The sequence below is a fragment of the Myotis nattereri genome, assembly GCF_964212035.1.
Source record: "Myotis nattereri genome assembly, chromosome: X".
Taxonomy (NCBI): domain Eukaryota; kingdom Metazoa; phylum Chordata; class Mammalia; order Chiroptera; family Vespertilionidae; genus Myotis; species Myotis nattereri.
The window spans coordinates 102,567,462-102,711,640 of record NC_138078.1 but is presented as its reverse complement, the minus strand read 5'-3'; the positions used below and the strand labels follow the sequence as shown (position 1 = coordinate 102,711,640).

Below are 144,179 nucleotides of genomic sequence, written 5' to 3'. Positions count from 1 at the left end.
CCCTAATTCTATTTTTTCTGGTGGTCACCTTTGGGGTTATTGGTATTGTGAATACATTTATGTTTGGTAACTATGCATTGTGTCTTGTCATGTTGTATTTTGTGCCTTTAAGTCAACACAGGGGAGGAAGAACTACATAACCAGACACCCTGAGAGGAGCAAAGATGGGGAGACAAAGAAACAGCCCCCATACGAAAGAAAAGGAGGAATCACCAGAAAAGAAAGAAAACAAAATGGAGGCAAGCAATCTGTCAGAGAAAGAATTCAGAGCAATGGTCATAAGGACGCTGAAAAGCATGGAAGACAAATTCAATAATATATGTAAGAACCAAGAAGAAATGAAGAAGAACCAAGAAGAAATGAAAAATGACATTGCTGCAATAAAGAACACAATAGAAAGCATCAACAGTAGACTAGAAGAAGTGGAGAACCACATCAGTGAGCTATAAGACAAGGTATGAAAAAATACCCAAGCAGAGCAGCAACTAGAAAAGAAACTTAAAAAACAGGAGGAGAGCCTAAGGGAACTTTGGGACAACATGAAACAAAACAACATCTGCATAATAGGGATCCCAGAAGAAGAGGAAACTGAGAAAGGAATAGAAAACCTGTTTGAAGAATTAATAACAGAAAACTTCCCTGATATTGGGAAGAAGAAAAAACTCACACAAGTCCAAGAAGCACCCAAAGTCCCAAACAAGATGAACCCCAAAACTGACACCAAGCCTTTTCCTGTGGGAGCCACTGGGTAGAGAGAAGTGTGGCCTTCTCCTCTCCCCGTCATGGCGTGTGCTCGTCCACTGATATCTGTGTACTCTGAAAAGGGGGAACCATCTGGCAAAAATGTCACTTCGCCTGCTATGTTCAAGGCTCCCATTCAACCAGATATTGTGAACTTTGTGCCCACCAACTTGCACACAAAAAAAAAATAGACAGCCCTATGCTGTCAGTGAATTGGCAGGTCATCAAACCAGTGCCGAGTCCTGGGGTACTGGCAGAGCTGTGGCTCGAATTCCCAGAGTCCCAAGGTAGTGGAACTCATCATTCTGGCCAGGGTGCTTTTGGAAATATGTGTCCTGGGGACCGCATGTTTGCACCAACCAAAACCTGGCACCATTGGCACCGCAGAGTAAACACAACACAGAAACGATATGCCATCTTCTCTGTCCTCGTTGCCTCAGCCTTATCAGCACTGGTCATATCTAAAGGTCACCATATCGAGGAAGTTCCTGAACTTTCTTTGGTGGTTGAAGATAAAGTTGAAGGCTACAAGAAAACCAAGGAGTCTGTTTTGCTTCTTAAGAAACTTAAGGCCTGGAATGATATTAAAAAAGGTCTATGCCTCTCAGCGAATGAGGGCTGGCAAGGGCAAAATGAGAAACCATCATCATATCCAGCACAGAGGACCTTGTATCATCTATAATGAGGACAACGGTATCATCAAAGCCATCAGAAACATCCCTGGAATCACTCTGCTTAATGTAAGCAAACTGAACATTTTGAAACTTGCACCTGGAGGGCATGTGGGCCATTTCTGCATTTGGACTGAAAGTGCTTTCCGCAAGTTAGATGAGCTGCATGGCACTTGGCATAGAGCTGCCTCCCTCAAGAGTAACTACAACCTTCCCATGTACAAGATGCTCAATACAGACCTTAGCAGAATCTTGAAAAGCCCAGAGATCCAAAGAGCCTTCCGAGCACCACGCAAGAAGATTCACCACAGAGTCCTGAAGAAGAATCCACTGAAAAACCTGAGAATCTTGTTGAAGCTAAACCCATATGCAAAGACCATGCGCTGGAACACCATTCTTCGTCAGGCCAAGAACCACAAGCTTCAGGTGGATAAAGCAGCAGCAGCACTAGAAGCCAAATCAGATGAGAAGGGGGTTCCAGGCAAGAAGCCTATAGTAGGGAAGAAAAGAAAGAAGGCTGTTGGCCTTAAGAAGCAGAAGAAGCCTTTGGTGGGGAAAAAGGCTGCAGCTACCAAGAAACAAGCAGCTGAGAAGAAGCCCACAGAAAAGAAACCCACCACAGAAGAAGAAAAAGCTGTGGCATAAACTTATACTCCCTCTGTCCCATAATAATAGTAGAAAGTGAATATTTAAAAGGGAATTATTGGCGAATGCAGTTGTAAGTTATGTTGTAGCCCAAAATTGCGAAGTCTTCAATAAAAATCAATGTTTCATGACATCTGTCATTTGTTTTGACACATCTTTCAATTTTTAGGTTAATCTAATTATGAATTATAACTATTTTTATAATTTCATCCGCTGATCGAAATCAATTGTTTTATTTCAGTTGAATATCAACCCATTGTAAAAGTAAGATGAAAAAAAGAGAGTATTCAAGCAAAGATCGAGTTGTGATTGTCCAGTTCTTGATGCATCAAAAGAAAAAGGAAAAGTTGCAGATAAGTGCAATTACATTAGCTGCAAAACAATTTAAGTGCAACAGAATGACCATATCAAGAATTTGGAAACGTGCTTCCAAAAATAATTGTCAAGGAGAATCTTATGCTAATGTTGATTCTTTGAAGAAACAAAACTGTGGACATAAATGCAAAGATTATGGAGAAAAACTTAGACATATTCCTCTTAGCAGAAGAGGCACCATATTAGCCTTTGATAATATTTCTCCTGAAATACTGGATAATACGTTTCTGCCACTTCAACAAGTTATGCTGGAAGCAATGAAGAACGATGGCTCCAATAATTTTAAGCTCATGCATACAGGGAAAGCAAAGCTTCGCAGCCAAGGGATCCTACCTACAAGTTTAAAATGCAGTAACGAAATTATTGAAAAATCCAGAAACTATCTGAACACTCAAAATAAAAATCAGGAGTACTATTTTTAATTTATTGTTTAATTTAATCTAGTTTTTTTATATAATAAATGTTACGTTCTATATTTATTTTCTTTTGCTACTATTATTATGGGACAAACTACATTCATCAACTGATACTATTATGGGACAGAGGGAGTATTTGTTTATTCCATAACGGTCAAATCACTTTGGACAGCTAATTTTGAATAAAAATATGATCAAAGGCAAAAAAAAAAAAACTGACACCAAGACACATTATAATTAAATTGGCAAACACCAATGATGAAGTAAGAATCTTAAAGGCTACCAGAGAGGGAGACAGAAAGTTACCTACAAGGGATCTCTCATAACACTATAAACTGATTTCTCAACAGAAACGCATCAGGCCAGAAGGCAATGGAATGAGATATACAAAGTCATGTAAAGCAAGGGTCTGAATACAAGAATACTGTACCCAGTAAGGCTATCAATCAAAGTTGAGGGTGAAATCAGGAGCTTCACAGACATTAATGGACTAAGGGAGTTTATAACCACCAGACCAGCAATGCAAGAAATGCTGAAGGGACTGCTGTAAAAAGAAGAAATCGTAAGGGGAAAAGGAACACAGGCTGAAGAATAAAAATCGCAACAAACAATTACCTATCAATAATAACTTTAAATGTAAATGGATTAAATGTCTCAATCAAAAGACATAGGGTAACTGAGTGGATAAGAAAACATGACCCATATATCTGCTGTCTACAGGAGACCAACCTCAGAACAAAGGACTTATGGTGAATGGATGGGAAAAGATTTTTCAGGCAAATGGAAATGAAAAAAAAAGCTGGGTGGCAATACTTATATCTGACAAATTAGACCTCGAAATGAAGGCCATAACAAGAGATAGGGAAAGCCACTTCATAATACTAAAGGGAGCAATTCAACAAGAAGATATAACTCTGGTGAACATATATGCACCCAATACAGGAGCACCCAAATACATAAGAAAACTTCTGGAGGATATCAAGGGAGGTATTGAGAGCAGTACAGTCATAGTAGGGGACTTTAATACCCCACTAACACCACTGGATAAATCCTCTAAACAAAAAATCAGCAAAGAAACATCAATCCTGAATGACTCACTAGATCAGATGGAATTAATTAACATCTTCAGAACATTTCACCCCAAAGCCACAGAATAGACATTATTCTCAAGTGCACATGGGTCATTTTCAAAGATAGACCACATATTGGAACACAGGCAAAGTCTCTTCAAATTCAAGAAGATAGAAATCATATCAAGCATCTTCTCAGATCACAATGGCATAAAAGTAGAAATCAATTACAATAAAGACAATGAAAAAATCAAACATCTGGAGGTTAAATAGCATGCTATTAAACAATGATTGGGCTACCAAAGAGATCTAAGAAGAAATAAAAAGCATCATGGAAACAATTGACAATATAAACACAACAATCCAAAATCTATGGGACACAGTGAAAGCAGTCTTGAGAGGGAAGTCCATAGCTCTACAGGCCTAACTCAATAAACAAAAACCAAAAAAAATGGTAATAAATTATCCAACCCTACAACTTAAATAATTAGAAAGAAAGCAACAAGGAAAGCCCAGCATAAGCAGAAGGAAGGAAATAAACGACATAGAGATAAAAATAATAATAAAAAGACCAATAAAATCAAGAGCTGGTTCTTTAAAAGGATAAACAAAATTGATTAAACTCTAGCCAGGCTCACCAAGAAACAAAGAGAGGACCCAAATAAACAAAACAGAAATGAAAGAGATGAAGTAACAAACAAGCCCACAGAAATACAAAGTACTATGAAAAAAATACTATGAACAACTCTATTCCAATAAACTGGACAACCTAGATGAAATGGACATATTCTTAGAAAAATACAAGCTCCCAAAACTCAATCAGGAAGAATAAAAAAACCTGAGTAGGCCTATAACTACCAAAGAAATTGAAGCAGTGATCAAAAATCTTCCAGCAAACAAAAGCCTTGCTCTGGATGGCTTTACAGGGGAGTTCTACAAAGCATTCAAAGAAGAACTAAAACCTATCCTCCTCAGACTATTCCAAAAAATTCAAGAGCAAGCAACACTTCCAAGCTCTTTCTATGAAGCCAACATTACCCTAATTCCAAAACCAGATAAAAACACCACAAAGACTTAGAACTACAGGCCAATATTCTTGATGAGCACGGATGCTAAAATCCTCAACAAAATTTTAGCAAATCACAACCAGCAATGTATTAAAAAGATCATAGACCATTACCAAGTGGGATTTATTCTGGGGATGCAAGGATGGTGCAATATCAGCAAATCAATAAATGTGATAAATCACATAAATAGAGAGACAAAAGTCACATAATCATATCAATCAATGCAGAAAAAGCATTTGACAAAATCGAACATCCTTTCTTGATAAAAACTATCAGCAAAGTAGGAATAGAGGGATCATACCTCAACATAATAAGAGTCTTATATGACAAACCTACAGCCAACATAATACTCAATGGGAAAAAATTAAACTCATTTCCCCTGACAATGCGAACAAGACAGGGATTCCCACTTTCACCACTCCTGTTTGATAGAGTACTGGAAGTGTTAGCCATAGTGATTAGACAAGAAGAAATAAAAGGCATCCAAATTGGAAAAGAAGTAAAACTGTCCTTATTTGCAAATGACATGATACTATACATAGAAGACCCCAAAGACTCCATCAAAAAACGACTAGACCTAATGAATTCGGCAATGTAGCAGGATAAAAAATTAATACCCAGAAATCTATGGCTTTTTTATACACCAATAATGAACTCACAGAAAGAGAAACGAAAAAAAAATCCCATTTACCATTGCACCAAAAAATATTAAGATACCTAGGAATAAACTTTACTAAGGAGGTAAAAGACCTGTACTCAGAAAACTACAGGACATTGAAAAAATACATAGAAGAAGACATAAACAAATGGAAGAACATACCATGTTCATGGATTGGTAGAATCAACATCATTAAAATATCCATACTACCCAAAGCAATCTACAGATTCAATGCAATCTCTATTAAAATACCAATGGCATACTTCAAAGATCTAGAACAAACACTCCAATAATTCATCTGGAATAAGAAAGACCCTGAATAGCCACAGCAATCCTGAGGTAGAAGAACAAAGTTGGAGGGATCACAATACCAGATATCAAGATATATTACAAAGCCATGGTTCTCAAAACTGCCTGGTACTGGCACAATAACAGACATATAGACCAATGGAACAAAACTCAGAAATCAACCGAAACCATTGTGCTCAATTAATGTTTGACAAAGGAGGCAAGAGCATACAATGGACTCAAGACAGTCTCTTCAATAAATGGTGTTGGGAAAATTGGACAGATACATGCAAAAAAATGAAACTAGATCACGAACTTACACCATACAGAAAAATAAACTCAATATGGATAAAAGACTTAAGCATAAGGTGGGAAACCATAAAAATCTTACAAGAATCCATAGGCAGCAAAATAGCAGACATATGTTGTAGCAATATCTTTACTGATACTTCTTCTAGGACAATGGAAAGAAAGGAGAAAAATAAACAAATGGGACTACATGAAAATAATATCTTCTGCACAGCAATAGAAACCATTAACAAAACACCAAGATAGCCCACTGCATGGAAGAATATATTTGCCAATGTTACATCTAATAAGGGTTTAATCTCCAAAATGTATAGGGAACTCATACAACTTAACAAAAGGAAAATAAACAATCCAATCAAAAAATGGGCAAAGGACCTAAATAGACACTTTTTGAAAGTGAACAAACAGAAGGCCAAGAGACATGTGAAGACATGCTCAAAGTCACTAATCATCCAAGAGATGCAAATCAAAATGACAGTAAGGTACCATCTCACACCTGTCAGAATTGCTATCATCAACAAGTCAACAAACAAGTGCTGGTGAGGATGTGGAAAAAAAGGAACCCTCGTGCATTGCTGGTGGGAATGCAGACTGGTACAGCTACTGTGGCAAACACTATGGAGTTTCCTCAAAATATTAAAAATGGAACCCCTATTTGACCCAGTAATCCCACTTCTAGGAATATATTCCAAGAAATCAGAAACACCAATTAGAAAGGATATATGCACCCCTATGTTCATAGCAGCACAATTTACAATAGCTAAGATTTGGAAACAGCCCAAGTACCCATTAGCAAATGAGTGGATTAAAAAACTGTGGTACATCTACACAATGGAATACTATGTGGCTGTAAAAAGAAAGAACTCTTACCATTTTTAACAGCCTGGATGGACCTGGAGAGCATTATGCTAACTGAATTAGGCCAGTTGAAAAAAGGTAAATATCACATGATCTCACTCATTTGTGATATATTATGAGCAACATAAACTGAGGAACAAAAATAGATTCAGAAACATAGAAGCATCAAACAGACCGTCAAACCTCAGAGGGCAGGCAGGGGAGGGTGTAGTTGGGTAAGAGATCAACCAAAGGACTTGTATCCATGCATATGAGCATAACCAATTGACAGAGACAATAGCAGAGTAGGGGCATGTGCTGGGAGGTGGGAGCAGGTGGGTAGAGGTCAAGGGAGGAAAAAGGAGACATGTAAAACTTTCAAAAATAAAGAACTTTTAACAATACAGGGAATACAGTGAGAAAACTCATTTGATTGTAAACTTACCTCCTACAGCAAGTACATGTATATTTTGAATCTGCTTTTTTTTTGAGTGACTGCTTTTACGATTCTCTAATCAGCTTAATAATTTCAAATGAAAAATATAAAAAACCAAAGTCATCAGGCATTCAGTTATATTGTAAGCTCAAAAAGTAGTGCTTTGAAAAATAATAGGACTATTGCCTAAAAATGCTAATATATTACCTCTTTTCCCCCTAAACTCAATTTTGAAACTACCTTCAGGCCAAAATAACAATAAAATAAAAATAAAAATTTGAAATACACTTTATAAAAAAAGAAGGGAGGGCCCAGAAATAAACCCACACCTTTACAGTCAATTAATATTTGACAAAGGAGGCAAAAACCTATAATGGAATAAAGATAGTCTATTCCAGTGGTTGGCAAACCGTGGCTCGCGAGCCACATGCAGCTCTTTGGCCCCTTGAGTGTGGCTCTTCCACAACATACCACATGCGGGCTTGCACGTACAGTGCGATTAAAACTTGGTGGCCCATGTGCGGAAGTCGGTTTTCAGAAAGGAGATAGACGAAACAAGTATACAAGACAAGTGTGGATGGGAGAGTTGGAAGGAGTCGACCTCAGCAAAGGTACCTCAATAAGATTGAGGACGTTTTTAGCAAAGGCCAGCTTAGGAGTACCCTATTGAGTTAATAACAATGTATATAGTTTAAGTTTAAAAAATTTGGCTCTCAAAAGAAATTTCAATCATTGTACTGTTGATATTTGGCTCTGTTAACTAATGAGTTTGCCGACCACTGGTCTGTTCAATAAATGGTGTTGGGAATATTTCACAGATACATCAAAAAAAGAAAACTAGCCTACCTTCTTACATGATACACAAGAATAAACTAAAAATGGATTAAAAATTTAAATGTTGGACTTGAAACCATAAAAATCCTACAAGAAAACACTGGCAGTGAAATCTCAGACATTTGTCCTAGCAATAATTTTTTTTCTGATATATCTCCTCAGGAAGAGAAACAAAAGAAAATTAAACAAATACAACTACATCAAACTAAAAATAAGTTTTTGCACAGCCAAGGAAAACCATCAACAAAATGAAAAAATAACCACTGAATGGAATAACATATTTGCCAATGATATATCTGATAAGGGGTAAATATCCAAAATTTATAAGAAACATAAAACTCAACACCAAAAAAAAAAACCGCAATCCAATTAAAAAATGGGCAAAGGACCTGAATAGATATTTTTCCAGAGAGGACATACTGATGGCCAATAGACATATGAAAGTATGCTCAACATCACTAATCATCAGAGAAACAAAAATTAAAACCACAATGAGATATCACCTCACACTTGTCAGAATGGGGATCATCACCAGCAAATGAAATATCCACCCTCCATTTTCAGGAGAGGACTGAGGAGCATTCTCTCTGCAAATGCTGCAGGGGGCACCAAAGGCTGACCATTTAGACCTCCGCATCCTGCCTGGGCCTGGCCTGGGCCTCCCTCTCCTTGTCTAACACAGAAATGGATTCTTTTGTCATTCTGCATCAATGCTCACTCATGATTTTGTCAACAAGCTATCTGAGAACCCACATCTGCTAGGATGAAAGCTCTTTGCCTCAAAATGTTGAGGATATACTTTGGCGGGTTTTGGCTGAGCAACAACTTCTGCTTCCAACCAACAGCAGTAGGAGCCTTTTGATGATTTTGGTGACTAAGATGCAAGTGGGAATGGGAAGAGGACAAATGAAAGGAAGTAGGTTTTCTTTCCCTGTACCAATGGGCAATCAAACAGAGCAGATAGATGCCTTAGCTGCTCCTATGTATTCAAGATTCACCTATTCTGAATATGCATTAGGAACATCAGTAGTTGTCCTGGAAACTCTACCTTAGGTAACTCAAACAGAAACAGGACCAACTATGCAAGTGATAGGAAGGGCCTAGTGCCCAAAAATACCTCTGCCTATCTGCTGACTGATGTTCTTTACTCTTCCATTCATTCACTAACAATAAATATCTCTTGGATGTATAAATAAACTAATTTAACAAATACAGAGGTGGACAAAAGTAGGTTTACAGTTGTGAGTACGTGAAACACAGAGTTTATTTTTGTATGACTGTTTATTAATTATTGTAGCATTTTCCATACAAAGAGCTATAAACCTATTTTTTGCCCAGCTTGTATTTATTGAGAGAAGACTCTGTAGTACACATTCTGTTATTGGCACTGGAGATGCAATAGGTGATAGGTAGACAAGACAGAGATGTGGTCCTTGTTCTCATAGGGTCTACAATCATTGAACTATAGTTTCAAATGCCATTATATGTATTTTGTTTCTTTACCTTAAGACTGCCCTTAATCTTTTATGATTTATTTATTGCTTTGATAATCTGATGAATATGGACAAAAAATGCACATATGAGCAAACGTGTATAAAATTTAGCATAAAATCTCAGGTTTTTTATTTACTTATAAACATCCTCCCACTGTCATCCTGAAATCCCTCACCTTAAGACCTTGTTCCCAGTTATAATTCAAATGTGTTTTGAGCAGTTAATAGGTTACTTATGACTAGGTATAAATGAGTCCAATCCTTTACTGATCAGGTTTTCCTATGAGGTCAAGCAAGTAAAGAGATACCATGAAGTAAATGGAGCTGGAGAAGACTGGGGAGGGAACACCAACAAGAAAAAGAGATTGGAGGCCCTCTTTACTGAATTTTTGGTGTTTGTATTTGTTTGGTTTATCTATTGGCTCTGTGGTGTTTTTTCCATAAATATATATTCTCCTTTTTCTTTTCTCTCCTATCTTTTTTTCTCTCTCTTAGATATCATTTGTGCTCTCTTTTCTCTCCCCTAATAATCTTTTCTCAGGTGATTGCTTATATTGGGGTTATTGGTGCCGTGAGTACATTCATGCTTTGTTCCCTTGGGTCATGTCTTGTTAAGGTGAATATTTTGGGATTAGTGTTCTACATTCTATTTTCATCTTTCCTTTAGCATCCTTTTACTCTACCTCAACTTTACCTTTATGCCAAAACTCTCTTCCTCACTTTTCCCCTTTTGTTGTCCTGTTTCTCTTACCCTATCCCTGCCTTAGATTTATCATATTCCTTATTTTTACCCCCAGTTAAAATTTCACACTACTTATATATCTAATTACCAATCTCCTGCTCTAAATCCGTATACACCTCTCTCTTCTCTTTCTTCACTATCCAAAATTTTTTTCTCTCTGTCATTTTGTTGTTGTTTGCCTGATTGTTGAGGATATTGGGGGTTTTTTATGCTTGTTTGTGAAATTGTTGGTTTTTTTTTTCTTTTTCTTTTTCTGTTGGGTTTTTTCCCGGTTATTTATTTGCTTCTGTTTTCCCTCGCCTCGCTTGATATTAGTTGTTGTTTGTAGTTTGCATTCATTTCCAGGGATCTGTTGCTGGAATTTGTTGGGATTAGTGACTGTTCTATTGGAGTTTTCTCCCCATATAATCAGTTTCTTCCCCTCTTCTATTTCATTCTCTTTCTTTTCTCTCTTACTTTTTTTATCCTTTTCCCAATTTCATTTTTGCACTTCTTTTTTTTCTTTTTCTCTGTTTTCTTTTTCTCGTCTTTCTTCTTTATCCCCTAATTCTCTTTGATCTGGTGGTCACATTTATTTGGGGTGATTAGTATAGTGAATACATTTGTGTTCAGTGCCTTGTGCATTGTGCCTTCTTGTGTTGTATTTTGTGCCTTTAAATCAATGCAGCAGAGAGAGAACTACATAACCAAACACCTGGAGAAGAGAGATCATGGGGAGACAAAGAAACAGCCTGTATATGAAAGAAAAACAGCCATCACCAGAAAAGGAAGTAAATGAAATGGAGGCAATGGAGGCAAGCAACCTGTCAGGAAAGAATTCAGAGAAATGGTCATAAGGTGGATGAAAGACAAATTCAACAATATGTGTAAGAACCAAGAGGAAATGAAGAAGAACCAAGAAGAAATGAAAAATGACATCACTGCTATAAAGAACTCAATAGAAATCATCAACAGTAGACTAGAAGAAGCAGAGGACCACATCATTGAGCTAGAAGACAAGGTAGGAAAAAATACCCAAGCAGAGCAGCTTCTAGAAAAAAAAATTAAAAAGCAGGAAGAGAGCCTAAGAGAACTTTGGGACAACATGAAACGAAACAACATCAGCATAATAGGGGTGCCAGAAGGAGAAGAAACTGAGCAAGGAATAGAAAACCTGTTTGAAAAAATAATGACAGAAAACTTCCCTGATATAGGGAAGAAAAAACTCACACAAATCCAAGAAGCTCATAGAGTCCCAAACAAAATGAACCCCAAAAGACCAATGCCAAGGCATATTATAATTAAATTGGCAAACACCAACGACAAAGCAAGAATCTTAAAAGCGGCCAAAGAGAGACAGAAAGTTACTTACAAAGGATCCCCCATCAGACTAGTGACAGATTTCTCAACAGAAACACATCAGGCAAGAAGGGAATGGAATGAAATATACAAAGTAATGCAAAGGAAGGGTCTGAATCCAAGAATACTGTATCCAGCAAGGCTATCAATCAAAATTGAGGGTGAAATCAAGAGCTTTACAGACAAAAAAGGACTACGGGAGTTTATTACCACCAAACCAGCAATGCAAGAAATCCTAAAGGGCCTGCTGTAAAAAAAAAAAAAAGAAAGAAAAAGAAAAGAAGCAAAGAAGGAGCACAGGGGTAAAGAATAAAAATGGCAACAAACAAGTATCTATCAATAACAACTTAATAACTTTAAATGAAAATGGATTAGATGCCCCAATCAAAAGATGTAGGGTAACTGAGTGGATAAGAATACATGACCCATATATTTGCTGTCTACAGGAAACCCACCTCAGAAAAATAGATGCACACAGACTGATGGTGAAGGGATGGGAAAAGGTTTTCCAAGCAAATGAAAATGAAATAAAAGCTGGGGTAGCAATACTTATATCTGACAAATTAGATCTCAAAGTGAAGGACATAAAAAGAGATAATGAAGGCCACTTCATAATACTAGAGGGAGCAATCCAACAAGAATAAATAACTCTGATAAACATATACGCACCCAACATAGGAGCACCCAAATACATAAGAAAACTTCTGGAGGAGATCGAGGGAGAGATTGACAGCAATACAATCATAGTAGGGGACTTTAACACCCCACTATCACCATTGGACAAATCCTCTAAACCAAAAATCAACAAAGAAACATCAATCCTAAATGACTCACTAGATCATATGGAATTGACATCTTCAGAATATTTCACCCCAAAGCCACAGAATATACATTCTTCTCAAGTGCACAAGGATCATTTTCAAAGATAGACCATATATTGGGTCACAGACAAAGTCTCTTCAAATTCAAGAAGATAGAAATCATATCAAGCATCTTCACAGATCACAATGGCATAAAACTGGAAATCAAATACAATAAAACCAATCCAAAAAATTCAAACACATGGAGACTAAATAGCATGCTATTAAACAATTACTGGGTTACCAAAGAGATCAAAGAAGAAATAAACATCATGGCAACAAACGACAATGAAAACACAACAATCCAAAACCTATGGGACACAGCAAACGCAGTCTTGAGAGGGAAGTTCATAGCTCTACAAGCCTACTGCAAAAAAAAAAAAAACACAAGAAACAATGATAATAAATTACCTCTACAACTCAAAGAGTTAGAAAGAGAGCAACAAGAAGAGCCCAGTGTAAGCAGAAGGAAGGAAATAATAAAGATCAGAGGGGAGATAAATGACATAGAAACCAAAAAAAAACAATACAAAAGATCAACAAAACCAAGAGCTGGTTCTTTGAAAGGATAAGCAAGATTGATTAACCTCTAGCCAGGCTCACTAAGAAACAAAGAGAAAGGACCCAAATAAACAAAATCATAAATGAAATCGGAGAAATAACAACAGACCCCACAGAAATACAAAGGATTGTTAAAAAATACTATGAACAACTCTACTCCCACAAACCAGACAACCTGGAGGAAATGGACATATTCCTAGAAAAATACAACCTTCCAAAACTTAATCAGGAAGAATCTAAAAATCTCAATAGGCCAATAACTATGGAAGAAATTGAAGCAGTAATAAAAAGCTTCCAGCAAACAAAAGCCCAGGGCCAGGTGGCTTCACAGGGGAGTTTTACCAAACATTCAAGGAAGAACTAAAACCTATCCTCCTCAGACTATTCCAAAAAATTCAAGAGGAATGAACACTCCCAAGCTCATTCTATGAAGCCAGCATCACCCTAATACCAAAACAAGATAAAGATAACACAATGAAAGAGAATTATAGGCCAATAACCCACATGAACATAGATGCCAAAATCCTCAACGAAATCCTAGCAAATCAGATCCAGCAGTACATCAGAAAGATCATACACCATGACCAAATAGGTTTTATCCCAGGGATGCAGGATGGTACAATATCCACAAATCAATAAACATAATACATCACATAAGCAAATTGAGAGATGAAAACCACATAGTCATATAAATTGATGCAGAAATAGCATTTGACAAAATCCAACACCCTTTCTTGATAAAAACTCTCAGCAAGGTGGGAATAGAAGGATCATACCTCAATATTATAAAAGCCATATATGACAAACCCACAGCCAACAATATAATCAATGGCAAAAACTAAAACCATTTCCCCTAAGAACAGGAACAAGACAAGGATGCCCCCTCTCACCACTCCTCTTCAACATAGTACTGGAAGTACTAGCCGTTGCAATCAGACAAGAAGAAGAAATAAAAGGCATCCAAATTGGAAAAGATGAAGTAAAACTGTCCTTATTTGCAGATGACATGATACTGTACATAGAGAACCCTAAAGACTCCATCAAAAAATTATTAGACTTAATAAATGAATTCAGCAATGTAGCAGGATACAAAATTAATGCCAAGAAATCTATGGCATTTCTTTACACCAATAGTGAACTTACAGAAAGTGAGACTATAAAAGCAATCCCATTTACCATCACACCAAAAAAATTAAAATACCTAGGAATAAACAACTAAGGAGGTAAAAAACTTATATGCAAAAAACTACAGAACACTGAAAAAAGTGATAGAGGAAGACATAAATAGATGGAAGAACATACCGTGTTCATGGATTGGTAGAATCAACATCATCAAAATGTCCATACTACCCAAAGAAATCTATAAATTCGATGCAATCTCCATTAAATTACCAACGGCATATTTCACAGATCTAGAATGAATGTTCCAAAAATTCATCTAGAATAAAAAAAGACCTCGAATAGCTGCAGTAATCCTGAGAAAGAAGAACAAAGTAGGTGGGATCTCAATACCAGACATCAAGCTGTATTACAAAGCCACTGTTCTTAAAACAGCTTGGTATTGGCACAGGAACAGACATATAGATCAATGGAATAGAATAGAGATCCCAGAAATCGACCCAAACTACTATGCCCAATTAATATTAGACAAAGGAGGCAGGAGCATACAATGGAGTCAAGACAGTCTCTTCAATAAATGGTGTTGGGAAAATTAGACAGATACATGCAAAAAGATGAAACTAGACCACCAACTCACACCATACACAAAAATAAACTCAAAATGGATAAAAGACTTAAACGTAAGATGGGAAACCATAAAAATACTAGAGGAATCCACAGGCAGCGAAATCGCAAACGTATGCTGAAGGAATTTCTTCTCTGATACTGCTCCTAGGGCAATGGAAACTAAAGAGAAAATGAACAAATGGGACTACATCAAAATAAAAAGCTTTTGCACAGCAAAGGAAACTATCAACAAAACAACAAGAAGGCCCACTGCATGGGAGAACATATTTGCCAATGATATCACTGATAAGGGTTTAATCTCCAACATTTACAGGGAACTCATGCAACTTAACAACAGGAAGATAAACAATCCAATCAAAAAATGGGCAATGGACCTAGATAGACACTGTATGAAAGAGCACATACAGAAGGCCGAAAGACATATGAAAACATGCTCAAAGTCACTAATTATACAAGAGATGCAAATCAAAATGACAATGAGGTATCATCTCACACCCGCCAGAATGGCTATCATCAACAAATCAACAAACAACAAGTGTTGGAGAGGATGTGGAGAAAAAGGAACACTTGTGCACTGCTGGTGGGAATGCAGACTGGTGCAGCCACTGTGGAGAACAGTGTGGAGTTTCCTCAAAAACTAAAAATGGAACTCCCATTCGACCCAGTGATCCCACTTCTAGGAATATATCCCAAGAAGCAAGAAACACCAATCAGAAAGGATATATGCACTGCTATGTTCATAGCAGCTCAATTCACCATAGCTAAGATTTGGAATCAGCCTAAGTGCCCATCAGCAGACGAGTGGATTAAAAAACTGTGGCACATCTACACAATGGAATACTACACTGTGGTAAAAAAGAAGGAACTCTTGCCATTTGCAACAGCATGGATGGAACTGGAGAGCATTATGCTAAGTGAAATAAGCCAGTCAGAGAAAGATAAATACCACATGATCTCACTCATTTGTGGAATATAGAGAACAACATAGACTGATCAACAGGGACAGATCCAAAGACAGAGAAACAGTGATCATACTATAAATCACCAGAGGGAAAATAGGGGAGGGTGGGGGTAAGGGGCAGAGATCAACTAAAGGACTTGTATGCATGCATATAAGCCAAACCAATGGACACGGACAACAGGGGGATGAGAGCATGAGTGGGGGGTGGGGAAGTTGGGGGTTAATGGGGGGATGAGGACACATTTGTAATACCTTAACCAATAAAGGAATTAAAGATAAAGAAAAAGAGATTGGAGGCACTGGAGGAAAATGTCACCATCAGCACAGTTTTATAAAGGATCAGGTCTGTGCAACAGTCCTCAAGCCAAAATTGCTTTCAACCCCTACATAAAATAGCAACTATCAATGGACAATTGGAAGATAAAAATGACTGTGTTTATATTTTAAAAGATTTCAGATCTGAATCTCAGGAAGAATTGTTTCTTGTGGAAGAAAATGTTCTCTTCATAGGCAACAAATAATATTTGTAGATAAGTCAAATGACCATGGCCCAAAGTTCATAGTTGGAAAACATGGTTCTTGACTACTTCTGTCCTGTTCCCATTATCCTTGTTCTGGGCATCAGCGATCAGTTGACAGGAAAGATAAGTGATACAAATGTTCTTTAATTTCCTAGCAGTTTGAGGATTAGAAACTAAATGTGAGTGCTGAGTTATTAATATTAATAAGGTATCTCTCCTGCCATGTGGTCACTGGAGCCCTGTGTTGCCGCCAGGCTCAATGTGAGAGACAGCACAGGCCAGAAGGTGTCCTCTAGTTACAACATACATGGTGTCCTGTAGCTACAACACATATGTCACAATACCCAGAAGGATCATCAGAGGTTACAACCCACTCCATTACTCTGCCTTTTACTTGAGATATGACAGTAAAGTTATACAATCTCAGCTGTCAAGGTCAATCTGTTTTTGTCTAAAAGAAGGAAAAAAGAAAAGATCTAACAGTAGAAATGAGGGGAAAAGTGAACTGTATTTACCTCTTCCTTATTCTCCTTTCTTCTCTCACAGGATTTTGCTTTTTCCTATTTTCTCTTTCCCAACTTCCCCTAGGTATTTGAACTTATAGAAGTACCCAAGTCTATAAAATTGTGAGCAAATCACAAAGGTTTGATGAGAAATATATTTATCATTAAGCTTAATAAATGTTGCTTATCAGGAATCCCCGACAGTGAAAAAAATAAAGTATTGCAGGTCTCCTCATTCATGGGATAATCAACACCAATTACTAAAGATCTGAGCTGCCAATATTAGAATCCTCTTAACTGACTGCATCAAAGTTTCCATTAGTCCAACCCTAAAGATTCCCGGAGGTACAAAGAAGTTTTCATCACTCCAAGGACTCTCTAAGACAGTGGTTCTCAACCTTCCTAATGCTGCGACCCTTTAATACAGTTTCTCATGTTGTGGTGACCCCCAATTTCATTGTTACAAATTGAACATAATTAAAGCATAGTGATTAATCACAAAAACAATATTTAATTATCTATGCGTTTTCCGATGGTCTTAGGCGACCCCTGTGAAAGGGTTTTGCTATTAATACCTTATTTCATACATTTCATATAGGAAAACTAACCAACACAAACATACCTTATGCTAAAGTTCCTCCCTCTTTAAGTGTCTGACACATAATAGGCTCTCACTTGATATCTATTGAATAAATGAACAAATTAATGATTTTTATGCACGTGACTTCCCAGAATATTTGCAAGTGTGAAGACTGAGCAATGGTCAAAGCTGACCAAGCCTAAGCTTAGTTTCCTCTAGTTCAAGAGGTGGCAAAGTTTTTCTGTAAAGGGTCAGATAGTGAACATTTTAGGCTTTGTGGACTATAAGATCTCTGTTACACTATTTAATTCTGCTCTTTTAACATGAAAGAAGCCTTTGAATATACATAAACAAATAGGTGTGACTGTGTGACAATAAAACTTCATTTAAGGGCACTGAAATTTGAAATTCATGTAATTTTCAAGTGTCCAAAATACTTATACTTTTGATGTTTTTCAACTATTTAAAAATGTAACAACCATTCTGAGCTTGCAGACTATACAAAACCAAGTAGCAGGCCATATTTGGCCTTCAGGCCATAGTTTGCCTACCCCTACCTAAGTATTTTAAAATATGTCTCTTTTCTACCTTATTAGCTCCAGAAGATAGGGACTCTGCTTTAGGTTTTCTTTATATTTCCTTGATGCCTAGTAAAATGTGGGAAACACAGTAGGAACTAAATTAATACTTTTTTACTGACTGATAGGGATTTGCTTGGGGAAATCTGTGACCTATAGTTTGTCAACCATTTTAAAAAATACATAATGTAGATGTATATCCATTGCAAGTGTTTAGAGATGAATACATTTCTATGGCAATGGGCAGGGGCATTATCTAACTAAAAGGAAGTCTGCCTAGATGATGGATTTCATAATTATAGTTAATATAGTGCTTTATACTTTCCAAAGCACATTTGCATATATCGTCATATTTGATACTCACAAGAAATCTGAGTGTAGGCACTATTATCAGCATGTTACAGATGAGGAAACAGGTTTCCAAAAGTTGAAATCTGCCACTCTAGTTGGTTTAGCTCAGTGGATAGACTCGTGTCAGCCTGCACACTGAAGGGTCCTGGGTTCAGTTCCAGTTAAGGGCACATGTCTGGGTTGTGGACCTGATCCGCAGTAAGGGGCATGCAGGAGGCAGCCGATCAATGATCCTCTCTCATCTTTGATGTTTGTATCTCTCTCTTCCTTTCCCTTCCTCTCTGAAATCAATAAAAAATATATTTAAAAAAGTAATGTCATAATACAAAAAATGTATTTAAAAAACAGAAGTTGAGATCTGCCCAGCATTACATAGCAAGTTTGTTCAATCATTCATTCTTTCTTTCTACAAGGACTTGAAAGGTTGCTAGTGCAAGGAATTAGGTCAAGATAAGCTCAGGTCCAGTGACTCCATAGGATATTTAGAAGCAATCTAGAAAATAAAAGTATAGCCTGGAGACAGGAGGTAAAGTAAGCTCCTGATAAGTGAGACAGGATGTTGGAAGACACATGCTATGATAATCTGACTACATGAGACCAGATCTGTAGATTTTCCCATTTCCAGGTGATAAAACATACCTTTCTTTTCTGTCCAGGCTCAGAGAAAACAGCCCTGACTGGGTTAATCCCATTTATTTCTGAAAACTGCAAAGCAAGCTCAGCAAACCACCATTCACTATCTTCTGATTGCTTCTGTCCTCCAAAAGGAAAAGGTTCCCCCACCCCAAACTGTAAGATACAGCAGGCAGAACAGTCTGTGCCTCCCTGACTGAAAGGTTCAATTTACATCCATGGAGACACCTAGAAACGGTGATAAGGAGTTCAGCGGGCTTTTGGACTATCACATTTGCTGTGAACGGTGCTCCCAGAATTATGCAAGGTACAACCTGCACAGCTGAATGCAGGAGCCCTGCAAAGTTCACTTTGTAGCAAAAAATAAACGAATAATAAGCTGAAGGAAACAAGAAGAGAAGCCTGGGGAGGTGGAGGCCTGGTCCAGTGTATAGAGGGATCTGTTTATAAAAATCTCAGAGCCTTGATCAAGCTCTGTTTCTGCATCATTTGTAGGTACTTTTCTGACATACAGGAGTGTGCATGCTGCTTATTGTGAAACCCAACTCAGTGCACTTCCCAAAGAAACAGTCTATCTTAGTGGTAAGACCTTGAGTTCTAGAGTTCACTTGATCCAGATTTGAATTGTGGTCCCCAGTTTCTAGCTGTGTGTCCTTAGACACATTTCTTCACTCAGGTGAGTTTTACTCATTTACTCATCAAATGGAAATAGTAATAGAATCTACCTCATCAGGCTGTTGTGAAGACTAAAAGGTGGTATACTTAAAAAATGATACATAATATTATTGGTACTCCATTTACTTATATATCTGCCTCTGGATCTTCAGTTAATTCTTTCTGCAAAAATCTATTGTACACCCACTCTGTGCCAGTCTCTAGGACTGCAATAGTGAACAAGATAAAATCCCTAATTTCAATGGGCTTTCCTCCTAGTCCTAAGAATAAGTAGAGAAAAATCTGTTAAAGTGATTTGTGATGATTGGTTTGAGAGAACAGAACAGGGTGTTGTGAGATAGAGTAACAGAGAAACCCACTCTAATTTAGTTGCTCAGAGAAGGTCTCTTTGAGGAGATGATATTTAAGCTGTGAAATCACAGATGAGAATAAGTTCTATTTTCCTGCCTAGGGAAAAAAAAATTAAAACTTAAAAGGAAGCCCTGGCCAGTGTGGCTCATTTAGTTGGGTGTCAAAAGGTTGTCAGTTGGATTCCTGGTCAGGGCACATGCCCAGGTTGCAGACTTGATCCTCAGTAGGGGATGGGCAAGAGGCAGCCAATTGATGTTTCTCTCTCACATCAATGTTCCTCTCTCCCTCCCTCTCCCTTCCTCTTTATCTAAAAATCAATTTAAAAATATTTAAAAAATAAATAAAATATAAAACCGAAACTCATAGAAAAAGAGATCAGATTAGTGGTTACCAAAGGCAAGGGGTAGAGGATGAGGAAATTGGATGAAGGTGGTAAAAAAGTACAAGATTCCAGAAAAATAAGTACTGGGATATAATGTACAGCATAATGACTATAAGTTAACACTGTTGAATAGTATATATGAAAGTTGCTAAGAAAGTAGATCCTAAAAAGTTCTCATCACAAGGAAAAACACGTTGTTTCTCTTTTTGTATCTATATGAGGTAATGGATGTTAACTAACTTTATTGTAGTAGCCATTTCACAATATATGTAGATCATATCGTTATGCTATATTCCTTAACCTTTTACAGTGCTGAATGCCAATTATATCTCAATAAAACTGAAAGAAGTACATTCTGCAGAGAATGTTAAATAAACATAATAAACCCCTCCCCCAATAAAAAAGAAAGACCAGAGTGTACCAAGCAGTAACTCCAACTACCTAGCAGTTTAATTGGGAAGAGGGACTAATAGCCATTTGATGCCTGGGGCGAGGGGACAGACAGAATGGTTGCCCACTAGGCAACTGCACATGTTCAGTAGGGAGAAGAACCTGTTTGTAACATCCACTGAGGGGCCTCTTGCCATTTGGGAAGGCTTAAATAAGCTATTAGGGGGCATCAGTAGTAGGTTACAAGGGAGTGGGGAGTGTTGGGGGCAGTGGATGGGCAGTGAAATGAAGCTGGAGGGAAGGCTCTCTTTTTTATCCTGCTATTTTGCAATTGATTTGGTGCACTTGAATTAAGGTTGCTACTAGGGTTCTAAACTAGATAAACCAATATCAAAGTAATTCCCAGCAGGCCTCAGAATGATTAGACCAAGAAATTCTTACCACCTAACAGTCTTGGGGAACAAAGGAGGATTGCTGAACATTTATTTAGTGACAGGGAATTGGCTCTCCTCTAAACCAATGTATATGTGGAATAAGTTGGAGGTGAGGGCATGTATGGGTATGATAATACTCACTGAGGGGACTCTCTCTACTTCAGGGCCTCCAAGAGGTTGCAGAAGGCCTGGACTACTTCCTTATTTTGAAGATTCCTATGTAGTATCTTTTAATTGAATCAAAACAAAAAGTTACCAAAACTATAATATGCAGTGGGCTCTCCATATCCGTGGGTTCTACATGGGCTGAATCAACCAACCACAGATTGAAAATGTTATTTTCAATTAAGGGATGCAGAAGACTAACTGTATGCATTGTTCTATGCCATTTTATATGCGGGTCTTGTGCACCCTTGGATTTTGGTATCCAAGGGGTGTCCTGGAACCAATCTCCCAAGGATACTGAGGATACTGAGGGACTCTAAATGCTTACATTTTTTAAAATTGCATTTCTAGCTTGGAGGCAAAACTACAATACAATGTATAACATCTGGTGAGGTCCAGAAATCTGCATTTTAAACAAATGCTCCATGTGATTCTGATACACATCAACATTTGAGAGGCATGCCTTGAATTCTACCAGCAGAAGAAAACAGTCTAAGTGAGATAGACTTCCCTTGAAATGACAGGGAATTATCTCTCCTTGATTTGGGATGTGTATGTCACAGCGTGTTGTGTTGCTACTAATTAATGGTGAAGGACGCCAAAATGTCCCCCTCCCCAGAATATCCCTCTAACCAGTCTGCCATCAGTCCCAAGATTCCTGGGAGTAGCTTTTCTTTTTAAAGGTTATTATTAGCTCTGCTCTGCTATGTCTGTGCCTGCCTTGCTCCCTTTTCATTATGTTATAAAGCTTTCCAATTTGCTAGAGTAAGATGGTTGCTGGCAAGAAATCTGAAAGAATTCATAAGAATTTGTCAAAAGCTGGTAAAAAAAAAATTGGCCTTGTATTTGATTGTAAGGAAAATAACCTTGTGCTTGAATTTGTTGAGAAATGTGAAATTGAACAGACATGTTCATTTGACCTAGCTATAGCCATGTGTTCAGAATCTGTGCTGTGACCTTCATGGAGTTCAGGTTAACTTTCAGGAGGACTGATGACACAATGAATACACTACACAAGAAATATGAATTTTGAAGGCATTGAGGGGCCAGGTGGAAACCTCTTTCGTGAAGAGGCACACTGAGTCCAGGTCCCTCTGCTTTTTATTCACTTTGAATACACATTTTCCCTTTAGCAATGCATACAGGCAGATCAAAGGTAAAGTTTGGTAAACAATGTAAGGATTATCAGGTCAGGAAATTTGCCTCAAGCCATTGAAATCACAGCAGGAGCAAAACTTGTGCTGATATTCAGCTCTGCTGAATATCAAAGTCCATTGCCAATGTCTCTTTTGCACTTTCATGCAAATGTTTGTTATGCTTTGGCCTCAGCAAATCTGAGCAAGTCAACAACATTTGAGGTTATGCTCTATAACCTCAAATACAATACACTAGCACTGTGAAAGTAATTAAAATAAATAGAAGCTCTCGCCTGCTCTACAGGGCCTGACAATCTCAAAGGTATTTCAGTGAACACACATGAATTAGAACACATATGTAAGGCTAGGTGCCATTAAAAGCACACTATGGTAGCACAGAAGTCCTAAATTTTTTAGAGAGCTGGGACTAAGAATAACCAAAGCCTATTGTTGTATAGGTTGTGGCTTATACAAAAGACATTAGCCAGGGTCTAGTCTTAGGGAATGTTCAAAATCATAGTTGGGTGGAGAGGGTAGAGCAGAGAGTACGAAAGGATATAACAAGTAAACACTGAAAATAAGAAAAACATAAACAAACAAAACACCCAATGTCTGCTTTGTCTATCATATAAGGTGAAAGGCTAGCCCATGCAAACAAATAAAAACCCCTTGGACATCATATATTTTTTGAAGTTTTAGGCAAATACAACTACAAAAGCCATATTTATAATCTTGTAATTCAAATTAGATCCAGGGTTGAAAATAAAACAGATTTCTACATGCCAAATCATCTTCTTGACCATATTGTTCACTGCCACAATTTAACACCTAGTCTCTAGCAGGCACTCAATATATATATTTGCTGAGTGAATGAATTAATAAATACTTACCTTACTCATCACTTTACAGCTCAAACTGTCCAACCTATCCTGCCTCCTGGTATATTATTTCTCAATCTCCAGGATTCGGGTGTTACTTCTGTACTCTAATTGTGTTCTGTGTGGTATTCCCACCACCACTACTAAAATGTCACCTCTCTGTACTCAGCACATAGCAGAATACCTGGAATACAGTACTTGCTCAACACAGGAATAAAAAAAAAAACACAAAAAAAAAAACGAGTGGATGTTGAACTGATACATGATAAATGAATAAAAAGGGACTGTTGAGATGATAATTTGCAGTAACTTCTCTGGTAAACTATTACATATTAATTCCAAGCCTGAGCTCACTTGAGCACTAGAGGAATGGAATGGTAGCATCTGGGTTCTTTGAGCTGTTTTCAAAATGTTTATTGAAAGTCATAGCCTCGCCTAAGTGGAAGAGGTGCAATGAGAGGCACCAGAGAGTCTCCTAAGCTCAAGAAAGATGTCTATGGTTTATAACTTGGCCCACTGCATAATTGTATTCTTTATCAAAATCAAATGCTTCTTTTTGACTACTATGAATAATGTTACTATGAACATTTGTTTACAAGTTGTTGTGTGGAATATGTTTTTATTTCTTTTGGGTATATAATTTATATTGGAATTGCTGGATCATATGCTAACTGCAGGTTGTTCCCAAAAATATATACACACTTTAAGAGCTAGTAGTTGTTAAATGAAAATGAAATGTATTTTAATAAACACTGCCTTTATAATTATTCAAAGTGTTTATATACATTTTTTGGGACACCCTATATACGTTTAACTATTGGAGGAATTACCACATTGTTTTTAAAAGCAGCTGTGCCATTTTACATTCCCACCATCAGTGTGTGAAGAGTCCAATTTCTCCATATCTTCATCAATACTGATTATTATCTGTCTTTTTAAATGATATCCATCCTAGTCGATATGAAGTTGTATCTCACTGTGGTTTCAATTTGAATCACTCTAATGACAAATGATGTTGAGCATCCTTTCATTTGCTTATTTATCATTTATATGTCTTCTTTGGGTAAATGTCTTTTCAAATGTTTTGGCCATTTTTAAATTGGTTTATCTTTTTTAAAAAGGTTTTTTAAATTGATTTTTTAGAGAGAGAGGAAGGGAAAGGGATAGAGAGATAGAAACATTAATGAGAGAGAAACTATTGATCAGCTGCTTCCTGCATGCCCCCACCCTGCAACCCCAGCATGTTCCCTGACCAGGAATCAAACCTGTGACCTCTTAGTTCCTGAGTCAATGCTCAATTGCTGAGCCACACCAGCTCAGCAAATTAGTTTATCTTTTTATTGTTGAGTTGTAATTGTTCTTTGTGGGTTGTCTTTTTATTTTCTTTGTGGTGTTCTTTGAAGTACAATAAATTTTAAGTTTTATGAAGACCAATTTAACTTTTATTTTTCTATCTCTTGGCTTTTTGTGTCACATCTAAGAAACGATTGTCTTACCTGAGGTCATAAAAAGTTAGACCTAAGCTCTCTTCTTATAGTTTTTACTAGAGGCCCAGTGCATGAAATTTGTGCACCAGTAGGGTCCCTAGACCTGGCTAGCGATCAGGGCAGATCAGGGCCTTCCACCTGCTGGTCCAGGCCTCCCTTCATTCCATGCCAACCCCTGGTGGTCAGCACACATCATAGCGAGCAATAGAACTCCCAGTCTCCTGGTCAAACTCCTGTGGGGACACTTTGCATATTAGTCATATATATATATATATATATATATATATATATATATATATATATGACTTTTATCTCTCTGATCCATTTTCAGTTGAATTTTATATGTGTTGTGAGGTAGGAATCCAATTTCATTCTTTTGATTGTGGATATCCAGTAGTCCCAGAATGTCCAACTGATGATTCCATTTGTATGACATTTTGAAAAGGGGATATTATAGCGATGGAAAATGGAACAGTGGTTGACAGGGGTTGGGGAAAGTTTGATCACAAAGGGGCAACATAGGGAATTTTGGTGGGTAATGGAATGGTTTTGTGTCCTGATTGTAGTAGTGGTTACATCAGTCCACGCCAGGTTAAAAATTCCTAGAGTGTGTGTGTATCTGTTTTGGTAATGATGATGATCTCACAGACTATCTATATATTCTAATAAAAGAGAAACATGTAAATTGACCATACCTCGGCTACACCCACATGTCACACCCACGCGTCATGCCCACCAGCCTATCAGGAGCGAATATGCAAATTAGCCCAACTAAGATGGCAGTGGCCACAGATCTGGAGTGAGCAGGAGGCTTGGGTTGCCCCCGGCAATGGAGGAAGCCAAACTTCCCGCCTGCCCTGCCGGCCCTGACCTCTGCTCAAGGCTACAAAGTTTCAATTATAGAAGATAAATAAATCCCAGATACCTGCTTCCAGCTGCCATGGCCTCCACTCAAGGAGGAGCTGGGAGCCTGGGTTGCCAGGGGCAACCCAGGCTTCCAGGGCCTGGGCTCCGCTCAAGGCTACAAAGTTGCAATTATAGAAAATAAATAAATCCCAGATACCTGCTTCCAGCCCGCAGCCGTGGCCAGCCTGAAAACGGCCCTCAGGCCCTCACTCAGGCTGGCTGGGCACCCCAGCAGGACCCCCACCCTGATCCAGGACACCCTTCAGGGCAAAACAGCTAGCCCCCACCAGGCCTCTATCCTATATAATAAAAGGGTAATATGCAAATTGACCCTAACAGCAGAACCACTGGGAATGACTGGTCACTATGACACACACTGACCACCAGGGACCAGATACTCAATGCAGGAGTTGCCCCTGGTGGTCAGTGTGCTACCACAGGGGGAGCTCTGCTTAGCCACAAGCCAGGCTGCCAGTACAGCGGTGGTTGTGGGAGCCTCTCCCACCTCCTTAGCAGCGCTAAGGATGTCTGACTGCAGCTTAGGCCTGCTCCCTGCTGGCAAGTGGACATCCCCCGAGGGCTCCCGGGCTGACAGAGGTATGTCTGACTGCCAACTTAGGCCCGATCCCCTGGGGAGCGGGCCTAAGCCAGTAGGTGGACATTCCCCGAGGGGTCCCAGACTGCAAGAGGGCACAGGGCGGGCTGAGGGACCCCCCCCAGTGCACAAATTTTTGTGCACTGGGCCTCTAGCATATATATATATATATATATATATATATATATATATATATATATATATATAATCTTCTATCTAATAATAGACAAACATGGTAATTAACCATACCTCTTACATGCTTCCCATTGGCTAATCAGGGTGATAGGCAAATTAACTGCCAACCAAGATGGCGGCCGGCAGCCAGGCAGCTGAAGCAAACAGGCTTGCTTGCTCCAGTGATGGAGGAAGCCAAGGTTCCCCGCCTGCCGCTGCTGGGCTCTGAGCTTGCACTCTAAGCAACTATGTTGCAATTATAGAAGTTAAACAACCCCCGTGCTTTCAGCCAGCTGGCCTGAGCTGGAGCTGCAACAGTGTTTCAATTATAGAACCCAAACAAACCCAGATTCCTGCTTTCAGCAGCTGAGGTCTCAGAGCTGGAGCCGAGCCTCAGAGCTAAAGCCGGCTCTCAGATCCAGTGACAGCCATAGAAGGTAAATAAATCCCAGAATAAAAAAAAAGAAAAGAAAAAAAGGAGAGGTTGGGAGCTTCAGTCACCCACCAGCCTGAAAACGGCCCTCAGCCCCTCACCCAGACTGGCCAGGCACCCCAGTGGGGACCCCCACGCTGAAGGGGGTGTGACCAGCTGCAAACAGCCATCATCCCCTCATCCAGGCTGGCCAGGCACCCCAGTGGGGACCCCCACCCTGATCCAGGACACCCTTCAGGGCAAACCAGCCGGCCCCCACCCATGCACCAGGCCTCTGTCCTATATAGTAAAAGGGTAATATGCCTCCCGACACCGGGATCAGAGGAGCCGTGAGACCTCCCGCCCCAGGATCAGCGGAGCAGCAAGGCCTCACTGCGCCGGTGTCAAGCAGAGCCACGAGGCCTCCCAGCACTGGGATCAGCGGAGCTGCGAGGCCTCCTGGCCCCTGGAGCAGCATGACAGGGGGCAGCGCCCAAAACCCCTGATCACCCTGAGGCTCTGTGTGTGACAGGGGGCAGGGCCACAACCTCCCTATCCGCCCTGCTCTGTTTGTGACAGGGGAAGGCACCCCAAAACCCTGATTGGCCCTGCTCTGTGCATGACAGGGGTGAGCTCCCCAACTCCCTGATCGGCCCTGCTCTGTGTGTGACAGGGTCCAGAGCCCCAACCCCCCTGATCGGCCCTGCTCTGTGCATGACAGGGGGTGGCGCCGCAACCTCCCCATGGACCTTGCCTTGAGTGTGACGGGGGCAGCGCCCCAACGCCCCAATCGGCCCTTCCCTGAGCATGACTGTGGGTGGCATTGCAACCTCCCAATCCGTCCTGCTCTGTGCATGACAGGGGGTGGCGCCCCAACTCCCCAATCAGCCCTGCTCTGAGCCCGACCAGGGGCTGCACCTAGGGATTGGGCCTGCCCTCTGCCACCTGGGAGCAGGCCTAAGCCACCAGGTCGTTATCTCCCTAGGGGTCCCAGACTTTGAGAGGGCACAAGTGGGGCTGAGGGACACCCCCACCACTACCAGTGCACAAATTTTTGTGCACCGGGCCTTGTCAAAATTCATCAAGTACTTAAAAAGGGTGAATATTACTCTGTGTAAATCATACTTCAATAACTTCAAGTTATTTTTTTTAAAGAAATCCTCTCCACACCACTCCACCTCCTTAAAATAACTACTGTGGACAGTTTAATATGTACCTGTCTGGGACATGTAAGTATGCAATATAAAAGGGTTTTCAGTTGCATGAATGAGATCATTGTACACAATATATATCATGCTCTATATTGCTTTCCTGACTTAAAGATCATGGAGGTCTTATAAAATATACAGATAAATTCATATACACATATACAGGTTCTATATATAAAATGTTCATAGATATTTTTAAGTAGTTATATTGTAAACCATTTTATTAATGTAACATCATTTATTTAACCAGTCTCCCACTGTTGGATATTTAGGTTGTTGCCGGATGTTTTGCTATTAAGTTACAATCCTATAGTGAACAGCCCTGTACATACATCTTTTTATGAGTATATTTATAAAATAAATTTCTACAAGAAGGATTACTGAATCACAGAGTATGTATAATTTGAATTTTTATACCTACTGACAGATTGCTTTCTATAGAAGCAAAGTAGAACTTTTAGAATGCAACATGGATGCATTTTGGTGTTTCCCATCCTGAATCCTTGAATTTCTCTCTTTCATAGGATCATGCAGATATTGAGTGGAAATTTGCAAGGACAAAGCTCTGGATGAGTTACTTTGATGAAGGCGGTACCTTGCCACCTCCTTTTAACATCATCCCTAGTCCTAAGTCATTTCTATACCTTGGCAACTGGTTTAATAACACCTTCTGCCCAAAAAGAGACCCTGATGGTAGACGGAGAAGGCACAACCTGAGAAGTTTCACAGTAAGACTTTTAAAAATTATGTTTCTTTATTAACAAAACTGTGTCCTGCCTTTTCTCATTTGTGACATTCCCTATCTTAAACATCATAAAATCACTCCAACCTAAAATGTTTGGGGATTTGTCAAGCAGGAAATCCTTTCATTCTCTAGTCTTAATATTTAGAAGTAATATTTGGGTAGATGGGTTGCTGAGAGACTGCTGATGTAACTTCTTTGTCCATTTTTAATTATAGGAACGCCATGCTGACAGCCTGATACAGAATCAACATTATCAGGTAAAACTTCCTCACAGAGACTAAGCACAATAGTTCTCAGTCAGTTGTGTGACCTTGGACAAGTCGCTTAACCTCACTGAGGCCCAGTTTTCTCATCTGTAAAATAGGATGATTAAGCTTTAACTCAGAGTTATTGTGAGAATTGAGTGGTGTGTATGTATGAGTGTGTGAGTATGTGTGTGTGTGTGTGTGTGTGTGTGTGTGTGTGTGTGTGTGTGTGACACTGCATTAAGCGGTAGCTATCCACATTACCATTAGTGATACAAAGAATAGTAACCATGTGTGTGCCATTCTCAGAGATCTAAGTAAAAAGAGGCCATCCCTGTAAAGGAGAAGTGAGGTTTTACTCTTAAGAAAAATGTCTTGAGCCCTGGCAGGTGTGACTCAGCTGGTTGAGCATTGTTCTGTTCACTAAAGTTTGCTGGTTCAATTCATGGTCGGGGCTCATGCCCAGGTTGTGGGTTGGATCCCCAGTAGGGAGCATGCAGGAGGCAGCCAGTCGATGTCTTGCTCCCACATCAATGTTTCTCTCTCTCTCTCTCTCTCTCTCTCTCTCTCTCTCTCTCTCTCTCTTTAAAAATCAATCCAAAGAATTAAAATATCTTGATTGTGTAGTGAACATTAAAATCAGCAGACTCATGCCCTCACCCCCCTGTTGGCATGGGTGGGGGGTAATGGGGGATAAGGACACATATGTAATACCTTAATCAATAAAGAAATTTTAAAAAAATCAGCAGACTCTGTGACACTGCCGAATGACTTTCTTTATTTTATAAAAGGAAGAAAACCTCATTTCACTAACTAGGCAGGTTAAAGTTTAATCCAGCCTGACTGGAAAGGATATTGACTATGACCAGTCAAGGATTGTTCTACTCTCATTTTATAAACGTGAATCCGTGTTTACCTTATGCATGGAAAATTTTCCTTTCAGGTGAATTTGATCTTGCTGGCCCACTCTGCCACCATATTTGGACACATAATAATTCTTCATTTAGCTAATGGAATTAACTGGGTTTTTGCACAAAATTGCTGGATCCTGGGAGGACTTTCCACTGCAAAGATGATCTAAGCATATTTTATTTCCTATGTATGTTTTTTATTTTACTGAGAGCCCAAGAAGGAAATGCCTCTTCATGTGTTTTTATTTTCCCTTAATTCCAGGAAGTTATCAGGAATTTAGTCAAAAGATATGTGGCTGCTATGATAAGAAATTCCAAAACAAATGAGGGACTAACGGAAGAAAATTTTAAGGTAATTTAACGATGAAGTGGTTTAATTTCTTATTTCATATTTCTTAAGCATCATTTAATCTTCACAGTGAAGTTTCTGGTGATGGAATTTCAACTGCCTGTAATACAGCACACCACTAGTTTTATCAACAAAATAATCTGTCCTATGCATTCTTTTCATATTCTGGGTATTTCTCAGTGTGGGAACTGAGTGCTTTAAATGATGTGACAAGAATGTGTGGTGAGGGGCAAGTTAGCAAAGGGAAGATGCCTGAAGATTTAAATGCTCTGATTACTTTAAAAATATAAGGTAAAAATTAACAGAATCTATTATTAAATCTAAGATTCAAGAAATCCTACCATTAAACATTAAAATTCTCTCAATACTAGCATTAGCCTCAAATAGAGATTTTCAACCAGGGGCAATTATGTTTCCCAGGACACATTTGGCAATGTCTGGAGACATTTTTGATTGTCACACTGGGATGTGTGTGCTATTGGCATCTTGTGGGTAGAGACTAGGGTTGCTACAAAACATCCTACAATGCATGGGATAGTACCCACAACAAAGAATTATCTAGGTCAATATATCAAGTGGTTGAGAAACCCTATCCTAGAATACATGCATATTTTCTAAGGGACATAGGAAGGCCATTATCCTAATCCACAGATATAACCCATCTATTGAGGGCATGTTATATGCCAAGCTCTCCACTAGTTGCTCAGGTAGTGGTGAGCAAGATATAAACAGCCCCTACTTTCAAGGGGTGACATACAAATAATAATAGAGGCTGAAAAATGAGTATTCTAACAGGATATACACAGGGTGCTGTAGAGACACAGAGGAGGGACTTGGGGAGTCAGGGCAGGTTTGTAAGCTAAGGCTTGAAGAAGGAGCCAGATAAGGGAAAGTTGGAGGGAAAAAAAGGTATTTTAGACAGAGAACAGCCACAGGCCAAGGACCAGAGGCAAGAGAGAATATGTCCATACAGGTAGACAGTAAAGAGCCTGGGGAAAGTAGGAAGAGATGAAACCAGAGAGATCAACAGATACCAGGCCTTGAAAAACTTTGTAGTCTGTGATACGGAGTTTCTATTTTTTTCTAAGGTCAGTGACAAGATACTAAAGAGTTTTAAGCGGGGAGTAGTATGACCAGATTTAAGCATTTAAAAGATGGTTTTTAAAGGAGCAGTCTAGTAGTTGAGCAGCCAGTTACAGAGAGAACAAATTTGATATGGACTTGAATGAATAGGGTCCCATCTTCTAAAATAGTAGCCTCATTACCTGGCACATTTGACTTCCCTAGTTTTAAACCTTAGAGTCCTAAAAGCTTTTTCTGTTCAGGACCCGTTTTATATATAGATGTGCATACCTATGAGAGCCAGTTCCCTATTTAATTCCCTAATTGTTAATTAATGCTTTAGCCGGGATTAGTTTGTTGGTGTGCCCTGATGCTGAGGTTCTGAAATCAACTTTACCAATTGCACAATTTTTCCAATGGCCAGCCCTGCCCACAGATTTATTAATGTGCTAGAATAATGTGAGATTCTCTGGTAGTTCATGTACTTTGTGATTTGCTATTAGGCAAAACGTGGAACATTGCAAAGAATACCCAATGTTCCTATTTTGCACTAAAGACCACACATCTTAACATAATGTGTTTTCTCTCTTGCTCTAGGAGTTAAAGCAGGACATCTCCAGCTTTCGATATGAAGTGCTTGACCTATTAGGAAATAGAAAACACCCAAGGAGAAGTTTTTCCACCAGCAGCACTGAATTCTCTCAGAGGGATGATACCAATGATGGCAGTGGTGGGGCTCGGGCCAAATCCAAGAGCGTCTCTTTCAGTTTAGGCTGCAAGAAAAAGGCCTGCCATGGGCCACCTCTCATCAGAACCACACCGAGAGCCAGTGGTGGTGGTGCCCAAGGAAAGTCAAAAGCTGAGTCATCAAGCAAACGCTCCTTTATGGGTCCTTCTCTCAAGAAACTGGGTCTCCTCTTCTCCAAGTTTAATGGTCATATGTCTGAACCCAGTTCAGAGCCAATGTACACAATTTCTGATGGAATTGTTCAGCAGCACTATATGTGGCAAGACATCAGATATTCTCAGATGGAGAAAGGGAAAGCAGAGGCCTGTTCTCAAAGTGAAATTAACCTCAGTGAGGTAGAATCAGGTGAAGCCCAGGGAGCTGCTCAGAGCAGTGAATGTCCTCTAGTCTGTTCCAGCTCCCTTCAATGCGCATCCAGCATCTGCTCCTCAAATTCGAAACTTTTAGACTCCTCAGAGGATGTGTTTGAAACTTGGGGAGAGGCTTGTGACCTGCTCATGCACAAATGGGGTGATGGACAGGAAGAACAAGTTACAACTCGGCTCTAAGTCAAGCTCCTATCACCTGTTCTGGAACTCGGCCGAAAATTTGTAACTTCCTTGTTCTCAGAAGTGACAGGATATAATCCCCTCACTGCCCCCATCCCCAGAAAGGAGAGTAAAACACCTATTATTTTCACCATCTTTTATAGCCACATTTTCCATTTTGTTGTTCTTGTTGTTGTTGATTATTATATTACTATGATTTGCCTTTGTATTCCTATAAGTCCATTTCACAACCAATAGAAGGGGTGTGTGCCCCTAATCAGCAGAGGTGCAGTGGGGTGCTTAACCCTTTGGCTTTGCTTTTCTTATCCTTGCTTCCTTGAAGCTCCAGGTGCCACTTTGCTACTGTTGCTGCCGCACAGATTCCTGACCTTCTTCTGAATCTCACACCATTTCCCCACAGGGCTGAAAGTTGTGCTCAGCCATCCCCACCAGCTATCAGATAAGGCAAACAAACCTGCCTATAATTCTTACCCTTCAGTGCTCCATGCAGCCCATTTTGGTTCAATAAACAGCATCAAAGGGAGCCTGAACAACCTGCAAAGAATTGTCAGCTTGTGGTTTCTAGGTATAACTGGCCTTTTTGTTGTTTTCACTTTTAAACACTACAACTTCTCCTTATTGTGGGGGCTGTTGAGGTTTTTTTTCCCTTTAAATATGTGCTAGTTTCCTAATGTGTGCCAATGAATATCTACCCCACAGTATATGTCATATCTAATAAGTTAGTGAATTCCTTTCTTGTGTTTGTGTATTTCACTTAACTTACTACATTTTAAAATTTGATAGAACTGAGATTAATATTTAGGATGTGTACTGTTTTTAAAAATGTCTACTACACTATAACCAATAGCCACTACATCTCATACATTGGCAAGAAAAAAATAATCAGCTGGTATATTCATAGCATCCTATCTACTGCTGATAGTTTTAATCATCATTGTTATTGAAAAGCATTTATAAGATAAAGGACTGGATTTGAAAATATTTTTATCAGAAAAAAATGGCATCTTGTTGAGGTGTCAAAATCCGAAGAGCCTCTTCATTTTAATTAATTGCTGATAAAAACTCAACAATTTTAGGTCTAGATAACCTGATTCTGGTTGCAGTTTGAATATTCACTGGGGGCAACGGAATTGCATGTGTAAACTTATGTTAGGTATATAACATAACAACCCTAGTGATTTCATGGGACTATAAACATGGTCAAAATTCTGTCTTCAAAGAAAGTTGCATTTATACATCCCAACAAATTATTTTCCCTGGCTTAAGAGGGCCTCATCAGAATATAAAGGTGCATATTTAAAAAATGAAGTACACAATGCATAAGGTCATCATGTTAGAGCCAATAACTGCTGAGGCATAACATGCTGAACAAGGATGGTTTTTACCAACATTAGCACAACAGTATCCCCAAGTTTAACCTGAACAGCCCTAGGTCTGGGTCCTGGAGATTAAATTAACAGTATATAGCTCAGAAAAGAAGAGAGGTGTAACAATGTTCTTGTAAATGTCAATAGCAATAGGACTCCAACTGAATTCCTGTATATGCTTTCTGGTATAAATAAGTGAAATGAAGAATTTTCTTTTTAAATTTATTTAATTTTATTTTTTGAGTTTTTTGGCTGACCACATAGAGTCCTACATACCTCTCCAGCACCACTCACCTGGTGAAGCTGCTATGGATGCCAGCTACTGTTTTTTCTCCCTTCCTAAACAAATACAGCTTGGTCTATAGAATCGCTGCCCCATAATAAGGAGACAAAATGAAGCATTTTAAAACAATACAAATATGCCTCCAAAATAGCTTTTGACAGTGTAATTTCTGTTATTCGAATTAATTCCCATTTGGCAAGAGATGGTCCCAAAATAATTCCTTAATAATATCTGAAGTGAACATTTACTCAAATCCCACTTTTCTCCTGCTTCTCTAAGTGGGACTATCATAAATGGCCTTGACATCAATAACACGGAGGTTTCTGTTTTAAAATGTTTTTAATTATTTTGGAGAGAGGGGAAGGGAGAGATAGAACATCAACAAGAGAGAAACATTATCAGCTGCCTCTTGCATGCCCTCCACTGAGGATTGAGCACACACCCCGGACATGTGCCCTGACCAGGAATTGAACAGGTGATCTCCTGGTTCATGGGTCGATGCTCAACTGTTGAGCCATACTGGCCGAGCAAGAAGGTTTCTAAAGTTATAGAATCAACTTTCCCAATTACAAAATTTAGTTTGAATAATAAATAGAACCTGGGCTACATTCCTAACTCAATATATGGCCATATTCCATCAAAAGAAAAAGATATGTCTTTCTCACAAATGCCTGTACTTGTGATAACACTTTTCTGGCAATTACTTTATCAGTTTGTCAGAAAACAAGGGTAGCCAGAGATAGAACCATGCTTCAAATTCCAGTCTTCTATTATGCTCTATGAGAGAATATGTATAGATCATAGTAGCCAATCTCTACTACTGAAAGAAACCAGTATAAATATTTCATGGACAGTACATTGCTTTGCAGATCTTCTCAGGGTTATTATCTTTGGCACTTTGGCTTAAAACTTCACTGGCTATGTTTAGGCTTACCTATGTTGGGGGCTGAGGACAGTTTGCTGTTAAAGCTAAACAGCTATTGCCCTAACTTCCATGTTGGTGGCACCAATGTTTTTACTAGCTGTAACTCAGTAGACAGTAGGAAGAAAAAAAGATTTGTGTTCACCTCTCCAACCTCTGGATCAGCTACTGTCAAGAAAGATATTTCAAATTAAATGCTTAATTTAAATATGACTTCTGACCCTAGGGAATGTATGAATCAACATGATAATAAGTTTAAAACCAAAATTTTAGAGCTAAAAGAGAACTTTAGGATAAGATCTATTGCTTCTCTATTGCTTCTATTACAAACTCTTATTTTACAATAGAAAAAGAGGCCCAGAGAAGGATGACTTGCTCAAGGTCAAAGAGCAAGTAAATAAACTCAAATCTTATAGATCATGGAAACAAGACGTTTATTATTAATACATAAATGTGAAAATGGAATGGCTACTATAGATATCTTTTTGTTCGTTTGTCCAAAATACTGTGAACGCCACAAATCTCAGACTGACATATTTAAACGTAAAGTTAAAAATGTAGTCAGAAATCAAATATAATTATAAATGGTATAAAAACCATTTACTATTTGTCTATATCACAGTTCACCTCCATTACTATTGGCTTTCTTATCACTTCTAGACACATGTATTCATTTAATTACAGACAGTCCTTGGGTTATGTTGGACTCGATGTACATCATTTCGTGGTTACATCGCCATCTACCATTTATTTTTTTTTAAAAAGTTCCGTCATTTTGATGTATGTACATATGTGCTTTATGTTTTTTTTATTATTTATTTACAAGTAAAGGTCAGGAATTGTTATCTTTCTTTTAATTTTTTTTTTACTGTTTCACTTCATTACTGCTGTGTAGTGCTCCATGTGAGTGACCTAGGTACTTATGTAGGTGGGTTCTGACTTATGGCGAAAATTGCATTACATCACACCATAGGAATGGATCTCCAGTGTAACCCAAGGACATTAAAGTCTCCATGAAAATTAGTAAGGGTAATGCTAATACAAAGAAAATGTCTGAATTATATTAGAAAACTAGAGGCCCAGTGCACAAAATTTGTGCACTGGAGGGCGTCCCTCAGCCTGGCCTGCACCCTCTTTCAGTCTGGGAGCCCTCGGGGGATGTCTGACTGCCAGCTTAGGCCGCTCCCGGGCAGTCAGACATCCTTAGTGCTTCCATGGAGGCAGGAGAGGCCCCCGCCACTGCCACTACACTTGCCAACTGTGAGCCCGGCTTCTGGCTGAGTGGTGCTCCCCATGTGGGAGTGCATTGACCACCAGGAGGCAGCTCCTGTGTTGAGCGGGATCGGGCTGAAACCAGCTCTCTGACATTCCTCAAGGGGTCCCAGATTGCTAGAGGGCGCAGGCCAGGCCAAGGGACCCCTCTGGTGCACGATTGGGGCCTGGGAGGGACATGGGAGGTTGGCCAGCTGGGGAGAGAGCACAGGAGGGCTCCAGGGCATGTCCAGCCCATTTCGCTCAGTCCCAATCGGCCAGACCCCAGCAGCAAGCTAACCTACCAATAGGAGCGTCTTCCCCCTAGTGGTCAGTGCACATCATAGCGAGCGGTTGAGCGGCCTTAGCATATCATTAGCATATTATGCTTTGATTGGTTGAACGGATGACCAGACGACTGGACACTTAGCATATTGGGCTTTTATTATATAGGATGACCATTGTTGAAGTATCCCCTCCAGTTCTAGCTTTAAGTCCAGTGTAGTACAAAGGCAGAGGAAAGATTCCAAATTCAAAATCATTATTTTGGATGCCACATTTTACAGGAATATAAATGCTTCAAGTTATACTTCTGTCCCCTTACATGGGGATATTTGAAATTTTCCAGTTCTTTCTGCCTCCCATAGTCATTTTTTTATTCTACTCTGACATAATGTAGGCTATTTCAGCTAAGTCTAAAATATCTAAACATCTGTATTCAATTTGATTAAAGAATGTAAAAAAGTCCTCTACCCTTTGAATGCATTAAATAATAAATACCTTTTCAATAAGAACATTACAGTTCTATGGCAGTGAAACCCTTCCCTAAAAATTTCATTGGGAATTTCATTGAAAAATATGAGTTGATACTTTGGCCAGAAAATATGAATAACCATCTGATGTTCATGTTACCTGTGGATGAGACTCAAGTGGTGTTTTGACTAAAAGTTTAAGTTGCTCAGACCTTGGTTTGTTGAACCATCAGATAAAAGGTCCTTGAAATTAGGCAGACGTTATTTTCTGTTTAAAAGTACATAAGAAAAATTGATATTATATTGGTAATCAAGTTTTCAAAACAGTACTAATAAACAGATTGCTTGTATAGACATAGACAATATAAGGTGATCATTTAAATAACCTCTTCATACCTACTTGTCAGCTCCTTCCAACCCTAATCCCTGCAGCTTTGCATCAAATCTATGGGTATTTTAGATGGTTTGTTTGGCTTGCTTTATCTAGATAATTGTTCCAAATATCCACTTTGTTGATGTAGAACTAGCCACTGAGAACTGAGTACCCAATTCAAAGTGAACATTACTTTAGTACAATAGAGAAATGTTATTTTTACTATATTTCCAATGACCCTTTTTACCACTTTTTCCAACAGATGTGGGTTTTGGCTTGCATTGCTTTTGGGGGGATGTTTGTAAAAGTGAGAACACTGTCTGTGTATACAGACACAGATGCATGTGCGCTCACACATATACACACATGCAATGAAACAATACGATTTGATTGCTCTGGCCTTGGCTCTTCATTCCTTTCGGTAATTATGTGATCTTTTTGAAAGTAGGGCAAGCAGGAATAACTTCAATTAAAAAAACTTTCTAAAAGGAAACTTCCTGAGATGTGGTGAGGAATTGCTAAAATGAACTGCAACCAAGGCATCTGCTGCAGCACAATTCTTAATATTAAAGCTCTCAGGATTTGAGGTTTCTAGTTTGAAGAAAAAATAAAGCTTTTACGTCAGAAAAATGAAACCTAACTTGTAAATATATACATTTTTGGTGAATTAAATCAGTCTGCATACTTCAGATGTACTGTACACTAAGATATTGCTATTCATATGCTGATATGTGGCCTAGGATTTCCATCTCTATGCTGCAAGTTGGTCTGGAGAAGGTGCTGGTAGGTGTTTTGAGAGCTTTACTTTTACAGGTTGGAATGTTTATTAAGAAACAAAGGAGCTAATTGCTGGAATGATACAGGCAGCAGGCAAAGTGCTCTAGCATATTAAAGCACATTATTTGTTTTATTCCCATTCTACAGTGTATTTGTATCTCATATGTACTTGTTTATTGCATCTGAGTCATGGTCTTTCTTTTCCAAAGAGGTACATCAGTGTTTGTGGTACTTGAGAGACATGTACATAATAAGAATTATAATGTTTAAATATAAAATTAAGTAGAATGCCTTTATAAAAGCTAGTTTTCTTATCTGACGTGAAAAGTTGTGAAAGCTCTGTAGAAACTTGTTACTACACAAATAAAAAGCAAATGATTTCTGTAGTTAACAGAAAGAGCCTGCAACGTAAAAAAAAATTGTTTTAATCCTCAGCCGAAGATATTTTTCCATTGCCTTTAGCTAGAGTGGGAGGGGCGGGGAAAGAAAGAGAGGGAGAAACATCAATGCGATAGATAACATAGATTGGATGCCTCCATACCTTGCTGGGGTCAAGCCTGCAACCTGCAAGCTGCAACCAAGGTGTGCCCTTGACCGGGAATCCAACCCACAACCCTTCAGTGTGTGGGCCAATGCTCTAACCACTGAACAACCGGCCAGGATAAGAGCCTGCAACTTTTGATCACTGCAATCCACCTTCATAAGTCCAAGATTGCAGGCACATGTGCCCTGCCCTAATCTCTCATCCTCAAAAAGAAAAGCCTTTACAACTTCCAATAACTTGATAGAACCAAAAAGACTACATGAAGATGTACAAAAGAAAGACCTCCATTGTGAAGGCTATTGTCACCAATTTACAGCCCATTTGGTCCTTTGACTTTATCTATAAGCAGGTTTTACGGCAACCTCACATCCCAAGAGTTGCACCTCAACATATGCACACATACTCTGTGGCACTGGAATGAGTAGGTGGAAGTGTGCCTTTTATTTTAGCCTAAGGTGGCCATTTTCAAGTGCAGTTATGCTGGGTCTGGCCATTTTATGTTTTTCCGAACAAATTTCAATATATCCCCCAAATGCTCATTGTCACCAATTGCCTTCCAACTTAGGAACCTTTTTACAGTTTTCTGGTCTTATACAACCCTTAAAAATGACCCTTGGAAGGCAGGACAAAGAGGCTTTAGATCAGTGATTCTCAACCTGTAGGTCGCGACCCCTTTGGGGTTGCCTAAGACCATCGGAAAACACATATATAATTACATATCGTTTTTGTGATTAATCACTATGCTTTAATTATGTTCAATCTGTAACAATGAAAATACATCCTGCATATCAGATATTTACATTACGATTCATAACAGTAGCAAAATTAGTTATGAAGTAGCAACGAAAATAATTTTATGGTTGGGGGTCACCACAACATGAGGAACTGTATTAAAGGGTTGCGGCATTAGGAAGGTTGAGAACCACTGCTTTAGATTTTTATGGAAGTGCTTGAGGTACTTGGATGGTGGTAGTACAGAAAAAGATGAAAAAGCATTCAAAGTAAGGATAAAAATGGATAAAGCACTTTAAGACATAAGGTTAAACCACCAGGTTGTCCAACTTTTTAGATATCCACACTGAGATGAAGTTCCTTGATTTAAATAAAGTGAAATATTAATGTCAACAGTTTCCAGAAGTGCAACAGTATATGAAAATTAGCTCTGAACAATCTATAAATAATTTTTCACAGGTTAGGTCATATTCAGGTTGAATTTCAGATAGTAGCAAGTTCTCACCTGTGATCACTGTATTTAAATTCAATACATTAGACCAGTGATGGCGAACCTTTTGAGCTTGGCATGTCAGCATTTTGAAAAACCCTAACTTAACTCTTGGTGCCATGTCACATATAGAAATTTTTTGATATTTGCAACCATAGTAAAACAAAGATTTATATTTTTGATATTTATTTTATATATTTAAATGCCATTTAACAAAGAAAAATCAACCAAAAAAATGAGTTCACGTGTCACCTCTGACACGCGTGTCATAGGTTCGCCATCACTGCATTAGACCCACAGTAAGGTTACATTTTCAATATGATTTCATTGCCTTTTATAAATATGCACATTTGACCAATTATTGGAAGAATAGATTTCTCTAAATTTTATCTAAGAAATAAAATGAATTTGTCAAAACTCCACATGAAAAAAAAAAGGTAACATTTGGGGAGGGTAGTAGGAAAGAAAGCTAGATTCTGTATCTGGTGTCATATTTTAAGCTCATGAATTTGGAATAAATATGTAAAGTGAAATTATGAAATTGTGAGACTTGATATTTTCATAAACATACCAGAATTTAAGCTCCAAAATGAATGTTGTTCTTCAAAGTAGTAAGCTGCATCCATATTCGAATGCTGCCATTACTTCAACTATCGTGGACTTCGGCTTTTGGGAGGATTTTCAAAATCCACAATATTACACTTTAATATCCCCAATGGTAGAAAAGCATGATCCTATAAGATTAAATCTTTAAAACCAGTCAAAAGTAATTTTGGATCCATATTTGATGAGTGATCAACCTGAGTTCTACTTTTTCTAATAAAAAATAAACATTTTCAAGTGCTGTTACACAATAGGCACTTTAATTGGCACAGTTATAAAATAATGAGACAGTATTTATGTAGCTTGTAAAGTGACCGGAAACTGCTCTTTGGAATCTAGTTTGTTTTTTTCCATATCAACTTTATTGAAGAATAATTTGTGTACAATTAAATCCATCCATTTAAAGTGTACAATACAGTGAGTTTTTACAGTTGTATGTACCCCTGGAACTACCACTAAAATCAAGATACAAAATATTTCCACCATCCCCAAGATTCCTTGTTCTCTTTGCCATCTAGAATCTAGTTTCAAACATGTTTGGAACAGTGGCAGCCTAACTGCCATAAGTATATAGCTTCCCAAAGAGGACACTTTAAAGAACACCATACTTAGGTATAGAACCTCCACTGATTTAGGAATAACCATAATGACTTAAACCTTGGAAAATTTGTGTTTAAAAAGGTAAAACTTATTCCAAGTTCCAATGGCTTATGTTGAACATAAACTCAGAATTGGCTTCTCGAACCTTATTTGATTCATAAAAAATGACATTTTATAATGCAGAGGTTTTTTGACAACTAGGTTATCAGTAGGAAGAAGGGGCACTGGAACCACAGAGGGAAAGCAGGGGTTCAATTATGTTGTTCATTAATGTAATATCAATTACATTAATGTAATTGAGTGTGGGTGGGTGGGAAGAGATTAACCAAAGAACTTGGATGCATATATGTATAACCCATGGATGTAGACAATATGGTGGTGAAGGCCTGGGGCAAGGGGTGGGCTAGAAGAGGTCAATGGGGGAGGAGGGGGACATATGTAATACTTTCAACAATAAAGATTAAGTTACAAAAAATAAAGCTCCAGCCCTTGTAGAAAAATGGAGGGGAGGGTTTTTTTATTTCAAGAAAAACTATCTTAAATATAATAATGTTACATGCAATAAACATTAATATCTCAAGAAAAACAATTTTAAATATGATGTTTCATGCAATAAACACCAATTATTCAAGAAAAATGATCTTACATATATTGCATGCAATAAAAATATTTCAAGAATAAAAGGATTTTAAGTATAATATTACTAAAACTGTACTAACATAGTATGATATCACAAAAGTTGGAGGAAATATTAAAATTCTGCAAATAACAGGATTACTTCTATTATATTCTAGAATATTTTTCCCCCTCTGGCTTTTTGTTCATCAGTTTATGTTGTTCATTATATTTCACAAATGAGATCATATGATATTTATCTTTCTCCAACTGGCTTATTTCACTTAGCATGAATTTTTTAAGGTCTATTTTGTTGAATATAAGTATTGCTACTCCAGTTGTTTTTTTTTTCTTTCCCATTTGCATGGAAAATTTTTTTTCCATCCCTTCACTTTCATCCTGTGTGTCTCTTTTGTTTTGAGGTGAGTCTCTTGTAGAGAGCATATAGTTGGGTCATGTTTTTGTATCCATTCAGCTACCCTACACCTTTTGATTAGAGCCTTTAATCCATTTACACTTAGGATTATTATTGAGAGGTCCTTGTTTATAGCCATTTTAATTCTGTATGGCTAGGTTTCTCTCTCTGTTTCTTCTTCTCAGCAATCCCTTACAACTCTACCTTTAGCATTTCTTATAATGCTGGCTTGGTGGTGATGAACTCCTTTAGCCTTTTTTTTGTCTGGTAAGCTCTTTATTTGACCATCTATTTTGAATAATAGCCTTGCTAGATATAGTAATCTTGGTCTCAGATCCTTGCTTTTCATTACCTTGAGCACTTCAAGCCATTCCCTTCTGGCCTATAGAGTTTCTGATGAGAAATCAGGTGTCAGCCTATGGGAACTCCTTTTGGTAAGTTTTCTTTTCTCTTGCTGCCTTTAAGATTCTTTATTTTTTGGCATTTTAATTATGATGTGTCTAGTCATGAGTCTGTTTGGGTTCTTCTTGTTTGGGGTTCTCTGTGCCTCCTGAACTTGTGTGACTTTTTCCTTTACCAGGTTAGGGAAGTTTTCTACCATTATTTCTTCAAGCACCTTCTCTGTTCCTTTCTCCCTTTTCTGGCACACCTACAATTCTAATATTGCTACGTTTCACATTGTCCCACAACTCCCTTAAGCTGTCCTCTTGTTTTTTCTTTTTGGTTCTCTGAGTGATATTTTCAACTGTCTTCTAATTCACTGAGTTGATTCTCAGCTTCCCCTAATCTGTTGTGTATTCCAATGTGTTCTTTGTATTATGCTATTCTTTATCTCAGACTGTTCTTTTTTCATAGTTACTTTATCTTTTTTCATACTGTTCAGCATTTTTAACATTACTCTGAACTCTGTTTCAGATAAATTTCTTATCTCTGCTTAATTTATCTCTTCTAGAGAATTTTTTAGTTCATTCATTTGAGGGTTGTCTGTCTCCTCATTTTGGTTGTCTGGGTTTGTGACTGTGTATTAGGTAGATCCTCTACACCTCTCAATTTCTAGTGCAGGACAGTGTTAAAGGCTGTTTCTGACTAACTGGATCAGGTAAAGACTCAAAGCCTCCAGAGACCACCTCTGTCTACAGACTAATAGGATTCCAACTTGACTTGCCTCCAGGCAATCATCCTCAGGTGTGGAGAGTTTTTTTCAACAGGGTGGGGCAGTTGCTTCTGCCTGGAGGCTAATTGTTACTTTTAATCTCATAAGTGGCCTCAAGGCAAGGTGTTTTTCAATAGGGTATGTTGACTGTCTTCCCCCCATGCAATGCAGATGTCTATGTGGGAAAGATGTCCTCTGCTGTGTGAGGGAGTGACTCGGCCCAGGAAACTTGGGGTGTCTGCCTTCTGAGCTCTACCCCCCAAGTCCCCAGTCCTGGATTCTGCTCTCACAGCTCGTCTACTTCACCCTCCCTCTGCCAGAGCACAAGGTGGGTGGCTCCACGGGGAATTTTTGTTTGTTGGCCCTTTAAGAGGGTACCCAAACTTTCAGCTGCCACTCCCTGGCAGACAGCATCCCCACTGCTTTTCACAGCTAGATGTTATGTGGGTACCCTCCTCAGTTTGGTGCTCTCTGCTGGGGAGCCCAGCTTTGATAGTAGATCCCAGAGTTCTCAGTGGCAACCCCTTCCCACAGCTGAGATATCTCTTCGGGACTTCAGTTGCTGTCTGTGAGTGTCCAGCCAACCCTTTTGCGCCTCCACCCCTCCTACCAGTCTCTATGAGGTCTCCACCTTCAGTTCTTGGGTATCAGGATTCTCTCCTGTGAGTTTTCCGTTGATTATTCAGGAAGGCTTTCCATATTTCAGTTGTAATTTCAGCTTGTTCCTGGGAGCATGTCCATGCAGCATCCTTCTATTCTGCCGCCATTTTTAATCTCAGAGGGGAGGGTTTGGGACTCAAAAGGAGCTCTGGTAGCAGAAGTAGGAGGCAGCTCTAGTGAGATGGTGTTGGCAACTAGCTGAATTTTCAGGTTATTTGTAAATCACCTGTTTAGACTAGGTATTTCATGTACAAGATTTAGTCATATTATTGAAGTGGGATTTTTTTTACTGGAACACATGGTGTTCCCATGGGCAAACTGATTCCTGGGCTCTTTGTCCACCAGAGTCGAAGAATGAATCCACAGATGGAAGGTGATAGAGCAAAGGTGGAAATTTATTGAAAAACAAATATAGACTCCCACGTGGGGAAAGGGAAATCTCACAGCACAGACTCCCACGTGGGGAGCGGAAAAGAGTCCCACAGAACAGACTCCCACGTGGGGAGGGGGAAGAGTTCTTGTTTCTATGGTTTATAAAGGCTGTAGGCCTTGGTGCCTTGATGTCCCCTCTTATTGGTCACTATTTCCTTGACTGGTTACCATAGTAACTTGAGCCCAAAGGTTGAACCTCACATGGGACATGTGAGGTTTTCCTCCCCTCCTTCCTTATTGTTTTCCTATTCCCTTTGGGGTTTCTTCTTCTCCTTCTGGATGAAGGGCTTCCTTCCCTTTATTTTGTAAATATAGACCTTGTGCTGTTTCTAGCTCCCTCATTCTATGGAAATGTACCTGTTGCAGCTTTTCAGCTCCCCTATTCTATGGAAATATATCTTCTGCTGCTCTGTAGCCCTGTGCTTCTTCCATGGTCCCTTTAATTTCTAAAATTTCCCTAAAAATTCCTGTTTCATTATTTAAAGTATAGCTTTATTATCTGTGGTCAAACCTTATAGGACTTCAGTTTACAATACATATTAAGCGATCAGTTTAAATAACCAAAGCCATGTAGCTTGTAGTCTAAGTAGAGTGGTAATTCTACTTAGTGTACTTGGGCAGGAGAAGCACTTCGAATTCTCAAGTGTCCAACAGTATCACTGGAACCAATGGCACAAAAATGAATGCATGAGCTCAAGAGGAAAACTCTAAACCCAAAGGTTTAATACGGTTGATGGTTTTCTTAAAGTTAAAGGCAATCCAATTTGATAACTTACTTTCATAAATTTAACTGTTTGAATTACTCCTTTAACATAGTCAAAGTAAACCCATATGCTTCATTATTTCAATTATAAAGACAGAAGATAAAGGCCTTCTCAAGGACTTTTCAGTTGAAATAAGAATAAAAACATCCTTCTTAAGAAGAAGCATTTTAATTTGCCTTTGTTTCTAAGAGTGCACACCAGTGGTAGTATTCAAGAAAATATAAATATTTAAACTTTTCACAAGATTCTATTTCAAGATTTCTCAAAAACAGGGTTGAAATTGAGAATGAAGAGTAACTTCCTATTCAAAACTATGAATTTAGTTTGGAGCTACCATTTGATAGCAGATAAAAAGAATACTAGAAAACACAAGTGGTGTTTAATTCACTTTCTTAGCCTCAATCTCACATCACATATACATAAAATGTTTCCAACAACTTGAAGTTAAAATTTTATCTCCTGAGCTTAATCATGGGAAGGGAAAATTCCAAGTGTTTTTATGTAAATAGTTGTGGCAGAGCCCCCCTTTTACTTTTCAAATGGCATTTTGGCTTTGCATACTACTAGCTTAAAAGCTAAAGCCTCCTTGAGTAACTAGCACTTTAAATACTTTCTGTAAGAAGTGCAAAGTTAGTATTATTCTTAAATGTGTTAAAAAAGAATTTTGTACAATAAAATGATTTTGTGTATTTTTAGCTTCAGTATGAAGAAAAGCATTTGCTTTTTTCCCCTTGAAATGTATGGCTGCTCAGATTTAAGTTATCTTGCTCCTCCCTTTCCCAATGTAATCATTTATAGCCACCTATTATTAACACATTAAGCGCCATGTCAGTCACCAGTGACTGACACTATACTTTCCGTTTGGAAGGCAAAACAGGCTGGGCGCTTAATGTGTTAATAAGCATTTATGAACAATAGAGTTCACATCATAACCAGCAGAAATACTTAAGGGAGACCTCCACTGCCCAATATATTTTGAAAAGTAGGTTAATGAGAATAAAAATTATTAATATTGTTCTAACTTTTATAATTCCTACTAAACAAAGCTGTGACTATTAAATATTTAAAAATGGTATTACATTCATAAAGGACTTTGAGATGACATGAAGTGAGCAATACAGCTCTGAAGCTATAGCTTAAACTATGGAGAAACCTTACAGATCTTATCCTGGAAATTTCTTATTCTTTCTTGAGTACCCAAAATGTGATAGGTATTGTACAGAACAGTGTGACTCTGTGCATCAATGAGAGGACACATAAATTGAGATTAAGCAGGTTCTTAATAAACTAGCATAATCAAGGAGTACATTTTGTCAATATTTTAAGCATCAGCTGAAAATATAAATTTATCTGTATAATACACTTTTCAGCAATTAGCTTTCCCTCACTTAATTCAGACTCCTAAAGTGTTACTATATTTTATTTTACTAATTAACATGAACACTTAGGGCATCAGAACACTTATTAGCATACTAAAACAGTTTAACTTTCAGCCAGATAACTCACTTACAAGTCCTGGACCAATTATTTTAAGTGTGCCTGGGTGTATAACATCTACATTTTTGTTAGATAAATAAGGACAATAAAAGGCAGTAATATATGCCCTAACCGGTTTGGCTCAGTGGATGGAGCGTCGGCCTGCAGACTGAAGGTTCCCGGGTTCGATTCTGGCCAAGGGCATGTACCTTGGTTGCGGGCACATCTTCAGTGGGAGGTGTGCAGGAGGCAACTGATCAATGTTTCTCTCTCATCGATGTTTCTAACTCTCTATCTCTCTCCCTCTCTGTAAAAAAATCAATAAAATGTATTTTTAAAAAAGGCAATATCTGAAAAATATACACAACCAGCACATGCAAAAAATTCCAACAACTCCATAATAAAAACACAAATGATTTATAAACACTTCAAAAAGGAATACATGTAACTAGCAAACAAGCAGTAGAAAAGTGCTCACCATAATCACGGAAATGAAAATTAAAGCCACAATGAGATTTCACTTACTACACACACACACCAGAATGACTAAAATAAAAAGACCGACACTACCAAATGTTGACCAGGATGAAAAACAACTGGAACTCTCATTCATTGCCAGTGGAAGTATAAAATGTTACAATCACTTTGGAAAATGTCCAGTAGCTCCTTACAAAACTAAGTATACACTTAACCTATGACCCAGCAATTCCATTCCAAGAGGAATAAAAACAAATACTCACAAAAAGACTTCTACAAATATGTTCATAGAAGCTTTATTTGTATCTAGAAACTGGAAATGGCCCAGCTGTCCTGAGAAGGCTAACCCCTGTTTTGTAAAACTAGTTTGGAATTCTCTATTTTTTTTTTAGATGGCCTCTTATTCTAAAAAAATAACTTTGCTTTCTAGCCTGCTTTAGCCTGCTTGAATAATAAGGAAGATAAACTTAGCTGTCTGACCTTGTAGGCCAGAGACTAGATATGCCCATACTCTCAATGCCATGCCAGGTGTATTTTTTAATTGGATAGAACTGTGTAGTTTTCAAGGCCACCAGCGAGATAACCAGTAAGCACACATAGGGCTGGAACTTTAATAAAAAGGGAAGTTCTGCTTGTAGCTCTGATTAGAATTTTAATTCATTTTCTCTAAGCCCACAGTGGTGAATAAAGTGTGACTCCAAAATCTCTGAGTATTGCTTGATTTACTCTGGTTCTCTGTAACAGTCCATCAACAGGAGAATGGATAAACAATGGCGTATCTATACAATGAAATTCTGCTCAGCCATAAGAAACCATTGACACACAACATGGATGAATCCCAAATATACAAAGATGAAAGAAGCCTTACACAAACAAGCATACAGTTTGAAAAAGAGAAACTAATATATGATGGGGGAAAATCGTAAGAAACAATAGCTGCCCAGGGGACAGGAATGGGGAAGCAGGAATTAATTGGGAAGGAGCATAAGGGAATCTTCTGGAGTGAAAATGTTATCTTGATAATGGCTTGGGTTTCACAGATATAATTTGTCAAAATGCACTGTATCAAGCAAGATTTGTGCATTTCATTGCAGGTACACTTTATCTCAGGAGGAAAAAAAAATAACCTTTATCAAATACTGAACTCTAATTAACAATATGCATGCTGAAATCTTTAGGATTAAGAGGTATATTTAAGTCCTCCTTTCTTTGCAATGTATTAAAAATTAAGGACTGATCAATGGATATGTGAAAATGCAAGTATAGTAAAATGTTAATTGTAGGGTGGTGGGTATACGAACGTTCATTGCACAATTATTTCAACTTTTCTATGTTTAAAATTTTTTCATAATAACACATTGGAAAAATGAGCATTGAGTAAAGCAAAAGAATTAGGTTAAAAAAAAGCCAAATCTATACCCTGCTACAAAACAACTAGGAGGGAAACTTCTTAGACAGTTGAAGCTGTTTCAGCAGATCTAAAGGAATGGAAGAAAATTAAAGTTCAACTACTGAAGCAAGCAAAAACAAACCTGTATATTATAGTGCTTTTTTGTTGTTGCTAACTACCACCCGAGGATATTTTTCCATTTATTTTTTTAGAGAGAGTAAAAATGGAGGGGGGGGGGGCCAGAAACATCGATGTGAGAGAGATACATTGATTGGTTGCCTCCCACTCATTCCCTGACCGGGGCGGGGAATGGAACCCAAAGCTCAGGTACATGCCCTTGACTGGGAATCAAACCCACAACCCTTTGGTCCAGGGGCCAACACTAACCACTGAGCTAAAAATGGCCAGGGCAAGTATTTGTTTTTTTGTAGGGCTATACACGTGGTATAACTTTTTTTATTTTATTGTGGTAAGAACACTTACCATGAGATCGTCCTTTTAAGATTTTCAAGTGTACAATACAGTTCTGTTGGCTACAGGCACAAAGTTTTACAGCAGAGATCTACAATTTACTCATCTTGCATAACTGAAATTTACCAAGATAAAAATAGTCACTTTGATCTGGCTAATATAGCAGCAAAGAAATAAAACAATCCTTTTTTTAAAAGTCTCTAAGTTTAGTACTCCAGCACTAGGATATTTTTTTCTACAATTCTGCAAAAGGTTTGAAAAAAACTGTATTATATAGTTTGAAAGAAGCTATAAAGTTTGCTAGAAAAGATTTACTAGTTGATTAGGTGAAGGTACGAACCACCCATATAACACCAGTAAATCACTACTATTAATCAATGCTTGGCCAAACTAAATCTTAACATTTTAATTCACTGACTGGCCTGAATAAGAATTGATTCGATTTAACCTCATTATTGTTGAATCACCCTCACCCCCAAATGTTTAGCCAGGGGCAAGGTCCACCTACCAAGGAAAAAGCAACAAAAACCAAATAGCTGTTTAACAGTAATTTCCTGGTTTCCAAGCTTCCCTCTAGCAGCCATAAAAAGTGAACTTAAAAGTGGTAGTGATTATTAGGGAAACAGAGAAGCAGTTAAAACCTGAAATGGTTCACTTATCTCAATTAGTTTTTACAAATAAATGTCTAGCTTAACTAAATTTAGTTCTACATGTAGTGAATATTCTTGAGAATTACAGAATTTTAAGAATCAGTTGCCTTTATTATAGGCTTCCTAACCTCACAGATATCTTAACAATGTACCTATTGGCCTTATGAGACAGCCTCTCTAAAATCTTATGTTTAATTCTTTTCAGGATAGAAAGCATTTTTAAAAACCTGAACTCTAACTTCATAAACAAATATTTACTCTCCTGATGGCCAGTTACAAAGGGAGCTCTTCTTTAACTATTATGAGAAATTTCAAACACAAAAATTGCATAATTAACCCAAGTTTCAAGAGTTATAATTCAAGTTATTAGCATGCAGCTAGTCTTACATTTATAAATTCCACCCCCCTCCCAGATTATTCTGAGGCAATACTCAGACTTGTCACTCTAATGCAGGTTTATTCCAACAGCAGTTAGGTATCTAAACTCAGGTCCACCTGAAGTTTCCTAAATCTATATCTTCCCACACATCACTTGAAACTGCCTTTGATAATTGAGGCAGGAGAGAAGAGAAGTTTCTGAATAAAGTTGTTCCAGCCTGACTGGTATGGCTCAGTGATTGAGTGTAGACCTATGAAACCAGGAGGTCACAATTAGATTCTTAGGGCACATGCCCGGGTTGCAAGCTCAATCCCCTGTGTGGGGTGTGCAGGAGGCAGCTGATCAATTATTCTCTCTCATCATTGATATTTCTATCTCTCTCTTCCTCTCTGAAATCAATAAAAACATTACAAAAATTTGTTCCAACTGAAGCTTAACATTCTGAGTAAAATGGGGAGAAATAAGGCGTTGTCTGTTGCTATACTAGTTCTCCTGAATTCTTAGTTATTATAAATGGAAGTATAAATGGCTGCAAAGAGGTTTCATGTAAAATAAACCAAATCTGTCCCAGATTTAGAAGTCTAGATTAACTACACACCATTCTTCCCCAATGGACTATTTCTTTATACACAGAGATTTATGTCTGAATTAAGTTCTGAACCTTTGGTGTTCATATAAAAAAATCCTGGTTTGTTTGTATTTTTATTTCCAGAGCTAATTAAAAGGTTATGCCTTGATTATAGGTCCCAAAGAAATGAAAGATGTTTTAAATTCACAGGTCTTGAATTTCAACAGTAAAACAGATTCAATATTTTCATCTGTTCTTACTCAAGGCAGAAAACCACAATTAGCTTTGAATAAATATACACTGTATAAAAATGAATTCTAATAGTTTTTCCTCACTATGGAAATGATTAAGCTTTCTACCTTTGGTGTGAACAGATTTATCTCAGGAAGGAGGTAAAAATAAAGGGTCCAGAACAAACCACAGTGCCTTTATATTTGTATCTCCTTCCCCAACAATTATAAAAGGATAAAATTTGGTTATAATATCAGAGGAAGAGCAGGATGTCTTGTAACATTAAGGGCAACTAAAGTGGTAATATGTAAGAAGTCTACCACTATATGTTTACACAATAGGTTGATTAAACATGTTAAGTCTTAAGGTTTTTTTTTATTACCAGAAAAACTACTTCCTTATTATCTGGAAGATGCCTTCAAAAGACAGTGCAGCCCAGCCACCATAGCTCAGTGGTTGAGCATCGACCTAGGAACCAAGAGATCCTGGTTTGATTCCTGGTCAGGGCACATGCCCGGATTGCAGGATTGATCCCCAGTGGGGAGTGTGCATAAGGCAGCTGATCAATGATTCTCTCTCTCTCATCATTAATGTTTTTATCTCTCTCACTCTCTCTCTTCTCTGAAATCAATAAAATAATTTTTAAAAAAGACAATGCAAACTTCTGCAGAACAGGTTACCTTCACCAGCCCAACCCCCAAAACAATAGCAGGGTCAGAGTATACTCTTTGATTATTTCTTACAGAAGACTGACAGGAATACATAGTAAGTGAATTATACTTGTATGATTTAAACAGACCATAAATACTGTTGACTTCAACATCAGTGACAGTGACAATTAGGTTTATCAATAATCTTTGGTTTAAGCTAATAACAAGCATCTCATTAAATTGTGTTAATTAGTAATGGAACGCAAGGGAAGGTAGTAACTTACAAGTTTAAAATAAAAACAAATCAATTAGAAGCCTAAGGCAAACATGCTTGTTTTAAAACCAAACAATTTCCAGACCCACATTCTCTAGACTACAATCTTCTAAAACACCCTTAGAAGCTAATTAGTGAACCATTGACAACAGTTGAAGATACAAAACAATCATTTGCTGTGAGTTATGTATATTTCAGAAATGTTAGCATGTTTGAAAAATGTTGAAGAGGGGTTTAGCTCCATATTTTTAAGTAAAATAAACCTTTACTTAAAACAACTTGTAGGCTGCACAAATTGAGAATTCAGGAAGTTAGCAGAGAAGATAAACATTAGAGGAAGGTTGTCATAAAGATCAGCACACTACTGTTCATCTTTTTCTTTTTTTACTACCGTTGTCAGATGCCAACTTGTAGAGCAAGCACTTACAAAACCAGCTCCATGTCTATTATGAAGCAGAAGCCTTAAATAGTGCACTGATTTGGAACTCATTAATATCAATCATCTTGAGAACAGTACACTGAAGATAGAATATATTATTTGCTATGTATGCCATACCAATTCTTTCAACTGTTCAAGTACCTTGAGTTCTGAGGTATTTTGACCTGGGGTATAACTGAAGGTGGGCAAGGACAAACTGATTCACATGCATAAATAACCATTTAAAAAGGCAATATAAACACGTTTTGTGGCAATAAAAGGACACTTTAAAAATAGCTTTGTCAGCTGAGCTACAGCAGAGCATTCCATGATGAATTATCCCTCAGAGAACTCATGAATACAGAAAAACTTGTGTCCTTTAGGTAGATGAAAGGGAGAAGATAGGCTGATAAAATATGTCTCACAGAAAGTTAGAGATAAGGCAGGCCTGGAGAGATATAAGGTAAGTCTAAAAACAAAAATGGAAAGATGTGACAACTATTGGAAGTATAGGACAATGAGAAAGTAAGTCTAGATTGAAGTTCCATAAGGGAGTGGACAGATTTAAAAAAAAACCACACAGAAATACAACCTAAAAAGGATCATTCTCAAGGGAAAAAAAGAGATATGGTAGTATGGATTGCAATGTCTTGAGATTAAATAACATTTCAACTGGCTTTGCCAGTTCATGCTATAAATTCACATGCTTTTGCAACCCAAATACTAGTGAAAAAACATATTAAAAGAATCAAATGTCTGGTACTCTTTGTTACCACGAAAAAGCAGAAATGAAGAAAATCCCACTCATTTTAGCAATTTTAAATGCTATTTTTTATTTACTGCTAACTGTGCAAAGGATACCAATTCAATACTGTGCAGTAAAAGTTACATAAATCCAACATTAAACAATAGCATATGGGATAATTCTAAAGCCGAGCACCATGTGCCTTCGAAACTGATAAATATCACAGAACAACTCAGTTCAGGCTATTCTTAAGAAACCCAAAGAGCTCTCATTTAATATTGTTAGTTACCCAAAAACAAATGCTCTTTATTTTGCTTTATTTTCTAGAGAAAAGTGGAAGTTAATAGAATTTTTAGTTTAATCAGATGTCTGATATCTAAACCAAGGAAATAGTTCATATGACTTATTCCTTTTATCAATTGACAAGCTGACTGACAGGAAGACAGCTGAATACAACTAAGTATGCTCAACATGAGGCTAGTTATACATTCATCTCAATTTCCTTATTCACAACCCAAAGTAATATTCCTTTCTTTTAAAGTACTATTTTAAATCAAAAGATAAAATAATCTTAAAGATGGATACAATAGTAACTACTCTAACCACTTAAATCACTTACTTAAACACTAACATAGAACAGTTTTTAAAAAAATCAAAAGGGCAAGAAAAATGGCAGTGCAAGAATACAACATACTGCTGAATCTTACATATTCCGAGGTACAAAATGAGAAGGTGAGGGAGGTGAAGAAATATAGCCAACTGGACCTGGATTCATAGCACCATGAATGTGAGGAGAACCACCATATGCTGCACCAATGGGATGCCAGGGGGCAATATAGGAAAACTCTGGCATAACGGGAAGGCAGGAATCAAAACCCGGCAAAGTTGGCGGCCCACAGTGATCTGTCATCACTGGATAATAGACTGTTCCATGAGGGACAGATGCAGGGTCAGCATTTGGAAAAGTACCTGAAACAAATACTGCATTTAGTACACCTTATATACAAAGATTCATTAAGAAAATATAAATGAATGTTTTCACATGTAAAAATGAAATTAGCACTAACTATAGGAGAGATCACAGAAATTGCAGCAGGAGCACTTTAGATATGAAATCTGACTAAAACAGACTACAAAAATATTATATGAACATTTCCTAATTGGAAAAAATTATACACATACATGTGCATGTATATAATATGTCAAATGTATCCTACCTAGTGTTAGCTATCTTTCTGGGATGATTTTGGCACCAACAGAATAAATACATAAATATTTGCTAGAGTCCTTCTAGTCAACTAAATTCTAATAAGAGTTGCTCACAATCAAGTTAGCCAATAGTTTTCCAGTATAACACATACCATCAAGATGACTATTTTGTATTACTTTTGCAATTAAAAACTCAGTGTCTATATAGCCTTGTCTACACTTCAAAGTAGAGTTCTGAAGGGCATTTAAACATTTAAGTGACACCTCTTGAATGTCATTAAGATCCTAGCATAAATTCAGTTTAACAGCAGTTTTACTACCATGAGTCAGTTTCAGTGGAAATAGATGTTGTTGTGACCTTGCTATATAGTGACTATATAAATATTAAACAAAAAGGAGTCCTTCATTACTTGGGATAACTTAGATTAGCTCATTCCTACCACTGTCTCATGGTTTCCTATATATAAAAAATAGCTCTATAAAAGTTATTGGGCACAAAAATGAAATAAAGGTTGATTTTTAAATTTTTATTACCATGGGCCAAATCATACCACCATACTAGGAATAAGATTCTACAGTGCTGAGATTGGAGAAAATGGCGACCAGCAGGAAGGTAGGGAGGGAGAGAGTGTGAGAGCGCAAGGAAGTGATAGAAGAGTGTGTGGATGCGTGTGGTGCGTGTGTATGAGCCAGGGACAGTTAGATTCTGCAGGTCTTCTAAGGGGCTGCTAAACCGGGCAGTCTTAGCTGGCGGAGTCCCGCTCCCTGCACCGACACTCCTGGGCGGCCAGCACAGGCACAGCAACCACGCCACCTTGGGAAACAGAGCTGCTTGAGACTAGGATCCTGGCCTCAGCACCACCCGGTCTGATCTCAGATGCATACCAGGACCCTGCAGCCACTGGGGACAGAGACCTGTGACCACAGCTACAGACCTGCGGACACCAAAAGTTCAGAAATCCCCGCGGCAGATCCATGAGTAACAGAGCCCATCCCCCCTTCTCGCAGGCTTGGGGGCAGCACCAGAGTAACTAACTGATAAACCCACCCCTTGCCGGGGCCTCAGCGCTCCAGGAACTTTAGCCTGGAAGTGCACGAGCACCTTGGAACTGATCCTGCATAGGGCCAGGTTCAGGAGTCCTGGGCTGGGAGCAGTTGTGTGAACACTGGGAATTTGTCTCGCGTATCACAGGCCCAGGGACCCCGATTCTCTGGGCAGGAGGCAGCACCAAACACCAGTGACTTGACTGTGTTTCTTATCACCTGCGCCTGAGATCCTGATTCCCTGCACATTCATACTAAGAGCCAGTGACTCCAATTCCTGGTGCAAGGGCACACAGGGACCCTGATTCTCAAGGCAAGGTCGCGCGAAGCAACAGAGACTCTGATACTGGATTCTTGGGGAACTCTGACTCCTGGCGCACACTAGGGGGCTCTGGTGTTCAACATGCTTCAGGGGGGGTCTCTGTTTCAGCACGGTGCAGGCAGGGTCCCAGATCCTAAGGGCATATACGAGGCCACATTGAGCGCTGACAACACTGACTCTGAGTGAGCCTGGTTCCCACCAACCCACAACAACCACACATCTTAGGGTCAGGGCTCTTCAGTGACACTAGGGTGGCGGGAGGCTCCCACTGCACACGGCCCAGGCCCAAGCAACTCGATGTTTGAACCATTGGGAGATAATCAGAATGAAGAGATGACACAACACCCAGAGGAAAGACAATGAGGAGCCGCCAAGAAAAGAAATTAAGGAAGGTGAAGCATGCAACATGACAGAAAAAGAATTCAGAATAATGGTTGTACAATTCATTCAACGGATGGATAAGAAAATAAACAACCTATGCAAGAATCAGGAAGAAATGAAAAGTGATATAGCTACAATCAAAAACACCGTGGAAAGTTCAACAGCAGACTAGAAGAAGCAGAGGACTGAATTAGTGAATTAGAAGATAAGGCAGAGAAACAAGCTCAATCTGAACAGCAACTGGAGAAAAGAATTAAAAAGCAGGAGGACAGCCTAAGGGAGCTTCGGAACAACATGAAATGAAGTAACATACGCATGATAGGGCTGCAAGAAGGACAAGAAGAGCAGCAAGGATTAGAAAATCTATTTGAAGAAATAATGTCAGAAAACTTCCCAGATATGGGGAAGAAAAAAGTTACACAAGTACAGAGAGTCCCAGTCAAGATGAACCCCAAAAGACCCACACCAAGACACGTCATAATAACGATGGCAAATGTACAAGACAAAGACAGAATCTTAAAGGCTGCAAGAGAGAAACAGAGACTTACCTACAAAGGATCCCCCATCAGATTGTCAAATGATTTCTCAACAGAAACACATCAGGCCAGAAAAGAATGGACAGAAATTTACAAAGTGATGCAAAGCAAAGGACTGAATCCAAGAATACTCTATCCAGCAAGGTTATCATTCAAAATTGAAGGGGAAATAAGAAGCTTCACAGACAAAAGAAGGCTAAGGGAGTTTATCACAACCAAGCCAGCAATGCAAGAAATGTTAAAGGGACTGGTGTAAAAAGAAGAAATAAAAAGCCCAGAAAGAAAACAGCCACAAAAAAATAGAAATGGCTACAAACATGTACCTTTCAATAATAACTTTAAACGAAAATGGACTAAATGGCCCAATCAAAAGACATCGAGTGGCTGAATGGATAAAAAAACATGTCCCATATATTTGCTGTCTACAAGAGACCCACCTCATTAGAAGGGACTCACACAGACTGAAAGTGAAGGGATGGAAAAATATCTTTCAGGCAAATGGAAATGAAAAAAAAGCTGGGGTAGCAATACTTATATCGGACAAAATAGACCTCAAAGTGAAGTCCATAACAAGAGATAAGGAAGGCCACTTCAAAATACTAAAGGGATCAATACAGCAAGAAGATATAACCCTGGTAAACATATATGCACCCAATGCAGGAGCACCCAAATTCATAAAAAAACTCCTGGAAGATATCAGGGGAGAGATCGATAACAATACAATCGTAGTAGGGGACTTTAATACACCACTGACATCACTGGATAAATCCGCTAGACAAAAACTCAGCAAAGAAACAGCAATCCTAAATGACTCACTAGATCAGATGGACTTAATTGACATCTTCAGAACACTTCACCCCAAAGCCACAAAATATACGTTCTACTCAAGTGCTCATGGGACATCTTCAAAAATAGACCACATAATGGGTCACAAACAAAGTCTCCCCAAATTCAAGAAGATTGAAATCATACCAAGCATCTTCTCAGACCACAAGGCCATAATATTAGAAATAAACTACAATAAAAACAACTCAAAATACTCAAACACTTGGAAGCTGAATAGCATTTTATTAAATACTAGAGGCCCGGTGCACCAAAATTTGTGCACTCGGGGGGGAGGGGGTTCCCTCAGCCCAGTCTGTGCTCTCTCGCAGTGTGGGACCCCTTGGGAGATAACAACCTGCTGGCTTAGGCCTGCTCCCGGGTGGCAGAGAGCAGGCCCAATCCCTAGGTGCAGCCCCTGGTCAGGCTCAGCGCAGGGCCGATTGGGGAGTTGGGGCGCTGCCCCGTCATGCACAGAGCAGGGTGGATTGGGAGGTTGTGATGCCACCCTCAGTCACGATCAGGGTAGGACCGATTGGGGGGTTGGGGCACCGTCCCCTGTCACACTCAAGGCAGGGTCGATGGGGAGGTTGCAGCGCCACCCCCTGTCCTGCACAGAGCAGGGCCAATCAGGGGGTTGGGGCGCTGCCCCCTGTCACGCACAGAGTAGGGGCGATAGGGGAGTTGGTGCACTGCCCCCTGTCACACACAGAGCAGGTCCCATCAGGGGGTTGGGGCACTGCCCTCTATCACCCACAGAGCAGGGCCGATCAGGGGGTTGGGGCGCCGCCACTCTCACACTCAGGGCAGGGCCGATGGGGAGGTTATGGCTCTACCCGTCACACACAGAGCAGGGTCCGTGGGGGGGGGTTGGGGAGCTCCCCCCTATCAGGCACAGAGCAGGGCTGCTCAGGGGGTTGGGGCGCCTTCCCCTGTCACAAACAGAGCAGGATGCATAGGGAGGTTGTGGCCCCGCCCCCTGTCACACACAGAGCCGCAGGGCGATCAGGGGGTTTGGGCGCTGCCCCCTGTCACGCTGATCCCGGTGCAGGGAGGCATATTACCCTTTTACTATATAGTGTAGAGGCCTGGAGCATGGGTGGGGCCGGCTGGTTTGCCTGAAGGGTGTCCTGGATCAGGGTGGGGGTCCCCACTGGGGTGCCTGGCCAGCCTGGGTGAGGGGATGATGGCTGTTTGCAGCTGGTCACACTCCATTCAGGGTAGGGGTCCCCACTGGGGTGCCTGGCCAGTCTGGGTGAGGGGCTGAGGGCTGTTTTCAGGCTGGGAGTGACTGAAGTTCCCAACCTCTCCTTTTTTTCTTTTTTTTTTTTTTATTCTGGGCCAGCTTTAGCTTGAGGCTTGGCTCCAGCTCTTAGGCCTCGGCTGAAAGTAGGTTTCTGGCCTTTGCTTACAATGTTGCGAATCTGCAGGCTGAAGTCCCCCGGTATCTGTTACAATGTTTGAAACTGCAGGCTCAGAGGCCTGCAGCCCCAGGCGGGAAACGTTGGTTTCCTCCGTCACTGAAGCAAGCAAGCCTCATGTTAGTTTCAAGCTGCCTGGCTGACGGCCGCCATCTTGGCTGTCAGTTAATTTGCATATCTCGCTGATTAGCCAATGAAAAGGGTAGCGGTCGAATGCCAATTACCATGTTTCTCTTTTATTAGTGTAGATTGATTGGGTTACCAATGAGATCAAAGAAGAATTTAAAAACATCCTGGAACCTAATGACAATGAAAACACAACAATCCAAAACCTTTGGGCCACAAGGAAAGCAGTCCTGAGAGGGAAGTTTATAGCTCCACAGGCCTATCTCAACAAACAAGAAAAAATGGTAGTAAATCATCTAAATCTACAGCTCAAAGAATTAGAAAGAGAGCAACAAGAAAACCCCAGAGTGAGCAGAAGGAAGGAGATAATAAAGATTAGAGCAGAAATAAATGACATAGAGACCAAAAAAACAATTCAGAAAATCAATGAAACCAAGAGCTGGTTCTCTGAAAGGATAAACAAGATTGACAAACCTCTAGCCAGGCTCACCAAGAAGCAAAGAGAAAGGACCCAAATCAACAAAATCAGAAATGATAGAGGCGAAATAACAACAGATCCCACAGAAATACAAAGGATTGTTAAAAAATAGTATGGACAGCTCTACTCCAGCAAACTAGACAACCTGGAGGAAATGGACATATTCCTAGAAAAATACAATCTTCCAAAACTTAATCAGGAAGAATCTAAAAATCTCAATAGGCCAATAACTATGGAAGAAATTGAAGCAGTCATCAAAAAGCTTCCAGCAAACAAAAGCCCAGGACCAGATGGCTTCACAGGGGAGTTTTACAAAACATTCAAGGAAGAACTAAAACCTATCCTCCTCAGACTACTACAAAAAATCCAAGAGGAAGGAACACTTCCAAGCTCATTCTATGAAGCCAGCATCTCCCTACTACCAAAACCAGGTAAAGACAACACAATGAAAGAGAATTACAGGCCAATATCCCTCATGAACATAGATGCCAAAATCCTCAAGAAAATCTTAGCAAATCGGATCCAGCAGTACATCAGAAAGATCATACATCATGACCAAGTAGGATTTATCCCAGGGATGCAAGGATGGTACAATATCCGCAAATCAATAAACGTGATACATCACATAAATAAACTGAAAGAAAAAAATCACATAGTCATATCAATTGATGCAGAAAAAGCGTTTGACAAAATTCAACACCCATTTTTGATAAAAACTCTCAGCAAGGTGGGAATACAAGGATCATACCTCAACATAATAAAAGCCATATATGACAAACCCACAGCCAACATCATACTCAATGGACAAAAACTAACACCATTTGCCCTAAGAACAGGAACAAGACAGGGATGCCCACTCTCACCACTCCTGTTCAACATAGTACTGGAAGTATTAGCCATTGCAATTAGACAAGAAGAAGAAATAAAAGGCATCCAAATTGGAAAAGAAGAAGTAAAACTGTCCTTATTTGCAGATGACATGATATTTTACTTAAAAAACCCTAAAGACTCCATCAATAAACTATTAGACTTAATAAAAGAATTCGGAAATGTAGCAGGATACAAAATAAACGCCAAGATATCTATGACATTTCTATACACCAATAGTGAATGTGCAGAAAGAGAGACTAAAAAAGCAATCCCATTTACCATCGCACCAAAAAAATTAAGCTACCTAGGAATAAACTTAACTAAAGAGGTAAAAGACCTCTACTCAGAAAACTACAGGACGTTGAAAAAAGAGATAGAGGAAGACATAAAGAGAAGGAAGAACATACCGTGTTCTTGGATCGGTAGAATCAACATCATTAAAATGTCCATACTGCCCAAAGCAATCTATAAATTCAACGCACTTCCCATTAAAATACCAATGGCATATTTCACAGACCTAGAACGAACTCTCCAAAAATTCATCTGGAATAAAAAAAGACCCCGAACAGCTGCAGCGATCCTGAGAAAGAACAAAGTAGGTGGGATCTCAATACCAGATATCAAGCTGTATTGCAAAGCCACTGTTCTCAAAACTGCCTGGTACTGGCACAAGAACAGACATATAGATCAATGGAATAGAATAGAGAGCCCAGAAATCAGCCCCAACCAATACGCTCAATTAATATTTGACAAAGGAGGCAAGAACATACAATGGAGTGAAGATAGTCTCTTCAATAAATGGTGTTGGGAAAATTGGACAGATACATGCAAAAAGATGAAACTAGACCACCAACTTACACCATACACAAAAATAAACTCAAAATGGATAAAGGACTTAAATATACGGCGGGAAACCATAAAAATACTAGAAGAATCCAAAGGCAACAAAATCTCAGACATATGCCGAAGCAATTTCTTCACCGATACAGATACTAGGGCATTGGAAACTAAAGAGAAAATGAACAAATGGGACTACATCAAAATAAAAAGTTTCTGCACAGCAAAAGAAACCATCAACAAAACAACAAGAAAGCCCACTACATGGGAGAGCATATTTGCCAATGCTATCACTGATAAGGGTTTAACCTCCAACATTTATAGGGAACTCATACAACTCAACAAAAGGAAGATAAACAATCCAATCAAAAAATGAGCAAAGGACCTAAATAGACACCTTTTAAAAGAGGACATTCAGAAAGCCAAGAGACATACGAAAACATGCTCAAAGTCGCTAATCATCCGAGAGATGCAAATCAAAACAACAATGAGGTACCATCTCAAACCTTTCAGAATGGCTATCATCAACAATTCAACAAACGACAAGTGCTGGAGAGGATGTGGAGAAAAAGGAACACTTGTGCACTGCTGGTGGGAATGCAGACTGATGCAGCCACTATGGAAGACAGTATGGAGTTTCCTCAAAAAACTACAAATGGAACTCCCATTTGACCCTGTGATCCCACTTCTAGGAATATATCCCAAGAAACCAGAAACACCAGTCAGAAAGGCTATATGCACCCCTATGTTCATAGCAGCACAATTCGCCATAGCTAAGATCTGGAAACAGCCTAAGTGCCCATCTGTAGATGAACGGATTAGAAAACTGTGGTACATCTACACGATGGAATACTATGCTGCTATAAAAAAGAAGGAACTCTTACCATTTGCAACAGCATGGATGGAACTGGAGAGCATTATGCTAAGTGAAATAAGCCAGTCAATGAAGGAAAAATACCACATGATCTCACTCATTCATGGATAATAAGACCATTATAAACTTATGAACAAAAATAGATACAGAGGCAGAGCTGCCTCGAACAGACTGTCAAACTACAGCAGGAAGGCCGGGGAGGGTGGGAGGGCAGGAGGGGGGTGGGTAAGAGATCAACCGAAGGACTTGTATGCATGCATATAAGCATAACCAATGGACATAAGACACTGGGGGGTAGGGGAGGCCAGGGGATTGTCAAGGGTGGGGGAAAGAAAAGGAGACATATGTAATACTCTTTGTAATATTTTAAACAATAAAAAAATAAAAATAAAATAAAATTAAATTAAATTAAAAGATTCTATAGTGCTAATATTCCAAAACCATTAATATGCTTTAAAAGAGGGAGAAGAGAAAGGAAATTCACATTCCTCACATGCACCAGGCACAGTATACTTATACATAAGGTCTCTATTCATTCTTATAACAACCCTGGCAAGTTAGGTATTTCCCATTTTACAGAAAATCAGACTTAGGGAGGTTAAGTAACTTAGCCAAGATCACAACCATCGAGTAGCAGTGCTGGAATGAGAAACACATTTGGTTAGGTTAGTCCACAACATTTCTTCTTACCTCCTGCTGATTCTTTCCAAGAAGGGCCATCCAATGATCCTATTCTAAATCCTTCAAAATGCCTCCCCATCTATATTATACTGTGAACTCATAGACAAAGCAACCATCCTTATAGTCTCAAACTTTTTAGTCTTGAGATTTCTTTACACTTAAAGATTGAGGATCCCAAGGTGCTTTTGTTTATGTGGCTTATATTTATAAATATTTACCATATTAAGCATTAAACTGAGAAACTGAAAAATTATTAATTCATGTAAAAATAAGCCCTTAATGTTAACACAAATTCTTTATGCAAAATGAATTTATTATCCTAAACAAAAGAAAACTGTGTCATAAGTGGCACTGTTTTATACTTGTACAAGACTCTAATGCAGTGGTTCTCAACCTTGGCTGCACATTAGAATCACCTGGGAATCTTTTTAAAATCCTGATTTCTGGGCCTCATCCTCTGGAAATTCTGTTTCTTTGTTATGGGGTGGGGCCACAACATTAGTAACAAAGAAACAGAATTTCTGGAGGATGAGGCCCAGATATCAGGATTTTAAAAAGATTCCCAGGTGATTCTAATGGGCAGCCAAGGTTGAGAACCACTGCTCTAATGTATGGTTTAATAGAAAACAGCAGGATTCTCATATTTGCTTCTCTATTTAATCTATTATGATATGTTGTTTTGGTTTAAGTATAAGAAGAAAATCTGGCTTCATACAGATATGTACTTGGAAAAGTGAAGTCTTTTAGTAAGTAGATCATTGTAGATCTCCAATGCTACAACAAAACTAGGTAAGTAGTAGTTTCTTATATATCAAGTAGATGCCCGGTGCATGAAATTCATGCACTGGGGGGGGGGGGGGGTGTACTCAGCTCAGCCTGCACCCTCTCGCAGTCCGGGAGCCCTCAGGGGATGTCCAAATGATGGTTTAGGCCTGCTCTCTGTGGGGAGCAGGACTAAGCTAGCAGTCAGACATCCTTAGCGCTGCTGGAGAGGCACCCGCCACCACCGCTGCACTCGCCAGCCGTGAGCCTGACTTCTGGCTGAGCAGTGCGCTCCCACGGGAGCGTTAAGCATCTGCCCTCTGGTGGTCAGTGCGCATCATAGCGACTGGTCGTTCTGCCCTTCAGTCAATTTGCATATTAGCCTTTATTATATAGGATATCAATGCGAATTTTTCATACTTTGTTAATATGAAAATCCAGTTTTATCTTGCATTTTTGATAGGTCTTTTATAAAATTATACACAGGTAACATCACGTATGGTAACTAGGAAAATATTATTTCACTAAGTTATGCAGTCTGAGACCATAAGAATAGTTGCCTTGTCTATGAGTTCCCAAATGCTGACATCATTTCATTACACATTGTGAAAAACACATTCATTAATATCCCCATCTAAGTATCGGGAAGCTGTTAACAGGGTGGTAGATACAAGTTTTCCAAAATTTTAACTTTCATTTGAAAGTTGAAATTTTTATCTTAGACAACAAATGTTGTCAGTTGTTTTTCTTGAAGTAGCAGGCTCATGCTGCTCATTTGAGAAAATGTGTACCAGATCCCCCAGTCTGAATAACCATTGTTTGTCTATCACTCTTTCAAGCAAAAACAGTGTTCCATGAAAAAAGTCAGCTAGTTTGTCTCAGAGCTCAACCTCATAAATCTTTTAAGTTAATCATACTTCAGTATGCTGAGTGCCTGAGGAATACGTCCCAGTTTTGTCAAACAGAATAAGTACAATTATTCAAAGACAAACATTTAATAAAAATAAAAACATCTTTGATGAAGGAAAAAAAAGAAATCACACTGGAATTTTTATCATGAGTGTGTGGCAATGAGGAAGTCACTGTTTCCTTATATAGTTTACCCTCTGATTTTTACATCCTCAATGCAAATGTAACAGAGTGAAAGGGACAAAGAAAATCTGTGTATTATGATGAATACTTCTGGCCTCATGGATCCCTTCAGAGGGTTTGAGGGACCCCATGGACCATCCTTTGAGAAACAATGATGTAATATTTGGACCTAATACAATATCTGAAGGCCATTATTAAATATACACAAAATCCAATTGTCTTTCTTCCAGGCACTCTCATTACATGCTCACCATTTGTTGGTGCTTCTACCTGCACGCCATCTTGTCTTCCCACATCACTGTACAACTGAGGAATGGTCTGATCTACCAGAGTAGGTGTCTCAGTACAGATGGGATAATTCTCTACATGAAAATTCTGCTGCTGCATCTGTGGCACATAGACCATGGAGTGCCAGTAGTTGTGATGATAGCACTTGGGCAAGAAAGGGAAAAAACAAACACTTTAAGAAAATGTCCATTTTCTTAAAGTAGCACAATTCCTGTCTAAAAAAAGAAAAAAAAAGTTGGGCCATAATTTTCAAGTGGGGTAACAATGATTTTTTTGACCTAAAAGATATAGAAAACATATTCTCTATTACAACTTTCAGATCCTTTGCAGCATCTGTATTTCATATTTGGACTTAGAAATTCTTTTAGGAAAGGACCTGAAGGAAATTAGAGCTATACACAATGACATGCATATAGAGATGCCTTTTATATCATTATTTTTAAAAGCAAAACACATTAAACAACCTAAATATTAAACAACAGAGAACTAGATGAATGAATTATGATATATCTATGATGGAACACAAGAAATTTAAAAAATTATACTGTCAAATATTTTTTAAACGCTCATATTATTGCCCTAGCCAGTTTTGCTCAGTGGATAGAGCATCAGCCTACGGACTACAGGGTCCCAGGTTCGATTCCAGTCAAGTGCAAATGCCCGGGTTGTGGGCTTGATTCCAGGTAGGCGTTGTACAGGAGGCAGCTGATCAATGATTCTCTCTCATCACTGATGTTTCTATCTCTCTCTCCCTCCCCTCCTCTCTGAAATCAATAAAAATATATTTAAAAACAACAAAAACGCTCATATTATTGAAAGTTAACAAAATTACAAATCATAGTCCAAATTTTGTAAAATAAACTGAAAAATGTATCCAAGTATACTGTGATTATACAGATGATTTTGGTTTTCTTTATACCATAGCATTTTTCAGATGTACTATAATGAATGCTATTCCACTTAATACAAAAATTATTGTATTTTTCTGTATTTCCTTATATTCCCATGATGTTAAATGCAGGAAGAATATTTTAAAATGCCTCAGCCTTGTGGAATGAATTAGAACATTTCCACATGTGACTATAGTAATCTAACATAATTGAAGTGGCAAGAAGTTTATTTTTTCAATTCTCAAAATTTCTTTTATGAAACATAGTCTCAAAGAACAAAAAAAAAACCCACTCCATACTCTTAATTTATAAATGTGTGGCAGTTGGATAAGATAATTTTCTGGAAATTGTATATCCAAAGTTTTAAGGAAATCAGTGTCTGAGAATATTAACTACTTTGAGCATTATCCAGGAGACTATCTAGATTACTATCTGCCAAATATTAAGATGCATTACTTTTCCGGAAATATACCATCTTGTAATGTCAGAAGACAAGTCTATCTCAGGGGTGGGGGAATGATCCCTGAAAGAATAAAATAAAAGAGCCCTTACCTGAAATCAGACACCTTCCAGTGATACTAAGGTATTTGTCAGTACCCACATTTTACAACTCAGAGGAGTGGTGAAAATCAAGTGTTTTGCAAATATCTATGAATAGGCAAATGCTTAAAAATAATACAGTTCTTTAAATATCTGAATTTGTCAGGTTACTTTTCACATGAAGTACAAAAATAGCCATAAAAATATGTTAAGCAGGATAAATAACCCAATTATTATTTTGAGACAGAAAAACATAGTGAAGTGTTGGCACATGATGTTAAATATAGAGGCCAATATGTGCTAAAGTTGTGCTGCTTAGAGTCTCTGCTCACCACTATTTACCAACTATACTATAAGAGAAACAGAAGCACTAGGAGGCTAAAGTAGAAAAGTGACCTATATCATCTTCAGAGATATTTTATAATGACAGAAATAAAACTTTTAGGGCCTTCACAATATTCTTGACTCTGAAAGTTCAAAAGTCTGATTATCAAAACAGCATCTACTGTATTTTTAATAATTTATAAAAGCAATTTTAACAGGACTCTTACCTGCAATCCCAGATTGAAATAGTACTGCAAAACTTTTGTATCTAAAATAAAAAATTTTAATTTTAGTGGCTAGATGATATAAACAATTAGAACTACCATTTAAAAGCTTTTCTGTTTAAATATTAAGGTAGATAACTAATGTAGTCTCCTGACATCAACACAACACTCAAATCTACCTTACAGTAAATGACCATTTACCTACAACTACAGGTAAGGTCATTTTCTGATCCAAGGTTTAAATAACCAAATATATATTCTATTTCTATTCTTAATATTATCTATTACTACAGAAATGCCATTCTACTAATATTTAAGAAGAATCCGGTAAAGGCATTTTCTTGCTCATCTCAAGGCTACAATTTTACTTCAATACAAATGTACTATCTAAGCAATCATATTGTTTCTCAGTTGATGAAGCTACTACATAGTACAAATTAAATGCTCTACTAATACGGAGAGATAAGTGATGTCTATGGAGATAACTACTACTTACAAAGTAATTTACTTTGGTTTTAGTTAACACGAATAACCACCAGGAGAACTCCAAAAAGAGGAGGTAATGAGCAAAGTAACTCAAAATAAGTTAAATTCTAAGGTGATAAAATTTCTCCAGATATCATATATCCATAGCAATTATTATTCACAATAGCAAAAAGGTGAAAACAACCCAGATGTCTATCAACCAATAGAAAATAAAATGTGGTGTATCCATACAATGGAACATTAGTCAGCCATAAAAAGAAACAAAGTACTAATACATGATACACTGTTAACAAAATAGGAAATCAAGAAGAGTTAATATTTTATATGGCCTGGGGAGAAGAAAGAAGGGAGATAAAGATGAGTACTTCATCATAGTCAGGTTTTAAGCCAAGGGAAAATGACTACCAAGTAGCTAGAGACAAGTACCTGAAACTTCAAAGGCCAGGATTTGATAGATTTCGGAATAATCTACATAAAGGTGATACTGAAATTTTAAGGCACAGAAAAAGAACAAAATAGAGTTGAAGATGATCTTGGTGACTACCTTAGGGGCTGGAAAAAAATAACAAAATAGAATAGAGAAGCAGCTAGAAAATTCAAGAGAATGTTATAGAAAAGAAAGTATAAATAAGCTACAAACAATTTTCAACTACAATTCTCTTTTGAGAAACACTGCCAAACTGAGGAGTAACAAAGAACATCCAATGGAAAGCTACTCCTTAGTTTAATTATAGAAACAAGTATAGTTTAATTATAGAAACATGGCTGAAATCCAAGGCATATTAGACCCCTAATTCCTAAAAAACAAAAACAAAACAACCTTATTCCAAGTCTTGAAAATTCAGTTGGAATCCCAAATATTAAATGTCAAAAGATCATAAAAATTTCATATATTTACGGTAAAAACTTAAGAAAATGGAGAAAATTTTAAATTGACTCCTGCTTTTCAAGAAAAACAGTTGAGAGAGCAAAGACATCAAGTTGAGAATCTTCTCCAAGGCAGACATAGCTACCAAAAAGGAGCAGCAGGAGTGAACTCAATCATCTACTTCTTGATTATGCAGAAGATATTCTCAGCTTTCAGTTGCTCCTTTCCTTAGTCACTTACTTAGCATTATGCTCTCAAGTCAATTTCCTTTTGGTCCCCCACCCTACTCCTTTTGGTTAACCACAGTTATACTCTAAAAAAAAAATCCCAGATGTACACAACCCTCATCCAAATCTCAAAATCCACTCACCTTGAGGCAGATCACTGCCACTTGGATCACAGGAATAAGGTGGAGGTGATGGTGGTAAATTGGAAGCCTCTCCCACCTCAAGAGGAAAAGGAGAAGGTAGAGGGGGAGGAAAGGGGGGTGTTGGCAGAGCTGCAGCAACAGCAGGCACATGAGCAGAGAGGTATGGATAGGATGGTGAAACAATCACTAAAAAAGAAACAAAACATAAAGTAACAATGCATAACTAAGTTCATCTTCTATTTCTTCTGTGTCCCAGCATGGTCAAATGGCTTAAATTCTTACGGTTTGACTTTAAACCCAAAACTTGGAAGATGAATTGCTCCACATTCTCTTAGACATGCCAGCTGAAAACTAGTTCATTACAGGTCATTTTCAGTTAAGGAAATACTTGAAATTAGAAGGAAAAACTGGAAATTTCAGAACTTTGACTATCAAGACTTGGAACATCAGCTAACAGGCACATAAATAAAATATCATTAAGGCAAAAGTTTTACTTTAGCTTAATACAAAGTTAAAGATGTTATCAGCCATCTGAAATTTTTCGTCAAATCACAAGATGCAAAAGCTAGTAAGAGAGACTAATTTGCACAAACTACAGATTTAGGTAATATTTGAAGGTTTCTATTTCGTAGCATCAGGAGTATCAGAACAGAGTAGGTAAAATATGTTATCCCTGTAACTTTTTAAAAAATTTGTCTTTATAGTTGAAAGTATTACAGATGTCCCCTTTGTTTTTTTATTTTTCTCACTGACCCCTTCCACCCCTCACCCATCCCTCCCTCGCCTTTGTCACACTATTGTCTGTGTCCATGGGCTATGCATATATGCATATAATTCCCCCAGGTAATATCTCTCCCCTACCTCCACCCTTTAACTTTGTATACTTGTTACTATAATTTAAAACAAATACTCACTTATGAGTTTTACAGTTTTTGACATAAATTAAAATATAATTGTTTAAATATTAGTACATTCCTCTATGATAAAAAAGGAAACAATATGGTTCCAGCCTAGTAAAAGTGTTTATATATATAGTATGCTAGATAAGCCTGTTAAATTTTTTGACAAAACATGAATGATATAACCCCTTTCAAGTTTAATTGAACATTTTAGCTGCCTTAGAAATCCAAGTCCTTCCTTCTATGCATATCTTTTTAAAAAACATATATAGAAACTTAGGCACTTTGCTGACTTTTTTCTTTTCTAAATTATAAAAATGGAAGCCATTTGAAAGGCTAAGTTTGATCTGTATGTCAATATTTTGCAATTCATTCCCTATGTAGAATTTTGAAACTTGAAAACTTCCAGATTTAACCAATTTATGAATAACATATTTCTCCAACTAGCTTCCTTAAACACTAACCTCTCTGAGGTATTTACTGTGTAATAACCAATTCATTTTTGAGAACTTTAAGTAACCAATGATCTTTACTTCTGTTACTCAATGTCACTTCCAAGAAGAAAAACTATTCTGTTGTGAAATCAGTTAATTCTTTTTTTAAATTTAATTAAAATTTTTCCATCACCATTTATCCCCTCTATGCCCTCTTCCACCACTGACCCCACCCCCCGTTGTTAAGGTCCATGAGTTCCTTCACTTTTTTGCTCAATCCCTCCTCCTCAATACACCTGGTACACACCCCTACACACACACACACACACACACACACACACACACACACACACACACACCCTGAGCAAGCAGTCTATGAGTCTGTCTCTATTTTGCTTGGTAGTTCAGTTTGTTCATTAGATCCTACATGAATGAAAACATGGTCCTTTTCTTTCTCTGGCTTATTTCACTTATAAACAGCTCTTAATTCTTAAGGTTACTAATAGCAGGATAGAATTATATGAAACCAGAGGCCCAGTGCATGGATTCATGCACTGGTGGGGTCCTTCAGCCTGGCCTGTACCCTCTCGCAATCCAGGACCCCTAAGGGGATGTCAGAGAGCCAGTTTCGGCCCAATTCCCACAGGCTAGGCCGAGGTACCCCACCAGTGCACGATGCCTCTAATGCGCACATAACATCTTTGGTTAATCTCTTCCCATGCTCTCCCCTCCCCCCTTCCCTCTTAGATTCCTTAGTCTGTTCCATGTTTCCATGCCTGTGGTTTCTGCTCCTGTGCCCCCTGGTGGTCAGTGCATGTCATAGCTACCGGCCAGTTGGCTGGTCGCTTAGGCTTTTGTATATATAGACTACCTACAACTACTTACGGTTCTTACACAGTAAGCATTGTTCCTTTACCTAAGACAAATACAATTTTATTATAGCTTAGTAGTATTTTTTTTCTGGAAATGTACCTGATGTTAAACACTATGTACGTTCTGCATTGCACAGACATCTTTATTACAAGGAGATAGTTCTTTTATTTTTATTTATTTATTTATTTATTTATTTATTTAACTTTTCTTTATTAAGGTATTACATATGTGTCTTTATCCTCCCATTGCCCCCCACCCCACCCGCGCTCCTGCCCTCACCCCCCTGGTGTCTGTGTCCATTGGTTATGTTTATATGCATGCATACAAGTCCTTTGGTAGTTCTTCTGTCTTTTAGACTAAATAGTATAGTATTGTCAAGATAATGGGGCCAATGACTTAAATGGGTAGAAATAAATAATCTGGTTTTGTGAGTTTGTTTTTCAAAATGAAAGTAATTTAGATTTGTTCTCATAATAGATGGTTTTAAGTAAGTTTTATCCATTCAGAACTGTTTGCTTTTATGGAAAACAAAGGAAGATGCTTTCCTACTTGGTTGTATATTTCTTAAATAAACATGTAAAGTAACAACCAAACATTAGATTTATTCCTTTAGCATTTATCATTTTTAACTATTTTATTTCTTTGTGTGAAATTTTAGTCAAAAGTGGTTGAGATGTTAACAATATTCTTTGAAAGACTATTTAAAGGGTTTATAAATGTTTGAGTTATCATGCAAAGGCTGATTTCTAATAAAATAAAACAATAAAATATTTATTTTGTCTAAAAAATAAAACAAAGAAATTCAAGTACTAAATTTTATTATTGTGTTAACTACACTATAATTTTAACTCTGAGAACTACACAAAGTTTAGTCTCATTGTTCAATAAAGTTGTTTAAATTCAGAGTTTTAGAAAACTTAAGTTTAGTACAGCAACTGTCCAGAGAAGCTGAATTTGTTCTGGTAATTTAGCTGGAGAAATTTCAGGCCCAGTATTAGCAAAAACCCACATTTTTTCATTTACTGATATAAATATTAATGATACAATTACCTATACCCTTTATACAGTTGCATGCTAATAGTAAAAGGAGGTCTGTTTCTTAGGGTCATTTAAAACTTGATAAACAGCTCTTTGGAGGTGATGAGGTGATTCTTTCTTGACTATAGAGGTTATACCTCTATTCATTGTCAAAACACAGAATGGGGCACTAAAACATAAATTTTACTATACATAAATTAAACAGTAAATTTTAAAAACTTGCCCAGCTGTTTTGAAGTTTTGTCATGCATGCATAAGTCTCCATAAGTCAAGGTTTTGGAAGAGAAGTTTAATTTTTAGAGTATCTCCAAATGCTCTAAAAGCTTTATGAATTTGCTTTCTATAAAATAACTAGAGGCCCAGTACACAAAATTCACACACTTTAGTGGGGGGTGTCTGTCAGCCTGGCCTGTGCCTTCTCACAGTCCGGGAGCCCTTGTGGAGAACAGGCCTAAGCTGTCAGTTGGACATCCTTAGAGCTGCCATAGAGGTGGGAGAGGCTCCTGCCACGGTTGCCGTGCTCGCCAGCTGTGAGCCCAGCTTCTGTCTGAGTGGCGCTCCCCCTGTGGGAGCGCACTGACCACCAGGGGCAGCTCCTGTGTTGAGCATCTTCCCCCTGGTGGTTGGTGCGCATCATATTGACCAGTTGTTCTGCTATTCAGTTGATTTACATATTAGTCTTTTATTATTTAGGATGACTTATTTAATAAAGCTCCACTCTTCTTCCTTTTAAACTAGCACTCAAATCATATCATTTTAAAAAAGCAAATGACACAAAGCAACAAATGAACAAATAAAACAAACTCAATGACACAGACAACAGTATGGTGGCTACAAGAGGGGAAGGGAAGAGTGGGGAGGATGAAGAGGGTAAAGGCAGTCAAATATATGGTGATGGAAGACAACTAGACTTTGGTTGAACACACAATGCAACAATATACAATTGACTTATTATGAAACTGGACACTTCAAACTTGTACAATGTTAGTAACCAATGTTACCCCAATAAATTTAATTTTTCAAAAAGCCAACGAAGCAAGTTCAATTAGCTACAGATAGTAGAATACAATTATGATCATTAGGTAAAAACCAACTACTAGACATATAAGCAGTTAAATACATTCTTATGGGCCTGAGAGGATACAGGGCAGAAAACATTTGGAGATTACTTTTTCTGAATTCACCTTCCTTTAAATTCATATTACAATAAGCCCCATAATAAAAAAGCTTTTATAATTTCCAGTTGTTCTAGATTTGTATAAGCATCTGATTTGCAGTCTTAATAGGGCTCCATAGCTTAATAGATATAATTCAGGGATGGCTCCAGAACAATGGAAACAAACTTTTCTAAAATATTAATGGAAATCAACATAATGCACTCTAAATGCTTATTTTCCCTGTTCTGTGTTTCTGCAGTCTACTTCAGGACATTTTACTTTTACTTTATTTTAATGTTTTTATTGACTTTTAGAGAGAGAGGAAGGACAAGGGATAGAGAGATAGAAACATTGATGAGAACTTCGATCCACTGCCTTTGGGAATATGCCCTGACCAGGAAATTGAACCGTGACCTCTCAGTTCCTGAGCCACACTGGCAAGGCTGCTTCAGGACATTTTAGAAGAAAACATGAATATATATATATATATATAGCAAGAACTGGCTTCTTAGAGATCAAAGAGCATGGCCAAGACCAAGATGCAGTGAGGTGCAAAATTCAAGGGGCCACCAAATTAATGTAAAAAAATCCATGATGAATAAAGCATCAAAATTCTAAAAGACAGGCTCTGGCCAGGTAACTCAGTTGATTGGAGTGTCCTTCTGTACACTAAAAGGCTGCAGATTTGATCCACAGTCAGGGCTTGTACAAGGAGGCAATGAGGTGAGGATTAAAAAAGAAAACTCTAAAAGACAGGATATCAGCCTGCACTGGCATGACGTAACCTCAAGAGTAAATCCTTTTCTCAGTTCACCCTAGGCCTGGCCCACAGATCCTGTCTTTAGGGCGAGTCACTAGTCTGTCCCTGGCAAAAGCCTAAGAAACAGTAACCAAAAGTTAGTTATAACAGTATTTGATGCTTATGAAGAGTCTCAAAGTAAAGACAATCATGGCATCTAGTTACCTGGCAGATAGGAGTAACTTGCAGGATGGAATGGGCTGCTAGACAGTCACATGAATAACAATAGAAAACATAAGTTGTTTCATCTAGAGTAGTGGTGGGGAATCTTTTTCCTACCAAGGGCCATTTGGATACTTATAACACCATTTGAGAGCCATATAAAATTATTAACTTAAAAATTAGTTTGCTATATTTGGTCAAACATTTAATTAGCTCAGCCCTAATGCCTTGGCAGGGCCAGACCAAATGATTTTGCAGGTCTTATATGGCCCAAGGGCCAGATATTCCCCACCCCTGATCTAGAGGATTGATAAAGAGCAACTAAAAAGCAGCATCCCCTGGTAGAATTATAATTGAAGTTCTTAAGTGACTCAAAGAACAAAAAGTAACATAAATGAGGGCAGTATACATTTTTAGAAATACCTATACAGAACACAAATTTGGCATTTAAAGAGTAAGCATTCAATGACTCTATATAAATGAGGTATGACAATGCTTGATTCACCTGTCACTTGATTTTTTAAAGCTCAGAAGTAGGAAGCAGACAGCCAACACTTTCCCCTACAATTAATCCCAAAGTTGTACAACCAGGGTCTACATTAACATTTACAATGAAAAATCTGTATGGTCATTAATTAACATATATTGCATGTTTTTGTTCCAGACACTGGTCTACTGAGAACTTGATTTTTAAATAAGTGAAAAAGATACAGAAAATAAAACAAATGAATTATTTTAAGATAGACACTATCCAGGTCAATAAATAAAACTTAACCAGCCACTCCAGAAAACTTCCATGCTCCTTATACCAATTACAAAACCTCTCCCTTGACCATAATTAACCATTACCCTGACTTTCATAGTAATCACTTCCTATATTTTCTTTTTTTATTATTACAGACTAGTGGCCCAGTGCACGAAATTTATCCCTCAGCCCAGTCTGCACCCTCTCCAATCTGGGACCCCTCGGGGGATGTCCCACAGGGATCGGGCCTAAACCAGCAGTTAGACATCCCTCTTGCAATCCCAGATCGCTGGCTCCTAACCGCTCACCTGCCTGCCTGCCTACCTGATTGCCCATAACCACTCTGCCTGCGGCCTATTTGCCCAACTGCCCCCCCGCCAGCCTGCTCACCCTCAACTGCCCTCCCCTCTTGGCCTGATCGCCCCTAACCAACTCTATCTTGGCCCCACCACCATGGCTTTGTCTGGAAGGTCTCCTGGTCTAATTAGCATATTACCCATTTATTAGTATAGGTATCTCCCATTTTCCCTCTTACCCACCTTCCTCCCAGCCCATACCCTCTACCCGGTGATCACTACCCTATAGCCGATGTCCATGGGCTATGCATGTAAGTATATAAATTCTTTGGTTTATCTTTTCTCGTCCCCTCCAACCCCACATTGAGGTATGTCAGTCTGTCCCATGCCTCCATGTTTCAGGTCTTATTGTGTTAGTCAATTCAGTTTGTTCATTAGATTGCACAAATAAGAACATGTGATATTTGCTTTTCTCAGTTTGGCTTATTTCACTTAGCATAATATTTTCCAGGCCCACCCATGCTGTCCCAAAAGGTAAGAGATCCCTCTTTTATTTTAAAATATTCTTATTGATTTCAGAGAGGAAAGGGGAAGGAGAGAGAGAAATGTCAATGATGAGAATCACTGATCAGGTGCTCCCAGCATGCCCACACTGGGAATTGAGCCTGCAACCCAGGCATGTGCCCTAACTGGGAATTGAACCATGACCTGCTGGTTCATAGGTCAACAGTCAACCAATTAGCCACAATGGCTGGCAAGATCTTTCTTTTCTTCATTTTTTTAAAATTTTATTTTCTTTTTTAAAGTATTACAAACAGTAGTACATATGTCTCTTTTCCCCATTGATCTTCCCCCAGCCTCTCCTCCCCTTTTCCCCCCCGCACATGCCCTTACCCACCCCTACCCCCCCCCACCGTGTCTTGTGTCCATTGGTTATGCTTATATGCATGTATGTAAGTCCTTCAATTGATCTCTTACCCCCAACACTCCCCAACCTTCCTGCTGTAATTTGATAATCTGTTGTCATCTTTCTTTTTTTATGGCTGCATAGTATTCCATAACATAAATGTCCCACAGCTTTTTTAAAAAATATATTTTTATTGATTTCAGAGAGGGAGAGACAGACAGAAACATCAATGATGAGAGAGAATCACCGATCAGCTGCCTCCTGCATCCCCCCACTGGGGATCAAGCCCGCAACCCAGGCATATGCCCTTGACTGGAGTCGAACCCAGGACCCCTCAGTCCGCAACTCTATCCACTGAGCCAAGCCAGCTAGGGCCCACAGCTTTTTTATCCATTCATCTACTGATGGGCACTTGGGCTATTTCCACATCTTAGCTATTGTAAATAAAGCTGCTATGAACATAGGGGTGCATATATTCTTTCTGAATTGGAATTTTGGGGTTTTTAGGATATATTCCTAGAACTGGGATTGCTGGGTCAAATGGCAGTTCCATTTTCAGTTTTTTGAGGAAACTCCATACTGTTTTCCATAGTGGCTGTGCCAAACTGCATTCCCACCAGCAGTGAACTAGTGTCCCCTTTTCTTCACATCCTCGCTAGCACTTTTTTGATGATAGCCATTCTGATAGGTTTGAGGTGATATCTCACTGTGGTTTTAATTTGCATTTCTCTGATGATTAGTGACTGAGCATCTGTGGTTTTCTTTTTAGGAGTTTTGTCACCCAAATGTGCATTCCCACAAAGTTGTTTAAAGTTGATGCCTTGAATCTCTCAATCTGTTGCTCCTTTCTCCATCCCTATCATTTTCTTTCCGTTTTTCTTTGTAAGAACCTGGGTCCTTTGACATGTTGAGTTTCCCAAAGTCTGGATTTTGCTGAATACACATCCGTGGTACATTTCAACATATTCTTCTGTATTTCTTGCAAATAGGCAGCTCAATCCAGAAGGCTGGATCAAACTCAAGATTGATTCCTTTGGCACATTTATAGGTAATGTCTTATTGTCTTTGCAATCTTAGCAGCTATCAGCTATTACTGTTTAATACCCATCTGTTCAGTAAGGACTGCAAAATGATTATATTCTGCCACTTCTTTTTCAATGATTAGTTGGAATACTAATACATAGGAACATCTCCCCTCATCTATTTGGTTATCTAGTAGTATAGTTCATGTAAGGGAAAATAAATACTTAATTCTTTTGCTCTGTTTTCTAGTTTTGAAGAAACTAAGCTTTTACTTACTCTTTATTAAATCTGTAGTACTTATCTTCCATTAAAAAATAGCTATACTTTATCCACATTGTCCAAACATATGGCCATTAAATGGAATATTCTCAAACTCTCAGCCCTCATTTTGTCTTAATTCTACAGGTAAATTTAATGCTTACTCATTAGGTCTTATGTTGATGTTGCTAATTATTTTAGAAGTCTAAAAGTCAAAACTCATTCTTTAATACATTGCTGACCATTAATACAACTTCCTGTGATGGCAGAAATATTCTCTATCTGTGCTTTCCAATACTGTAGCCACCAGCTACTTGGCATGTTGTTAGTGCGACTGAGCAATTGAAGGTTTATTTAGGTATAATTAATTTCAAATTAAATTGTCACATGTAGCTAGTGATTACCTTGCTTGACAGCATAACTTAAGTAGATTCTTCAGGAGGTGCTCATGTGAATAATATTCTCTTAATTGTTATATATACTGCCCATTAAGCATGAAAATCAGTTTGGTTGAATGTAAAATTTGGGTTCACACATTCCTTTAGTATCTCAAATGTTACTCCAAAATGAAGCACTGCTATAAATTTTGATGATTATTTTATTTCTTTTATACTCCATAGGCTCTTTTTCATAGAAAATCAAAGGACTTTCTAGTTCTTTAAGGTCCATCCATTTAAAAAAAAAATATTTTTAGTGATTTTAGAGAGGAAGGGAGAGGTTGAGATAGAAACATCAATGATGAGAAAGAATCATTGATCGGCTGTCTCCTGCACTCTCCCCCCACCCCACTGGGGATCTAACTGCAACCTGAGCAAGTGCCCTTGACCAGAATCAAACCCATGACCCTTGTTTGCAGGCTGATGCTCTATCCACTGAGCCAAACCAGCTAGGGCAAGTACCGCCATTTTACTAGAATATCCTGGTGTTGGTTGTTCTGAGTAAACAGTCTGCAGAGTGGTATTTCAGTAGGTAATTTTAAACCTTTTTTAATTTCAGGAAAGTCTTCTGAATTATAGTTTTCAGTATTTGTTCTTTTCCTTTACTTTGGTTTTCTTCTTCAGGGACTTGTGTTTGATCTCCTTTACCTAACTTTAGTACGTCACTTTTGAATCTTTATATTCATTTTCTTCACTTTAAATTTCCACCTTTTTTTAACATCTTTCTCTTAAAGCATTATCTGTTGTATATATTTTGTCATGGTCTTATAGTTTAGTCTTCATTACTGAAATGACTTTCTTCCATTTCTGTCACCTCATCAGAGCTTTTCTGATTCTGATTTGTTATTCTTTAATATCTTATTTAATTAATGTCTTTAGCTCATCCTGAAATACAGGGTGTCCCAAAAATGTATACACTTTAATAACTGATAGCTCAGTTTTGAAAATGATATTTATTTTAACCCTTACCAGAGGAGTGAGGATATTTTTCCCATTGATTTTTTAGAGAGTAGAAGGGAAGTGGGAGGGGAAGACAGAGGAGAGAGAAACATTGATGTGACAGACACATATCAATTGGCTACCTCCCCCACACACCTCAATCAGGGGTGGGGATTGGACCTGCAACCCAGGTATGTGCCAGTGACCAGGAATAGAACCCATGACCCTCCAGTGCACAGTCCCACACTCTAACCACTGAGCAACACTGGTCAGGGAGAAAATAAAATGTATTTTAGTAAACACTGCTTTTCTAATTATTCAAAGTGTGTGTATACATTTTTTGGGATACCTCATAGTTGTTAGTTTACTTTTTGTTTAGTTCTGTTTAGTGAGCACATTTCTGACATGCTTTTACTGTCTATAAGGATGTTAGTCTTTTTTTTTTCTTAAAACATCTTCAGCACTTTTCATCTTAGCACTTTTTACCTTAGCACTTTTCATCTGTTCATTTTTTATATACATATTTATATTGATTTCAGAGAGGAAGGGAGAGAGATATAGAAACATCAATGATGAGAGAGAATCATCGATTGGCTGCCTCTTGCAATCCCACCCCCACACTGGGATCAAGCCCACAACCTGGGTATGTGCCCCTGACTGGAATCAAACCTGGGACCCTTCAGTCCGCAGGTCAACACTCTATCCACTGAGCCAAACCAGCTAGGGCTGTTCATTTTTATGTGATATTATTTTTCATAAACTTTTGAATTAGGCAGAATATAGGAAAGCTTTTCTAATGTCACAGGGCTCTCTTTAGCTGTTGATTTTATGTAATGCTAAAAAAATGTATCACTGCTTTCTAGGATTCATAACTCTGTTCTCCTCCCAACTTTACTCTGGACCTACTCTTTTCCCTATCGTGATCATTTTTATTCCACTTCCAGCAGTTTCTGCCCAGGAAAGAATAATATCCTGAAAGGGAGACCTGGCAGGTCAGTTATGAGAGTTCTTAGGAGCCAAACTGCTTCAAGACCTTCACTCCCATTATTATGTACCCAAAGCACTCATCTAGTGTTGGACAGGTAAAATCCCTTCCTAATCTTAGCTGCTCCTTCCAAATTGGCCGGCCCCCTTTCCAGTGAATTCTTTTAAGTTCTTTTGGGGTTCTTCTGTTCTTAGGTCCATAAGACAACATCCCCAATATGCTTCTGTCTTCTTGCTCCCACATAAACCCTGATAGCATGCAGGTCTTATGACGGGTGGCTTGTCCCTACCTGTTTACATTTTGTGGTTCAGGGGGATACCTTACCATCTAGTTTTGTTGTAAGTATTGTCCATGGGTTTTGGTTTGCTATTTCAATTTTTATTGGGGGACTCAGATTGAAAAGCTGTTGTTGCCACCACCTTCCTAGAAGGTTATGGAATTCCATAACCACTTCAGAAATTGGTACTACCAGTACCCCAAAGGCTCAATAACCTGTCCAAAATTACACAGCTATTTAAGTTGTAAAACCAAGATTCTAACCCAGATCTCTTAAATTCTAGCGCATATATTCTTTATAACATTCACGGAAAAATCATTCATTATATAGAAATGTATTTTATAGAAAACTTGTCAGGAGTTAATTCTGTGAAGTGTGAACACACTTCTACCTTAATTCTTGTATAATAAAACTCAACTGGAAGTTTGAGAAACTATTCCAAGTCCTTTACATTTTCAGCAGGGTAGTAAAGAGATATAAAATCAGATCAAAGCCAATTTGCAATAAAACAAAAACCCAACCAACCATTGAAACCCTGGCTCTCTCAAATCTTATGGATTCTTCAACTATAGAAGGTATTTTATTAAGTAGGTTAAACAAATGTAATTATGGAAGTGAAAGTAATCCTATCTAATCACTAGAACTACTGTGTGCATATTCATGAATAGGAAAAGAAGCTTCCAAAGTAGGCAACCACTAATAACCTACCTGGCCTGCCTTGTGTAGGTGAAGATACAAATAAAGGCTGTATAGCCTTCTGTGAGGAAACTGAAGTGGGACTACTAGCTTGATTAGCTGCTGCACCGTTAGATAAGACTGGAACTGGAACATTATTGGCACAGGAAGCTGTAATTGCTGCAGAATTTACCATCACCTGTAAGTGTGAAAGAAAGTTTAGAATTCTAAGTTCCACTTCTCAAACAATATTAGTCTCCTATATGATCCTAAATTTCAGGAAATAGTATTTTCTATTATATATCTCTATTTTTTTTGGTCATTAATTTCTCTCGGCAACATTTCGTCACTTTTAGCATACAAATTTTCCAGCTATATTGTTAGATACATTCAGATACATTCTTAAGTATTTTGTGTTTTTTCTTTCTTTTTAAATCTTTATTGTTGAAAGCATTGCAGATGTTCCACATTTTCCCCCCATTGACCCTCACCACCCGGCTCCAGTATTTTGATAACTAAAACATAGAGGAGTCAATCTTTATGTAAACCCTCTATAGGCAGGTTAAGTTATTTCTTTTAGAAGACCCCAGATTACTTTGAGAACTTTAATTTTTAATGTATTATTTTTTTCTAAAAAGGTAATACATTAATATGATTCAAAAATCAAGTATGCAAGGGGGGAATGAGGAGGAAACTGGTCTTACAAGGCTGTCAGGCCATAAAAACTGTGAACAATGCACTGCCCTGGAGGGGGGGGGGAGGTCGTTATTGCTGGCCCCAGGACAGATCATCGGATATGGCCTGGGGACCTCAACACCTGGGGGCCTTCCTATAAGCCCATGAAAGGGGACGGAACCACATTTGCAAGACAAAGACCCAGGAAGGTTATAAAAAGTGAAGCCCTCTGCGTGTTTCTTCACTCTGATTTGGAAATTCTTCCGGGAGTCCACTAGTGTTAATAAACAGGGTCCCTCCCTTTCTCTAGGAAAAAAAAAACACAAGTATATCATTGTGTAACAATGATATTTCCCTCCAATCCCTATACTCCATCTGCCTTGTTCCTTTCTGCCCAAGCAGGTGACTTCTGTGTTTCCTGCATATTGTACAGAGATTTATACACACTTCTTTAAACACAAAAGGTGCTTGGATTTTTTAAAACTTTCTGAGACTACAAATTATATTTCTGATTAGGCCACAGCACCCAATACAGGGCTGTGCACAGAGAGGTGTTCAATAAATGATAACAGACTCCTCTTCTTGAATATACTGTCCTCACTGCAGTCTCCATGTCCTTGCTACCCACTGAAGTATGGCTGCTACCCCCTCTGGTCTTCATAAACTGTATTTGAAGTCACCAGTGGACTCCATGTCAAAAAATCCTAGTAGACTCTTGTTAGTCCTCATGTTGCTTGATCTCCTGGGAATAACTGATACCTTGAAACAAGTCTCTTTCTGGGTTTCCCAAATACACTCTCCTATTTCCCCCCGCACTCCTTGGCTTTTGCTTCTCTTACCCATTTCCTAAAATTTGGTGATCCATAGGCTCTGTTCTAGATGCTCTTATCTCTTCCTTTTCCCAGGATGATCTTATTCACTCTTATGGTTTTATTTTTTTTCTTATATTTTATTGATTTTTTACAGAGAGGAAGGGAGAGCAATAGAGAGTTAGAAACATCGATGAGCGAGAAACATCGATCAGCCGCCTCCTGCACACCCCCGACTGGGGATGTGCCCGCAGCCAAGGTACATGCCCTTCACCGGAATCGAACCTGGGACCCTTCAGTCCTCAGGCCGATGCTCTATCCACTGAGCAAAACCGGTTAGGGCCACTCTTATGGTTTTAGCTACCATTTTGATACCAACTCCCCATTCTACAGGAGAGCTTTACATTTAAATGTCAGTGTATGACGTTGACTTGAGACATCATTTATATTAACTCATTATAAGAGGTTCATAGTAGTCTAATGCCAGTGCATAGAACAGTGACTGGAACATAGTAGATGCTCAATTAATTGAATGAATTTACCAATCACTATACAAGGAACCACAAGGTATAATACTTAAAATAGGAATATAAGCAGCTTCTTTGAAATATGATGAGTGAGGAGAATAAAAAAAAATTCATTTTCCTCCATTCAGATCACCGAAACTGACTCCTTAATAACACAATAAAGATTACCTCCTGGGGGTAGTTGCATGAGGTAACTGTGTCCTGAGGAGACATAGAACATGGTCCTCTGTCCTGAAGAGACTTTAGTGAATACAGAAATACAGTTAAGTAAGGGCAAATCAAGAAACCAAACAACATATCAATAAAATATCTGCTGTGTTTCAACATCTCCTAAAATAAAGGTGATCTGTTCTGAAAATATTCAAATTGAGAAATGACTAATAAGATAATGCTCCAATCTATACCCTCTCCTCCATGCCTGCTGCTACTGCCCTGATGATGAGGTCTTCAGTCTCCCTTGAATTGATCCACTTTATCAGCGGTTCTCAGTAAACTCAGGGGTAGATCCTCGAGGCAGAGCTGAGTAGTTTGTAACCCTAATCTCCAGCAGCTTACTGGGGTGGGGGGAAGGGAATAGGAGGGAGACAGAGAGACAGAGATTGAGATTTCAACACATAAAAAAATGTAATGACAAGGAAGCAAAAATAATTTGTATCAGATGAGAAGTATAGAGTATTCTGAGCATTTCATGGTGGTAAGGTGTTCCCTGAGTTTTGGAGCTCAGAAAGGATTCCTGATAGTGGGTCATGCATGGTGTGAATGCTTTTGATCGATTTGGAAGGGGGAGTGATGTTAGGACCAGGTTCCTTTAATACTTTCAAAGAGCTTCTTGAAAATCACTTCCTCCCCCCACCAAAGACATTTAAAAAAAGATAATGTTCCCAAAAGTATCACTCTAATGCCAATGCCTGATTTGGGTAACTGTTCTATTTCCAATCTACATCCAACTCCAGTCCCAGTGCAGACACTAAAATGTAACAGAGGATTGTAATTTAAACACTTTCTTAGTGGCCTTTCTTGACCTAAAAGTTTCAAAATCAGTAACACCAACAATGGTTTTGCTAAGAGAAAGCATTCCATCTAAAGAAGTAGCTTGGGACAAAGGTGGATAATTGGCTGGTCAGCTGCATCCTATCTAAGCAGGATATAGTATAATCCAAACACCACTCCCTCTGTCTCAAGACTATCTTTGTGAAAGCAAAAATGATTTTAAAAGGCTCTGATTGTCATGACAGCAAAGACAAAAACACAAGCAAGCAAACCAGTAGCAAAAATTGGTAATAATGATAAGAACAGGGAATCAGGGGAAGTAATCAGAGAAACAGCAGGAAACATACTATAACAAATATGAACCTAATATGAACCAAATATGAACCTAATTTAACATGGGCTCAAGATTGCATGTTTCTAAATTTTGTGTTCAAGTATAACCAACGTATCTGCCAAAAAGCAAACTTTAGCCCTGACTTAGAATGCCCAGTGTGAATGCTAAACAATTCTAGAAAAGGACTTAGTTGAGAGATGAACATGAAAATATGAAATAGGAATATTTATGTTTTCTTAGAAGGTTCTGTGCCTGGAAATCTTTAAGTATTGCATTTGTCTTCTCCCCTCAGAATACTGTTAAGAAAATTACTTAGAAACTTGCTATGCATTTGGTGACTGGAGGGTGGGAATGGAACAAAACATGAAAAGATTGAAAGCTATTGGGATGCATGATAAAAGAAGTCAAGAAGAAAAAGGAACAAGTGAAATTAAAAGGTCATCTCTGATGTTCAAATTTTTACTTGCTTTTTTAGTTGGGTGACTATTTCAAAAAATTGTATAAAAAGCATGTGATATGAGAATAGTAATAAATGAAGGGACAACTATTTCTCTAGAAAGGGCAAAGAAAATGAAGGAGAGAGAATTACATATAAGTTTTCTTTACCTTCCTAAGATGTATTGCCTAAACAGCAAAAACAAAAATTTAGTACATGAAGCTACCAAAGTTAAATTAATCTGAGCTAGAGGGTAGTTATTCAAGTTCTTCACAAATATTCCAGTTATCTCCCTGGGTACATGGCAGGTTGCTCTTCCTGGTCTCATCTAAAGTTAAGTATGGCTATGAGACGAAATAAGAGCATAAATATTAAAAGCCAGTGTTCAATTTTCCTATTTTTAGCCTGCCCCAATGTGACTGAAAGCTCATGTCTATCAGCCTAAGTCCCTGCATGACCATGATGCACAAAAGCTTGCATTGGACATATAACATTAGGGATAGCAACTGTCCTTTGTTAAGCTGTTCAAATTTGGGGGGGTTGTTACTGCAGTCTAACCTAGCTTGATTAAAACAGTAATTGGTAACTAGAAGTAATGTGTTGTTCTAAGAACCTGATTTAGGATGGAGATTATGAATTTGTAAGCTCTTAAAGGAAGAGGCAACTACTTCAACCCCAAACTGTAGAAGATAAAATTGATAAATGCTTTGAACAAAGAGAAGTTAAAACTCAGCCTTAAAGCCAAAATCACATTGTTGTTAAAAACTAATTGCATTAAGATATATCAAAGCAAGAGTCCAACTAAGGATATATAACACCCAGTGAATACTTGCACTTGGACAAAGTGGCTCATGGAAAAGCATTCTAAGGTATGGCTCTTCCAACAACGCCTGATAAGCTCATGATACTCAAGTAGAGAGAAACCAGGTAAGAAAGCAAAGCACTAAAAAAAAGAAAGAAAGAAAGCAAAGCACTATAGCAAATCTAAGTAGTGTATCTATTATTAAAAAGAACTGTTAGTGTAGGGAGCATCTATAAGGCTAAGCTTCGGACAGACCTGTTGGCAAAGCCACAAATAAGTCCCAGCTTAGAGGGCACAGCCCTCTTAGCATAATTAAGCTTGACCTTATGATGCTCCCTAAATCTTATCTGGGTAGCTAATGAGCTGTGGGAAGTGCAGCAAGTGCTGCCAAAACAAGTGAAACTCACAAGAACATTGTAACTATGGTGACCACTACCTTGTTTACCTCTGGCTATAAAATAAAGGCTCAGCTTGCCGTCTGGATCTCTCTCTGTGGCCTTAGCCAGGCACAGTAGATCCACCTAGACCAGGGGTGGGCAAACTTTTTGACTCGAGGGCCACAATGGGTTCTTAAATTGGACCGGAGGGCCGGAACAAAAGCATGGATGGAGTGTGTGTGTGAACTAATACATGTTAACACTGCTGCTGGTGAAGGAGCGGAGGGGAGAGCAAGCGAACCCTCCGCTCTTTCGGCTCCGCAGGCCGGATAGAACAACTGAACGGGCCGTAGTTTGCCCACAGCTGACCTAGACCCAGCTTATTCTCGTTGTCTGTCTTTTCTAAATCCTTCCCCACCCGCCCTCAGGCTCACCCAACCCTTGACTGTGCTGACCCGGCACATGTGGCACCTAACGTGGGGCCTGAGTTCAGGGAAACTGCAGTTGTCAGGTGAAAGGATGCTCCAGTGAAGCATGTGCAGAAAGCAAAGAGGAAGGTAAGGAGCGAAGTTTAGTGATAACTAGGTGTAAAATATGGGAAATTCAGGATCGCAGGAAAAGAATTTATACGTATCCATGCTTAAGGCTATGGTCCAAGCATGGAGCTGTTCTGTGAGTTATCAATAGCTTTTCAATTTGTTGGATTTTGTAAGTAAAACCTGCCCATGGTTTACTGAGGAAGGAAAAGTAAACGTAGAGGCATGGGAGAAGGTAGGAAAACAACTTAGAGATTGTTATATAGTTGAAGGTCCAGAGAGAATTCCTCTCTCCACTTTCAGTCTGTGGTCCCTGACTCGGGACTCCCGAGAGCCCACTCCTGAAAGGGAATGGATGAATGTGGCAGGGGAACTAAGACGGACAGTGGAAGGTTACCAGAGGCTTAATGTTGTCGCAAAAGCTTGTCTCTCACCTGGAGACTACTTATTATGGAAGTATTATATTTGTGTTTGTGCTGACATTGGACCAGCCAACTTTCAAGGAGCAATATTAGCTGCCACATTAAAGAAGATGTTGTTCACTGGTCAGCAGGAAAGGGGGATGCTTTAACTGTGGCAAACTAGGGCATTTTGCTAAAGACTGCAATGCTAGAAAAGGAAGTCAACAGGCTCCAGGGAGTGGAAACAAGCAGCCTGGATTATGTCCAAGATGCAGGAGAGGAAAGCATTGGGTAAATGAATGCCACCCTAAGACTGATGTTGATGATAATTTAATGCCCCCTAGGCAGGGAAACTTCAAGCGGGGCCAGCCCCGACCCCACCAAACAGTGGTGTCCTTATTCTTAACCCCACTGCAGCCTTTCCAGCTGGCTCAGTAAACCTTTATCATGCCACCCCAGGAAGCGCAGGATTGGCAGGTTCTTCCTGGCGTGATAGATCAAGACTCAGGCAATAGCGGAAAGCTATTAAAATGCAACTATACTCTTAAAATGCAACTCATTTTAATACTCTTAAAATGCAACTATAAAAACAAAAAAAGGGGGAGAAGAATGTTACAGGTTAAATTTTTTGAATTACAATGCAGAGAGTTGTACAGCGTCCGAGAGGCATTGGGCCTCCTGTACAATAGCCTCTGCCAACTTAGCCCGGTGGAAGGATGCACAAACCAGAAGAGTTTTACCAGATCTAGTAATGATGTGGGGAAGAGGTTGTGTTTTGTATCTTTCCAGAAGGAGCAGTGCAGCCAATTTGGGTACCAGAGAGTTACATGCAGCACCACATTGGACCCAGAGAAGCTCCTTGTCCCTTCGTTCAAAAGACTGAGAGTTGCCCCGATGACAGCAATACAGAAAAGGAAGATGACAAAGGCTATGCAAGGGATAGAGGTGCCAACATGGGGTCAGCTGAAGAAGTTAACAACTGAGGCCCAGAAGATGGTAGAAAAGCAAGAAGTGGAAACTACTCCCTCAACCACATTTCTGGCTATGCTAGCATTGGTTAGTTGCCAGTCTTCTGTAAAGTCTTGCACAGCACTCTGAGTAAATCAGCAAAAAAAACTTTCATTTAGTAGCTAAAAATGTCTGTAGTTTGATTTCTCTCTCATTGCTGTATTGTTTTGTTATTATTTTAATAGCCAGAGCTTTGTTCTTGATGTTCAAGTTTTAAAATGTTAACGTCTGTAGTTTGGGTTTTGCATTGGCATTGTTTTGTTGTTTTAATAGCCAGAGTTTTGTTCTTGATGTTTAAGTTTTACTTTCATTATAGTAGCTTAAAAATAAAAGAAGGGTGAGCTGTAGGGAGAGGTTATAGCAACGGTTCTCAACCTGTGGGTCGCGACCTCTTTGGGGGTTGAACAACCCTTTCACAGGAGTCGCCTAAGACCATCAGAAAACACATATGTAATTACATATTGTTTTTGTGATTAATCACTATGATTTAATTTTGTTCAATTTGTAACAATGAAAATACATCCTGCGTATCAGATATTTACATTACAATTCATGACAGTAGCAAAATTACAGTTATGAAGTAGCAACAAAAATAATTTTATGGTTGGGGGTCACCACAACATGAGGAACTGTATTAAAGGGTTGCGGCATTAGGAAGGTTGAGAACCACTGGGCTATAGAGTTAAGCCTCGGACTGACCTGTTGGCAAAGCCACAAATAAGTCCCAGCTTAGAGGGCACAGCCCTCTTAGCATAATTAAGCTTGACCTTATGATGCTCCCTAGATCCTATCTGGGTAGCTAATGGGCTGTGGGAAGTGCAGCAAGTGCTGCCAAAACAAGTGAAACTCACAAGAACATTTTAACTATGGTGACCACTACCTTGTTTACCTCTGGCTATAAAATAAAGGGTCAGCTTGCCGTCTGGATCTCTCTCTGTGGCCTTAGCCAGGCACAGGAGATCCACCTAAACCCAGCTTATTCTCTTTGTCTGTCTTTTCTAAATCCTTCCCCACTCTCCCTCAGGCTCACCGAACCCTTGGCTGTGCTGGCCTGGCACGTTAGGAGGAATATTAACACATGAAACTAATAGAAATCAAACAGAGGCAGCATAATTAATCACACAGCTAGAGAAACCATGAGCAGAACTAAACCCATCCAACTGAGATAAAATGACCCTTGGACCCCCAATTTTCTACGAATAAAAAGCAGGCTAAGAAAGTTGCTCGGCTGCCAAGGATTATTCTTCAATGCCTACTTCAAATATGGTCAAGGACAGAAGGGACTTGGGAGTCCCAGAAAACAAGAGCCCCAGAAAACAATGAACCAGTCCCACCCAGAGAACAGTCCCCATGCCCAGGTTGGGGGCCCTCACAACGTCTGTCTATCATGATGTCAGAATTGCTACAGGCAAGTAACTGTGTTTCTCCCATTTCCCCCCTCTGAGTGGGAATTTTTACTCCAATTTTTTAGTCCCTGTTCCACCACTACAAATTGGGTTTGTGGGGGTAAACAACTTTGTATCTTTGACTTTAGGCTTCCAGATCAAGAAGAGTCATACCTGGACCCAATACAAAGAGTACCAGAGATTCCCCAGAAACCTTGGGCAGTGAGTTTAATTACACTGGATGGAATTTTTAGGTTGTCTCCCATGAGGAGGAAGCAAGTATTCTGCCTGTGGGAGGGAGTTTGAGTTGCATGCTACACTACTTAGTGTTGTTAAAATATTTCCAACTTTTTTACTTCCAGGCACAGAGAAATTAGATTCTTTAGTAGGACATGTTATGGCCAATGAAAAAGAAATGGAAAAGGAAGTGACGCATGCCATCTCTAGTGCACCATTCACTAGCTTTTGTTTCCTGCCTTGGCAATCATGGATGGAGCTTCCATCAGCCTGAGTCCCTGAGCAGGGCCCTCCTGCTGCACATGTAGCATACCCAAAGCAAAATTATTTATGGTCCATTCTTACTGATAGAAAAATTGTAGTAAATTCCTCTAGAAATTATCACTGCCAACGTTTGAACTTCCTCATGTATCAATGCATATTAGAAATATCTCTAAATAGACTAATTTCAGAAAGGGGGTGTGATCTTGGATGAGTTACTCAATTTCTGGGTCTCAATTTCTTCATCTACAAAATGGAAATGATACCCTGATTACCTCATAGGATTGTTCTGATTTAAATACACTTATATGTATAGTTCTTAGAATAGGGCCCTAGTACACAGAGTACCTACCAAGTTTGCTGTAGATTCAGTTGTGCTATAAACATCTGAAGTTTCATAGTCTGGTTCTAGAGGATATTGCCAAAGTAAAGTCAAAAGTGAGCATTATTTCATAGTTTGAAATTTTATGAACAATAATAAATGTCATAGATTCTATCTAGATCTCACTGACCTGAAGGATAAATATATTCTTCATGATATCCCCCTAGAAAAAAAGACAGAAGAGTATGTTTGTATGTTTATGTAGAGCTTTTTAGCTCAGCACAGCCAGATGGTCAGCACTTGAATTCTTCTCAAGTTTTGTGGATATGTAGGTTCAAGACTAAAACATATACATCCTGCAACAAGTGATTTGAGCTTTTGTACTAGTGAAAAGATACTGAAGCTAGAGATTGGCTGTAAACAATATGAATTTCTCCTCTGAAAATTCCCTTAGTTTCTAAAGTTCAGGAAGAGGTGAAAAATACAGCTGTGTCCAATTTTCCAATCAGTCAGTAGACTATGGTGATTAAGTTTACCAGCGTGGTTAGGGCTAGATTTGAATCTTGATTAACAATACCACTCTTTGTGCCTCACTTTCTTCACTATAAAGCAGGAATAATAGTACCTAGGGAAGTGAAAAGAATATGGCATGATGCTTGATATATAGTAAATGGTGACTATAATTTGAGTATAACCCATAATTTGTTTAGGGGGACATCAATGAGATATATCATGCCTCATATGTTTTTTAGCCTGTCAGGTAAATAATACATTTAAAATCAGTCTGTTCTCAGAGGATGGCTCAGTACACTGATGTACTTTGCTTTAAGACTGCTATACCAATGAAACACAGAGAATGCCAATCTTCAATTAAACAGTTTTTCACCAAATAAAATCCATAGGTAAAAACTGGATTTGATTCTTAAACATGTTACTTATCAAACACACATGCATTAACCCCTCCAGACAGCAGAATTTTAGGTGAGAACAAAGATTTGGTTACTCTGAATATGCCACTACAGGTGAGCAATATATCTGAAGATGCCCACCGTGCTAAAGGAAAAGACAAAAGGGTCATGGGTCATGTTGAGTGAAAGAGCAGAGCATACACATCCTTCACATGTGTGCACATGCACATATAAAATATTCACAGATTATCCCTCTGCGAGATTTTTTCCTAGAAATATCTATTTTCTTCTACATAAGTAAAAGAAAAATATCACAGGGAAATAAGGAACTTGACTAGTAAATTGAGTCATTCAGACTGCCTCTTACCTCCTTAATATACCCAACTCCACCAGAGTTGTTTAAGTAAGCATATATGATTTTATAGTAAAAATAAGCATACCCTGTGCATGGTAAGAGGCACTATAACAACTGTTGAGAGCACATATAGGCACATATATAAACTTTAAAGTCATAAAAACCCAAATTTAAAACTGATCTCTGCCAGTCACAAAGGACCACATATAACATCTGGACATTTATATGAAATGTCCAGAATAGGCAAATCTATTACGACAGAAGACAGACTGGTGGTTCCATAGGGTTAGGGGAGGGGGAAGGGAAATGGAAAGTGGCTGTTAATGGATACAGAATTTCTTTTGGGGGTGATAAAAATGTTCTAAAATTGGCTGTGGTGATGGTTATATAACTCTATGACTATACTAAAAACCACTGAGTTGTGCACTTAAATAGATGAACTGTATGGTATGTAAATTACATCTAAATAAAGCTGTTAGAAAAAAATTAAATATTTGCCACTTACCAGGTATGTCTTTGGCCATGTCATTTACCCTTCAAAACTCAATTTCCTTATATGTAATATACAAATACCACATTCCTCAGAGGGATACAGTTTAAGTACTATATTAAATTATAAATATAATTACTTTGTCCATAGGATTCAATGAATAGTAATATTTATAGATTAAGTAGACTTCTTTGGGCAATGTAGTTATTTCATAGCAGTCTTGTAAACTAATAGCCAGTCTCATGAAAAGCCCAAAGTAGTTATTACAAATCATGAGGACAACATGAATAATACCTTATTAATAAGGAATAGATGTTTTCCTTTTCCACAGGGAAATCTCCCAAATTCAAACTCACTACAGTAAACCCTCAATTTTGTGGACCTTGATTTAATGGACTTCGGATTTAACAGACAAAATTTCCAACCCATATGTCACATGTGAAAATAAACACCCTGTTATTTTTAAAATTATTTTATACAAGATTTGCTTATAATTAAATTGAGTTATTTTTTTGTTATTAATTCATTGTTATTTTTAACAAATTTTAGTGAATAGGCCAAATGTTGGAAAAAACAGTCATAATTTCGCCAACATAGATAAATATTACATATCTACAACTATCCAATACTAGAGGCCCAGTGCATGAAGATTCATACACTGGAGGGGGGTCTCTCAGCCAAGCCTGCCGCTCTCACAGTCCGGGAGCCCTCAGGTGTCAGGAGGCGACATGGAGATCAGGGGAAGGCGATGCCCCCATCACACCTCTGCTGCTGCCACTGCCGGCAGCGCAAGCCTCAGCTGGCCCTGGTTACCTGAGCCTCAGGTAGCCCTGGGCGGCTGGGCAGCCGTTATCTGAGGCTTGCCTGCGCCTCTGGCCGGCCCTGGGCGGCTGGGGGGCTGAAGGGACTGGGGGACTCCGGAGGCAGGCACAAGGCGCGGGACCAGCCTTGCCGCACACCTACCACCCCGATGAGGCTGAGGGGACCGGGCGCTGCCATCTTTGAGGGTATGGCAGTCAATTAACATATTCCCTCCTTATTGGCTGTGGGTGTCGCCATGTTTGAAGGCATGGCAGTCAATTAGCATATTCCCTCTTTATTAGATGGCATAATAAAGACATGATATGCAAATTGACCGTCACATCTTCACACAAGTTGGCCACCCCCATGTGGTCAAAGATGGCCATCCCCATGTGGTCACAAGATGGCCACCACAAGATGGCTGGCAGGGGAGGGCAGTTGGGGGCGATCAGGCATGCAGGGGAGAGCAGTTGGGGGCGATCAGGCCACAGGGGAGGGCAGTTGGGGGCGATCAGGCCTGCAGGGGAGGGCAGTTGGGGGCGATCAGGCCTTCAAGGGAAGGCAGCTGGGGGGGACCAGGCTTGCAGGGGAGGGCAGTTGGGGGCGACCAGGCCTGCAGGGGAGGGAAGTTGGGGGCAATCAGGCCGGCAGGGGAACAGTTAGGTGTCGATCACGCTGGCAGGAGAGTGGTTAGGGCAGAGATGGCGACCTTTTTGAGCTCGGCGTGTCAGCATTTTGAAAAATCCTAGCTTAACTCTGGTGCTGTGTCACATATAGAAAGTTTTTGATATTTGCAACCATTGTAAAACTAAGATTTATATTTTTGATATTTATTTTATATATTTAAATGCCATTTAACAAAAATCAACCAAAAAAATGAGTTCATGTGTCACCTCTGACACGCATGTCATAGGTTCGCCATCACTGGGTTAGGGAATGATCAGGCTGGCAGGCAGAAGCGGTTAGGGGCAATCAGGCAGGCAGACAGGCGAGCACTTGGGAGTCCTGGATTGTAAGAGGGATGTTCAACTGCCGGTTTAGGCCCAATCCCCTGAGGGGTCCCAGATTGGAGAGGGTGCAGGCTGGGCTGAGGGAGTGCCTCCCCCACCCCACCCAGTGCATGAATTTTATGCACCAGGCCTCTAGTAGTCTATATATTTGAATCCAAGAGTCACCACTCATAAACAATGTTCAGTGAATGATTAGCACATAATCACACCATATCATGTGCAGTAATTGGTTTCATTGTCACATGGAGAGACTTTCTGCAGCAATTTTAAAGTGTACAGCAGATGTGCCAATGTGCATTTGTTTACTCACAGTGACTGGTGAATGCACGCACTTACTAGACCTATTCAATATAAATTTAAAATTACAGTAATGCATATAGAAAACTTTTCTGTAAAATTAAACTTTTCATACATAATTTTAATTACGCAAATGTGTCTACATAAGTAAAAACAGGTACACTAATTTGTTAATTTTTTAACATATGCATTCGGAAAATCTACTTTATTATATAACAGACTTTCAGCTTTAACAGACACCTCCTCAACCGAATTAGTCCATTATATTGAGGTTTTACTGTATAAACCTATGCAAAGAGCTGAAAATAAGTTATAACAATGTAGAGCCTACAGAAATAGAAGCCTATCCTTCTGAGAAATACTAAGATATCTTTAAAAACCTAGCAAACTCTGAGACAAAAACTAATACTTCTTTCAAAACAAGCTACCAGAACAGAGTGAGATCCCCAAACAATCACTTTAGGTCTACTTCATAGCCTTGATATTCTAATGCCACAAGAATCATCTTTAAAAAACACATTTAAGTGTAATTGACTCACCATTATCACACTGGCCATTGCCCTCCTCTGAACTCAAAGTGTGTTTGCCTGAGCTATGTCCGCGCCTTGCAACACAGTATGTTGGAGTAGGAGGAATCATTGTAGAGGGCCTTCCATGATTCTGTACCAAAGAGACACACACACACACACACACATACATGCAGTTCTCCCTCTTAATTCTAATGTGCTTTAGAATTAAGTGTGAGCAATAATGATCAACAAAACAGAAAATATTAGCCCATCCTATATAGGCAAGATTATTTGTCCACCTCTACCTGCTTCTCTAAGACAAAAACAAAAGTTCTCCTTAAAAGTGCTAAAATGAAGTCTTGTTTTCCAAGAAGGGCTGTATTTGCTATATTTATACAAAAAAGCTAAAATTTATCTACATGCCTTTATTTAAAAAAAAGAGAAAAGTAAATAGCTTTTTGAGTAAATTTTTAAATTACTTACAGGTAAAGTTGGATAAGCAGTCTCATTCCCTTCTTCAATTTCATAAAAAGTAATGGTTTCTTCCAAACCCCTGGGCATCTGTCCATTTTCTGGGGCAAAGCTATACTGGCACTCCTTATTCACGCAATGCATCTGGCGGTGACTACGTCTAAAGGAACTTAAGTGGTTCAGAGAATGAAAGGGGAAAAATGATAAAATATGGTAGTAACTTGTTTCTAATTTCTAAATAACAGTTCAAACATCTCAATGTTGACACAAACAATTTACTCCATACATTTGTTGCTCAGCAATGAAGACAGACTTACCCATTTTCTCTGACTTTTGACACTTAAAATTTACTTACCGAGCTCTGTAGGAGAAGTTATCATAGCTCTGGCAGCACTTTTTCCCTGGGCCAGGGTAAAAACCAACTTTAGGGTCCACCATGTTAGGCCTGTTTATAAAGCGAGATGAATCCCTAAGCATAAGGAGAAAGGAAAACAGAATTCTTTATTCACTAGTGTCTGAGTGGTCAGTCTTTGTAGTTAAATAGAATTAACACATCTTTATAAAAACATCCACAAAAAAAAGCTTTGCTCCCCTTACTACTGGCATTAGGCCTAATCATTATTAATGGATATAGGGCCATATACATGACATTCATATCTTGATAGCATTCTATCTTCTAGCATCTCTTCAACTGTTCCATATTTCCCTAAACTGTGAGAATATGAATCTTCCAATGAATTCATTTACAGGAATTTAAGTATATGCAAGTTTCATCTTCTATGCTCTCTGTAGGCAGAAATTGTAAGAAATCTGAACTCTTTAGATATTTCTAAATTCTACTGTAATTATGTCCAGGAATTATTTCCAATATCTAAACAGAGATGTACATTATCTTGAAAGTTGGTTAAACCTTACCTGGGCATCCCATATCCCCGACCTTGTCTCTGAGATGAATGTTGAGGATAAAAATGTTCATTAGGCATAAAATTGCCAGCTGTCTGTGCGTAGTGCATTGGAGGGTCATGCCCATAATGCATACTATTCTGAAGCCTGGGTGGGGGCAGGGGTTCTCCCCTGCTGTAGGCCATAGACATATACATCTCTTTCCCTCTAACTTTTCTGATCATCTTCTTGTGTTGCTTCATGTCCATCTCCGACATAACTTTCAGGCAAACAAAGAAGTAGCAAATAAGCTTCATAACCAAAGCAAAATATCCTGTGTCTCCCCACCACACCCACAAATAACTAAAACTTTCAAATGTTTTCTTAGGAACAAGCAAACAAAAAATACAAAGAGGGAATTTTTGTATTTTTTAAGGATGTACTAGATACTCCATTTGGAAGGGCAAAACCAGTAGGTATTTCTGTATCAATGGACACCTCAGCACTATCTTTAGGATAGGCAGCTTTGATCATCAAAACATAGAGTTAATGCCTATTAATATCTCCAGCTGCTTCCATTTAGTGTTTTCCTAATTCTCTGAAAAATCTTTTCCCTTCAAATTTTAGAATCTAAAATCTACTCTAACTTAAGTTTACACAAAGTACTTTGGAATAGTATTTCTCCGCCAGGGACAATCTTGCCCCTCTTCCCACTTGGGGAACATGTGGCAATGTCTGGAGACATTTTGGGTTGTTAAACTGGGGGAAGAGTGCTATGGCATGTAGTGGATAGAGTCTAAGGATGCTACTAAGCATCCTACAGTGCACAGGACAGCTCACCATAAAGTATTATCCATCCCAAAATATCAGTAGTGACAAAGTTGAGAAACTCTACCCTAGAATAAGACTTATTTATACCTTGAAAAAATTACAATGTAGGGGGAGAGATGGAGAAAATAATAAAAACCTTCAGTATACAAACCCATTTCTGGGAAATAGCCCCCGGAAATTTTTTGGTAACCTCTTCCTTTCCGACTAGGCATAGCACTCCAAGCAGGAACAGGTGTCATTTGAGTAACTGGTTTTAAGTTAGCCAGTGGAACAACATGCCTTAAAGTTAAAGATACCAACATGAAGCTATTGCAGCAGACTTAATTCTCATTTGATACACATAACCACCCTTTCTGCTTCACCTTCCAGAGGAATGACTGTGGTAAACTAGTGTAGAAATATTTGTTGCCTCTCCTTAGAGGAGGATTATATTTTCCTACCCCACTGACTTCAGACTCAGCTACATTATGTAACTGATGCTTTAAGAGCCAGCACATGGTTTGTCATGGTATAATTTTTTCTCTGCCTGTAATAGAGCCTTCTTGGCCAGGGTCCCCTTTGCTGTCCCACTATAAAGATGCAAAATGGGCAAGAAGTGACCTTATTGTTTTAAGCTGCTGAGATTTTTTTTTTTATAATTACGGCAGTATAGACTAGTTTAATGGTTCTCAAAGTAGACCAATAGCATCAATATCATCCAGAAACTTGTTAGAAGTTCAAATCTTTGGGCCCCACCACAGACTTACTAAATCAAAAACTTTGGGGATGGAGCTCATCAATCTGTGTTATACTCTCCAGACAATTCTGGAGCATGTTAAAAGTTTGAGAATGACTGGACTAGCTAGCTGAGTTGCCGTGATATTGGAAAACCAGCTTTCCCATTAGTATGAACAGTTTTTAATAGCATTCTGTTGTACTTAATATTTATAGTAAGTTGGCTAGTGACTAGGATTTATAAACTTTTATACATAGGTATACAGTCATGTGTTGCTTAACAAAGGACATACATGCTGAGAAATACATCGTTAGGCAATTCCATCATTGTATGGACATCATAGAGTGCACTTAACACAAACCTAGATGGTCTAGCCTACTATACACCTAGGCTATAAGTCTATGCAGCATGTTACTATACTGAATGCTGTAGGCAATTATAACACGATGGTATTTGTATATCTAAACATAGGAAAAATAGGTTAATAATATGGTGCAAAAGTTAAAAATGATACATCTGTATAGGGCACTTATGATGAATGGAGCTTGAAGGACTAGAAGCTGCTCTGGGTGAGTGAGTGAGTGGTGAGTGAATGTGAAGGCCTAGGACAGTGGTCGGCAAACTGTGGCTCGGCAAACTGCGGCTCACGAGCCACATGCGGCTCTTTGGCCCCTTGAGTGTGGCTCTTTCATAAAATACCGACTCTGTGCATGGGCCACGAAGTTTCAATCACACTGTACGTGCGCACCCGTACTTTTCTAAGTTTTACATATGACAACCTGAACATTCCCAAAGTATAGAGACAGGCTGGCTCCATACTGTCACAGAAAGCTTTTATTTACGTATCAGTGGCACTTAATACCTGTTAAAGTTGCTCCTGTGGAATTGTGTCCTTGTACAGAATCTTATGTCCTCAACAAAAAATTTAAAGCAATGAACTCTGAAGACCATGGGCTACATCGGGGAGGACTGACTGCAGTGCCCTTTGAGTATGTAGTGCTGCAGGAACAGGCTGCTCTGTGCTGAAACAGCTCAGTGGTTGACTGATGGGGATGTGACCCGTGCACTCACAACGGAGGTGCTGTGAGAGGGAATCTACTGCCAGGCTGCACAGATATTGCTTCCATCAGAGGAAAAAAAAAATCCTCCTGAACTATACTAGTATGTCCTTCCATTTCTTATGGAAAATTCAACTCCATTATAATCTTAAGAAATCACTGTCATAGACTGAAATGTCATTATGTAGCACATGACTGTACTGAGGTTTCATACTTTAGTATACACTTTCACAATTCAAGGTAAGTCATCTTAGACTAGCTCCATATATGACTTTGGTTCTCTTACTAATATCCTGGTAATTCTCAATTTAATATTACAAAAAAAGGCATGAGCAGCCAAAGATTTCAGTAATTCAACGCGTTATTATATTCTTACTTTTCTGCCAATTCTTCAATGAAGACTGTTACTGAATTGTTCTCATTTCCAACTTCCTGAATATGAGCATTATAATATCTTCCATCTGATTCCAAGCGAACCTGAAAGAGGAGAAGAGACAGAATACATTTACTCTCAAGTCTACTGGCAGATCTGGCTTCTGCCAAACAAAAATACCACTTTTCCCCAAATGGAGTTCAGTATCTACTTATTAAAGCAGCTGATAATCAGCACTGCCAGTCTAGTTCAATGGAGGTAGCACATGCTGAAAGAGTCTTACCTTTAATCACAAGTTTGTAATTAAAATTTAACACATTTAAAAAATTTTCTAGAATTTTGCAAATTAGTTTTGTTGAACTCATATTAATGACTAAAACCACAATCTTGAAAAAATAAATTATTGATTCTTCAAAGAAACTAACCTGACATTTGTCTCCCAAATAGTAATGTTTCCCAGCATACTCCATGTAATCAGCTTTTTGAAGTTCTGTTAAAAGAAAGGATCAAACTCAAACTGTTTCCTTTCCTATTTTACATCATTTAATTTTCTAATGCACTTTTACCAAGGTGTCTTTACAATGCTACCATTATAAGCTAAAATGGGGTGAGGGGTAGTCCTAAAGCAGTGGTTCTCAACCTTCCTAATGCCGCAACCCTTTAATACAGTTCCTCATGTTGTGGTGACCCCCAATTTCATTGTTACAAATTGAACATAATTAAAGCATAGTGATTAATCACAAAAACAATATGTAATTATATATGTGTTTTCCGATGGTCTTAGGCGACCCCTGTGAAAGGGTTGTTCGACCCCCAAAGGGGTCGCAACTCACAGGTTGCTGTCCTAAAGGGTTATTCTATCACTCTTGATAGGTTATTTCTGTAGTTAGTTTAAGGAGACTTGCAAATACAGTTTTGTGCTACAAAACATAAATATACATTTCTCGAACCTCCCAGGTGGAACAATTTGGTTCTTAACCAAGTTGTTCACAGAAAAAATGTCTAACTTGTGGAACCAAACTAGTTTTGGAACTGACAACCCTTTCAAGCTGATACGTCAGCATGACAAAAAGTGTCTCTCAGGCAACAAAGGAGAGAATGCTTTTGTTGTTGGCATCAATGGATTAGCACAATTTTAAAATATAAAGAGGTCATCAAGAGAGTTAACAGTTGCTGGGGTTGTGAAAGAAACAATGACCACAGGCAACTGAAGAGATGGGAAAACTGCTGTTGATTTGGATTAACAAAAAGCAGTTAGCCAGTGACAATCATTTCAGAGGCAGTGATATATGAACAAGCAAAGGTACTGCATGCTGACCTGAAAGATACCCCTGGACCCAGTGCTAAAAGGGATTAGAATAAGGCTAGTAGGGGGTGGTTCGATACATTTAAGAAAAGAAGTATTTATAGATTAAACAGTGACATGTACTATATATAAGAAAGGTTAAAATAGGGAATCATTTAGGGATCTGGAATGAATTCATTACTAGTTCATTATTTCTAAGGGGAAAAATAATTCAGTTTTTGAATAAATCACTTCTCAAACAGCCTTCTGGAATGAAATAAGTTCAAGAACCAAGGTTTCACTTTAAGTGGAAATTAGAGTTGCAATTTTAGAGTTCGTCAAACACCAATAAGATAAAATTTGAAAGTAACACATCTCAATCAAAAAAAGAAATACAAAGCTTCTTCAAAGTAACCTATTATTTTTAACAACGTATTGTGTTCTAGTAGGTCATAACCTCATTCTATATTGCTAACTATACGCTGGTTCACGTGGTTCAAGGAATATGAGACATTAAAGGCTACCTCTAAGGCAGAACTTTAAGGCCTACTTTGACCAACTTAATTATCTAAGAAAGTGGGGGGAGGTAAACAATTACCTGTTTTGAGGGTTGGCAAACTACACAACTCTGTCAAAAAACTTTACTTATGGACACTGAAATTTGAATTTCACATAATATACTGTTTTCATTTTTTTCCGTCATTCAAAAATTTAAAGACCATTCTTAATTCACAGACCATACAAAAACAGATGGCAAGTCAGATTTTGTCTACAGGCCATAGTTTGCCAACACCCGACCTCATTTATTAATAAGGGGAATTTTAACCCTTTAAATGTAAGATATGTTTATTTCTAGTTACTACAAGTTTCTGGTACTCTTAGTTACCTAAAGGCTACCTCCACACAGTCTTTGCAAAGCTGAAATACCAGATAAATATCAGACTCTAAAAGATCCCACTTCTAAAACCATTTGTTCCTCCTTTGGATTTAAACCATGTTTTGAGTAAGGCAAAAAGTAAGTACATGCCTGTTTTTCATAACAGTACATTGAAAATGTCTCTTATTAAAAACAATTTACAAAATTAATTTCCTAGATCTGTCAGGATTCAAAAGTATCCTGTTAATATTTCATTACCTTTTCTGCTGTCCAACCAAACATCAAATTCTACATTACGATAGATTTCTGGATCCAGAGCTTTGAGCACCTTATAGGGGAAGTGCACCTTGGATGGATTTTCTGGAGACTAAAACAAAAATAATCATGCTACAAACTCCCATCTTTAGCTTAAGTCTTCTATGAAGAAGAATTAAGGTTCTTTTCTTCCCTTTTTTTTAAAGCTATGTACGTATGACTTCCTTTCCTTCTTTATTAAAACAAGAAATAAATTCCACAATAAATTTTACTGTGTATTTAAAAATCAGAAGACTAAAGAAGCAATATGCAAATAATCTAAAAGGTTCTGGATGGCAGAAGGGAAATATTGTCTCAAGCAGCCAACAATTCAGGATACATCATATATAAATCAATGCAACACTGACCAGGATTAAAGACTCAGTCAGAGCTACTTAACAAGTTTTCCCTTGGTATGCACACAGATGCAAGTGCTTCTGAGCCCTAAAATCAACTGGAAAAATCTGAAAAGTTTATTTCATTTTGGTTAAAATCTGTGATAATTTCCAAAGAAATTACCTTTTCCTTCTGCTTTCCTAGAATTTCACCATATTCAATACTGTTCTCAAATTACCAGCACTCGGGGCATACAGAGATTGTTGTAACAGTATTTGTCCTATTTAGCTAGCCTCAAATGTAACATCTGCTTAATTTTAAACCTATACAAATGTCTCCTGTTTCATGAACCAGGATTATTACCTATTTTCTTTGAGTAGATGGGGATAAGCATTATATTCTTTAATGACAAAAAGAAACCTCAGTGTTATAAAATTGATTACAAACTATCCATTGAGTCTATAATACTACTTTATCTTGAAAACAACAGCTTCTGACATTTCTCAAGTGTTCAGTTTGCTTTGAAAAAAAATGTACAATTCCATAATAAAAATTCAGAGAATATTAAACACACATTTTACATTTTCAAATTAAGACTTCCACAGAGGGAAATATCAACTCCGCCCCATCCTCATAGTACTAGAACGGATCATGTGATTTCAACTAGTTTAAGTTATAATGCTGCAAACCAAGATTATAAAGTCTTTGCTCTAGAAAAATCTCAAACCTTTGCTTCTTCTGTTCCTTTATTGTACCCCTCTGGTATATTTTCAACATTGCAGCAAGCACCCAATTCTTCAGTCCTAATTGAAAAGATTTAGAACAAAGAGCTTTATATAAATGTAGCAGCTAAGAAAATCTTAAATCTAAAGACTGACTATTCTACCACCTAGTGGTACTAAAGTAGCTCAGTTCTAAAAATGAGGCAAATATTTTTTCACTCAACATTTACATTTATGCTGCTTCCTTTGTATAAATATGTGCTAAAATATGCTTAGCAGATTACCTCCTATATTTCATAACTCCTGTGGGGACACATTCTTAAGATGGTCCCAACAGCCCTAACTGGTTTGGCTCAGTGGATAGAGCGTGGGCCTGCGGACTGAAGGGTCCCAGGTTCGATTCCGGTCAAGGGCATGTACCTTGGTTGTGGGCACATCCCCAGTAGGGAGTGTGCAGGAGGCAGCTGATCGATGTTTCTCTCTCATCGATGTTTCTAACTCTCTATCCCTCTCCCTTCCTCTCTGTAAAAAATCAATAAAATATTTTTTTTAAAAAAAGATGGTCCCTACAATCCCCATCCTCCCACTGTTCACGTGTCCTAAGTTTGCTTCTAACCAATAAACAGTATATGGTTACATTGTGTAAGACTGTAGTGCTTGTCTTGCAAGTTTCTCTCTCTTGCTTAAGTAAACAAGCAGCCATGTTCACCAACCCCATGTGGCAAGGAGCTGAGTATTACCTTTGGCTGATGGACAGAAAACAACTGTTTTCAGTCCTATGGCTACAAGGAACTGAATACTACCAACTGAATACTACTCCATGTGAGTGGGGAGGTGGACCTTTCCTTAGTCAAAGCTCCAAAAAAGAACTCAATCCCTACCAACACCATAACTGCAGTCTTTTGAGATTCTAAGTAAGAGACCCAGCTAAGCTATGCCCAGAATCCTAACCCATATAACATTGTGAGATAAGTGTGTTGCTTTAAGCTGCCAAATTTATGGTAATATTGTTACATAGCAATAGATAATAAATGCACCCTGCCTTCCTTATGCTATAGTTTCCTTAAGCCTCAGTCCTTTAAAAAATAAACAGTAAAGATTGAAGCAACTTTTACCTTGGTATATAGTTGTTGCCCTTTGCATTCTCAAATATCACCAAAAAATAAAATTCAGAGCATTAAATATCAAAGAAATAGAACTATAAGGCAAAAAAACAAGGTGACACCTGTCTTAAAGACAAGTTTTAAGACACTCAGCTCTTAAAACTTCCCTTAGCTTGAGGTAGAATCTTTGCTACTAGCTGGTTGTGTGTGCCAAGTAACCACTCTGAACCTGAATTAGCATCTAAAAAATTATGGTGCTAGTTTAGAATTAGTTTGTATTTTTCTCAAAGTGTGGTCCATGGCCTATATATATCAGAATACTTGAGTATATTTGTTAAAAAAGCAGATTCCTGGCTTTACTCTGACATGAAATTTTGTGAGGGTAGAACCAAGAATCTGCCTTTCTAACAAGCACCCTAAATAATTCATATATAACTGAAGTTTAAGAGTCACAGGACTAGACAGCTCTAAAGTCTTTTCCAACAATAAAAAACAACAATCTGATTCTGACTTTGACCGAACCTCCAAAGCCTGAGCATCTAACAATACAACACATCTTTTTGGCAAAAATTATCTTCTCAATTAAAAAATTTATATTCCTACACATAGATGGGGGGGGGAGGAGAGAAAGAGAGAGAGAGAGAGAGAGAGAGAGAGAGAGAGAGAGAGAGAGAGAGAGTGAGTGTGTGTGTGTGTGGTCTAAGTCAGTCATAAAAGCTTTCCAGGTCTCTTCCACTTCCCAATGATGACACAGAGAGAGAAGATGATCTTGCAGTTGATATTCCCTTTCCCTTTATTACCTATCTGGAGTTAAACTCTTGTAGGCAACATGGACATCCTCACTATTAGTGACAGCATTGTTTCTGTTCTTCTTAGAACTACTTCGAAACAATTCAACTGCAGACTTCAATGCTTCTTCATCCACAACAAACACATCTTTATAGAGAATTTCATACAATACAGCTAAAGAAAAAATGGTCAAAATTCCAATTATCAAAACAATGCTTTTTAAAGTAACAATGTGGAAACAGCCATAACCCAGTATACAAATTCAATAGTTACCAACAAGGTTTTTAAAAAGCTATTTATGGAAGGTTACTCAATTTAAAGACTGGCAACAAATCACACCCAAATATTTATAAAGCTTTCACATACCTTGACAAACAGCTGCACTTGACTGAAATTGTTTTGAGTACACTGAATCATAATGGCCATTACTTGAATAGCATAGTAGAATCTAAAGAAGAGGAAAACATACAAAACCATTAAGTGAATGTTACAACATCCTACAACCATGAGATACTTGAAATTAAGTAATGAATCAGAAAACTGATAAACTAAATGAATGTTTTTTTGTTTTAAAAAGTGACTTTTAGAGGAAAAGGAAGACGGTGGTGTAGGCAAACACCTGTACTGGCTGCCTCCCACAATCACATCAAAATTACAACTAAAATACAGAACCACCATCATCCAGAACCACTGGAAAGCTGGCTGAATGGAAGGCCAACTAGAGAAGTAAAGAAGGCATGGAAGCAAGAGATCCTTTGGAACTCAAGAAAACACACTGAGACTGGTAGCACACGGAGGCACAGAACAGGCTGGTCCAGAACCCAGGTGTGCCGTTTTTTCAGTCAGGAGGGAGATTGTCTCTGTGGAGGCTGCCTGGAACAGCAAGGGGTCCCAGAGCTGGGGAAAGAAGTCCCTAGGGGCAGTAAGTACTACAGGCTATAAAAACCAGTGCGGACTGGCCAAGGTTAGCCAGTTCAATCCCCGGTAAGGGCACATGCAAGAGGCAACCAGTGAATGCATAAATAAGTGGAGCAAATCAATGTGTGTGTGTGTGTGTGTGTGTGTGTGTCTCCCTTCCTCTCTCTAAAAATGCCAAGATTGAAATCACTATTAAGGATACACTGTGAGCCTCAATCACATTCTGATTAATATATCAAACAAATACTAATTTACAATTTGAAAAGATAGGAACTTTTATAAATTGAACAAGTGAATATAAACACAAGACTACAGGAGAAGAGACTTCAATTTATTCAAAATGTTATCCACTATACTGAAGAACAATATATAAATATACTATATAGGAGCAATACTGCTAAACAGACTTCCTTAATGAATTAAGGTATAAGATGGCTACAGAATGCGTTATTTCTTCTTAGCTGATTCCTTTGATTGGTAGATTTTTCAAATAATTCAAACGCCATGCACGCTTACTACTCAGATTACCAGCTGTACCAGTTAATAATGCGAATTTTTTTCAATAGATGGAGTTACGCATATGTTTATATGCGATTTGATATGTATGCTATTTTGTTGTATTGACAGCAAGCCTCAAAACTTCATATGTCAAATTTTCTGAAGGTGTTAACATCATAGATATTCTTATGCTTAAAAATGTTGAATTTCATGCCCAAAAAAAGAGCATTTGTGGGAAGTTTTAATTCATTATTTTGAAGAAAAGTGCTGCTGAAAGTTATCGTATACTTTGGGAAGCTTATAGTGAACATTCTCCATCTCAAGATACTTGAGAACGCTGGTTTAAACGCTTTAAAAGTGATGATTTCAATGTGAAAGGCAAAGAATGTCCAGGTCAACTGAAAAAGTTTGAAGACCAACAATTACATGCATTGTTGGATGAAGATGCGTGTCAAACTCAAAAACTTGCAGAAAGATTAAATGTTGCTCAGCAAACAATTTCCAATCGTTTACAAGCAATGGGAAAGATTTTAAAGGAAAATGGGTGCCACATTAATTGAACAAAAGACAAATGGAAAACCGAAAAGTCCTAAGTAAAATGTTGCTTCAAAGGCACGAAAGAAAGTCTTTTTTTGCATCGAACTGTGACTAGTGATGAAAAGTGGATTTATTTTAAGAATCCCAAATGCACAAAATCATGGGTTGATCCAGGTCAACCATCAACATCGACTGCAAGGCCAAATCGCTTTGGAAAAAAGACAGTGCTCTGCGTTTGGTGGGATCAGGAAGGTGTGGTGTATTATGAGCTTCTAAAACCAGGTGAAACCATTAATACTGATCGCTACCAACAACAAATAATCAATTTGAACCAGGCTTTGATAGTAAAACGACCAGAATGTGCCAGAAGACACAGCAAAGTAATTTTGCTTCATGATAACGCACCATCGCACGCTTTAAAACCAGTTAAAAGGCACGTTAAAAGATCTTGCCTGGGAAGTATTAACCCACCCGCTGTATTCACCAGACCTTGCTCCTTCAGATTACCACTTGTTCCAATTGATGGCACACGCACTTTCTAAGAAGCACTTCTAAACATACGAAGAAGTGGAAAATTGGGTCTCTGAATGGTTTGCCTCAGAACAAGAAAAGTTCTATTGGAACGGTATCCACAAATTACCTGAAAGATGGGGAAAATGTGTAGCTAGCGATGGACATTACTTTGAATAAAGCACTTCTGATGTTTCTCTTGAAATTATCGTGTTTTCTTTGATTACAAAATCCGCATTATTAACTGGTATACCTGGTATTTCAGTAAAAATGCTACTTAAAGCTATGTAATGAAATTTGTTTAAATAACTGCTCCAGAACCTTTCTGAATGTTTGTTCCAGAACCTCTGTCTTACATAAGGGATGTGTCTATTCTTATTTTACCATCATCAGAATGTTGCCTGAATTTTGCTCTACAATGTGAAACAAGATTTACAAAAGTCAAATATTTAGTAGTCTGTATTTAGTAATGATTTAACTAATCAGGATAAAAGGATTTTCTTAAAACTTTTTGGAAGAAAAGTTATATGCTTAAGAACAATTTGTTCACCTGCTGAGAGTCCTCAACCTCCTACTATTTGTACCTTACTTAGGCAGTACTAGCACACTGTCCCTGCCCTCAAGAAACTTTCAGACTAATGAGAAAAACAGACAGGAAAACAAATACAATGTGATAAATACCATAATTACTTGGGTGATGCAAAGGAAGGAAATAACTCTTGGGCAGGGGGTGGTGGCTGTGAAAGTTTCACTGTAATTGACACATTTGATATGCAAAGGGGGAAAAAAGCTGGAAATAAGGGTTGGGAATCTTTAGGGCACTGAATGCCTAGCTTCAGAGTATCAACTTACCTTTTTATCAATGAAGAGCTGATTAGGGTTTTCTATTACACAGGAGTGACAAGATCAGGTCTGTTCAGAAGGGTAGCTAACAACATTGGTGGCAAGAGAGTTTGGAATTTAGAATGGGCTTTTTTAATTAACGAGGTAAAAGGGATGATTTAAGATCCTGGTAAGCCCACAACATCATTCAATTTCTTCTTTTTATTTTAACAAACATTCACTCATCTTCTTACCTTGTCTTCATAGCCATTATCTGTGACATAAGTTGGAGGCTTTCCGGGATTGCGATAAAGAACAAAATCTCGACTACATGGGTAGAAAACAAAGGTGGATGAGAAGAGATAATTTAACATATGCAAGAGGTAGTTATAAGAACCAATATTTATGCTGCTTTGAAACTGCTGACCTTATTCATATAAAATAATCCAAATGTTTAAGAGGCTACATAATGCTAACTCATGGTAGACAAGCTACTGGCCTGTAAAGTTCTATGGATTTTTAAAAATATATCTTAATTTAGAGGAACGGGCAGTAAAGGTAGATTACCAACTGTATGTATGTTTGTGAGTTTTGGAGGTTTCCATTTATTTAAAACAGGGGTGCACAAATTTTTCTTGATAAAAGACCAGGTAATAAACATTTCAGCTTTTGCCAGCCCTATGTTTTATTCAACTTCCATTTTGCAGTATAAAAGCAACCATAAACAATGATAAACAAATGCACATGACTGTGTTGCAATAAAACTTTATTTATAGACACTAAAATTTGAATTTCATATAATTTTCACACACCACAAAACATTATCCTTCTTTTGATTTTTTTAACCATTTAAAACTTTTAAAAAGCATTCTCAGCTCTAGGGCCATAAAAAAACAGATGGCAGGCCAATTTAAGAGATGGCCCGATTTAAAATCCACCTGACCAATGACTCTGCTATACTACATCTTGCTAGATTTAGTGAGTAAAGAGCACACCAAAGAAAAAACACAAAAAACACTAACTTGAACAAGTCCCCATAACCAGAGGGTTCTGACTCTACCCAGGTACTGGTATATGCCATCTCACCATCCTCAGAATTGTGAAGGAGTCTTATATAGATCAAACTTCTCAAATGAGTAAGATTCCCATGAGCCTCGAGTCTAACCTATATTATATAGCTTTTTCAAAACCCTAAAGATTAGCCACAGAACATATATGCACAACCCATAGACACTAACAATAGTGTGGTGCTGGCCAGAAAGAAGGGGGGGGGCAGGGTTGGGTGGAGGTGGGCAAAGGGGCAGGGAAATGGAACATCTGTAATATGTAAAAAATAAAGTAAAAAAAAAAACAACCCTACAGCTTTCACATATGCCACTTTTTGCAGTTTCAACACAAAACTTGCAAAGCATTAGAGCAGTGTTTCTCAAAATTTCCCCCCATGATCGCCTCCCTGGAGAGACACTTTAGACTTTTCTTAATTTCCCTATGAAATTTTAATACCCACCGTATCTAAATTTTTTGTCCTTGAACCAATTTCTACCCTCATAGAAGCAATACAACCCTATTGAGGATGCATGCAAAAGAGGCACAAAGTTAAACAAAATTCTAAACTAAGCATTCTAATTAGCCACAGGAACAATAACAGCAGTTCTTAAAGTCTTTTATTCTTCCATTCAAACTGAAACAAATGCTAGAGATTCTTCACCTAAAATTGCACTAATGAACTTTGCTTAGACCTGGTTCCTTCTACATATCAATGCATCAAATCTACAATTTTCCCAATACTAAAGGGAATTTAAATAGAAACCCCGCGCGCGCGCACACACACACACACACACACACTTTAAAAAAAGGAGATTCCACTTACTTATAAATTAGAGAAAGAGCTCTTATTTCCAGCTGGCCAGCACTTTCCTAAATATAAATTAGTTTTTATAAACATTGAGTAGCTAGAAAGTACAAGGTTTTGCAAGACTATAATTTTTTTTTTTTTTAGATGAAGAATTTGTAGAACACAATATAACTTGCTTTGAGACTTGGGATACTGTGATAGTTACTAATTAACATAGACTTATTCTGGAAAAAAGACCCGAAGACCTTAGTTATTAAGTAACAAAGACACTTAATATGGGAGATTTAAAAGGCAAAATTAAAATGTAATTAGTGTAAAAATACGAAGTTAGCATGGTATTTAGTACATGTGTTTTAAGCCCAGAACTATGGAATTAATTTAATCACATAAAATTTTAATTAAATATGTGTTTATGGATCTTCCACTTAAAAGAAAGATAACTACAAATAGGGAGAATTGTTTTAATAACCTCCTAGTAACATTCATTACCACCACCCCCCCCCCCATTAAAATGATAATGGCTCATGTTTGTCCAGTTCCCAAGCAGCGTGTATTCTTTCACTCATTTATGGATGATAAAATTGTTAAACACACAATTCTCAACATTCAGCACAGAATAATAGGTCAGCTGCCAGCCTCTAAACTTTTGCAAGAACTATTTGATTCAACACAGCTGGCTACTTAAGAAACTAATTAGATTGGCCCTAGCTAAAGCAACAAGCTGAATGATTATTTAGGTTCTTATTCCAAATACTACTCTGAAAAGATTAAACCCCCATATTTTATCTTACCTTGGGATCTCCCAACCGTTCCAGGTATTTCTCAAAAGATCCCTCCACATACTTCAAAAATAAAACAAACTTGACTTAACCAAATACATAGCATTACTGAAATCTGATCATATTCTGCAATATTATCCTCCAATGGATTTTTGTTCAGCTCAATAATTATGGTACTAAATTACTACTTTGCACAGCACCTCAAGAAGATTTGCACATACACAAAAGCTATGGGTGGAGAAAAGCTGTACTATTAAAAATGTTAGGAATTGGTCCTGGCTTATCCATACATCAGTGCATTTCCTCAACTGCTATGCCTATAAGTTTCCTTTGAAATATCAACTTGACTATTTTCAAAAATCAAGCAAGCCCAATAATTATAAGCCCAATATTTTAAATTTTACAAGAGACATGCATTTACAAAGTTAAAATTTTGAGGAAGTTTAAAGGGAATTTTATTAGGTTCAAAAAAGCCCAGGGCACAAGGAAACACTTTGGGGCAATGGAAATGTTCTCTCTCTTGATTGCAGTGGCAGCTGCATGACTGCATTGCCAAAACTAAAATTGCTAAACTTAAAATGGTGAATTTTATTGAATGTAAAATATACCTCAATAAAAATAAAATTACATTAAACTCAGAGAATATAAATCTCATTCCATACATACATATCTAGTATTAAATATAACTAGAATTTAACAAATCAATTTTGAATTTTTCTCAATCCTTTTAAACAGCTTTACTGAGGAATAACTGGCATATAATAAACTGCACATATTTAAATATCACAGTCAAATAAGTTTTGACATGTATGCACCCATGAAATAATCATGATAACCGTGATGGTGAATATATCCATCCTCCCCATAAGTTTCCTTGTGCTCCTCTCTAACTCCACTGACACCCAAGCAATCACTGACCTGCTTTAATCACAACAGGCTGGTTTGCATTTTCTTTAGTTTTATGTAAAGGAAATCATACAGTATGTACTTTTTTTGAGGAGGCTGGCTTCTTTCACACAGCATTATTATTATGAGACTCATCTACATAGTTTTAAAAATTTACACACGTATTTTTGTTATTCAAAATGTGGTCCACAAACAATAGCAAGCATCACTTGGGAATTTGTTAACAATGCAAAAAATCTTGGGCCCCAGCTCAGACCTACTAAATCAGAATTGTATTTTAACAAGGTCTCCAGGTGATTTGTATGCACAAAAATACTTGAGATGCAATGCTTTACAGTTTACACCATGGTCTTACATTTGGTAAGTAATTAATGAACAATCCTTTTCCCAGGTGTTGTAAAGACTGTAATTAACTTTAAGGTAATGAGCTTACAAGTCAAAAAATCCTTCACATATTTTTAAAACTCAATGAAACCTGTTGAGAAAATTAAGAGTAAACCTCAAACAGCAGGCAAATATCCGTAATATAAAAGCAGAAGAAAAATAGTACTGCAAGGGCTAGAGGCATGATAAAAATTTAATGGACTAATGAAAGGGTACACTTCATGTAAGACCTTGATAAAAATCTCTATTTGTTAACAAGAATTCAAGTACTTCAATGTATAGAAAGATGCCTTCTAAAAATTGTTTTAAAGTCAATCATTAATGACAGACCTCCAATTACCACAGTTTGACACATGAAAAGATGGATGTTTAGGACTAATTTTTTTCCTTACACTTAAGTTTTATAAGACTCTTCAAGCATTGTGCACTGAACTAAGCAAGAGAACGGAGGGTGTTCCCATTTGTACATATTTTAAAATATATACATTTAAAATATTAACAAGGGCATACCTTTCGTGAACTATGATTATTTGTTCAATAAAATAGTGGTATATATAATATAAAACAGAAGTCAAAGTATGACTTTTTAGGGTTTGAAGGTTTTTCTGGTGTGTGGGAGGAAGAAAGTAATGGGAAGAATACAGATTGTTTTTTTTTCTTAGTTTTTAGAGTACAAAACAATCTAATTCTGGAAGAGGTCCAGAAATGTGCTAGCTAGGGTGAAGCTAGCAGAAAATTGAATATTTGCTACTGAGATTACATATAATTTTCATATATAGGTGTTCAAAATTCATTTCCCATCTGCTACATATTCTAATGACAACTCTCCCTTGGGTATGTATTCTACTTACAGACTCAAAAGTTTGTTGATTTTCTCTCATATATGAGACACAAGCCTTCCTGATTTCCAAATGATGGATTTGGCTGCAAAACAACTGAAAAGAGAAAAATCAGCTTACTTTTAGCAGTCATTTGAAATAAAAGCTTCTAAATTAAGACTAGGAATTAGTCACTTAAAAGTCCCCCTTGCTCAGAACGTATGTGGGAAATTAAGTCCTGATATTACTAACATCTGTTTTTGTCACCTTTTGTGAGACTGGGGAGAGATGATTCTGTTAAGCTCCCCCTTTTCTACTCTTTATGGGCACAGTTTGAATATTTTTCCTTGGGCATAAAATTTAGAGGAAGCAGGGGCTGCTTATAAAGGATCAAGATAAATTTCAGATTTTTCTTTAATCCCATTATTTTACCTCTCATCTATTCCAAAGTAGTATTTAGAAAACAGAAAAGATACCAAAGGCACAGCAATATATTTGGACTAATCAGCAAAGGTCTCTACCAAGCTAATAAGTAGCAGACAGACCTGGATATTTTTACTAGGAAAGAAAAAAGGGGATTTTTGTTTTTGTGGGCTACAGCTCTTCTACCTACAGTACCATGCCACATCACAAACTCTGAAATCTAAGTATAGGGAAGATATATTTGCTTTCATTTTACCTGCTCCGAAATAGCCCGAAAGAGGCAAGAGGCATCCTTGGCAGTCAGCTTTCGAAACAGCCCTAAGCTGCCTAAATATTCATCCATTGTTGCCTCACTCAGAGACTTCTGGCCGCAGTACTTTTTCCATCCTTTCCGCATTGTGCACGGAGGGTGGAGATGGGGAATGGAAGAAAGGAACACAAGTGTAGTCAGAAGAAAAAGCAAGGTGCAGGTAGGAATGGGTAGTAGTGACAAGGACTTGCTTATGCAGGTATCCGGAAAGCAGCCCAAAGTCTAGGCATGAGAAGGCAGTTGGAGTCAGCGTTGCAGAATCTTGGCACTTCTCAGGAGCAGAAGCAAAGAGCTGGCTTGCCCAGGACTAGTCGAGATCCTGTGAAAAGAAGAGGAAGAACCAATGCTCCTAGGAATAGAGAACTAGACTTGAGAAAGACATGGGAGAAGGGTACTTGCAGAGCTACTTTGCTGGGGAAGAGTGGAATTAACCCATCAGCCCAAGGTTGAGAGAAGTATGCACAAGCAGCTGAGTTTTGGGACCAAAGGGAAGCCGAGTTTGCAGCTTAACTCAGGGCAACTGCTGCACGAGGCTGCAAAGGAACTGCAATAACACCCAGGTGTATATGATGCAGCCTGGCCCACATTACATTGCTGTAAAACCTCTGCCCAAGTTCCCTGCTCCTATAGTTACATGGAGATGAGAGGGGAAAAATCTGAACCTAATTAAATAGTAAGATTTTTTATTAAGAATATCTTTTTAGGTTCATATCCGGGTGCCCCCTCCAAAAAATATATATATATATATATATATCTTTTTAAAAAGCAAAGGGTGGCACCCTTAATATATAGGTGCAGAGGTTCACAATTCAAGCAAAGTGCCAAAGCAGTTATCTGGATATTTCACGTAATGGAATTTAAGTAATCTCATTCAGTTCTCCTAGATCAGTGGTTCTCTACCTGTGGGTCTCGACCCCTTTGGGGGTCGAACGACCCTTTCACAGGGGTCGCCTAAGACCATCGGAAAACACATATATAATTACATATTGTTTTTGTGATTAATCACTATGCTTTAATTATGTTCAATTTGTAACAATGAAAATACATCCTGCATATCAGATATTTACATTACGATTCATAACAGTAGCAAAATTACAGTTATGAAGTAGCAATGAAAACAATTTTATGGCTGGGGTGTCACCACAACATGAGGAACTGTATTAAAGGGTTGTGGCATTAGGAAGGTTGAGAACCATTGCCCTAGATAATAATAACTATGATATGATCACAGAAACTAATTCCGTTAGCTATGCTAGGAAACAGTGATACAATTATTGACTAATGTCTGCAAACTACTGTATAGCTTTAACTAAAAGAGAATATACAAAAATGTTTCTTAAAAAATGAAAATTATTTTAATTGAAGCAGCATGAAAGGAATAATTTAGCCACAAAATTTTTAATAAAGAGTACATTTAAAATCCTGGGGCACAGCACTGAAGGTGTTGGACATTGAGAGGCCTGTTTCAGTGTATTATTAGGGCATTTTCCCAGAAAAATTACTCTAAATTCTGAGAAAACCAAAGTAAAATATGACTGTGTTTTTTAAGGTCCAAAGAAGGACTGCTAACTTGTATTACTTGAGTCCATGGTCAAGTGTCTTGTTTTTATTTAAATGACAAAATCCAATGCCCTTCTTACTTTTCTAAAGGTTAAAAAAATAGATCAAAATTAGACTTTGAAGAAATTGCAAAATTCAGCTGCCTTGAAAACTGTTTTTCTTGTAACTGTGGATCTAGTAGTAATGCCTACAGAGACAGCATCAATAATCAATTTTATAATTTAGGAATGAAATAAAAGCATGGTAGAGAAGAAAATAAAATCTTGACATCCTTTTTAATGTGACAATTTGAAATTACCTTCACTAATTTATTTTTTAAAGAAACCATAACATTGAGGAAATTATTCCTTTTGTAAAAGTTCTGAAACATGATTTGGGAAGAGGAATCACCATCTTTCTTTAAATCCACAAATTCACTAAAAAATATTAAGGGTTATAATGAAAAATACAAAGACTTCATATTTATTGTTATTTAAATGAAAAATAAGGTATATAAAACTTCAAGTAATACTAATCTATACTAGTATACTTAATTTTGAGGAATAAAGGAAGGGGAAACTGAGAGGACAGAGAGAATCAAAAATAGAAAGAACAGGAAATAAAGACAGGAAATAGAGACAGGAAGACAAAAAGAGAAGAGGAAAGGGAAAATAACACAGAGAAAGCACACAAGGCCCACAAAAATATAAATTGATTTTTGACAAAGAGTACAAGAGCAGTCCAATAGAGAAAAGACAGTAGTTTCATCAAATGGTGCTGCAACAAATGACAGCCATATGCAAAAGAAAAAAATTATCCTCAACCTATACCTCACACATTTTATAGCAATTAACTCAAAATAGATCAAAGACCTAAATGTAGAACAAAACTTCAACTTTCAGAAGAAAGCATAAAAGAAAATCTTCAAGGCCTTGAGTTAGCCAGAGTTCTTAGATGTAATTTAAGAAAAAAACTAATTGGAATCTATCAAAATTAAAATATTTTGCTCTGCAAATGACAGAAGAATGATAATACAAGCCGACTAAGAGAAAATATTTGTACATCACCCATCTGACAACACTTTTAATCAAAATATATTAAGAACTCTCAAAAGTCAACAGTAAGAAAACAATACAATTTAAAAATGGGCAAAAGATTATCTATACATTTCACTGAAGATATGGTTAGTAACATAAAAAGATGTTCAACCACTATCCTGTACACCTGAAATTAATATAAAATATTTAATATCAAAGATTTTTTAAAAAATATATTTTTATTTTTTTAGAGAGGAAAGGAGAGGGAGAGATAGAAACAGCAATGACGACAGAGAATCATGGATCGGCTGCCTCATACTTGCCCCCACTGATTCACATGCAGGTTTTTGTTTGGACATGTTTCTATTCTATTGAGTAATACCCAGAAATGTAGTTGCTGGATCATACAGTAAATGATGTTTAACTGTTTGAGGAACTGTCAGACCATTTCCCACAGCAGCAGCACCATTTTACATTTTCATCAGTAGTGTATAAGGGTTCCCATTTCTCCATATCCTGTCAATATTTACTGTCCATCTCTTGATTACAGCAATACTGGTGGGTGTGAAGTGGTAGCTCATCATGGTTTTGTTTGTATTTCCCTGATGGAAAATAATATTTAGCATCTTTTTCATGTGCCTATTGGCCATCTGTATATCTTTAATGAAATACCACTACATACATCTTAGAATAACTAAAATATTTTTTTAGCTGACAGTACTAAGTGTTGACAAGGATGCAGAGCAACTGGAACTCTCATATGTTGTTGGTGGGAATATAAAATAGTAAAGCCACTCTGGAAAGATAGTTTAGCAGTTTCTTATAAAGTTAAACAGTTAAACATAGAGCTACCATTATGACCCAACAATCCCATTTTTTTTTGGTATCTCTCCAAGAGAAATGAAAACTTAAGTTCATACAAACACCTGTACATAAATGTGTATAGCAGCTTTTTTCATAATCATGATTCACTCAAAACTGGAAACAATCCAAACATCCTTCAGCTGGTGAATGGACAAACTGTGGCATATCCATATAATAGAATATTCCCCAGCAATAAAAAAATGAAGCATTGATAGACACAGAACATGTATGAATTTCAAATGCACTATGTTATGTGACAGAAGACAGATTTAAAGGCTACATGCAGTATGACTGTATTTATATGTCATACTGGAAAGGCAAAACTATAGGAGGGGAAAACAGAGCAGTTGCTGCCAGTAGTTGGGGTTGCAGAGAAGGGTTGACTACAAAGGTATAGCACAAAGGATGTATGGGGGTGTCTGGAGTATTGCAGTAGTGATTACATGAGTATGCATTTGTTGAAACGTATAGAGTTGTACAAGAAAAAATGCTAATTTTGCTGTATTTAAATTTTAAAACGAATAAAACAAAAAGCAGTAGAAGGAATAGAATTTAGAGTTGAGGAGCTCACAGAACAGACAAGATTGGAGAGAAAAAGCAAGCAAATTAGAAGGTCAATCCAGGAAAGCCAACACCTAAAGAACAGAAAGCCCAAAAAGTGATGAAAAAAGTAGAGGAGAAGAAATGATGATGGTGATGATGATGATATCATGAAAATTATAGCACTGCAGGACATGATTATCTTTATTTAAATTAAAAGGTTCCACGAAGTAGCCACAACAATGAAAACAAAACATGATGATCAGCAACGCACATAACATTTCTGAAGTCTGGGGATAAAGAAAAGATTTTAAAATCTTTCAGAGAGAAAAAAAGGGGTCATATACAAAAGATCACACATATGCATAGCAATAAAGTTCTCAATAGAACTAGAAGCTAGAAAACAATATAGTTCAATATTTGAGGGGAAAGTATTTCCAACTTTGAATTACATATTACACTATCAATCAGATGTTGGAGTTTTCAAAAATGAAATATTAAAATAATTTACTTTCTCAGAAAGTTACTGGAGAAATATTTGAAACCAAAATAAAAAGTTTAAACCACAGAATAAGGTAGGAAGGCACAGTATCCTGGAAACAGAAGATTCAATATAAGAGAGAAGCAAAGGAATTTCCACTATAAGGATGAAGGGGAACTCTAAGGACAAACATTTAGGAAGATTAAATAGAGAACAACCAGTTCAGGTAAAAGGAAGAAGAACACCAGTGCAAACACTTCAAAAAACTTTTATAAATAAGTAATAGAAGTTATAGATGACCTAATGTATTTAAACATACTAGGATATACACTTCTGTTGGAGAATTTGAGGATGTTTCTATAGAAAATTGAGCAAATAAAAAAAAAGTATACAAAAAGGGTAAAAGTTTTATAGCAAAGGAAATGTAATCAATGAACATATACTACATGGCTTGGATATGATCAATGTTATACTTCAGTAATTGTAATAATGTCAACACTGAAAACATCTCACAGGAACTGATAAAGCTACCTTTTTGAGTTTTTTAAAATGTAAACATCATCAATAGTCATATATAGGAATTAGGATCAGAGATGGAGAGTAGTGGTACATAAAACTGCTGTTTCTTAGAAACCTTGTAGAACTCCTTAATATTTTATATTATTTACATGTATTAGCTTAAGAAATAATAAAAATTAAATTTAAAAGTTATTCAGTATGTGAGCAAGAAACAGAATAGCAGAATAAACTGAAAAATAAGAATTTTTACAGCTACAAGGGATCTCTTATTTTAGCGATGAAAAAACCAGGTTTCAAATAATTATGACTTGTCCAAGTTTTCCCATCTGTCCAGTAACAGTACTAGGATTACAACTATATATTGTTGCATGATTATTATAAAGAGGAATTGTATACCAAAGAAAAGATATGAACAAAGGCTCAGAGGTGGTTAAGTACAGGTTATGTTCCCCAAATTAGTATAATAGGAATTTATTTAATACTGTCCTTTGAAATGTCTATTGAACCTGAACTCCCTTGACTATTCTTCAACAGCTAACTACACTAATCCTGTAAACCTCTAAAGCAGTGGTTCTCATATAAAGGGCTTGATAAAACACAGATTGCCCCACACTCAGAGATTGTCTCAGGGCTAGATTGGGTCCTGAGAATATCAAGTTCTCAAGTGTTGCTGATGCTGCTGGTCCAGGACCACACTTTGAATAGCAGTGCTTTAGAACAATGTGTTCCACAAGTTATTATTAAGTGTTGTTAAGAGTTTCAAGGCCAAAATTTTAGGAACACTGCATACTATAATCCTATCTTTGAGTTGCAAAAACAAGGTTTGTGAAAGGCCAGGTCAAAGTTAAGCAGATTAACTTAACCCATTTCAGTTATTAATGGTGTTGTATGCACTATAGCTATTACTTTTAAATTATTTCAAAGTTTGAGAAATTTGCTCTAGAAATTTTTCTGTGACTATACCTAAAGTTGGTAGGAAAATGAGCTAAGACACTGCATATCAAGTGAGTAGTAAGTGCTTATTTAAGCATTGATGAATGTCAGCTGCCAAATAAAACAGTTCAGTAAGAAATTATTGTTTGGTAAAAGGAGAGAGAAGGGGGAGGGAGGAGAGGGGGGAGGGTGGGAGAGAGAGAGAGAGAGAGAGAGAGAGAGAGAGAGAGAGAGAGAGAGAGAGAGAAAGGACTGCCGAACAAGAAGGGAGGGGGGAGGGAGGAAGAAAGGAAGAAGGGAGAGAGGAAGGGAGTGGACAATTTTACCTAAATTCTCCTGGAAATCAAATCAAAGTTCAAATATACTCCCCAGAAAAATGTTTTCAAACCCTGATGGATTTCCTTCCTTCAACATTGGAAAATAGTAGAAAGAAAAATGATTGCCTTAAAGACTTTTTTGGCACTGTACTCTAGATACCGATTAAAATAAAACAAATTAAAGAAAACAAAAATAACTTAAAATAAGTATTTATTTGATGTGTCAGAAAACTGATGTGCTTTAACTTTATAATTACTACTTTTTATATTGTGATTAACTTGAAAATGTGATGTTATTTTAATTGCTAAAATTCTATTTCTTCTTTCACTGATCAAATGGAGAAATTCATTGTAGTACAACATATAAATATAATGTTAATAATTCTAAGATAATTATATTCTAATATATTCCTAATCTTACATTAGAATTATATGTATAGATAATTCTAATACTTTAATTCTAAAATAACACTCCATATTTCAACCAATTAAATACGGTATATGTCTGAATTTTCTAAGCATATATTGTCTGCAACATATGTAGTTATAAATGTATATGTAAAATGATACTTCAGTTATTTTAGAGTCTGAGAGGCAATATGGTACCATGAAAACATTACGAATTTGGTTATGCCACTTTAATCTCTGCGGGTGCATGATCTCTAAGCTCTCTTTAAGGTTTAAGGAACTGTGATTCTGTGATTCAATGGTAAATAAAAGATTTGCCCTCCCTTCAGTTGGTCAAATTTGTGATCAACATTAACCATAAAAATATAGCCTTTAGGGGGATTAACCTATTATCCTGGAAAATTGTAGTATTGATTAACCCATACAGAAATGAATAGTAAGTCTTATCTTACTAAATGAAATATACAGACTTAGATTTTTAGATAAAAATATTTGTAGCTGTGTGGTGATGGATGTTAATTGAACTTATTGTGGTAATCATTTTGCAGTATATACGCATCAAACAATTATGCTTTACAACTTAAACTTATACAATACTACATGTCAATTATTTCTAAAAGTAGAAAAGACAAAGATGATACATGTATATAAAACAACTGTTGACAGAAGCTGCTAAAAAGGCAATTAATATTAAGAAAACTCAATACTAAATCATTTATTTCAATTATTTTTAGCACCAAATAACTGGAGGCCAATTGGGGGAAATAGCTCCTCAACTCTATAGAACCACTTTTTAAGGTCTTTCATTCTTTAAAAACATAATGGAAAACTTTTAAAGCAACATTTTTAACAGCACCTTGAAACTAGAACCTGTCAGTTCTTTTCATGGTAGACATTTAAATAGAATTAGCGAAGTAGAATTTATGAAGGAAGGGAACATAATGGTTCTAAAACAAAATTAGGCCTCAGGGACCCTATTCAACCTCCTCAAGTTTTAGGAAGAAGACAAAGACAAGAAAAAGAATTTCTCAGAGCAGTGATCCTTGTTCAGATATGCAAAACTGAAGAAACATTACCAAGAGCCACTTGCTTTCAATTCCATGGCTTCCCTTCTTCGACCTGAAACATTCTAATATAGATTAGAAAAAAAGAAAAATAGCACTTTGTTTTAAAATATATCATATAGGCACAGAAATACTGAGGTTTATTTTTGGTTGTTTCTTGATTTAAGATACTTGCAATAACTAATCAGTCTAGAGACATACAAGGAAGTGATTGAGGGAAAGGAGAATAAAGAACAGAACATTCTTTTCTGTTTTGATGCACTGGAAATACCCATTCACTGAAATCTCTAAATAAACTTTAATTCTCTAACTATAGCCCCAGCTAGTGACTGAATATGAAAATAAATATGAAACCCAATGAAGACTTTGCTTTCTCTAACATTTAGATCTATGTACTTTGAATTCTAGGGTAATATTTCTAGGGCTATTCCTACTCTTAAAACAAAAACTCTAACCAAGAGAAAATATATTATTCCAATGACATTTTTTATTTTCAAACATGCAACAACAAATGGTTTTATCTCAGAAAGCACCTATGAGAAAAGTTACTTTTATGAATTCACAAAATGGAAAACTAAGATGCATAATACTTAGGATGAGGATTTTGGACTCTTCTTCTCTCCTAAATTTGGGGAGTGTATTTTCCACCCATTTGACACTATTAGTGGAGAAACAACCAACATACCCTGTACAAAAGCGGAAATGAACAGTAAAAAAGATGTAATATATGGCCTGTCACAGACATCTTTCCAACAGTAACTATCAGTTCAGCAAATACTTTAGAAGCACACTTGACAGCAAATGACTAACTCATAATTATGTATTGCGTTACCAAAGAGCCTAATTTAGTATATCCTAAAATAATCAACTATGAATGAAAACATTCCATTTAGTTCTTTTTATCAATTAGAAACAGTGTTGCACAAAACATTATGGATAATAGATACTGAATTAACAGTATACGAGTATTAAGGTTAGTTTCAAAATGTATTGTTTGGTATGTTTTAAACTTGAGCAAAGTTTATAATTTGTTAGAAAAATTAAGAATTACTAAACTTAAATGTATTTAACTAGAGGGTTTAATTATAAAAATGTCTAGTAGTTATGAATAACTGAAATGGCCTCAGTCTAGGGATTTTTAACCTGGGGCCTCAAAGTATCTGTAAACTCCCTGAAATTCACACGAAAATGTGTGTATGTATGAGTAGAGAGAAAATTAAGTTTTAAATATTTTGAAGGGTTCCATGACCCAAAGAATCTTAGAGAGCAGGACTGTAGCTATCAAAATAAAATAATGATAGAGTACAAATCAACATAAATAACTGTAGCAAGAATGTAAACATTCATAAAGTGAGTAAAGATTTAGAAGTGAAATGCCAAGAGAAATATGTAATGGTATAAAAGCGCCTCAAAATATTTTTCAAGAATATAAAAGTCAAGAAGCATATTGCTACATTCCTTTTTGAAGCTAGCTAGATTGATTTGCCCACCTTTGGTCTAGCCACCTACAAAGATTATAGAATTAAAAGAATATACAATATTAAGATTGTGCTAGAATATTCATGTAAGAATTAACCATTTAACAAGGAATTAAACTGTGTTTGGTGATTATCCTAGACCTTTCTCCATGTAATCTTTCATTATAACTACTGCTTTTACTAAATCTCTAATTTTTTGCATCATTGTATTTTACTGCAAATTCCCAATAGGTCCCATTATTTTAAAGACCCTTAAATACCACTAGGATATTACGCTAAGTTCGGCACTGCTGTTTTAGATACCATTCCTATAAAAGCTTGATCCTACAAATTCCACCAAACAACATGATGGTCACATCTTTCTCAATGAGACAAACTAGATATTTTGTATTCAGAAGAAAATATGAAATGAATGTGTGCAAGATGACAGTGTTTCTGGGAAACAATACCTAATCCTAAAAAAGATGAGAAAACAGTACTAAAGAGGCACATTTATCATTTATGGAAAGCCTACTGTGTTTCAGGCAAAGAACTTAAAGACTGAGCTCCTCCTCAACTAAACTGTAAGAGTTTCTCTATAGCAAGAACTGTGTCATCTGATAACAAAAGTAGATTCTTATGCATCTATGTTAAAAGACTAATTGACTAAATGGGCTTGACAGATTTAGGAAGTACAGCTGAGAGTAACTGGTGGTCAACCATATAAATAAGGTTGGAGATGAGTTAAAGCCTGGAGGACTGACTAAATAGCGACACCATTAATAGATATAAGGATTTCAGAAACATAATAGGAGAAATATGATTTTAGTTTGGGGCACATTTAAGGTACTTAAAGAACTGGCAGACATGACAAGTAGACAACTGGAAAATAGCATTCAGGAGCTCAAATCAGAGTTGGGGACATTGATAGGGAAGTCAACAGAAGCTCTAGGTGTAATGACAATACCAAGAAAAATATATAAAGAGGACCAGCCTTAGCTGGTTTTGCTCAGTGGATAGAGCATCAGCCTGCGGACTGAAGGGTCCCAGGTTCGATTCCTGTCAAGGGCACATGCCCGGGTTGCAGGCTCAATCCCCAGTATGGGGGTGTGCAGGAGGCAGCCAATCAATGATTCTCTCTCATCATTGATGATTCTGTCTCTCCTTCCCTCTCCCTTCCTCTCTGAAATCAATAAAAATATGTTAAAATAAATAAATAAATAGAAGAGGTCCAAAAATAGAATCTAAAACACAATGATTTAAAGAGAAAGAGGAGTTAGCAAATAACTTGCAACCAAGTAAACCTATTAGGATTTTCTCCAGGTAGATTTGATGAGTAGAAATCAGTATGTTTTTAAATAGCAATGCAAAAACTGAAATAGGTTATATACCTGTAGCTATCACACAATTTAAATTTCTTGGAATATTCCCGATTTCAAATATTTTGTACTCTTGTTCCCATAAATGATGGAAATACACTGGAATTCAGTGTTCCAATTACAATTCTCATATCATCGTTTGGATAATGAAGTAGCATAAAAGTCCTTTTTCACATTATGCTCAGTTTCCTCATTTGCAAAATGGGACAGTAACAGTACCTATTTCATAGAGATTAAGCAAATTCACACTACAAAGTGCTTTAAATAGTACCTGACACATACTACGCATGCAACAGGTATTAACTTATTATCATTCTCTACTCCCCCATAAAAATGTATACTAATTGTAGAGCAGAAAATTGATTAGCCCATAGCTATCAGGACCACCAATTCCCAAATCTTTCCCAAAAACCAATTTTAAATAATTTTCCCATATATCTCATTTCTCAGACTGTATGAAGATTTTTGGTCATCTCTGAAACTTTTATTTTGAACAAATCAGAGGGATTAAGTGCTTATACCATAATAAAGAGCCAAGGAAATATTTACATTACCACTAGTTATTTCTGATTTTTAGTCTTAGAAAACTTTCTCAAACTATCAAATAAGCAATACAAACTTTATACAGTGCCCTTTGTGCCTAGATTATCTGCCTTTATAAGTACACAAAGTAGTGCTCTAAGGCAGTGGTCGGCAAACTGCGGCTCGCAAGCCACATGCGGCTCTTTGGCCCCTTGAGTGTGGCTCTTCCACAAAATACCATGTGTGGGCGCGCACATACAGTGCGATTGAAACTTCGTGGCCCATGCGCAGAAGTCAGTATTTCGTGGAAGAGCCACATTCAAGAAGCCAAAGAGCCGCATGTGGCTCACGAGCCACAGTTTGCCGACCACTGCTCTAAGGTATCTAAAATCAGACAACTGACAGTACTTTTAGATGACTACTTTTAAATGTTCCAGAACCCCACTTCAAGTTCATCAATTATACTCTTACCTACCACCAAATCTTTCTTGCTCTTATTTTCTTTTCTCCCAAATTATAAGCATACAGTAATCTAAGAATCCTTACTTCCCAGTCATCCCCTTCCTCACATAATTTTTCTATTCCAACATCAACTTTCTGTTGTCCACTTCTGAACCTATCCACAATGTGAATTTCTCAAAATACTAAACTTTCCCTTTTGCTTCCTTATTCCTGGAAATCTAAATAACTCGAACAGAAAACTGCTCAAAAAACTGCATTCCACTTACTAACTTCAAAAACCTGAAGCCCTGTCATGTAATACTCTTCGAACTCCAAAAATCTACAATTCTGTTTTAAAGTCTTCATTCATTCAATCTAGCATTAATTCTACCCCACAGCATTTTGCTAGATTCCAAAAACTCAGTAATCACAGGTTTCTATGTCTGAATGAAGGTTATCATAAACCAAAGGAAAACCCAAATAAGTGTGAAATTCCTAGTAAAATAAACTAATTAACTACTCCTGGAAATGAAGAAAAGTTTCCTTGGAAGGGTCTAAAGTAGCTAAACGAATAAAAAGAAACAAAAAGCTTACGATATATGTTATGGTATGATAGAAAAAGAGCTCAGGAGTAAAGAGCTGCTTCTAGGGGCAGCTTTGCCAAAGGCTGTTATTTCAGATAAGTACTAACCTCTGGCCTTCTTCCTCATCTGAGAAATGAGGGAATGGACTAGATGATCTTGAAGATTCCTGTCAAATCAAAATGATTCCAAGATATCCTTTGATTTTTAAACCCCACATTTCATAAAGGTATAATCAAGAGATGTCACTACACACAATTGAAACCATTGGTTAAGCCTTTGCTAAATAAAATAATGGAATCTGGATTTCGTATTCTAATGAGAAAGAAGCAAGCAGAGGATTTGGGGTTCCATATTGCTTTTCAGTTGTCTGCAATTTGAGTACACCCTTTCATTTGTTTCTGATTCTGTATGTTTAGTCCTTGATATAAAATAACTAAAGGTGAGTGATCAACATAAAGTCACAGTTTTTCTCAAATTAGAAAAACACATTTAGAAAGATCCCAGAAAAGTCAAATTCTCTCTATGGATTTAAATAAGGCCTTTTCTACAACTTTAGTATTAAAATACAATTTTGATTATGGTGCTGTGAATTCTCAACTGTGTAGATTACTCACTTTTTAGAATATTCTCAGCAAAATTTTAGTCCAACTTGGCTTCCTCCTGCTACCCAGAGTACTTCTCAGCCACCACCTTCTACCGTTAGTAAGAATTTAATATTAGCCCAAGTAAAACACAATCAGGAAAATAAATTTACAGAAATATAAAGTATCCCAAGTAAAATACTTAGAATATTCAACATTTTGGGATAATGTAATGGAAAGCAGGTCATTACAGTGAATGCTCTATTTTCATGGATGAACTTTGTCTAAACTTTCTGCCAGAAAACCATGAATATTTATGGATAACCTAATTTATTTTACAGGTCTTAAGACTACTTATGCTCATCATAATTTCATAATATAGGGTGAGGCAAAAGTTGGTTTACAGTTGTTTGTATGAAAAAATACAATAAATAAGTAACGTAAAAATAAACTTTCCCATACTCATAACTGTAAACACCTTTGCCCCACCCTGCATATCTGTTATGTGAATTGTAAAACCATATATTTAGCCCATACACATCAGAATATTTATTCATTTGTAAAACTAATTTTATAAGTAAAATTATGATGTTACAGTAAATGTTATAATATCACTGTAAGAGAGGTTTCTTAGAAAAGAATAACACAGCAAATCCTATTGGCTTGTTCTTTTGGTTTACTCTTCTCAAACCAGTAAAGTTCTGACATTGGGCAAGATTACTGTCACTATATTTTAGAGAAAAAAAAGTGAACACATCCACTCCACTCTAATATTTGACTCCTTGAGTTATAAATCTAAAGATGTTGACTCTCAGAATTTTTTTACAAGTTTGTTACTGTTTTATTTTCTTACTCTAAGAAAAAGCAAACTAACTACATTTGATATTATTGTCAGAGTTTTCAAATTTTATTCATTTTTTCTCATGATTCCAATTCCACTTGGGATTCTAGGATGAAACCTGTAAATGCTCACTACATACTTCTAATACTTAAAAATAAAGATCAAGGGGAATTCTAATAAATCTACTAAACTGCAATTACTATTTGAACTCAAATGCTAATATTCACACCATAAAATTTTCTAACATTCTTTAGATGTAGGAAGTTTATTAATTTATATTACTCTGCAAATATATCTTATGCATTTAATTTGATTTAACCATATCCCATTGGTTGGATTTGGGAGGGGGATGTTTTTAAAGTGTTGAGAGTTTAATGTTTATTTTTGTAATCCAACAACTTTATCCAAAAATGCAGAAAATTTTTCTGGCTGGCCAGGAGGAAAACATTTCAGTGTTGATAAGTCCATTGACTGTAACAGCCCAGGAAGCGTGCTAAAACAAAAGAAGAAAAATATTAGGTAATATGGGAGAAAATTTCAGCATTCACCTGCTGCCCATTTGATGAATGAATCTAACTTCCAAGAATATTGTGAAGCTTCTCAATCTATACATGTAATTTTAATGTATTTTAATATTATAGGTATACATACTAAGATTAAAGCAATACAAAGAGCTATATATCAACATCAATTCAAAAGATACTGTATCTTATGTCAACTGATATATTTCAGAAATGTTATTTCAGGAAGGATGTGGTCACATGGCTTTGGAACACTTCTTAGGGCTGGGAAGATACAAATTGAAACAAAATTAATTTATGAAACAGAACAAATGAAACTAAAAGTAACAGCTGCCAGACAATAACAATAAGCTTGGGAAACTACTAGACCATTCATGAAGTTGGTGGAATAACTTTTTGACAGTAATTTACTATAATAAATCTGGTGTAAATTAAGCAATGTACAATAGCCATGCTTGTTGGAAATAAGATTCCAAACCACAAGTTAAAACTATACTTCAGGAATTTAATTAAACCAGCCACTTAAATTAGAATAGACAACCACCTAGCCTAAATTTGTGGCAAATAAATAATATACCTAAGATGAAAGCACAACTAATTGCTGATTCTTATGGCATTCATGTGTATGATTTTATTGAAATTAATATAAGAAAAAAATGACTTTTAAACCTTTAATAAATTTTTAGAGATTTGTACAGCTTCCTTTTCAGCCTGAATAAAGAGTCAGGACAGGACATCCTTTATGAAATCAATGTTTTCCTTTTATAAATGTACTGACACAAATTCAAAGCTGATTTAACATTTTAAATGGAAATACTCATCAAAAGTGTCTGGAAAAATTGACTTTCATAAACAGTAAGATTAGAGTTTATTACTCTCAACTACCTAATGACAGATATGCCCATTATCTGAGGTCCACATAATTTTGATTATCTAGATTCTCCCTGACTTACAATACCTTTAAGAATGGCTTCTATATTACAAAGCAGCCTGACATTCCCTCTCTTCCATCATTATAGGGATTATGATGTCAACAAATACCCCTGAAACAATCAATGAATCTCTCCTCTTAATGAGGAGGAATCCTTGTTTTGTTTACTGATGTATCCTTAGTACCTAGAATAATGTGAGGCACATAGTAGGTGCACAATAAATATTTAATGAATGAACAAGTGTTTACTGAATGCCTAGGAGACAGATGCAGTAAAGCTTAAAAGAAAAACTTACTATGTTCTAAACAGCCCTGGGCAAACTACAGCCCGCGGCCGGATCTGGCCCCTTTGAAATGAATAAAACTAAAAAAAAAAAAAAAACACCGTACCCTTTTATGTAATGATGTTTACTTTGAATTTAGATTAGTTCACACAGACACTCCATCCATGCTTTTGTTCCAGCCCTCCAGTCCAGTTTAAGAACCCATTGTGGCCCTCGAGTCAAAAAGTTTGCCCACCCCTGTAACACATTTCTTCTAAAGTTTATTTTTTATTTTCAAATTAACTTCAACTTATTATAATATAAAAATACAGGGTGGGCAAAAGTAGGCTTATAGTTGTGAGTATGTGAAGCAGTTTATTCTTGTATTATTATATTAATTATCTGTATACAACCCTATTTTTGCCCATCCCTGTATGTATTTTGCAATACTTCTATAAGGTCTTTGCTTTTTAAAACATCAAATTAGGATAGCTCTTCAAGTCGAACAATTGCAAATTACTGACCTGACCCTTTGGCAAGCTTCTAGTGTCTCAAGAAGAATTAATAGAAAACAAAGCAACAATTTTCTTCTTCCTTCTACTGTGATGTTGATCAGTTTCTGTTGAATTCTAAGGTACTTCTAGAAAATAATACTCCTTACCATAATGTAATTTCCCTGCTTAAAATACTCCAATGACTTCTCGCTAAACATAGAATAAAATCAGAACTCTTACATGAGCTTCTCTGCCCAGTATCATCTTATTCTACATTCTCCTTTGCTTACTATGCTGCCACACTAACCATCCCTCTGTTCCTCAAACATATCAAACTCAAAGCTCATTCCTAGCTTAGGGCCTTTGCAATGGCTGTTCCTTCTGCCTTTAGAGCAGTGGTTCCCAACCTTTTTTTTGGCAATGCCCCACCTAAGCATCTCTGAAATCCTGATGCCCCCCCGTGACATATAATTCTTATTATTCAAAAAGTGAACTCCTATTCACACAGAGGAAGCCTAAAAGGCCATTAACGTGGTCTAAACAAGCTTCCAAAGAACATGGCATCCATGAAAGAGAAAAATGAAAGAACGAAAGGACAGTTGAAGTACTGAGGAAGAAATTGTTAAAAATAATATGAAGTGATATGAAAAAACAACAGTTTTAAAACATATAATAGAGACCTGAAATGCATAAATGTCACAATATATATTTATATACTATATATGAGGCCCCTACCACCATAAGAAATGCAAAAAATTCACTGCTAATAACTCATTCTTTAATTGCCCCCCCTTAAAAATCAAACTGCCCCCCTCTGAGGCATTTGCCTCACGTTGGGAACCACTGCTGTAGAGCTTCACAAGACTGGCTCTTCCTTTTCATTCATTAGCTTAAATGTCAAATACCATCATGACTTCCCTAACCATTTTAGATAAAATTAGATAATTAGTCTTCACCCAACCTATCACTCCACCCTGACTTACTTTCTTCATAGCACATTTCACTATGTAAAATTATATTGATTGCTTATTTATGAACTGTTTACTATCTCCCACCATTAGAACATTAGTACCATGGGACTTTATCTCATGTTTACCACTGTATCCACAGTACCTAAAACAATGCCTGCCATATATTAGGTGTAGTTGAATTAATGAATGAGCACACTTAAGAGATTCCAGTGGATTTACTTAACGCAAAACCTGAATTAAAAATAAGCAAATGGCCCAGTCAGTGTCTCAGTGGTTGAGCATCAACCTATGAACCAGGAAAGCATAGTTCAATTCCTGGTCAGGGCATATGCTCGGGCTGTGGGCTGGATCCCCAGTGTGGGGTGTGCAGGAGGCAGCTGATCAATGATTCTCTCTCATCAATGATGTTTCTATCTCTCTCTCCCTCTCACTTCCTCTCTGAAATCAATAATATATTAAAAATGTTAAAAAAATAAGCAAATGCCTTCTTTGAATAATGAAAATCTAAATAATGAACTCAAAAATTATATTCTCAGAGATTTTAGCACCCAGATGAACATAAATTACATGCACACACACACACACACACTCAGATATTTACATGCAATGATGCAGGTACAGATCATAGTTGGAGTGGAAGACAAACAAATGAGAGGGTCTGACAGGTGAAAAAAATCAAAGAATGTTTGATAAGTGGGAGAAAGTAAGAGGATGAAGAGACAGATGGGGTAGGTAGCTGGGTAAAAATAGGGAGGAATTAAAGCAAGAAGTCAAATAATAAGTCTCTAGTATACCTGCAGGTACAGTAAAAGAGATGCCCGTCTTTGTGTAGCTGTTTTGCCAATTCCAGCTGATGATTGTTCATCAATTTTTCATTTATAACCACTACAAGAGGCTTTCTTTTTTCCAGAGTCTCCAAACAGCTTCCTGCACCTACAAACATACATCAAATTTGTTAATACAGGTTTTAAAAAAAGTTAAGCCAACAGATATACAAAAAGATGCTCACCTCACTAGCTATTAAGGAAATGCAAATCAAAACTACAATGAGATACCACCTCACACCTATTAGAGTGGCCATTATCAACACCATAGGTAATAACAATGTTGTGTTAGAGAGATTATGAAGAAAAAGGAACCCTCATTCACTGCTGGTGGGAATGTAAACTAGTAGAGCCACAATGGAAAACAGTATGGAGGTTCCTCAAAAACTTAGGAATTTAATTACCACATACCCAGCAATCCCTCTTCTGGATGTTTACCCCAAAAACTTGAAAACATTTATTTGCAAAGATATATGCACCCCTATGTGCACTGCAGCATTATTCAAGGTGGCCAAGACATGAAGACAACCAAAGTATCCTTCGATAGAGGATTAGATAAAGGAAATGTGATAGATATATATCATGGAATACTATTCCCCCATAAGAAAAAAGACAACACTGCCATTGGTGACAACACAGATGAACCTTGAGAATATTATGCTAAGCAAAATAAGTTAGTCAGAAAAAGCTAAGAACCATATGATTTCACTCATATGTGGGATAATATAAAACTGAAGCTTATGACACAGACAACAATATGGTGGTTACCAGAGGGAAGGGGATGGTGGTAGTAAAGGGTAATGCAGGAGAAATTTATAGTGACAGAAGATTTGACTTTGGTTGGTGGGTCCACAATACAATACACAGATCATGTACCATAGAATTGTACACTTGAAACCTATATGATCCTATTAACCATTTTCACCCCAATTATTTAAATTCAATAAAATGTTTTAAAAAGTTAAAGTGTTCTACCAAGTTTTGTGCTAAAACTGAAAAACTTAGTTGGCAGAACTACAAACCAGGACTTTTAATTATATATTCAAAATACCAAAAGTATAGTTATCAGTTGCTCTTTAATGTTATAAACCTAATTTGAAAAATACATTTTTTTTTAACACTGCCAATAAATTAAGTGCTTTGCCATTTGCCCTCTAGTTGGATGCCCTGGGCATGGGTTTTGAATCCAAATAAAATTCAGGTTCAACATACTGTACATGAAGTGTTCTACTCATCTATTTAAAAAGTAGAAAAAGCAAGCCCTCAATAGTGATAGGCACCAATAAAGAAAAACTCTGACCACTCCTTATGAGTTTGCCTGTGAGGTTTGATTCCAGAAAACAGTCAAGGGTAAATCTCCACAAATGTGCATATGTACAATACTTGGGTCAACTCAACTTTAAAATCTAAAATCATTTGGTATTTTCTATGGCAGAGAGGAGATTGATAAATGAATAGACAAACCCTTTATGGGTAAATAATGCTAGGGTAGTAATAAAAACACAGACTCCAGCATCAGATTGTTATCTGTCTACCACTTACTAACTGGAAAAGTCACTTAACCTCTGTGTCTCTGTTTCTTCATCTGTAAAATAGAGATACTAACAGTATTTAGTTCATAGGATTGGGAGGATTCAACCAGTTATACACACATAACAAGTATAACAATACCAAAAGCTGTTGCTATTATCCATTTCTAATCACCAATTTGTTAGTGCTGTCTACTTCTAAAGACTTTTCTCTCTCCAAAGAAGGCTTTTTAAGAACCACAAAACTTCTTCCTCCCTCAGCGGTCATAATTATCCAGCGGTCATAATTGCAATGCTCTCCCAAAACAGTTCTTCTGAAGGTATAGGCAGTGTAACTAGATCAGGATGGTTTGCTGAAGAGCAGGCAATGATATACAATATGTACTTGTTATAGAATATTTTTACTTAATGTATTTCACATTCACATTTAATAAAAATGTAAAACATCTTTCAAAGTCAGTTTCTCCATGACTAATCCAACCAATTAGATGGCTCAACACTACTGCAGATCTAAGTCCAAATACCTCAAATGACAACTCTTTACACACGTCATTGGGTCAATTATTTTGCCCGTGTTTAAAGTTTCTTACTGTAAAGTTGGGCTATGATAATTAATATCCCATCCTTTTACCACCCAGAAATAACAAATTCTGTCTAATATTCTCGATTGTTATGTTCAAATAAGTCTTTTATTCAAAAGGGCTACAGTTACTCTAATGATTTTATCTCCAAAAGGTTCAAGTTTCTGTTCTTAAAAAACCAAACCCCGTTAAGATTCTAAGGCACTTTACCTGCGTGACTTATAACAAGATCTGCTTCCTCAAGGTCTTCTTTCAGTGAATCCTTGTACCTATAAACATCCAGAGTAAATGACTCAGTACTGAATGGTTCAGGTACAAACTTTCCTCTGCCTATCTGTAGAACGAGTCGGTTGTAACCAAGGGTCTTGATGATCTGAAAAGAGGCAAAACAGAAAACAACAGGCCTTTTACACAGGTTACTATAAAAATAGTAGTAACAGCAAACTCGAAAGTCGGTGTTCAGATCTGAGGACGGGCTGCCAAATAGTCTAAATGGAGACGATTTCTGTTCGTTTTCCAAAATGACCCATTTCCTCCTCGTCCCGGGCCCTGACAAGGCACCTCACTAGCCCTAACGGATCTACGCGACCCAGCTCACGGAGTCCTGAAAGAAGTGGCCCCGCAAGAAATCTGAGACCAGGCAAAGATTTTTGAAAAAGGCGCCGAAAACTCGCCGGAGACAACTAAGAACTCCCAGGTCCGACTGTGCAAACAGTGACGCCGCGCCACATCAGACCACCGACCGGCCGCGGGGCCGCCCCAAAGGCGCGGAGCTGCCCAAGCCCAGCGGAGCCAGGGCAGGGGCGGCGAGCAGAACGGGCTGAGCAGAGTTCAGCCAGGTCGATTCGGGTCCGAATCCAGTCTGGCTGAGCATGCCCAGGGGCCCAACGCGGCTGCACCGCCCACAGCCCGCTGGAGAGGGCGGCGAGGCGGGCCTAAGCCCTACAGGCGGAGCCGCAGGAAGGAGGGGCCAGGCCGAGGACCACGGAGGCGGAGGCGGAGATTCTGAGAAAAGCCAAGGAAAGGAGGAGCTTGAGGAAAGATAGGGAGGAGTGGCCCGGGGAGGCGGCAGGGAAGCTGAGGCAGAGGACTCTGTGATGCGGGAAGGAATCAGCAAAGGGACAGTGGGACCTGGTGTCCCGCTCAGGAAGATTCTTCCTAGCGTGGCTGTCGCGCTAGTTTACCGAGGGTGCAAGCGGCGGCAAGTGGCGAGCTCAGCGAGGCGCGCCCGCTTGCCGCCCTCCCGCAACCCCACTCACTTGCAGACAGTCGGGCGCCAATACACAGGCTATGAGGTCGTCAAAGCTGGTGGTCCCCACTGTAACAAACAAGCACTTCATCGCGAGGATTCCCAGCCCAGAATCGCAGGGATCGGATGTGACGTATTGAGGTCACGTGAACTGCGCGTTCAGTGGGGGAGGCGGAAGTTGGCCAAGGCAGACAAAGTGCGGCGGGAACTGGGTTTGTATGGCCCTATGGGGGGTGGGGCCAAAGGCTACTTAAGTGACGTGTCAGCCGCTGTTGGAAGTCATTTACAAGTAAGCTCCTGGGACACTCACATTAAGGAGGTGGAGAATTAACAGATTTAAGTTTATTTTTCTCAAAAGTGTCAGTTAACAAATAATAATGAAACCTTGCATCCTATCTTAAGAATTGTGTTTGATTCATTGCTTGAGTACCACAAATCTTAATGGTACAGAAGTTTGAAATTCTTTATTTTCTATCATGTTTTGCCAAGACATGAACATATGAGCTATGGTTTTACTCTGAGTCTGTTGAGAGAGCATGAAATAAAAAAGCGCCTTTCTAAAATCACTCATTAGAATGGGCTCTTCTAACTTTGGTTCTCCAGAAGCCAGAACTCTATGTCTGGTGTTTTTTTTGGAAGCTGCAGCAAGAAAATTAACCTCCATTAGTAAGCATTGCGCATAAAGTAGAGGCGTTAAGGCCTGAAGTTTACATCTGTAATGCATTGAACCCATCCATTGAACCATTTAAAATGTGAAATTTATGGTAAATTTAAATTATGATGAAATGTGAAATTATACATTAGCATGAATATGTATCACAGATACATTACAATTAGGCAGTCAAGTACAGGAAAGGTGATTTCTCAATACTCCTTTCTCCTACCACTGTTATTAAGATCATTACCCGCTCTATCCGGTTCTAATGTTTTCTGTTTCCAACTTAAAATCTCACTTTAAGTCATATTTATACTTTGCCCTGGCTAGTTATATACCAAAGGGAGCCTAAAGAAGAAATTGTTTTAAAGAGAAATAGGATTGGAGTTGAATAAGATGTAGATCTTAGGCTGAAAAAAAATCTTTTTACCTTTAAGTCTTGTAGCTTGAGTAATTGTCTTTCTGAGGAGTGATATGCTGCTATCCCTCTCTTGGTTCTAAATTTCACAAATTAATGATACAGTGAAACTACAGTTTCATAACAGTAAATGTAGATAATGGTTGAATAATAAAATATAAACATAATCATATATTCTGCCCGATAAGAGCAATAAACTATTGAAATATAAGACAAAAATATTCCAAAATACTCTGTAATTCAGAAAGAAATTTACCTTTTGTGTCTCTGAAATCTTTTTTTAAAATTTTTTATTGATTAAGTTATTACATATGTGTCCTTATCCCCACATTACCCCGCACCCCCCCCCCACTCTGAAATCTTTTCCTATGTCTGGAAGATATTAAAGGAGCACTGTTCTGTGGCTCACAGAGAGAATAAGCACATATATAAATTAAATGTTCTTAAATTACCAGAAAATGAGAAAATTTAACTTCTAATACTTTTAATCTGCTAAACTTTAATAAAACATCTTGCAGAAACTGATCCAGAACTCTTAAGAATCCAAGAAAACAATTTTGGCAATTAACTCTTTTCTCTGTTTTGTTAGTTTTAAGTATAATTCAAGCATGAATTTTATTTACTTGGGTGTGTTTACCCTAAATTTATACCAGCTTACTGATCAAATAAATTAACATTATTTTTAAACATGATTACAATTATGAAAAAGGTAAATTTGTGTGGATGAAAAAGGGGCACATACTAGACCGGACAAGCTCAGAGACTGAAAGTAACCACATAGGATGGCTGAAATTAAAATTTCTAACTAAAAACAAGTCGTGGTATGTAGTCTTGTCCTAGACTGGTTCTTCCTTGACAATGGTCAATCTTTACCTTAACTGACCCTGTTTATTGTCTTTTTGCATCTAAGATAACACACCTTTGGAATGTCAGAATAATTTTCTTTTTCCTCATCACACCCTACCGCTGTACCCACCACACCAGAGCATGAGACCACAGCCCTCATTGTTATCTTGAATAACATCTCATTTTTCTGTAAATGTTAATTGTTAACTATTTTATACCCACCTATGTAAAAGAAGTATTTGTCTCTCCATTTTACTTTTTATCCAATCTCAGAGATCTCCCCTGGCCCAGGCTGGGGGACCTCAAGCCACGCCCCCCACCTGATGGGGCTTGATGGGGGTAGGGCCAGCCGGGTCTGGATCTCGCCCAATAGGGGTGGGGCCGGCCAAGTCTGGGTCTCATGTGATTTTGAGGCACATGCGGGTGGGCAGGGACTTGACTCTGGGTCCCACATCATGCCCCAGACTCTGACAGGAGGAAGATTTTCATGTACATATTACTAATTTTCTTTCATTTCTGACAAGCCCTGCCAGGTGAGGGGTGCAGGCTGAGGTCACCCATCAAGCCCTGCTGGTTGGGGGGGCACAGCCTCAGGTCCCCCGCCCCAGCCCCGCGCCATGCAGCCTCAGAGGTCCCTGCTGATCACTCGTTAAGGCTCATTATGGGAACCCTGCCTCCACTGTGGGTGCAGCCATCTTGTGTTATGGGAACCCCGCCTCTGCTGTGGGCGCAGCCATCTTGTGATGGCATGATGGTGTGAGGGTTAATTTGCATATTACCTCTTTATTATGTAGGACTAGTAGCCTGGTGCACGAAATTCGTGCACTGGGGTAGGGGTGGGGGGAAAGGGCCCCTTAGTCTGGCCTTCACCCTCTCCAATCTGAGACCCCTCAGGGAATGTCCAACTGCCTGATTGTGCCCACACTTTTAACAGATAACAGCTCCATTGTTGTTTCTTTCTTATGCTTAAAACCATTGGAATTAGTAGGTATTCAAAGTGTGTATACATTTTGGGGTGACACCCTGTATATCTCTAGTCAGCAGTGAAAGAAACCAACAGCAGATTTGGAACCCCCAGACAGAGAACCTCGCTCACTCCCCACATGTCTCCCCACTTCACTTTCCACCTTCGTGGACAGCAGGAGAATCAACGTTTTCTCTCATTAATTTGGAAAAGCACGTCCTGTCACCCGCTGCCCGGCAGGAGTGCACTAGGCCCCAAGCAAGCGAGGCTCAGTCAGGGCAGCCTTCACTCATGGGTGCTGGCACCCAAAGTGCACATTCCTCCTCTACAGTCGCCCCAACTATCCCACTGTTTCACTGAGAGGACGGAATTCCTCTCCACCTCTGGGTTCTTGATCTTGAACGCTGACCGAAGGCACCTCAGCGAGGGCCGCCCGTGCCCACCAGGTGTGTCTGTCTGCACCTGCTCCTGCCTCAGCACCTGCATTAACCCCCCAGAGGTGATCTTGTCGCTGCACTGGCCTCCGTGGGAACAGGGCATCACCACTCCGCCCTCTCACTGTCATCTCACAGGCGCCCACTCTCAGCACCCAGAACACCCAGACACTCTCCAAAGGACGGGAGCGCATCAGAGGGGATGTGTGCACATCCTGTGGGGGTGTTAGGCATGCCAGGTTGATGGAAGTGCAGTGGAGAGGTGGGGGGAACTTGTGCACGCCTCGGTTTGCAACTGTTGCAGGCGCGGGAGGGTGACTGTGCTGGGGGATGTTCGCACGCCAGGGGGGGATGTGCACACCGGAGGCCTCTGGCTTTGCAGATCCGCAAACCCCCGTGGTGCGGCCAGGAGGACATCAGTCTGGCCCGCCACAGTGGCTGTCCCTGCGATCCTGCACCTTCTGGGCCAGGAGGCGGATCTTGCGCAGCTGCTCCTGGGTGCTGATGGCCTGCAGGCACTACTTCAGCTCAGCCTTCAGGCTCTGCTTGGCTTGCTCACAGCTGTCACCACCACCATGTGGAGAGTACAGGCCGCCCTCTGCTGGCCTGCCTACCCTGTCCAGAGGCTCGCTGCGCTGCTCACCTGCCCAGAGTGACTGGGGCTGGGTGGAAGCCAGGCGTTCTGCCCTGCCCAACCCTGGCCAATTTGCCCCTATGCGAGCTGCTGCCCCGCCGAGAAGGGCCATGGATCCGGGTCCCAGGACCGCGGACAGCCTCAAGCACTGCCCCCTGCCCACCAGGTCATGGATCTGGGTCCCTGACCATGGACAGACTCAAGCGCTGCCCCCTGCCCTCCATGTCATGGATCCGGGTCCCAGACTGCGGACAGCCTCAAGCGCTAACCCCCACCTGCCAGGTCATGGATCCAGGTCCCAGACCGCAGACAGCCTCAAGCACTGCCACCCTCCCTGCAGGGTCACAGATCCAGTCCCAGACCAGGGACAGCTTCCTGTGGTGCCCCCCACCCAGCAGGGTCACAGATCTGGGTCCCAGACTGCAGACAGCCTTGCCCGCTACCTCCTGCCTTCAGTATGCAAATTAGCCGACATCTTGTTGCTTCAGGATGGGGGTCCCCACTGGGGTGCCTGGCCAGTCTGGGTGAGGGGCTGAGGGCCATTTTCAGGCTGGCAGGCGACTGAAGCTCCCAACCTCTCCTTTTTTTCGTTTTTCTCTTTTTTATTCCAGGATTTATTTACCTTCTATGGCTGTCACTGGAGCTGAGAGCCAGCGTTAGCTCTGAGGCTCAGCTCCAGCTCTGAGACCTCAGCTGCTGAAACAGGTATCTGCATTTGTTCTATAATTGAAACACTGTTGCGGTCCTGCTGGCTGAAGCCTGGCTGGCCAAAAGCAGGTTTCTGGGGATGGTTTAGCTTCTATATTTGCAACATTGTTTCTTAGACTGCAGCTCAGAGGCAGCAGCGGGCGGGGAACCTTGGCTTCCTCCGTCACTGGAGCAAGCAAGCCTCCTGTTCTCTTCAGCTGCCTGGCTTCCGGCTGCCATTTTGGTTGGCAGTTAATTTGCATATCACCCTGCTTAGCCAATGGGAAGCATGTCGGAGGTACAGTTAATTACCATGTTTGTCTATTATTAGATAGGATTATTTAAGGAGGGAAAACCTTAGAATAGTGGTTCTCAACTTTGGCTGCACATTAGAATCACCTGGGAATCTTTTTAAAATCCTGATTTCTGGGCCTCATCCTCTGGAAATTGTTTCTTTGTTATTAATGTTGTGCCCCACCCCATAACAAAGAAACAGAATTTCTGGAGGATGAGGCCCGGAAATCAGGATTTTAAAAAGATTCCCAGGTGATTCTAATGTGCAGCCAAGGTTGAGAACCACTGCCTTAGAACATAGGCTCTTCACTTACAACAGTGTTAATATCTGTGTTTTTTTTCAAATGCTTTATTTTTACTTTGATTAAATATGTATAGAAGTATTTTTCTCAGTCACTCAGGATCCTTTTTACTCAAGTGCACAAATCTCCAACCATTCTTAATTTTGCTTTTGCCAAATCAGTTCCTAAATTTAGGATAAAATAAAATCTTCATGATATATTTTATAGCTAAAACTGAAACTTTTATACATAAAACGAGATTTTTCAGAGTGCCTCTGGAATCATAAATATTTGCTCTTTCACCTTATAAAAAGAGGTATTGCAAATGACTATGTTTGTTTAATGTGTTATTGCTGTAAAGTTGATTGGGAAGACTTGTCATCATAAGGGACACAGCCTTCTGTAAATTAATTTTTGTGTAAAATATTATTAATATAAACATTTCAGAAATTGTATGTTTTATGGACGTGTCTGGCAATTTGTCAGTGCCCTATCTTTTCACAATTCTGTTTTACCTTCAGAGGTAACCCTTATCAAAACTCTTATGAAGTAGCTATACAGGCACACCTCAGTTTATGGTGCTTCACAGGTGTTGTGTTTTTTACAAATGGAGAGCAAGACTCTCCTCCAGCAAAAAGATTACAACCAGTTTTATTGTGATACTTGCTTTATTATGGTGGTATATAACAGAGCTCACCATATATCTGAGGTATGCCTGTGTACTGGACTCCAATACAGAATTTCACTCCTCTCTATTATGAAAGAATTGACAATAGAAATAAATTAACCACTGCTATTAAATTTCTTAATGTTCTTGTGCTACTCTAAGCAGGAATGGGGAACCATTTTTCTACCAAGGACCATTTGGATATTTATAACATAATTTGTGGGCCATACAAAATCACCAATTTAAAAATTAGCCTGCTAGCCCTAACCGGTTTGGCTCGGTGGGTAGAGCGTTGGCCTGCGGACTGAAAGGTCCCAGGTTTGATTCCGGCCAAGGGCATGTACCTTGGTTGCAGGCACATCCCCAGTAGGAGGTGTGCAGGAGGCAGCTGATAGATGTTCCTCTCTCGATGATGTTTCTAACTCTCTATCCCTCTCCCTTCCTCTCTGTGAAAAATCAATAAAATATATATGTTAAAAAATAAAAATTAGCCTGCTATATTTAGTCAAATTTAATTAACTCAGCCCTAATTCCTTGGCAGGGCCAGACCAAATAATTTTGCAGGCCTTATACGGCCTGAGTGCTGGACACTCCCAACTCCTGCTCTAAGCTTGCCTAAAGGCTGTACTATAAACTACAGGACAGAGTTTATATTTTCAACAAAGAAGAACAATCTCAGAGCCTCATGGAAAAGGACATAACATGCTTGCCACTTCAAAGAATAAACTTTGGAGTTCAGACACCTGAGTTGATATCACTTAGATAACTTTCAGGTGGCACCAGTGGGATGAGGCAGTATTTCCAGGAATCTTTTTGATCCAATGAAAGGTGCAGAGTAATATATAATCAGATAGCCAGGAGGATGTGCTAGACCAGTGGTTCTCAACCTTGGCTGCACATTAGAATCACCTGGGAATCTTTTTAAAATCCTGATTTCTGGACCTCATCCTCTGAAAATTCTGTTTCTTTGTTTTGGGGTGGGGCCACAACATTAGTAACAAAGAAACAGAATTTCCGGAGGATGAGGCCCAGAAATCAGGATTTTAAAAAGATTCCCAGGTGATTCTAATGTGCAGCCAAGGTTGAGAACCACTGTGCTAGACAATGGTTAGCCTTCCATAAGATACCCAATAATTCTTTTTTTTCTACCCCCTTCCAAAGTATTTACAGTTTTTGATGACATGTGAAACTGATTATTTCTGACTTGCATTTTAGAAGAAATATCATATATACTTGCCCAGATAAAATAAACATGTAACTATTGCTTAGAATCTAAGGAAAATATGGAAAATAAAGTAGCATTAGTTAACTAGATGAAAAGGGTGGTTTCCTAATGATTTTGTATAACAATATCTATTTTATTTTCTTAAATAATCCAGAAGGAAATTGTAATGAAAGTATAACATTAATTTATTCATATTAATTTTATATATTTTTGTTTCTGCTCTTGGTAATTTTTCTGCCTCCTCATCAATGTGGCTAATTAATCCTTCAAGATTCAGCAGAGGTGGAATTTCCCAAAGGAAGCCTAATAAGTTATGCCCAATGTTTATGAATACTACTCTTTACCTAGCTCTGTCATAATTCTTGGTGTTTAAATAACCTATGTACTTTTTTCTTCCTCTGGATAGTAAAATCCTAAAGGCAGAGATCATCTAAGTCATCTGTGAATTCCCATCATTTAGTGCTTCCATAGAACCTAGACCAGTGATGGCGAACCTATGACACGCGTGTCAGAGGTGACATACGAACTCATTTTTTTGGTTGATTTTTCTTTGTTAAATGGCATTTAAATATATAAAATAAATATCAAAAATATAAGTCTTTGTTTTACTATGGTTGCAAATATCAAAAAATTTCTATATGTGACACAGCACCAGAGTTAAGTTAGGGTTTTTCAAAATGCTGACATGCCGAGCTCAAAAGGTTCGCCATCACTGACCTAGACAATACTCAATGTTTATTGTACTAAAAAATGTTAAATTATTAGGTACCAACTAAGCAGTATGGGAAATGCAAAGATAAATAAAACGTGTTTCCTTTTCTATTCCAACAACAATTGTTTTTCATAGGCTGATCAATGTTTTGTGGACTTTTAGAATTAAGAAACCATGGAATCCATTCTTTTTATCTTATGAACAGGAAACAGGTTCAAATAAGACTGAATTTTCCCGAGTATAATAGCAAAGCTAATAATAATAGCAGAACTAAGGACTGAACCCAGCCATCCTGTCAAGTGCTCTCCTATACTATGCTGACCTATCCTTTAACAATGAGCCTACAGGAATGACATCTGCATTATAATATAAAGCATTAAGAGCAATATAATTTTGCCCTGGCTGGTTTGCCTCAGGGTTAGAGCATGGGCCTGTGAACCAAAGGGTCGTGGGTTTGATTTTCAATCAAGGGCATGTACATTGGTTGCAGGTCTGGGGTTCTCATGGGAGGCAACCAATCTATGTGTCTCTCTCACATCTGTTTCTCTCTCCCACTTCTTCCTCTCTTCCACTCTTTAAAAAATCAATGGGGGAAAAAATATCCTCCATGGAACCAAGATGGCGGCATAGGGAAGTGCCTTTACTTGCTGCCTTCCGCAACCACATCAAAATTACAATTAAAATACAGAACAGCTATCATTCAGAACCTCTGGAAAGCTGGCTGAATGGAAGTAATACAACTAGAGAAATAAAGAAGAAAGCACAATGAGACTGGTAGGAGGTGTGGAGGCATGGAATGGGCTGGTCTGGCACCCAGGTGTGCCACTTTTTTTAATGGGGAGGGAGATTGCCTCTGCAGAGGCCACTCGGAGGAGTGAGGAGTCCCAGTCCCACACTAGACCCCCAGCCCAGATCTGGGGAAAGAAGTCCCTACTAGCAGTAAGAACTTACTGCCAGATCTGGGGAAAGAAGTCCCTACTGGCAGTAAGAACTACGGACTGTAAAAACGAGTGCAGATTGGGGCTGAGTGACACACAGGCTGCTGGAGACCCAGCTGCTCCTCTTAAAAGGCCGGCATCATGAACTGAATTTACAGGCTCCCACTTCCTCTGAGCTCCAGTACAGGGCGAGGCTCTGGGGGACCCAGACACATACAGGGAGAAACTGGACTGTCCCTCACAGCAGTCATTACTCCCATGTAAGGACCTCCCCCATGCAGGGCAGACTGGCAGCCATTTCTGTTTGCTCCTCCCTGGTGATTCCCTGAGACCTTGCCCCACCCAATTTACAACCCCACCCAAGCTTTACACAGCGGCTTTTGCATATGAATGCTCTGTCCTTTCTCAGGCTAAAAATCTGTCAAACAAGCTGAAGCTGGGTCAGGGATCCCCAAACCTATCAATAAAAGGGCCAAGGCCTGGCACCAGCCTGCCTTGCTTCACAGCTGGACCTCATCAAGGCACTTCCAAATCCCATACAAAGAGAAGGAATCTGAATATCTCTCTGTAGCTCCTTCTGGATGGCCACAGGCAGTGGCTGACTTTGCACTTTCCTGGAGACCCAAGAGCCAGTACATCCAGTGGTCAGTGTGAGACCATACCAGATTACAACTCTTCACATCCGTAAGAGATACACTCAATGGGAGACTCAGTGAGCACCAAAGCCCCACTGAAGCAAGTCCTGCTCCATAAGTGTGGGGAGCTGATATAGGGTAAAGCCTCGGACTGACCTGTGGGCAAAGTCACAAACAATTCCCAGCTTAGAGGGTACAGTCCTCTTAGCATAATTAGGCTTGACCTTATGACACTCCCTAGATCTTATCTGGGAAGCTAATGGGCTGAGGAAGTGCAGGAAGTATAACCATGGTGTAAACAAGTGAAACTCACGAGAACAGTGTAAACAAGTGAAACTCACAAGAAAGGTGTAACTTTGGTAACCACTACCTTGTTTACCTCTCACTATAAAATAAAGGCTCAGCTTGCCTTGGGATCTCTCTCTCTGTGGCCTCAGCCAGGCACAGGAAAGATCCACGGAGACTAAGGAAAGCTAGAGAGTTTTGAACGCCGTCTCCGTGTAAAACATTCTTCGCCAACTCCGTCCACACCTTTGGGAACCCCTGGACCACTGGGGCTGGACCCCAGCACATAAGTGTGTCTCATGCACAGCAGCTCTCCCACTGTAGTTGCAGCTGGTCCCTACAGCCAATTGTCCTGGAGGTCAATTCCTCCCCTGTTACCAATAGCAATCAAGGCTTAACTACAACAAAACTGTGCACACAGCCTACAAATGTGTGCACCAAGAGTGTCCACCTTAGGTAATAGGGGAGGCTGAGCCACTGGGCCCTATAGGAAATCTACTACACAGGGCCACTCTATCAACTCAAGGAGACTTAGCAGCTACCCAATACATAGAAAGAGATACAGGGAAGCAGCCAAAATGCAGAGACAAAGAAGCATGTCACAAATGAAAGAAATGGAAGAAAGCAAACTACTGAATATAGAGTTCAAAACCACAGTTATAAGGTTATTCAAGAATCTTCTAGAAACCTCCGAGGAACTTAGAGAGACTTTTGAGGATCTTAGTGAGAATGCCAAACACATGGAAAAGGACCAGTCAGAAACTAATCATACACTGACTGAAATAAAGAATAGTATACTGGGATTCAACAATAGACTAGGGGATCCCAAGAATCAAGTCAAA

The 144,179-nt window shown here is 38.2% G+C and overlaps 2 protein-coding genes and 1 pseudogene across 3 annotated transcripts in view; 2 read left to right on the top strand and 1 right to left on the bottom strand.

Annotated features, from left to right (window-relative positions):
• LOC308536270 (large ribosomal subunit protein uL4-like) overlaps positions 1 to 2,057 on the top strand; it is a 2,440-nt pseudogene extending 383 nt beyond the window's left edge. Inside the window, exon 1 of the transcript in view lies at positions 1 to 2,057. This exon is cut by the window's left edge and continues 383 nt beyond it. The product of the transcript in view is annotated as a large ribosomal subunit protein uL4-like (transcript).
• Positions 1 to 33,150, top strand: part of TRPC5 (transient receptor potential cation channel subfamily C member 5) — a gene marked incomplete at its 5' end in the record, with an annotated part of 332,647 nt that extends 299,497 nt beyond the window's left edge. Inside the window, 4 exons of the mRNA XM_081115376.1 lie at positions 28,932 to 29,135; positions 29,368 to 29,409; positions 30,571 to 30,660; positions 32,317 to 33,150. Coding sequence (XP_080971502.1) covers positions 28,932 to 29,135; positions 29,368 to 29,409; positions 30,571 to 30,660; positions 32,317 to 33,015 — 1,035 coding nt within the window. The 3' untranslated portion in view covers positions 33,016 to 33,150. The remainder of the gene's footprint in view (positions 1 to 28,931; positions 29,136 to 29,367; positions 29,410 to 30,570; positions 30,661 to 32,316) is intronic.
• Positions 33,151 to 53,543: 20,393 nt separating this feature from the next.
• Positions 53,544 to 133,771, bottom strand: ALG13 (ALG13 UDP-N-acetylglucosaminyltransferase subunit). Its single transcript, XM_081115375.1, is given in 29 exon segments — positions 53,544 to 54,446; positions 65,184 to 65,364; positions 67,202 to 67,242; positions 68,923 to 69,108; positions 80,860 to 81,025; positions 83,006 to 83,077; positions 89,957 to 90,012; positions 90,117 to 90,149; positions 94,327 to 94,447; positions 94,780 to 94,936; positions 95,123 to 95,236; positions 95,683 to 95,929; positions 96,632 to 96,759; positions 98,630 to 98,730; positions 99,052 to 99,116; positions 101,047 to 101,155; positions 102,146 to 102,221; positions 104,044 to 104,206; positions 104,399 to 104,480; positions 107,572 to 107,644; positions 109,188 to 109,234; positions 109,964 to 110,014; positions 112,093 to 112,176; positions 112,739 to 112,957; positions 112,959 to 113,080; positions 113,083 to 113,111; positions 130,274 to 130,412; positions 132,624 to 132,786; positions 133,673 to 133,771. Coding segments are annotated over 29 exon segments (3,372 nt in total). The 5' UTR covers positions 133,754 to 133,771; the 3' UTR covers positions 53,544 to 54,180.
• Positions 133,772 to 144,179: the final 10,408 nt, after the last annotated feature.